This window comes from Ischnura elegans, assembly GCF_921293095.1.
Source record: "Ischnura elegans chromosome 13 unlocalized genomic scaffold, ioIscEleg1.1 SUPER_13_unloc_1, whole genome shotgun sequence".
Classification (NCBI taxonomy): Eukaryota; Metazoa; Arthropoda; class Insecta; order Odonata; family Coenagrionidae; genus Ischnura; species Ischnura elegans.
In genome coordinates, this window is record NW_025791657.1 from 5,041,138 (window position 1) to 5,163,989 (window position 122,852).

General features: G+C 38.3%; 2 protein-coding genes and 1 long non-coding RNA gene across 4 annotated transcripts; 2 read left to right on the plus strand and 1 right to left on the minus strand.

Moving 5' to 3' along the window:
- The first annotated feature begins 14,794 nt into the window (after positions 1 to 14,794).
- Positions 14,795 to 15,724, plus strand: LOC124172507 (protein ALP1-like). The gene is made up of 3 exons (XM_046551946.1): positions 14,795 to 15,048; positions 15,137 to 15,344; positions 15,470 to 15,724. Exons 1-3 carry the CDS (start codon positions 14,795 to 14,797, stop codon positions 15,722 to 15,724), a joined length of 717 nt encoding a protein of 238 aa, XP_046407902.1.
- A 1,920-nt stretch (positions 15,725 to 17,644) lies between these two features.
- On the minus strand, positions 17,645 to 28,490 carry LOC124172453. Of its 2 annotated transcripts, none has more exons than XR_006868173.1 (3): positions 28,411 to 28,490; positions 27,823 to 27,959; positions 17,645 to 17,877 (listed from the first exon to the last, which is right to left on the minus strand). It is a non-coding gene; the product is annotated as an uncharacterized LOC124172453 (long non-coding RNA). The 2 variants fall into 2 exon arrangements; XR_006868174.1 differs by having other exon boundaries at positions 28,042 to 28,484.
- Positions 28,491 to 29,065: 575 nt separating this feature from the next.
- LOC124172508 (zinc finger protein 271-like) lies at positions 29,066 to 84,594 on the plus strand. The gene is made up of 10 exons (XM_046551947.1): positions 29,066 to 29,432; positions 29,542 to 29,679; positions 33,418 to 33,585; positions 35,739 to 35,858; positions 43,784 to 43,951; positions 46,858 to 47,058; positions 58,322 to 58,441; positions 68,850 to 68,981; positions 79,536 to 79,608; positions 82,182 to 84,594. The coding sequence occupies exons 1-10, from the start codon at positions 29,265 to 29,267 to the stop codon at positions 84,296 to 84,298; spliced, it is 3,405 nt and encodes a 1,134-aa protein (XP_046407903.1). The 5' UTR covers positions 29,066 to 29,264; the 3' UTR covers positions 84,299 to 84,594.
- Positions 84,595 to 122,852: the final 38,258 nt, after the last annotated feature.

The window sequence follows — 122,852 nt, forward strand, 5'->3', positions numbered from 1 at the left end:
CGTGCCGAAAAGAATTGCTCTCCATCTCTTCTCACCACTTACTTCCCCGGTGCTCATGCCTTACAGGACATCCTGAAGGACTTGTACCCCATTCTCTCCGACCACAAATCCACCTCACAAATTTTCCCCTCTCTTCCACGTATCACGTATAAGAGACCACCTAACCTCAGCACCATCTTCAAAGCCACCCGCCCCCTTCAAAAATTGAATTCAGTCCCCACTACCCCACCCTCGCCGTGCAACCGTCCTAGATGTAAAACTTGTAAAATTTTCTCTCCACCCCCAGCCTCTTTCCTCTCCAAACTTAAATTCCTCCCGATATCTCCTTCCACCACCTGTACCTCCACCAACATCATATACCTCCTTCAATGCAACTTCTGCCCCGCTTTTTATATAGGCCAATGCACCACCCCCCTAAACCTTAGAATAAATAATCACCGCGCTTCCTGCTGTCCGTCATCCCCACATGCATCTCTCCCGGTCCCCACACATTGTTTATCGCATGATTCCATCTTTAATCTATGTTTCAAAGTTTCTATCATTGCCTCCCTGTCACCCACTGACTCGCCCCTCAATCTCCACACCCTCGAATTGGCATGCATCTGGCGTCTACAAGCCAATAAACTCCCTGGTCTGAATGTATCTTGTTAAGTTAGCCCCGCCCCAATACACCCCTCCCCTCTTCCCATCACCTTTTCCCCTTTTTCCAACACATTCCTTTTTCCAACACACTCCTTCCCCCTCATTCTCTCCTTGACTGATGAAGCGGCTACAACCGCGAAAGTCTCTCAGTTTTATTTTTCGTGTGAGTGTTTCCTTTTTTATTTTGTGTCTATTTTTAGTGACTGTGTTTTTAAACATTCGTATTATGTGCTACGTTGCATCGCATTTCTGCAAAACATTGAATATATATGTATGTATATATACAAGCTTGGCTTTGTGACTACGTTTACCTCATTTCGATACCTTTATACTCGCGTCATAGATGCCAACACCTCACATTTTTTCTCAAGGATTTCTGATTATTATTGAAGATGAATACGACGGACTTAAGATTACAAATAACCATTATAAATTTATTTCAGCCTTCATTTGTTTAGACTTAACGTGCTCGATTAAAATACGTCGTTGGCGCAGCAATAGATGCTCTTTATTAGCCGAAAAGATTTATATTTCCGTAATTATAAGTAGGAATCGCAGATAAAAAGACAATATCTCGTCGAAAACAATTCGATGGCGTCGACGTCGAAAACACGTCGATTTTCGGACCATATAGACATCGATCGATGTGTTACCATCGACGTTTTATCGATGAGTACTTCGACGTCGAATCGACGGAGATTCGACGATCCATTTCTCACTGGGTATGATGAAAACAACTATTTAATCACTGATTTTAAGCCTCAGATTATCCCACGCAAGTGGCACAGGTAACTTTTCTCACTACAATTCCTTGGTACGATTGATATACTAGTATAAACAAATTTCACACATGACTTTGAACTTGATAGCTTGGTCGTGAAATGTAATCTCTGCGTTGAATGACGAAGGTAAAAACGCCACTGACAATTTTTACATTACTATCAGACACTTCTCGATAGCGTAATACCACTGTTTACAAACCAATCACAATGGAACACTGATAATTACAGACCTTGGCAGATATTTGTCAACCTCGTCAAACTTTGTGCATTACAACCACTGGCACTGTGATTAACGGTAGTTGTTACGTTGAAAATAACACTATTTTGAAACAAAAGATGTTCGTAGAAATCTCCAAGCAGCGAGCAAAAGTTACATTCACCACACAATTCAAGCAGTTGTAACGTTGAAAATAACACTACTTTGGCACAGAAGATGCTCGTAGAAATCTCCAAGCAGCGAGCAAAAGTAGTATTCACCTTGCTATACAAGAAGTTGTCACGTTGAAAAAATAATATTTTGCCACAAAAGATGTTCGTAGAAATCTCCAAGCGGCGAGCAACAGCTGTATTCACCATACAATACAAGCACAGGCAGTCCTTAACGACGAATTTTCCGGTACCTATGAAGAAATGGAAGAGGTTTGTGCATATAAAAACATAGCCGACATTAAAAAACATCCAAATTGTTCTAATTAAATAAATGAATGAGGGTCAACTTACAATCAACGTATCCATCTCCTACGGCCGTGGCTCAGACTGCTACAACGTTGTTATATGGGTATTATAAATTTTTTGTTCAACTGCTCCAGTCGGCTCCAGTTTTATATTTTATACGCTTACTCAGACATTAATATTATAAATAACACAAAATATGATAACTTCCGAGTCTCTATCGTCGGATATTTTGTTTTAAAAACGCCAGCTCGACCCGAAAAAGGTAAACAGACGTCCGCCATTAGGGGGTCGGTATCTCACCACCGGGGTAGCTAGCCGTGGTATCATACCGACCCCTAAGCCGTGGTATGATACCGACCGGTAGCCACTCGTAATCGCTCGGGGGCGGTAAACGCGCTTCGGGGCGGTATGATACCGCAGGCGGTATCTCACCGCATGCGGTGAGCCGTTCGTAATAGGCCTCTAACTCCTGAATTGCAGGTGAGTAAATACTCAATTACTTAAAAACTTATTCGTTTGCGGATACGTTCGCTTGCCTATCTCATCCCTTTTTGCGATATGCAGGTACTAATTACTCTGCGCTTCGTAGCTCAAGGGAGCTACCAGCTGGCCGTTGGTAATGACTTCGTTTTGAATGTCAGCCAGCCTTCCGTAAGCAACTGCGTGAGGAATGTCACCACTGCAATTACCCGCCAGCTGAGTGACTGCATAGAAATGCCAAGGACACACCAGGAGAAATCAGCCATCGCGCAACGGTAGCAGTCCATCAAAACCTTTTAATATTGAAGGATCTATTTATTATTAATTATTTTGACTGATAAATTTTAATCTTAAGGTTTCGGCCGATAGCAGGGTTCCCTGGCGTGATTGGTGCGATAGATTGCACGCACATAGCAATTGTGACACCAATCAACAATCCAGAAGGTTACAGAAACCACAAGGGTTTCAATTCATTCAATGTGCAGATGGTACTGTATCCATACTTGACTGCTGAAATTTTGCTTGATTTCACTGAATGTCAGAGTCCACGTCTTTCTTAGGCCTGCAAATATCAATTTTTAAAAATTTAATTAGTCGATTCCTTTCCAGATATGTGATGATCAGATGCACATCATGAATGTGGTCGCTTACCCAGGGTCGGTACACGATCAATTTATTTGGTCTCACTCCAGGGCAAAGGCTATCATGAAAGACGCCTATGATAATGGGATGGGGAAATTTTTTTTATTAGGTACGTTCCTTATGAAAAATGACAGAACTTGACTTTACTTCTCATTAATTGTAGGCCGAGTATTCTTTCAGTGTACTATTAAGATTTTTTTATACCATGTCAGGGGACTCTGGTTATGCATTGGAGCCTTTTCTGATGACACCTTTGCCTCATGCCGAGGGAGGCACACCAGAGTACAGGTACACCTTGGCCCACTGCAAGGCTAGATGTATAGTGGAAAGGCTGTTTGGTGTCCTGAAAGCTAGATGGAGGTGCTTGAGGAAGGATAGGGTGTTGCACTACCAACCACCCCAAGCTATCAATATAATTATGGCTTGTGCTATTTTGCATAATATAATGCTGAAGCACAGGTAATGCACCACTTTGCATGAAAACACATAACAAACAGGGCTCAGTTGAAATTACATTTTCCACATTTCATTTATAGAATGCCTCTTCCTGACGTGGAAGTTGAGATAGAAATTCCCCTCAATGCTCCAGAAGGAGGAGACAGATTAACTGTAGCCAGGGGCTACCAAAGGGATATCATTCAAAGATATTTCCGCTAAGGGTATGAATGCAACAAGAATAGTATTTCACTGAAAGGATATAATTTGATGAAACCACCATTTACCTCTCTCTCCATTTCCTTCTTTACCAGGTTGATCTTTCTGGTTCCTGGAGAGGCAACCACCAATTTCTCAGCATAAGCCGGCATGTGATTTTTTCCCTGTATTTATGGTTTGCTGAGCATTGATATTTGTAGCTGTAGCTCTTTAGTATATGTAGGTCTGAGTAAAATCAAGCCATGTGTAATCGATGCAAGCTGCTGAATTGTACTAACATTTTACAATTCATCCAAATTCTTTTCCTCCATTAAATTTTCCCTTTGTTCAAGCATAGCCAGTCATTTAACCCTTCACCTTAATCTCGTCCTCCATTTTCCAAGCATTCTATCAGAGAAAATATTTTCATTTTGTTGCAGGGGGACTACAACCTTGACGTGGTGGAAGGGCTTGAGTGCTCCACCACCCTTTTCATGTCTTTTATTCCTCCTAACTTTGTCGGACATTATTAATGAAAGGGTGTGAGCCAGTCAAAAGGTAGTCCCCCATTTCCCTTTGCAAGGCTGATGACTCCAGTGAGCTACTCTTCAAGTACTGATCATGAATTGATGCAGAAATAAGGTTATGTGAAAATTAACCTTCTTTGACCTGTTTTTGGATTGGCTCCTTGAAATGAGGAGATTCAAAAGAATTTTAGGAGAAATCCTCACAGGTTATGAAAACAAATTAAGATAATATCAATTTTCAAATGATGAATAGTAGTATCCATGTTGTACCATTTATGAAATAATTATGTTCTTCCATTCCATATCCTGCTGATCAATCCCTTACGAAACATTATTTGAGATACTGCCTCCAAAGATTGGAATTGACTACTGGGAAAGGAAATGGAATGAGACAATACAAACCTCTGGATACCATGTTTATTTCATGAAGCTAAGTATACATAATGAATTTGATACAATCTAAAATGCATCTGCGAGTGAATGAAGGGGCACACCTGCAATTCGCTATATAATCTCTGTGTGTCTCTCATTTCAGAAATCTTAAGTAACAAAGAAATGACATACACGTGGAAGACCCAAGAATATTACATAAATATCTACAATTGCACATTCAGTACCATGCATGAGGAAGGCATTTCAGCATAAAAAGCTTTCTCACCCCCTGGATGGAAATTGAAGGCTTGTAATCTGGAAGAAATACACTCAAGGAGAGAACAATGTATTAATGCTTAGTTGAAAATATTTGTAAGCATTTCAGCATTAGTGAAATTAAAAATATTAACACTAGACAATTTTAAGTCACTCTATCATAGCGGTAACAAATTCCTTATTGCATGTTTACTAGAGAAATGGAAATCACTAGAGAAATTCTATGTTTCTCCAGGATATAAAAACATCAGCCATTACGCATCAAATAAGATTGAATAGAAAGGCATTTCATCTGCTGAAAGATTAAATTGTCAGGTCAGTCATAAAAATGAGTAAATCTAATATAATAAAATGCTCCTCAAACTCTGTATATGGATGACAATCTGTTGACCTGGAAACGGAAGAAATTAGGTATATCTAAATTGTTGCAGTAGGTGCAATACTATCCCCATCGTTGACTGAAATATCAGCAGGCAAGATGCTAACACAAAAAGAACTTAACATAGATTAGGAGGTATTCCATAAGCAAAGCTACTTTCTGCTCTCTCAAGTATTTAGCCTGTGGACTGCCACAGTTGCCCAGGGTGCGCCACGGGGAGGCATACATGGGAGAGAGAGGTGAACCAAAAGGACAAAAACCAAATTCAAATGAAATGGTTGTAATTCCTCTGGGATACCCTATGCACCCCAAAAATTATAAATCCCCTGGGAGTAATAAAAACAAAATAAGAAAATAGCATTCACTGCTATGCTTAAGTAAATAGGAAAGATATAAACAAAACATGCAATAGAGTGATTATGAAGGAGGTGATCCCTGAAATAAAATAATAAAAAATTACCAAATAATAGGGTAATCAATCACAAGACTAAAAGCTGAGGCAACTTACTCCGACCTCCTTGAAAGGGCAAACTATGACCCTGGCATTATCAGGGTCCACAGCCCTCGAGACAACCCGCAGAATCTCTTGCAGGGTCCCTTGGTTTGCCCGTTCCAGGGACAACCTCTCCCTTTCCAGCGCCAACCTCTCCTTCTCCACCTCAAGGCGCTGCCTTTCTATTTCCAACTTTTGGAAAGAGGTCACGTCAGCGACCTCTTGCCTTTCCCTTAAAAATTGCAAATTTTTTGCAATACCCTAGGATTTTGAATAAATGTGTAATAATCCAATTGCAATGAGACAGGACATGGTTGAAAATAGGTAAATACCATAATAGTAGACACCAATATTCTCACCTCTAAGGATTATCTTTGCCAAGCCTCGGCTTCAGTGAGCCAGTGGTAGGCATCTTCCAACTTCTGCTTGCTGCAAGATGGAGGAGCTAATGTAGAGAAAAAAAAATTATGGATAACAAAAGAGGACGGAGTTCACCTAAAATTTAACTTTCTTATCAACTTACTTAGTTGGAAACGACCAGCAGCATGCCCTGCAGATGAATAAAAGTAATGATTATTATGAATACTAAGCATTCAAAAGCATAATTAGAAGAGCACACAAGAATTTCACACCTCTTGTAGGAGCAGAGGACTCCAATGCTGTATCTTCAATCTCCACAGCAATTGGTGATCCGACAATAATCTATTTGGCAAAAATTCAGTTTATTAGTTAATGGACTACACACCATTCACAATAGAATATACAGATTGGCGAGTAGGTGATACTAATTGGTGGTAGTAGTTGCCTGATACAAATTAGTCATCCTTTCTCATATATGATACAAAATTATACTTCACAGCAAGAACGATTACCTCTGTTTGCAGAGGAAGGTCCTCTTCCACTATCGCCAGAACACACTCATTATCCTAGAAGATCGTCATTATTGGTTATAATTCCAAAAAGATTATTGAAATAACGTTCAACAAGTCAACCGAAAAATTGACCTGTAGTGGAATTCCCAGCTCCACCGCTGGGGTGGACGTCTCCACTCCAATAACTGTGAGAATTAACTTCTCCACCTCGTTCAGTGGTGGAGTGTGACCCTGACAAGAATAAATACAGATTTATAGGCATAAAACACGGTGGCAAAAGCTTATCAAAAATGTTGTCAATCACCAAGGGGTAAGAATAACTTCACACAAAATTAAATCATAGGCAATAGAGAAGCAAAGTTTTCACTCATACTAACCGGCGTATTCCCGGTGGCCGTCCTCTCCGAGTTCAAGCGGGCATTTTTGGCCCTCGTCTTTGCTTTAAGGTCCCTCCAAGCCTGTTTTAATAGTATGAAATGGTTGTTTAGAATATGATTGACAGTGAGCATAAATCAGAAATCAAAACATTTGCATTACCTTTTTCCACTGCTCCTCAGTTTTATCAGGACCGTGGAGCTTCAGTAGGTCCCTCAACTCCCTCCAGTTATTTTCCATCGTCACCTTGCCCAAGGCCCCTTCATAAGTCCAAAGGGCCACATTCCTATGGCCTACCATATAATTCACCATCACCTCCCTTTGCTTTTTAAGCATCTTTCCACTCCTGCGGTTGAAACATCGAGACACATGAATGCATCGCTAACGTCGTGATTTACATTTTCTCACCAAAAAAAACACTGGAATTTCGGGAGTCAAAACTGTCAATAGAAAACTAACAGACTTCGAAGCCTAACACAATTACGAAGATAGTCAAACATATTTGGCTTTCAATGATTACTTCGCAAAGCAAATATCTCACATTACAATATAACAACCGATCGGATACAGGTATTGATTCAATATTAATGCCCAATAAATCATTATTATCATAATCATATTAAAATCTAACCCACCTGTCTGAAGCCATAGTAAAATCTATCACAGCCACAACAAACAGCTGATTTCCTAAATGAGATTTTCAAAGAGTATTATATAAATCCAAGATTTTAATATAATTTTTAAATGTAAATAAAGCAATTATTTATAATTTCAAGTCAATATGCCGTAAAATACAGAAAAATATATAAAATATCTTCTCCCTCATTGGTTACGCAAACTGTTCCGAAAGTTTTTCATACCGGAAGAGGCGGAGCTTCCAAATAGCTCGCGTAAGAAATAGCATGCTGCTATTCCGAACAAAATTATTACTACGCTTCATTCATAATACGGGGTCGTTGCAATAATGACCCGCAGAATAGCATATGCTATTTTTTGCAACGCTTATCCATAATAGCAGCCAATGACCAAATGGTTCACCAAGGCAGGTTCCAATGCGGGCTCCTTTCTCCCATTTTAGAACTCGAGTTCTCGCCCAAAATTGTCTCCCGACCCAAGTTTGTCTTCTCCTGGAGAATATCTTTCTCCCGACTCTATTCCACGGGTCATTATTGCAACCACCCCGTATTCTGAATGACGTGTAGTAATAATTTTGTTCGGAAGAGCATCATGCTATTTCTTGCGCGAGCTATTTGGAAGCTCCTCCTCTTCCTGTATGAAAAACTTTCTGAACAGATTTCGCAACCAATGAGGGAGAAGATATTTTATACATTTTTCTGAATTTTTAATGTAAATAAAGCATTAATAAACAATTGCTTTATTTACATTTAAAAATTATATTAAAATCTTGGATGTATATAATACGCTTTGATAATCTCATATAGGAAATCAGCTGTTTGTTGTGGCTGTGATAGATTTCACAATGGCTTCAGACAGGTGGGTTAGGTCATGATTTCATAATGATAATGATGAATTATCGTGCATAAATATTAAATCAATTACCTGTATTCGATCGGTTGTTTAACGTGAGATATATCCCAGATAGCACAAAGTAAGTGAGTTAACCGTTTCTTATGGTTTTCTTACGGAAAAAATTGATAAGCAGCTTATCGTAAGCTAAGGGACTTATATAAGGCAAGGGTAAGACGTTAGGGGCGTTTAGGTAAGGAATGCCGTCAAATATCCTCAGGCAATGTAAGTCACTTCTGTTGGAGCGCCAAAGGCGGCTGAACAGCGTACTACACATGCTACGCGGCTCATCTTGACATGAATTTAAAGGCTATTGGGGAAATTTAGCGAGTTTTTAGAAGGGCTGAACAACTGATAACAGATTTTCCCGTAAATAGAAAAAAATTAATAACAGCAAGCAACCGGCTAGTGAAGATATAAAGCATAGTACAAGTACTCTATCCATGCGGCGGAAAGAAAAAAAATAACGCCAGGAAGGATCCGAACGTGCGATCCTCGGAACCGAAGTACTACTCGCTAACCACTACACCACGGCGGTTGTTGAAAAAAGGTGGCGTAGTTACTACTTAAATATCCAATTATGTAAAAAAAACTTGTTTGGCATGTGCATGAAAAACTGAATTTATTCAAGGTCCATACATTTTAACATTTATGAATTTTAAATTATGGTTTGATAACCCGACGACTACAATACGTATATTAGATGTTCCTTCCGGCATTTTTATATTATTCTACGTTGGTATTCTTGTGAAATTGTGTTTTTCTTACGACCTTCGTTAAGCTATCAGTTCATAAATGTGAATGATTTTCAAATTATGGCGGTATGATGTTATTTCTCCTCATAATATAGAAGCGCCAATAATAAAAACATTGTTTTAATGCATAAAGGCCTTAATTAACACTCTGTAACGATGGGATAATAACAGCATCTACGGAAGTGCTGAAAGTTTGGCATCCATTTTGCCATGGCCGTAAGAAACCCATAACAAGCTTACTTGAGAAGCGACTTCCTTATTTCTTCCTTTCACCTTATCTCAATGACTTATAATGTGCTAGCTGGGATGCTATGCTAAGTAATAATTGAAAGCTACCCAGACGGCACAGGAAGTTTTCGTACCTGAATACGAGGGTGGACCATCAAGATACAAAAATCGCGCTTAGGAAGTTACTAAAAAGGTTTTGTTTCTTTATTTCCTATAATGACGAAAAAAGATGCAAGAGGAGTGGCAAATTCATATGCATCGATATAATTGTATCTCATCGATAAAACTGTATTCGGTCTGGGACTTTTTTCTTTCGCGGGTGGTGCCATCTGGTGCCATCGTGCCATATCCTCCTAGAAAGATCACATGTCTTCACAAGCTAGCACAATTCGTTGGAGATCGCGTCGTTTACGTAACGTCTTACCACATTTCAGGGATTTTTGTGGTTAAGTTTGTGAAAAATAGAGTGTCTGGTAATAGTGAAGTTTCCCTTATTCTTTAATTTCATTCACTAGGCTTCAGAAACGTGTTTGTGAGATATTTTTGTTAAAAATGCCTTTCGTGTGTTTATTGTCGGGATGACGTAATGGAAACTCCGGGATATGGTTCAAGGTTTTAGCTTTCCAAAAGATCCTGAGTTGAAGAAGAAGTGCATTTGGGCGATAAGAAGAAAACATTTCACCCCTACGAAAAGCTGTGAGGTATGTACTCTTTCTCGCTGTAATTATTTGGATGTAATTTTAAGTTAGAAGTGGCTTCGGGATGTTGATGCATCAACATCCCGATCTATTCAGTACTATAGTACTATTCAGTACTAAAAATGGTGATTGAAAATATTGTAGCAGCAATTCTTTTGAAAATTCTTGCATTTTAGTTGTCTTTTTTGTATTAATTCATTCGGTGAACGTGTGGTTAAAAGGAGAAACTAGGAATAAACTGCTAAGTTTATAGGATCGAATATTGCTTCTTAGCTTGCCCTATGGTGTATTACACGTCGGCTTTCATCATTTCAAATTATCTTGTGCTATACTGTAAAACAATAAAAATATCAGGCATACAAATATTTACTATATTTACGAGCCTAGTAATTTGATTTCTCATGCAGAAATACCAAAAATTGGAAATGATTTGACCTAATAAGTTACATGGTATTTTATTATTTATTAATTTTAGGTGTGTGAGCTTCACATCGCACCATTGTGATATCAGAAAATAATCTGTGGCCTTGGACGAGAAGACGAGGAGAAAATTCTTGCTGAATTGAAGGTGCCCAGATTGGAGGAAGGTACCATTGCTTCACTGTTACCTGTCGCCAAGAAGACAGACATTGTGGCAGAAGTGACATATTTGTGGATGTGGATTTGATTTGTGCAAGTTGATGCTGTGATAGTGGACGTTCAGCGGAGAAAGTATTGAAGATAGTTTTTATGTATCGACCAGTCCTCTTTTAAATAATTTTCTATTCGAAAGAGAATAAGAGTAATTGTTTCGCTAAATTAGATGTGGGATAGAAGAGAAAATTGGAAATATTATTGTGGTTGACAAAAGAAAATACATAATATATGTATTGTATTTCTGTGGGTTTTTTCTTTCCTGCCTCTTTAAAATTTCTTGTGGTGGTGACTTCATGCAAAGTAAGTATAAAATCGGAGGTGTGATCTAAGAGATAACATGTTTTATTTTACAAGTGTTTATGCTGGTGATTTGGCAGGACTTTCATATTTTTAATAGGTTGATACATTTACTGCAGTGACCTAGAGACTTTTACTCATCCCAAATAATTTTTCAAATACTTTAGCGCCTGATATGGGTAAGTTTTAGTAGCTGAGACTGAACTATACGTTAATTTTTGCTTGCATTTTGATGAATTCGATCATACTAATAGCAGATGTATCAGCAATCCTGTTTCATCGGCAATTTTTATTTAAAAATTTTATTTCGTCAGGCTATAGGGTAAGCTTTTTAATGCTCGTGGGCTATGTGATGTCTTATTTAGTGTCAAAATTAATAAGAATTTACTCTTATTAACATCTCAAGGTTTCCAAATAAGTACGAGCCACTTAAGAATGCTGGATGCTGGGGATGCGTGAATTAGCCTTGAGAATCTCATTTTCGCAGTTATTTAAGTGGCCGAATAAGTTTTGTAAGTTCTCAATGGGTAAATAATACTATATCATGAATTCTAATTACCATGAAAAACTCACAACCGACAAAAACTTTGTCGGTCGTGAGTCTTTCATGGTAATTAGAATTCATGATATGGTGTTATTTACCTATTGAGAACTTACAATTCATAATGATTCGTATCAAGGTTCTCGCTACGGTTGGTAGCTATCGATTGTGTTGCGTTCGATACATTTTTCGATCGTGCGAGTTACGATATATCTAATTTCGACCTAATCGATTGAGATTAGCCTGAGTGCCGTGTTCCTGCGCGCTTCGTATCCAATCGTACGTGCTTCGTAGCGGACATTCACATGCTGCGTACGCGCTTCGTCGACAGGCCGCGAATGGTAATTATCCATTGACGAAAAGCGACGGAGCGGCACAGTATCCCCTTAGTCAATGGGTACTATGTACATACGAATTAGATACGGAGGGTTCTGTGCCGTCTGGGTAAATATGTTTGATTTTCTTCGTAATTGTGTTAGGCTTCGAAGTCTGTTTGTTTGTTGCATGTCATAATAAATGTGTATCAACTTTTATTGTATTGCTCGTGACGATATCGCTTTACTGTATGAACTAGAAGCTTTCATTTATAATTCTAAGTTTGTATTATATGACTCCCTTATTTTAGTATTCATTCTCTGCTTAGGAAATGAAGTAGGTGGCAACGTCACAGCTATGCTTTCATGTATTATGATGGAATAGTATCGATATTTCAGCTGCAGATGTGAAAAAAAGCAGAGGAAGGTGATGGTGAAATTGAAGATGGATGGAACAGCTGTGAAAAAGTAAATCTAACAATAGTGAATCGTGTGGAAAGTGTTGTTGTGTCACTTATTATTGTTTTCGTATCAGCTGATTTAAATAGGCTCACTGAAATTTTTGATAGATCCTGAACTGAGCCAATATACTGAATCATAAATGTGTGAATCACTTACTTGCCTATAGAGGAAACAATTTTTATTGAATTCCGCACGGCATATATTTCATTAATGTCTCCCCTCACTTCGATTCCATATCCCCCCACCTCCTACCTTGGCCTGTGTGTATATACCGAGAGAGGTTTTTGTTGGATTACCTTGAAAATGGCACCAAGTGTCGAATCCATGGTCGGTCGTTAAGTGATAAATTAAATAGTGTGGATGTTACCATTTGTGCTTCAATCATGGAGTACATTTTTGTTAACTTTGCGGTGCATCGGCTTATAAGTCCGTGACTCTGTCCGTTGCACTATTTTATTGAGTTGGTGACATAATTTTCTTGAATCTGGTTCCTACCGAGACATTGGCGTATTTATAATTAATATATATTTATATTATATTTATTTTGTATTTATTTATAATTTTGGGGGGGCGGTTTTATAATGTCTGGTTAAACCTCACGTTACCTTACGTGGAGATGAGAGTAACGTGGAGTTTTTACGAGAGGTTGAGTTTTATATTCTTTATATTATTTTGTATTCTTTATATTTAAAGAAGTGTCTTTTTGATGTAAAGATCAATCAAAACTTCTTGGAGACAAGAGGAAATGTCCACCAGCATTTCACCAGGAACATGGAGACTCTAAACGTTCCCTACTGTAGACTATCTAAAACTTATAAATCATTTCATGTGACTAAGTTGCACCTGTTTAATAGTTTACCCTCAGAAGCTAAATTTGTTAGTGTTAACAAATTCAAGAGAGTTGTGCATGCCTGGCTAATTAAAAAGGCCTTCTACTCAATCGAGGAATTCCTTGATAGCGACAAGGGTGATTTAATTTTTTTGTGATTTAATATTCTCCATAATTTCACCAAAATTTTTCATTATAATTTATTGTATCTTTCAATATTTTTTGTATATTTTGTGACTGAATATTTTCAGAAATTGCACTAATAATATAATAATTTTCTGTAATTGTAATATTTTGTATACCGATCATGACAAAGACAAATGCAAATTGTGTTTTGTTTTATGTCTAATAAATATTATTATTTATAAAGCAAATCCTACTTTTTGTGGATTTCTCCATTTTCGGGGTTATCGCCGAAATTCGTGGTCAGAGGTGACAACTGTTTCTGACATTATACTCAGTCGGTACATATTTGATATTAAATAAGCCTTTATAAATTTCAACTTTAACAAAAAGTATTTTACTTCAATATGCCGCCTTGTTTTTATTCTTTCAACTCTAATTAATTTTATTGTACTTTGGTTATCAATGTATATTGTACTTTTGACTATTTTCCCAGTTAGTTCCTTTAATAACTCTACTAAGTACTTCAATTCTTTAGAGCATTCACATGCAGCGATAAGTTCGGCCTCGGTTGTAGATTGAGCGCCTACAGATTGTCGTCGTGAACACCACGAGATTGGGCTATTGTTACACATTATAAGACAACCTGATGTACTCCGTCGTATCTGTTTCCTTGATTCTAGTGTCTCCACCATAGTCAGAATCACTATATGCAACTAACTCAAAATTTTTCTCATTGTTCTTTTCCCTACCATAAAATATACACCCATGTCTCGTATAGCGCAATTTCGATATAGCGCAAATTCGTTCCTAGGGGAAACATCGAACCGTCATGAACTTCGGTAACGTAATAGCAGCTATAGCTGCTTACCAAAGGTATCGTATGATACGGAACCAGCGACAAAATATGCAATTAGAAATTGCTCGCCTGGAGCGGTTAATTGCCATGAATTTTAGGCGACGAAGAGCCCTGAGAAGAGCTTGGGCTTATATTCGAGCTCAAGCGGTATGGGAGAGAGACGTCCCTGCTTGGCCGGAAGATAGATTTCTGCAAACATTTCGTGTCTCTAGGGACATGTTTGACATGCTATGCCGAGAACTGGCACCGTTCATCGGTCGACAGGATACCTGCCCTACCGGTGGCGAAGAGGGTCGCTGTAGCCCTCTTCTATTTAAAATCTGGGGCTGATTATGGAGTGGTAGGCCTTGCTTTCGGCGTGGGGAAAGCTACTGTGCATGTCAGCAAGGGACTTCTGCAGAGCTGTCCTTGACAGATATTTTATGGAATGTATAGTGTTCCCGTCGACGGAGGAGGAAATGGCTGCCAAGGAGAACTGCTTCCGCACCCGGTGGAACTTCCCGGGAACCATCGGTGCCATTTACGGGTGCCATATACCTATGAAGACCCCTATCCACGGAGGAGCTGATTATTACAATTACAAAGGGTGGCACTCGGTCATCCTTTCGGCTGTAGTGGACAGTCAGTATAGGTAAGTAGTCATTAATGGTTAAAAATAATGTTATATACTTCACGCTGACCACGTATAAATATATTCAAAAACATCTTATCTTCTGCAGGTTCATTTACTGCAATAGTGGTTATCCGGGGAGGGTCCATGATGCTGGTGTGCTGCGGGCTAGTGCCTTATGGGATGTCATCACTAATGGCGGCTTACCTGGGAAGTACCATTTAATTGGTGACGGGGCTTTCCACCTGGGAGCCAATATGATGAAGCATTTCCCGAGGCCAAATGGACCCCGCGAAGAGCATTTCTATTACCGGCGGGTTTCCTGTCTGATACCCATCATGGAGTCATAGTCATGTTATCCTCTGAATTTTAATTTATTGTAACCTCTTGCAGACTCTCTAGGGCCTTGATGGTAGTGGAGAATGCTTTTGGGCGCTTCTAGGGCAGATGGCGAGTCCTCCTTAAAGCCTCTGAAGTGGACGTTGCAAGGCTAGTGGAAGTCATAAATACCTGCTGCATCCTAAAAAACATCTGTGAGGAAAATAGGGAGGTGTTCTGGGCGGATTGGCTCGAAGAAGCAAATGCTGCTGAGAACATGTTTCCGCAACCCCAAGATGAAGCTGGTGGGGACAATTTTGTTGATGGGGAAGAGAAGAGAGAAGTTCTGGCACAGCAACTTTATGATGCTGTGCGATAATTCGACGAAATCCGCAACTCATATACCAGTCCTTTTCAGGACTACCAATTAATTATTCAAGGGTAATTGTTCTCCATGACAAAGCTTTCCTTACAACCCTGTTCCCACCTGAAGGAAAACAGCCCAAGTTATGACCTTCATTTTTAACCTTGCTGTAAAACACGCCAGCAGGCACTGTATTTTAAGCAATTCTATCATAATTACAAAGACCCTTTCCCAAGTACTAAGGGAAGAATAGAGCAGAAATGAGTTTAGCATAAGTATATTATCACTATCACTTACATTTTACATTAGTACCTAGCTAATAACCAATAGTGACCAGTGCACATAAAGTTATCACATAGTACTGCAATAATGTGATCCCTCATGGGCATTTCCCCTCACTCGCAAACCACGCTGTGAGAATGGACCATCCATCAACCATTTCCTAACCCTTACATATTCACTCGCTTTTAGGAGGCCTGTCAACAGTGGTAACTAGATCACTCTTACCTTAGGAAATTGTTATAGCAGAAACAAACCTAATGAAACACCTTCAATAAAAATATCATAATGCCTCACAAACCGCTGAGCTACACAAGCAAAAGATATGAATTACAATTCTCATCGAATTATGAGAAGGAAAAGTAGCACTGCTGGGGAGGAATGGGTTGAAAAGCAACTGAGACACAATAAAATTCTGTTTTTCAAATTTAATTTAAGATTTTTTGGACGTAACACAACAATTTTCATAATGCCACAAATAGATGACAAAGATGCAACTGTAGATAGACTGGCGGTTGTTGGTGAGATGGTGAGCCTGGTGGTTGTTGGAGAGATGGTGGGGCTGGCGGCTGTTACAGATACTGTGGGGCTAGGGGTGGGTATGAGAATGGAGGGGCTGGGGGTTGGTGTGGGCATATGGGGGCTGGGGGTTGGTATGGGAATAGAGCGGCTGGGGGTTGGTGTGGGAATAGGGGGGGGCTAGGAGAAGGCATGGAAATTGGGGGGCTCGGATAAGGAGGGGATATGTTGGTATTAAGGTGGCACGATGGGAGAGGGTAGTTGGAGGGAGGTCCCCTCTCCACCGACTCCACGAGCATTCTTAGGTACTCCAGGGCCCTCTCCTCCCTTTCCTCCTGCCTCCTCAGCATGCTCATGTAGTCTTCATGGGAAGATCTTAAGTAGCTATTTATGTCCAATTCACTCCTCCTCTTCCTCCGCGTTACTGATGGAGTGGCTGGAGCGGCTGAGGTGGATGGACCCCCATTATCACCCGTGATCACTTCTCTGAAACACAATATGAAGGAAGCATTACTTGTCAAACAATGGAATATGAATCGTGCCAGTTATTTAGAACTTCTATGATATCAAATGGAAAAACACAGGGAACGGATTGAGGACTCCATTCCCTATGGTCCTTAAGAGACTAAACAGCAAATGGGTTACCAAGTTATGGTGATTCTGTCCAATGCCAGGTTACACTCATTCAAACAAGCATTCACTTACATTAGTTAGATGATTTGCATCTTTCAGTTATGCCTTAGCTCACAGCAAGAAACTTATTCACATTACATATTTCCAATCCCTTTGAGGCTATTGTTTAAAAGGAATGAATAGCTACCACTGGAGTGATATCTCTAAGCGACATTGAGGTGATTACGTGATTGAAGCACATGTTACATTCTATGGGTTAGTACTTACGATCAGGGGCGGATCCAGGATTTCTTTCTGGGAGGGGCACAAGCAAGGCCGTATCCAGGATTTTGTTCAGGGGGGGCACAAGGATACCTTGTTATACAAAACGAACGAAATTATGATGGGACCGTATTAAAAATCTATCATAATTTTAAGGGTCTGGGGGGGGCACGTGCCCTCGTGCCCCCCCCCCCCCCCCTGGATCCGCCTATGCTTACGATGATATTAGGGAGTCCGTCCTTGCCTCAGGAGTCCCCGCCGGAGCAGTGGCATAAAGCTTATGGAGTGCATCCCAAAGCACCCACTCCGGCAAAGAGTCCCCTGACCTCATCCCCCGCTTCAACCCTAGGTACCTCCGCCTCAGGTTATTAACCTTATCTTTAATCTGGCTGGCAGACCTTGGGTATCCTAGGGTTGACAGCCGCTCCGCCAGTTCCACCCACACTCCCGCGTGGCTCCTCTGATTGCTCTGCAACCTATTCAAAGTAAAAGAAGTGATCAACTACTTTGCAACGAACATTTTGGTCTCAATAGGATATTCAGATTAGAAGTTTTCCGAGACGAGAAAAACTTAATTTAAATCATTTTATAAGAATGAAAATTATAATAAAGTGACCAGTTAGCAAAATATTCCAATTTGGAACGTAGCAAGGAGACATATCTACTGTCTTTAACGCATGAATATTGCTAAACTTTGGACAAATTCTCATAAAGAAACCTACATTCTTTTACGTTTTACCACCAGTTTGGTCTAGCTTCAGTTTTAGCACATGAAAAATTTATTCTTTTGCTTCTTTATTTCCAGGATTTCAATTTTCTCACGCAGTGTCGTCGTCAGTTGTTATCTGACACAATTCTACAACGAGGGCAGCACTGAGTTACGATGGTAACTTTTACGTGTAAACGTGCAGTTGTCTCGATCAACGTCGGTACGATCGTGGTGTAAACGGGGCAAACGGTAAGTTCGGCAGTGTTACTAAGGCTTACGATGGTAACTCTGCGCGTTTAAACGACGTTTTGAGGTTACGCGCGTACGGATCAACGTTGCGCCGATCGTTGTGTAAACGGGGCATAGTGCTGTCCAACTTACGATGGTCATGAACAATAATAAACAATATTGATACATAAATAAAGGTTACAAAAAAGTTGGTTTTACAATAATATAATTTTAAAAATGAGAAAGAAATACACAAGTATTTTGACATTAAAATATATTTTTATACTTTTTATGTCAAAATTCTAGTGTATTCCTTTCTCATTTCTTTATTGTATTATTGTAAAAAACTGTTTTGTTACCTTCATATATGTATCAATATTGTAAATTATTGTCGTCTCATTTTTTTCATTCATGGCCCTGATGAAGGTTTTAAAATAAGCCGAAACGTTGGCAAAAAAAACCTTTTGCATTGCATGACCTATACTCCAGGAATTATTTAATCATTAATTAGAAAAGGTCACAACAAGAGAAAAAGGAAAATCCAATTATGTAAACCAACATCATAAAACATTAGATGCATTAAAAATATTCGTTTATATAAAAATTCATTATTATGTAGCATATCAAACTATTAAGCACTTTTATATGAGTGATGATGCAAACATGTTAGCTTACCACGTCCGCTAACTAATTATAACGAGAATATCATGAGAGTTTATCATGCACGCTTAAAATACCTTAATAAACCAAAAATCAATCATATAAATACCAAATTACCACTCAAATCAATGATTTTAGAACATACCATCCCTTCGCAAGGCAAATTTTCAGCACACACGATCACGAAATGAAAACATTACCTACCGTGCTCGGTGAACATGTTTACACTAGTTCAAATCAGTTTTCCCAGGCAATATATTACTAATTTGGTACTTTAAGAATCACGTAAAATCGATGGAAAATATTATGATTATCATTTCTACCGACGAGGTTCGCACAACATTGCATGACTCAGGAAGACCACACAAGAGGGAGGATCACATAAAACTAAAAATGATTCCTGACGTACGTAAATATCCTCTGCTTCGTTTTTTTTGCATGTAAATAACTGTCGAGTACGAGGTACGAGGTGACATGATATAGCGTAAACAAAAAAGCCTTTTTTATCTACGCCCTACCAAGTCGACACAATCAGCTGTTCTCATAGATGCCCATGATGCCGTCTCTGGACAGCCAATGTTACGAGCGAGCAGTCTTCAAAATGCACGATTTGAATTATTAACAGTATTATACGTGCAACACTTTTCAAAGAGTTATTTATGATCACGTATCACGTACCTTGATTATCTCAGACACTGTGGATTGCGTCATCTGGAATAATTCAGCGCAGACTATCTGTAAACGACGAAATCGTAAAATTCATAGTGGCATTCTTGGAAATCAGAAACACGCTAAACTTAGATAAATATTTCACATGTTACACTATCTGGTGTCACAAAAACAGAAATAAATGATAACGTAATGGCATTCGTGTTTTCTAAGTAACATTACCGCTTTTAAACAAATACTCTACTGAGGTGAATTTACGTTCGATTCTGACAACGAAACGAGCATTCTTAACACATATTTTAACGGAGAAATGAGCACTTAAAGACTATTTCACATCATGCATAAGGTTGTTATTGTTGCCGCGTGCCAACATTTGTAGGAATACATCAGTCACTGTCTCCTTGGGAAACCTGTATCTTGACATTAATTCCCTTTCCGAATAAAATTCCACTGTATTTTCGATTCCTCAAGTGATGCCGAGATAAGTAATCGTGCATGGAAAAAAGTGAAGTTAGAACTATCGAATTCTGATGAAATTTATCAAACTTTTCGGTCGTCACATGGCTCACTGAAAAATTTGGTAACAATTACCACACCAGTTTGATAAATTCTATCAAACTGGTTTGGTAATTGTTACCGAAATGGCCACAGCATTCCGATAAAAACTACATGAGACATCGAAGTAGAGATGGTTTTTAGCGTGCTGGGTGATATACTTAGCATGGATTGAGTCCAGTATGACGACTTTTATCACATGTCATTCAACATGATTGCGAACGATTATACCTGAGGAATACCTCTAATTAAAGTTTTAATGTGTCGAAATACACAAACATCTCCTTGCAGCTTTAATATAAAGGGCTAACGGATAACATTGCAACTTAAAGCATAAATAAACAGAAAAATGAACGTAAATAAAATTAAAAGTCATTGCCATCACAAATAATAACAAAATGTTCTCTACCAATCTATCTTTTATGTAAGGCCTGTTTAAAAATCTTTAAAGTGATGAAATGGTCGAGGTTGTGAAGTGGATGTGAAGGCTGGGCAAGACCAACCTACGCTGACGAGGTGTCCTTCACAAGCAAAGTGCGCTGAAGGAGACCTTCAGACGTATCTCGAACTGAATTCTATCCTTCAGGAGCCGAGGAAGATGAAGGATGGCTAAAGAAGCGACAGACGATACCGGCCTAAAAGTGCATTACCTGTGTCTGGCTACGAACAGCACTTAGGCTATAAAAATCACAATTTTTTCCGTTGAAGGCAACGCATAAGAACACGCAGAGAACAGAAGGCTTCTCTTGCTTAAGGTGCCTTCCGAATCTTTTTCCATCTAAAGGATGAGACGTCACTTAAGTCACAAAAAAAATAATACTAAGTAAATCTCCACACTCTAAATGCTCCTTAGCCATACCAATTCATTAATAATTAACGTCATACCATCTTATGACCAAATCAGTCATTATTACATTTTTTTACCCACACGAGCTGAATAGGTTGCATCAATTTGCCTTTCTCAACTTCCAAAGAAAACTTAAACAGCATCTTGTATATACTACGTAGGAAAAGTGCTAAATCCTTTTTTTTCACTAGGGATGGACGGATCCAGGATTTTTTTTCGGATCAGGATCGGATCCTTGATTTTCGGAGCCAGATCTTTTGGATCGGATATTTCCGGATCCAAATGCATTTTCCTGCACTTCCTGCTATTAAACGAAGTAATCATTAAAGTTTATTTTGGGTACGTGTAATCGAAGGAATGCTTTTTAGATTTTCATACACATTTTAATATTTTTATAAATAAAAGATCATTTTTATAGGCTTTCAAGTTGTTTTTCTAAACATCTTTACTTGCTCAGGACCTTAACTGTTACGCTTGGGTTTGAAAATGAAAATACGAAAATTCTTCGGATTCACTGACCAGTGGCGTAGGAGAAGAACCGCATGCGACGGCGCAGTCGAAGAGAGAATCGGAGCTCTTTCCACCCTTATGCGTTGCATTCACTGACGCTTTTACTTAAAATTTCGGAACCAGATCCGATGTCTTCCACGACTTTGGATCCGATGAGGGGCAATATCCACCGATATTTGGATCCGAGGTATCCGATCCGACCATCCCTATTTTTCACTTACCTCATTCATTCCTATATATTTATCTCCAAGAAATACAAAGCCGTACACCAGATATTGTTAATGGACTTACCTACAATTTTTATTGTTGTACTTTGCCAAACATATCCCTTGGAAAATGAAATAGGATTTTAACAGACTACCCCCTTTCACCCCATGACATATATCCTCACATTTAATGTTGAATAGGGTGGTTTCCTATTATTTTTTTATTGCCTTAATCGAAAGATCATTACTCCTTGAGTACGTATTTCACACTTTTAGATTTTTATATGAAGACATCTATTTTTTGCGATTAAATGAAAAGTGAAAATTTTCAAGCGCGCAAAAACGCGACGGCTAAGTATGAATGCCGGGAAAAACTACACGTGACGTCGTTCTGCTTCCCGCTGCCGCAAGTGAGGTGACCTTGGGGCGAGGCTCTGAGCGCTGATATGATGCAGGATGCTAGCAGGTAGCTGAGTACCATGCTAGCAAGTAGCGCTTGGCTTAAATAAGAATTATTAATGCCTTATTAAACGAATAAAACTTTCCGACCTTAGCCAGTTTTAATAGGTGATTATTAAGATGTTTCCCTGAGCTCTGTGCCTCATGCATCCATTGGTAATCTCATACGATGTATAACTCCTATCTACTCGTGTAGAAACTAGGTCCTTGTGACGTCACGTGGAGTGGTATCGCATGGGCGCCAATCTGGCCCTTTTCAAATAAGGATAAAAATGGACCATTGCCATTCGTCTAAACCGGTATTTCTAAAACCAAATAATTTGTATATTATGAATACACTAATGGTGGGTAACGAATCGCGATCAATGCTTTTTTTTTCTTTGAAGGAAACTACCCTATTCTATAGTGATATCACATGCTAGTAAATCAGAATGTAATTATTAGGTACGATCTTTTTCTCTCTTTCAATTGCCAATTTCACTTATTAAATTGTTATTATGGTGCTAAAATAGTGGAAATTGATTGCTGATATCGTAGATACGGATAAAAATGGAGGATGCTGCGCTTGGTCGATTATTTCTTCTGTATATTATCATGGGGTACTTCAGCATTTTAAAACATCCGCCATTTTTAACAATTTAAACTTCACGTTCACCTTTTACTCGAGGGAAATCCATGCTTTAGCTTGACTATCGTCCCAGTCAGCACAAAAGATAATTTAGACGGAAAATTTTCTGGTAATTTGGGGCAAATTTAGCCCAGTAAGCTTTACCCCTTCTTTACCACGTTATTACTCGCGTGCAGAATTGCCAACAGCGAAGTGTAAAAAATATAAAGTGAGTAATTTATTGCAAATGGTTATGGTTATATGTGATGGTTATGTAAAATCTATGCATTAAAACGCGTTTTCATGCTCAGATTTTACATAACCATCGATTATAAAACAGAATTTTGGAACTTAACCGACGCTTAGCTTAAACTCCAGTCTAACCCGACATTATAAAACGGCCCCTAATATTACAATTTTTATGGGTTATGATGCAAAATACTTTTCATTTAATAACATTTTTGATAGATTTTATGCGTTTTGGTTTTATCATAACCAAAAGTGTGGTTTTCACTAACCTCCACACAAAATATAAAGATTAGAGTGCTTCTATTTTGATCAGAGCACATTTTGCTTTAAAATCTATTTTAATTTCTTTGCCAAGGGCCAAATTTATAGAATTAGAAAACTAAAACAAAAAATAATCATCTTTATCTAAACTATTTCATAAAGCATTATATATTCTCAAGTAACCCAGATACTTATATGTGTTTATAACTGACAAAATCAACAACACAAAAACGAGGTGCAAAGATAAATGTCATCGTAAATATAAGAAATGAAGTATTGAAATATATATTTAAAAAACAGTAATGAGATTATTTTACAATAAGAACCTGACAACAGCACTTTCAGCAAGGGTAACTGCCCTAATAAAAATATTCTAAGAAAAGAAAATACATTTTAAAACAATATTCACTCTATTCATGAACAATTACACTACTGCTTAACATAATGGTTTGGCTGAAGACTATAGATTAGTGGTTAGTTTCATGAGGAGTCTTCCTCATGAATGTGTTAAATTCATTGCAAAAATTATAACCGATTTCTCCTCATGTGAAAACAACATTAAGGTTTCTTTAAATTACTCTCTTTAATTTCTCTAATTTCTTAAAATCTGCAAAATAAACTTTGCAAACTTGATGCTAAATCAACAGTAGTTAGTAATTTAAATCCTTTGAGGTAAGTGGGAGATAGTAATGCAGAACACAAATTTAAAGAAAGAAGATATTACATTGCTGCCCACCAAGGCTGTTCACAATACATGTTTAAACAATTAATTTCAAATTGAAAAATGGGACCCCCTAATGCAATATGATACCACAATGAACAACCCCTTAGACTCAGTGATTGCTACATGAACTTTCAAAACTCGTTCCTTAAACAAATTCATTCAGGACTAATACTTAGGCTGCTATTCTGGATAAGCATTGCAATAAATAGCATATGCTATTCTGCGGGTCATTATTGCAACCACCCTGTATTCTGAATGAAGCGTAGTAATAATTTTGCTTGGAATAGCATCATGCTATTTCTTGCGTGAGTTATTTTGAAGCTCCTCCTCTTCCCGTATGAAAAACTTTCTGAACAGATTTCGCAACCAATGAGGAAGAAAATATTTTTAAAAATTTTCTGTTTTTTACGGAATATTGACTTGCAATTATAAACAATTGCTATATTTAAATTTAAAAATTATATTTAAATCTTGGATGTATATAATACGCTTTGGTAATCTCATTTAGGAAATCAGCTGTTCGTTGTGGCCGTGATAGATTTCACAATGGCTACAGGCAGGTGGGTTAGGTCATAATTTGATTATGATAATGATGAATTATCGTGCATAAATATTAAATCAATTACCTGTATTCGATCGGTTGTTTAACGTGAGATATATGCTATGCTAAGTAATAATTGAAAGCTAAATATGTTTCATTTTCTTCGTAATTGTGTTAGGCTTCGAAGTCTGTTTGTTTGTTGCATGTCAAAATAAATGTGTATCAACTTTTTTGTATTGCTCGTGCCGATATCCCTTTACAGTATGACCTAGAAGCTTTCATTCATAATGCTAGGTTTGTATTATATGACTCCCTTATTTTAGTATTAATTCTCTGTTTAGGAAATGAAGTAGGTGGCAACGTCACAGATGTGCTTTCATGTATTATGATGGAATAGTAATGATATTTCAGCTTCAGATGTGGAAAAAGCAGAGGGAGGTGATGGTGAATTTGAGGATGGATGGAACAGCTGTGAAAAAGTGGATCTAATAATAGTGAATCGTGTTGAAAGTGCTGTTGTGTCACTTATTATTGTTTTCGTATCAGCTGATTTTAATAGGCTCACTGAAATTTTTGATAGATCCTGAACTGAGCCGATATACTGAATATTAATTGTGTGAATCACTTACTTGCCTATAGAGGAAACAATTTTTATTGAATTCCGCACGGCATATATTGCATTAATGTTGTTCATGGATATTCTATTAAACATTTGTGGCGAAATAAATCTGTTCGGAAACTTTATTTGTGTTCGGAGAAATCCTCTGTTTTCAAGAAAGTAATTCAAGTCGACTGCCCATGTTATAATTTAGTAGATTGTAAGTTCTAATTGTAGAAGGTAGCGAATAGTGGGGAAAATAATTTCGACTCATAGCATGTATTTGTATACACTGTCCAATTTAGGAAATGAACAGCTGATCAAAATATTTGGTATTATTATGGTAACATATGGTTTTCATTGAAAGTTACAACTATTGTTTTATTTGGAGAGTTAGTATGTTAACATAAGCTTGGAATTTTTCAAGAATCGACCTGATAGCCTATATCGAGGATGTTTTCATCGCACGTCAAGTGTTGAAATAAAATTATGAATTGTAAATATGAATAAAACATGGAAAATTATGGCTAATCGTAGTAATTCTTTGCATTAATTGCTTTGTTTTTGTACTGTCAATGAAGCAAGCTTGTGCTTCATATATTATGCTCGAATGTTAATTTCTAACCAATTCACTTAATTAGTTAAATATTCATCACATATGCTACCATTATTTAATTAAAATAAAGTAGATATCATTTTATTTTTGGCTATTGTTCCATGTTTCAATACTTGATTAGGTTACTTTAACCTCAGAAAAACAATTCAACATTGCAATGCGCATGTTTTCTGGGTTGCAATGCTGAATAGCTCGGCCTCGAAGACCATGTAATATTATTGCAACCCTATTGGTTGCAATTCGCCGTTCAGAATAGTGAATTGCAACGTGCTATAGCTATTTTGAGAATAACATCTCCCGGTGTAGTAAAAACACGAATTACAACCGTTCTGAATACCGTATGGCATATGGGTTGCAATACGCTATATTATTGCAACTTCGGTTGCAATATCGGCGAAAAGCATAATGCTATTCCATCCAGATTATCAGCCTTAGCACTGCCCAAAGACAGCCATCAAATAAACAGGCAACAAATCTAAAATAGTGTAATAGAAAAAAGACTTCCCTTATCAGTAATTTATTTCAATCTGTACTCTAAAAAAATTTCATTGACACCAAATTCATAAAACTAATTTGATCTATAGAATAAAACACCATTTCCTCCTCTATACCATGGATATATTCACAAAAAAACACTTAACTGAACAAAAAAATAAGAGTTTTGTAACAAGTAAATCACAAAGTATATATCATAAGAATCGAATCAATCAAAGGAATGGAATATGCACCAATGCAGGGACCAAATCAGAACAGATTCTATTTTCCTTTCATGCATTAGCACAAGTTGTGCGGTTGCACGATGCACTCTTGTGTACATACATGGGTTCATTTTTTTAGACAATAACAAGTACAGGAAAATGCATTGTGTGAAAAAGCCTTTATACATGAACCTTTATCAATGACCCCTGCAAATTTAAAAAAGCAATATTGTGAATAATATCACCTGTCACGATTGTGAGGACTGTTACAAGGATAAATATCTCAGTATCTAAAAAATAGGATTTCATGACAAAAAACATACCTTAGAAATAACATACCAATCGGAATGATCCCTTTTTGGTCGTGCAATTAATAAAAAGCACACTTGTTTTTTATAGCACCAAAATTATATAATCAAAATACGTATTACATATTAAAATGTCATATAAATAAACTGTTTTTATATTAAAGCAAAAAAATTAATGAAAAGAACTGACGTAGATGATTTTAGTAAATTATGTTGCAATAAAATGAATTAAATATGATACAGCTATAAAAATTTTAATGTACCAACATATACATAGCAACCAACAAGTAAACTAAACAGGCAGTTATGTCAAATCAATTTTCTTAATATGTTCCATAATTTTTAAATCTAGTTTTTGAAATGCTGTATTGGAAAGTTTTTTACAGTTGTATTGTTTTTTTATATACTTTGATACTTTTGTATTTCTCCCATCTTTTCATGCGATACAACTTGACAAATGGTAATAAATACACTTCAGAAACGTGAGCAAATACGGTTATATTAATGACTTAAATACTTAGTAGTTCAAATTTAAATCCAAAAAGGAGAAAAAGAGGAAAAGAAATACACCGAAAAAATTCCACATAAACAGTTCATTTTCACTGATATCCTTTTTCAGTCGATCATCAGTGAATTGGTATGACCCACTTTATTAGCTATGACTGAATTGTAAACACAAAGTTTTGCCAAAAGACGAAACATCTTCAATCGTCGCCACTGAATGACCGAGAGCAAGTTAACTAACACCTTTGGGAAATTGGACTTGTCACACTGCTCCGTCGATCCCCTATGCGAGCCTTTCATAATATCTTATATTGTTAATATGTATGATGGATTAAAAAATTGAATGCTCCATTAACTTTTGATCTCTGATTGAAGTGATTTTTTAGAATGATGCAGTCATATATAATAATACTTTGCTTGCAAAGACAACAAGTGATTCGTCAAATATTTCCAATGAGAAAAAAACACTCACCCTTAAGTTATTTCTAGACGAAAACGTTCTCAGTTCTACGCCCGATTTATGACATATATTTCTGAAATCGTTGAATTCCATTAGCTTCTTCAAGCATAGTGGACATAAATTGGTGGCTGGCCATCTCCCACAGCAACCTACGAAATCAATGATAGCGTATGTAAGAGATTTTAGACTTTTCTGAGAAATTGGATTCATAGAACGGAATAAAATATGAACTTGGAGAATCTCGAAAATGTAACCCGGCATTCACTTTTAAGTCGACTAAATCATGTAGGGCATCCTCTACATTTTTCTCGCTTGATACCACAGAAGTGAATATATTGTAATAAAAATCATTTAATTTCATGCAAAGTCTGCAGGGGGTACCCTCGGAATTCCTTTCTGAAGATTCCAAGATTACCAGGGGTAGCACTCGTGTTTTCACAACAATAACTCATTCAATCTTCAAATCAGTTCACTCCTCAAAGAAACCATCCACACACCACTCGTAAAAACATCCTAATCCCTACATTACAATCATTTCCATAGACCTATTCCAATGCAAAAACTTAAGACTGCTCACGGATAAAGGCATAAAAAGCTCACATTTAAATATCACCTCAAAAAGAAACCATATTACAACAGGATAGACAGAATATATTTCAAGGGATCTGCGTTGCCATTGAGACCAAAGTTTAAAATAGAACATGCAAGCAAACATTAGTTTAGATTTTGGACTTTGTTTCCGTACCTTACCACTAGAGGACAACGCATACAACTGGCCTACCATCGCAAAATGACGATTTCTTGCATTCCCTAGGTAGACTGATACATTATTGAGCTTAATTGCATGAATCCTAGCATGACTATTCGGAAAACATTAATTTCAATTACTCAATAAAAAATTTCGGAATCCCTTTTCTGACAAACCAGTAAAAGCTATATTACCGTATGGAAGCCAAGTTGGGTTTAAACTCAATTCTGGGCAAAAAATTAAAAATAAATTAACAAATAACTATTACCCTACCATCAATCAAAGGAGAATTTATGATATTCAAATTAGATTTTCATATATTTTATGAAATAGAAACAAATAAGTCTTCAAACGCGGACGGTTGGCCTGTTCCATAGTTACGCTCTAGGCGGAGGAAATGAAAACTAGAAATCCACGATTCTACACCAAGTTTTGCTTCCATTGTCTCATATTAACAAGTTACGTTGCGTACCTGGATGATAAAATCGTGTCAATGAGCATGAAATTTTGAGGTGATTTATTGATTGTTGGCATTTATTGATTGTTGGTCCTTTCGTTGTACATTCTAAAGTATTTGTATTTTCGAACGTCTTCGAAGTGAATTTAGTTTTCGTGTTGGATTTTGATATCTTTGTCAGTGCTGTGTGGATGATATATTTGACGATTGAACTGATTGGAAGATCGAATTAGATATTCAAGGGAAAAGATGAGTCGTACCACCGGTATTTTGACGGATTCGTCAGAAAAGAAATCAGAGGGCAACCTTTGTAGGCTTTGTAGGAAGAACAATTATTATTTTTACAACATATTCACTTCGAATGTATCGTGTGAAATAACTGTGAAGGATGCCCTACATGACTTAATCGGTTTACAAGTAAGAGGCACATTACATCTTATCGATTTCCCTTTACAATGGGACTTACTTCATTTTGGGTTTTTGAAAATAATTTCGCTGACATATATGTCGTTTGTTGCTATCTCAGGTTGCTGTTGGAGATGGACTGCCCACTACCTTGTGTCCACCTTGTTTGGAGAAACTCACGGAATTTAGTGTTTTCAAAAAGATTTGTTTAGAATCTAACACAGTTCTGAGAAATATTTCGCCGAGAAACTACTGCAGGGTGAGTACATATAGTTTTTTCTTATTTATAAGTTTCGGAGTTTAAAGTGACAGTCTTTGGTTTGTGTCGACGACAATGTGAAATATAGAAAAATAATTATTTGTGGACTGAATATTGATAGCATGAAGTTGTAACGATTAACTCAATATGATAAATTTAGATAAATTGTTTGGTGAAACAAGTGGAGAAATATATTGTATGAGCACCTTTGGTCATTTAACCCAGTATTATTGAAAAAGGCGCATGGATTAACGTTCAAAAGTTAATTGAGGATACCCTTTGTTAATCAACAATATTAGGGGGCATGAATGGCCCTCGTGCATCGCAAGACGAGTTTTCAGTTTCGACGACTGAAGGAGTTTTGATGAAAAATTCCGTGTTTTCCAAACAATCGTGTCCATTGGTGGAATTAGGAGGAAGGGTCACGGTGACGCATGCTTTCCCAGATGCTTGAAAAATTTATAAAGTTTAACGCTGTTTCCATTAGGTTAATATCGATTTGTGTATTACGGAGCCTCAAACATTTAATTTCATATTAATAATGAAACAAAAAGGACGACAATGGCAGGTTCCACAATTTAATTATTACTGCGACCGGTTTCAATACATGATATCATCATCAGGCCTGTATGTATTGAAACCGGTCGCAGTAATCATTAAATTGTGGAACCTGCCATTGTCTTCCTTTTTGTTTCATCATGAAGGAGTTCCATCATGTTTCGCCTGACACGATTGAATTTATCATATTAATAACTTTCATATGACATTAAATAGAACATTTTGCACTGTAGTTATTGTATCTTGTTTTGTATCTCAAGTAAGAGGTCTGCCTACCCTTATTCCCCCCAGAAAAAATTATGGATCCGCACATTAGCGTATCCAGGAAAATGGGGCGTTCGAAATCACCATTGATCAACTCAAAAAATAAAATTACTCACTATGCCATGCCACAGTCTCTTTATAAGAATTCGATTGGGTAACTGGAGCATATTAAAGTGAACAAACAAATTCCTGATCATTTGCTACAAAACAGTGAAACGTGAGAGATCTATAAAGTAGTTTTTTTGTATGTTGTCAGCCATAGTCTCGAGTGTCTGTAAACATATTGAAACACATCTGTTTCAATAAAGTGTATTGAATATATTTTGATTCTTATGATTATTTTGTGGTCAACTTTCTTGAAACTATTTATATTTTGTTGAATAACATTTTGTGTAGTAATTGTGTGATATTTGGCATGTAATGCTGTTTTGTTAAATGAGTTTGGAGTACGCTGACAGAAATATATTTTTTTAGTACACAATGGAATTATTGATGTTGTTTGCTGATTTTTGAATACTACATGGTCTTCGAGGTCGAGCTATTCAGTATTGCAAACCCAGAAAACATGCACATTGCAATGTTGAATTGTTTTTCTGAGGTTAAAGTAACCTAATCAATTATTGAAAAATAGAATAATAGCCAAAAATAAAATGATATTTACTTTATTTTAATTAAATAACCGTAGCATAAGAAATGAATATTTAACTAGTTAAGTAAATTGGGTGGAAATAAAAATTCAAGCTTAATATGTGGAGTACAAGCTTGCTTCATCGACAGTACGTAAACAGTAACAATTAATGCAAAGAATTACAATGAATAGCCCAAATTTTCCATATTGCATTCATATTTACAATTCATAATTTTATTTCAACGCTTGACATGCGATGAAAACATCCTCAATGTAGGCTATCAGGTCCATTCTTGAAAAATTTTAAGCTTTTGTTAACACACTACGCCAAATAATGGTTATAGCTTTCAATGAAAGCAATATATTACCATAATAATGTCATATATTGTGATCAGGCGTTCATTTCCTCAATTGGACAGTATCTACCAATACATGCAAAGAGTCGAAATTATTTTCCCCACTATTCGCTACCTTCTACAATTAGAACGTACAATCTACTAAATTATAACATGGGCAGTCGACTTGAATTACTTGCCTGAAAAAAAGGATTTCTCCGAGCATGAATAAAGTTTCCAAACAAATATGATTCACCACAAACGTTTAATAGAATATCCATGAACAACATTAATGCAATATATGCCGTTCGGAATTCAATAAAAATTGTTTCTTTATAGTCAAGTAAGTGATTCACACAATTAAGATTCAGTATATCAGCTCAGTTCAGGATCTATCAAAAATTTCAGTGAGCCTATTAAAATCAGCTGCTACGAAAACAATAATAAGTGACACAACAGCACTTTCAACACGATTCACTATTATTAGATCCCCTTTTTCACAGCTGTTCCATCCATCCTCAAATTCACCATCACCTCCCTCTGCTTTTTCCACATCTGAAGCTGAAATATCGATATGAAGAGTTGAATAGTTTATATATAGTTAAGATATATAGTTTTTTGACATAAAAGTATATTTTCATGAATTTTTTCAGATTTTTTAAAGCAAAGCAAATGTGCAATGCATCCTCTGAATGCCATGGCTCAAGCGTACGTGACACACATAGGCATCCGAAGGTTTCATCAACAATTTTTATATCTTAAGCATCCATATATGCACTTTTAGTGAGTATATCTGTGAGACATATCCGCCTGCTTTCCTTCTGTGCCTCTTAATTGCCTATTTTTGTGTGCTCGTATTTTTTTTCGAATATTTTTACCAGCTGATGCCAGGATGCTTCCTTGAGGGACGGTCCCTGGTGGGTGCTCATGGAAGGTATTCCTCCACTCACGCTCCGAATTTGTGCTTTCTTAGTGATTGTGTGTTCTCTGTGGGGACGACGAAAGCTTTCCTCTGTGGTTCGTTATCATCTGCTTTTCTGCCTCATCGTTCCCTTTCTCTTTCATCGTGGCAATGACAGTGAAGTCATGGACCATCAAGGCATTGTCACTCTATGGTTCTTGGAACCTCGAAGAGCTGCCAGCATTTGGTATCTTATTTACGACGTTTGAAAGTTAGGGTTAGAAATTTTTCATGCTTAAGTTGCTTTGGTGGCTTTACTTTTTTTTCAGCCTTAGGTACCTTCTGTATCTGAACCCCTCCTGCAATGGGGTTCCTCCTGCAGTGAAATAATGCAATGTGTTGCTGTACTCATCAATTTATATCTCCAGATACCATAGTCATCCCAACTTGAATATTTACCATCTTCTAAAGAGTATCATGAAGAATAAATAAATTTTTTCATAAATTTTGGAGGTGACATGGTTTGAGATATTCCAGGTGAAAGGTCAAGGTCACCGACTTTAACTATGAGAATTTCTGTAATATGACAAAATTGCATAACATTGGAAAACTTGTTTTAAGACCTTTCCAAAATTACCTTGTTCACTGTTCGATCATTATTAGAACTTCAAGTGGCCATTACTCTTATGATACTTGTGATAAAATTCTGTAATTTGTTAGTTTTCATTCTCTTGTCATGTGTAATGAACACACGCAGTTTCATGAAAATCGAAAGGGGTCAGGTTGGAAATTGTACTTTTCTAAGTTGATTTGAAATGGAATGACCCTAAAACGGCCACTATGTGACTCTAATCAGTACACCAAAGATCTACCTGCCTAATTTTGTTTCAGCAGCTAATTATTCTTGAGTTATTGATGAACGGACAACTCTCAATTTTTATGCAGTAGCTTAGATATCACATTAAAAATCCTGTTTCATCAAGATTGGGAATATGCTTCACTTGTTGACACTGAAGGAGGTGAGTTGTTCATCACTGTTACTCTTTCCACAGAGTATCCAAGGAGAGGAGGCAGATGATGAGGAGTTGGGGACTCCTGCTGAGACAAAAGACTGTGTTGAAGACGATATACAAGGCTACTCACATCTTAATTGCTCACTCCAAACAACTGAAATATACATTCCTGTGCCAGACTCCCAACAATCCAGAGCTAATACGTCGGTAAGTTATATTCTCATCCATATTGAAGCCTGAGTTAAATGATCTTAATTTGTAGATATTTACTAGGTTGCATGATGAAATAACTATTGCCCAGTTTAACTATGCATTTCTACGAGACGTCAACTTATGTGCCCACCAGTTGTACGATACAAGACAAAAAGCTTAACCACTAATATTTTTTTATACAAGTCAATCTTAGCTATATATCACTTCTAATCTTGTGAGAGAAATGTATTCTATGAATGAAAACGCCCATTTGCTCCACCTTATGTCTGGTGCGGAAGGGTAAAAAATGTATAAATGGCGAGAAAGCAGGAAATGGAAAAGTAACCTCAAATTCATAATGTTGAACGATTAAAATTAATTAGTAGTATGATATTGTTTTTTATTGTTTGTGGATCTAACCTTTTGAAAAACTTTTTGTATTCTTAACAGCACTATTTAAATATTTTTGCTGAGGCAATGTTAAATTTGTTCCCCTAAGCAGTCCACTGAGATGAAATCAGAGAAAATACCCTTTCTGCATTTGTATTTTTCTCTGGTATGCTATAGTAATGTTGTTAAGTTCTTAATGGATACTAAGAGATTTACTATACACCAGTGGTTCCCAAAGTGGGTGCTACCACCCCGTAGGGGGCGTTTCTGTAGTCTTTGGGGGCGAAAAGATCCTAGGGGGTGGCAGGGGGTACCGGAGGATCCTGACAATGTGACAAATGCGAAGGTTCCGTAACCTTCCTTTTGTCTTTTTTTCAAGCTTTGTTTCGAAAGTTTATTATGTTTCCTGCATCTGGAAGTTATTTAAGCCGTGTTTTTTTACATTTTCAAGTTAGAATGGTTGAAAAATATTTCCAAACCTTTCTTGCGCAAGGGAAACATTTGAAGGGATATAGTCTCATTTAGTCCATCGTTGGCTCAACTTCACAACACAGAGAAGTTCGGCAGTAAATTTCATTGTGAATAAAATGGTTGTGAATGCAGAGAGGAATCAGGTCATCTGATAACTAGAGTCGGTAGCTTCACAGCAAATTTTTACCAGAATTATCCTTTTCCAGCATTACTATCGAGGCTTTTTTGGTAAGTGATTTTTCATTCTTCAGATGATGTCATTACTATTATAAATATTTTGTATAATGTGATGATGGCAAAGTATATTACAAAAATAAACGGCCAGTATATTGTTTATATTTTTATGAAATGGTAGTAAATTATTCAAAACGAGGACCTTTTCTCTCATAGTTCGAACATGTAAGATTAAATTTCCCATTTCCTGGCTGAAAATCAATTTAATAAATTCCCTGTTTACTGATCTAATTCCCCCGGTCACGATTTTTCTGATATTGTACATTTCCTTGGAGCATCTGCTTATCAAACAATGGGTAGTATTTACAATAATTCTTTGAATAAAAAGAATACATTGGAAATAATTCGAGAAATCGAACAGGTCGACAAAAGGAAGAGTGCCTTGATCACCTTAGGAAAAAATACAGCCACCAACGAAGGTAATTACGAAGTATGAGAGCCTTCAACATTAAATAACCATTATAAAGGAATACTTAATGTGAATCCAGCTCCTAAAAAACCGAAGCGCCATATGATAAGTGGCTCAGATACAAAGATATTTGATAAGTCAAGAAATTTAAAAATTATTGTAGTTAATTGTAGAAGCATTCGTAAAAAACAGGCAGAGTTTTTAAGTATTTATTTTGGGCACATTGAAGTACTTGCGCAGATATTATACTCAGAACCGTGAGTTTGTGATACCTCATATACAATTATGATGATAGCTTCATCTTTATTGATTGATGGACTTCAGGACTTTGAAGTCCATCAATCAATAAATGATCATGTTGAAGGACCCTCATATTCCAAGGCCTGGATAGGGGAAGGGCACCCAGTTTGGAATCGAACCTGCAACCTTTGGATTGGAAGGTGAATACTTTATCCACTTCTACTGTGGCTAGCAAATTGAGAAGCATTCCACAACAAGGTGTGCTTGGGAAACTGGTCATGTCAGCCATTTCATTGTAGTTGGTCACTAAAATCTTGTACAAACATGTTTTTGGCCAGCTTCTGTGGTCTCAGGCGGTTTTGTTGTTGTCTATAAGCATTTACATTTTTTTCCCTATTGATTGATATCAAGCATTATCTTATAGGTAACTGTGAAAGACGAGAACAAAGACCCTCTCAGTGAAGGTAATTATCCTTTGATGAACACACTGGATCCAGCTGGAATTCCAAGTGTTGCTTTACACCCATTGGCAACTGACGACTTGGTAAGTTCATGTTTGCTTTATTAAGCACAGTTTTGCTACTACACATATTCAGTCCTCCATGTTATATTCCAATATCAATTACCATAATAGCAGTACCTTTTCCCTTCCTTTTTCATATGTGAATAAGTAAACTTGAGATGTGTCATGATTCTTCATTGGAAAATTCATGGTTAGTCATCATGTAAGTTATAGAAAAGCTTTTGGGCTATGTTGCCTTTGCAACTTTTTGGGTGGCCCCAATATTTCCTGACCGATTCTGGTTTCTTTTTCAAGGGAGATTAAGGGAATCAAAGTCCCAAAAGTTTATGTTCATTGGCCCAAAAGATTTTTTTTACTAACATAGAGATGTGTTGTTCTTGAAGAAATAATTCAAAATAAATGGTTCATTGTTCTGAACAGAATGTGGGCATACAGCTGCTCTGATCACTCACCTATGATCACTAAGTGATTGAGGGCTCTGATGTCATGGCATTTCCCATTTTTGTCAGCATAGAAACACCATTCTCACTTCCAATCACCATAAAGCAGAAGGATGGATCGTCATCATAAGTCATAAGATATGTTTGAGACAGCTCTCCTGTCCGCTAACCTTTCCACTGGGACGTATTTCTTCTCTTTTACATCTTAATAACCTTTGTTATTCTTCCACCAGTCCTTCTAGTACTGTTTTTATCAGACCATTATGGCTCATTATGTGGTCAACTAAGTAGTTCTCTCTTGTGCTAAGGGTTCTCAGAAGAATTCTCTTTTCTGCCACTCTTCTTAGCACTTCCTCGTTACTCACATGGTTGATCCATTTTATCTTCATCATTCTTTGGCTGCACCATAATTAAAATGCTTCTACTTTAGACTTTTCTGCTGATGCTCAACATTCAAGCCTCGCATCCATGAAGAGATATGTTGAAATTCTTTTCCTTCCATATTGTTCAAACAATATAGAAGGAAAACAAGTGAAATTCATGCTACCTATTGTACCACTTGGTACCCTCACGGAGAGTTATTGTGATGTCATGATCAACAGATCACCGATCATAGTGTGGCTGGGCACCCATAATTATTTGAATCATGATTCTCTAGTGAAATCGTTCCAAATGATAAAAACCTTTCATGTAGAATGATGAATCCTATTGTGTTGGTTCTGGCTGGCTGTATTGCCACATAATCAGGTGATGCAGTTTCTAGGTAAATCTACCAAACATGAATTGCTCCCAAAAAAGAATTTATATAAGGCATATTCTAATTGTAGCAGATGTGGAGAGGACTGTATGGAGTAAATTTTATGGGGGACTCAGGATTTGTCATTCACCATCTTTGGAAAGGCTATTAGATGTTGGCAAACCAGAGTGGTTGTTGAGAGGCATCAATTTCTTACCGTGAGCTGATTTTGGTGCGGCATGTGGTATATTCAACTTTTACTGAAATAAAATATAATGATTACCGTTAATGGATTAAATCAACATAATTGTACCCCATCTGCTCCTGCAGAGAAAGATTCTTGGTTGTCGATAAATGATGTAACGAGACCATGATGTCTCAAATTATTGCTGGTAAATTTTTTGTTCCTTATTTGGAGGGTTTTCCAATGGCTAATTGAAAAGGCAGAGTAACCTAATGACCCATATTATGTTAGTCGATGAGTTTCTCCCGTCTTCTTCTCTGAGGTCGGAATAGCTTTTCAGGGAATTTTCCAGCTGTACATGCACCCTATATTTGATGTTTTGGGTGCGATTGGTTGTTGTTCCTTATAAGGAGGGTTTTCCTACGGCTAATTGATATGGCAGAGTAACTTAATGGGCACTATTTTGTTAGTCGATGAATTTTTCCCATTTTCCTCTCTGAGGTCAGAAAAGATTTTCAGGGAATTTTTCATTATTCATACACCCTAGATTTGTTGCATTGGTTGTGATCTTTTTGATTGTATTACCAATTGGTGCAAACCTGTATCAAAGAAGTGTTAATTCTCTTTTTTCTCGGAATGGCATGGGAACATGTGGGTCTCCTTCTGTAAAAGCAGATCAGTTCAGTGATGTTGGAAGGGGATATGCACACAATTATAGCCCTAATGGGGCCACAAATGACCTCATATTCCAAGTCTCTGATCATGTAATCATAATAGCAATAATGGAATTTTAATTGGTCCAGCGATTTGTTTGGACAAACCTAAGACATGTCAAGGAGTACGTATGGTACATACACAGAATTAATGAAGATAGAAAAAAATTTTATATGAAGAAATTCGTCATTATTATGAATTTAGTTTTTTGCACAAACAGTTGCAGTATACATTGACACAGAGGGGTGATGTAATGTACATAGTTTTTGAAGTAGAGGGTGGCATGCTGTGTAAGGAGACATTTTATCTAAGAGCTGCAGTATCCTCTTTTGAATTTTGAAAATTATTTTATAATTGATACAAAAATCACATTCATGTAGAGGGAAGTATGATACCCACAGCACTTTAGGTTAGAATGGCAACGGAATGAGTAAAACTTGCCGTTATTGTTTGAAAGCTATGAATTGCTCATTTATACTCCTTAGCTATTTATTGCCTGGCTCACTTCAGAATAAAAAACTTTGCTTTACCTAAACATGTAATTACAACTCCTCGGATCATCATAGTAACCTTGGTAGAATGGTGGGGTAATAGTAAAAAAGACAGGGACTATGGTTATCACCCGCAAAAGGCAGAAGAGTTTGAAAAGTCTACCATGGGAAATCAAGGTTGGTAATAAGTTCAGGCATTGCTGCAATGAGCTAACGATATGACGCACTCCTGTCAAGTGAATAAACACATCTCATCCATCTCTCAGCACAGCATGCTTTGTGTTTCTTCTGTACTCTCTTGAGTGATTTGCCCAAAATTGAATCCTTTATCTATATTTTGAAAGACTAATATGAATTTTGATTATGATTTAAAACATCTAGCAGATAAAATCCACGGAAGAAAAACACTTTTTGCACGTGTGGAAGATAAGTCAAAGTAAAAATAATAATGAGAGCAAAAATATTTTGAAGCAATTCAAAGTAAACCCAAGTCTCAGTCACACATTTAAGCATTATAAAAATAATTATTTACACTTTAATTTAGTTTTTTTTTACTTGACACTTATCCTGCATTTTTTGATCAGATGAGTTATTTCCTTTTTTGATCACTGTGATGCATTATAATTATTGTACTATCATTTGCAAAAGTCTTGCAACAAATCGAGTGGTGCCACTTTTGCTCCACAAAGATTGTGCTCGGAAACTGTATGGTTTTCGGGTATATTCAGTAAACCAACACTAATCTTCATGGTTCAATAGATGGAGAACGGGTCATTAGGTGGGTGAGATATTTTTTCATCCTTTTCAGTCTTGGGATTTGATCGCTTCCATTTAAGTGAAATTTGTGTTCATTATGTTCCCCCAAACACATTGTAGCATTAAATGCAGGTGGAAAGATCAAAGGTAATTCCTCGGAGAGATTTTTAAAAGTTTGTAGCTTGGCTCTTTTTGAGTGATCTTAGCACTTTTCAGAGAGCAGGAAATCACGAGTCGTTCACTGAGAACATGGTAGACTTTTGTTTTCATCTATCGACTCTGGTTGATGTTTTTAATACAATATCTACGACATAAGATACGAGGCAGCTTTGATATTCCACGTGTTTCATCAAATAAATATCTGAGCAAACACGTAAAATATGAAATTAGTGATGCTGATGGGCTTTAATCGTTGCGTAAATAGCAACAGAGTTCTCCGACATACATCAACCGGTAAAGATGTATTCCTTTTCACGTATTCAACGTATGACAAGGAAAGCTTAATTTCTGCTAAAAGTCTCTTTTTTTATTGATTTTCGGATTTCAACAGGTATTGTTTGATAATATGTTGCGCTGCTAAATAAGGTTGAATGCGTATAATAATTCTAAGCTGCTATATCGTTGATGATTAAGTTATCATATTACGCTGCAATCTTTTAAATAATGCTCTGATGAATTGGGGATAATTAGTACACTTACTTAGCATCATTAATTAACTTCTCTACTTGCATTTAGTAGGTTATATGGTATTAGGAAATGGGTTTGTTGGCAATACGTTTTATGTTTAGGGCAGGATTGAAATCGGTGGAACTGCAGCTCATTTCATAAAACCTTACATGTCGAGTAAGTTGGACGTAAGCAAATCCTAACAGAATTTCTGTTTGAAAAGAATGTATACGCTTGCTTCATTAGAAATACAAATACTGAGTTAGAAACACAATAACAAATAATAATAACTTATAAGGACGATACCATGATACCAAAGCCCGAGTCGACTCGAGCAACAACATCATAATATTCCTATACTAACCAGCCGAAACGTAAAGTATGCGAAAGCCTCCGTATTCAAGCTATAATGACATAAACGAATAAAAGACTATAATACTGAGAAAGTGATTATTTTGTTCAAAAATCTTTCAATTGGGAACCATATGACAGCAGCTTAGTGTTACAATTACGATAAATTATCAAAATTACCATCCTTTACAATTGAAGTCTGAGTAGCGCAGTGGAAGAATTCTAGGCTTGTAATGCGAGGAGTAAAATAAATAATAAGTAATCAAATTTTTTTATCCTCCTCACAGCCGTATTTTGTTTTGAAGTTTTTTTTTATTTTTTAACCCTTTCGCGCCGAATGCCTCACCTGTGTGGCGAGGATTTTCTTCCATAAACAACGAATGCCACACCAGTGCGTCCTGAATGTTCTTACCCTAACCAACGAATGCCGCGCCTGTGCGGCACAGGTCGAAAATTGTGACCGTCGCGGACACAATAGACCCACGGACGCGGTCGCCCCTCACGATCCGCCTAGCGTGAGCCCAGTCCCATCTTCAGCCGCTCAGGTCGACCCTTTCTCATCCTCTCCACGTGGTCAACTACTGTTATTTGCAGTGTGTTTTCCAAAAAAAAATTGTTGCTTACTTTAAAAATTAAATGCTAGAAAAGAATTCGTCTTTTTTTGCTGTTCACGTGGAAATTTCAAACAAAATTCAAACGTTAATCTCAACGGAGTTATAGAACAACTAGTAAATACATTAAATCCATCTAAATCAACGTTAAAACTTCGTTTAAAATTTCTGCACGCTCAGAAAAAAAACACAAAATTGATTTTGAAGGTAAAAAAATCGGTGCGAGCAGCAAATATTTTCATATATTTAGCATTAACATTTTAGCCAGTTGACCGCGAACTCGTACTAGGAAGGGGCTTTTAATCCTTCTAGGGTCTGGGACAGAGTCCGATGAAAGGGATCTTTGCCCTCTGAGTTGGGTCCAAAAATGGTAAGGGAGGGAACCACTGCCTTCAGTTGACGCGAAAACGATTCGTACAAGGGAGTAAAGAAAACTTTGAAGAGACTCGTATTGAGGAAGAATTTCCCTGAACCAAGGTCCGGCGCGAAAGGGTTAAATGTATGTTAAGAAAATACCAAATGTTGAATTCGAGCATTTTTAAATAACAATTTCTAATTTAAATGATCTTGCGACAGAAATCCTGCGTTGTTAGTGCGATAGGACGAATCATTGCGTTTCCCTTGAGGGAACTCCAATCAGAATCACTGGTGAATGTGATTCCCAGTGTTGTAAGGTTTCCTTTACAGGTCCGTAAATGCTCATCATTATTAACCTTTGGGATGAGAATTATCGTAGTAATCTAAGGCTCCATGTACGTTATTTCTGAAATAGATCAATTTTAGCTGATTAAAAAGGCAATTATAAGTGATATTTTGTAAATTTTGCAGCGATTATGTTGTCCGTCAATGTGGTATGCTGCCTAATTGTTATCAACTTGTCGCCGTTTCCTACCAAGTTAATTGTACCAATAAAGTTTTTCAGAATAATTTTACCTTTTTCCGTTTTGTAAATGAGCAGTGACGGTAATTTTCTTTGAAAATTTTCAAGAAAAAATCCCTCGATAGAAAAAGATATAAATTAAGTGAAGAATTTTACTTTTAAACTGTAGGCCTCAATATTCTATAATCAGTGCTGTATCTAATACAGGAATTTTGATGGAAAAGGACAGAATGTGAGTCCAGCTGATGTACTGAGTACAATCCTAGGAATAACCTATGTAATGGTAATTCTTATTCGTGCACGCACCCCGGCGCTGATTTTTAAATATAAGAAAGGCTTATATTGAGGTATTTATCAACTATTCTTCTGGTGCGTACTTTCTTCAAGCAAATTATGGCATCAATATGTATATGATAGAGCTACAAATTGGCCCTATTTACACTTTTTTGGAAGTTTGTGAGAATCACTTACGGCCTGCAAGTTTTACCCCAGGTAAATTGCTTCCTCGTCCCTGGCTGAAAAAGTCGCGATAAAGATGTAGGGCAAGATGAGGTGCAGGACTTATCAGCTGACCAAACCTACGGCCCGGGAGCACCCGATTTATCGTTTAGAGCTGAGGGAGCGGCTAATTCTGCACAATATATTTAACCTCCCTAATCGATAGTCTGGAATTAGAAAAGGGCGAATATTGGTGGAAATTGACTTTCAATTTAATCTCTGTCCGTCGTTGTAATAGGAAACCTTACCAATGGAGGCCAAGGCATACATGGATAGGGAAAAGTCGTACTATTAAGTCACTCTTTAAGTTGGCTGTTCTTAAAATATAATAATGTCCTAAATATTAAAATTGAAACAATAATTAATTTATTATAACAAAATAGAAGATTAATGCGATATGTTCTCTAAATATGTTAGTGCTATCATAAAAATTTAAGTCTCTCCTAGATATGTAAACAGTAAAAATAAAGAAACATTCTGCTAGCAACGATGAGGCCTAGCGATTTTTTTTGCAATCAAATTCCATATATTTCCGAGGAAACATTTCCATTGGTGTAAATATATTTATCCAATCAACAAAAATTTATAATTAATGATGAAGAAAGCTTATCAAGCTATCTTTATCACCTTCAACCTATGTAAAGAACTTTTTAATGTCAATGAAGTAAAGATGATGGAGTCGAAAGAGCCGTGTTCTTTCCGGAAAATTGCCAGTTAATATTTTTTCATTCGTTAATTCTCCTATATCGAACAAATATTTCAACAACTTATAAAGTCTCCTGAATAACGTTGAATCCGCAAAAAGTGTTACGAGCGAGTTGCTTTCCGTGTTCCTAATGGCAAAATCGTTGCCACAGCCGGCCTAATGTGGTTTACCATTGGAAGCAAGTCCTCATAGATACCCACTTTTTTAACGCATAAATATTTTCAATTCTCTACTCCAGTCAATTACGAGTGTAAAAATAATCTGAAACGCCGCGACGACGCTACAACATCGACGCTCGTTTGCTCAACTGAGCATCGTAAGGATTTCCTACGTCTCCCTCCCGTGTCACGATGACCCGTTCGTGAGTCGTTCCCGAGCTACCATGAAGATTCATACCCAGATAGTGATCATTCAAATTTAATGGTGACCAGAAATCAACAATGGAGCGAAAGGGGCGCCGCTCGATTTGTTGCAAGACTTTTGCAAACGATAGTACAATCTAGTGCACATAAATATGACCCACAAGCTGTACATGTGAATATTAACAAGCGAATGTTTTGGGGCGGTGTATATATTTTTATCGATGCTATATATGGGAATCATTATTTTTTCGGCGAACTAATAAATCTATTTCTATTTTCTGTCTCTGTATTTAATTATGCTGGTTTTGGACTCATATGCAGGCACAGCCGTAAATTTCTTCCCAAGGCAAGGTGGTGGATGCTGAAGGCACTCAAGCCATCATGATAGACTATAGATAAAATATAAAACTTGATGATTTTTTCAATTTTTCCTTTTAGGAGGCAAGTGAAGGTTTTTACATTTTGGATTTGGGGGGGAGAGGGTGGAAGAACCCCCCCCAAACACATTGACATCGAAAGAGATGAGTTTATCGTGGTTATGTTCTCCACAGAGTATCCGAGGGGATGAGGTAGCTGATGAGGAGTTGGGGTCATCTGCTGACACAAAAGACTTCATTCAAGATGAGATACAAGGCACCTCACATCTCACTTGCCCAGTCCAAAGGGCTGAAATATACATTCCTGTGCCAGACTTCCAACAATCCATAGCTAATATGTTGGTAAGTTAAATTCTCATCCACAGTGAAACCCTAGTTAACCCTTTCGCACCGGACCTTTGTTCAGGGAAATACTTCCTCAATACAAGCCTCTTGAAAGTTATCTTTACTTCCTTGTAGGAAGCTTTTTTGCGCCGACTGAAGGCAGTGGTTCCCTCCCTAACCATTTTTGGACCCAACTCAGTGGGGCGCCGATCCCTTTCCTCGACCTCTGTCCCAGACCATGAAGGGATTACAAGCCCCTTCTTAGGATGAGTCTGCGGTCAACCTGCTAAAATATTAGTGCAAAATATATGCAAATATTTGTTGTTCGCATCGATTTTTTACGTTCAAAATGAATTTTGTGTTTCTTTTCTGAGCGTGCAGAAATTTTGAACAAAGTTATTACGTTGATATAGACGGATTTAGTATATTTACTAGTTGGTCTATAACTCCGTTGATATTTATGTTAGAATTTTGTTTGAAATTTCCATGTGGTCAGCAAAAAAAGATGAATGCAGTTCTAGCATTGAATTTTAAAAGTAAGCTACAAATATTTTTTTGAAAACACACTGCAAATAACAGTAGTTGACCGCGTGGAGAGGATAGGAAAGGGTCGACCTGAGCGGCCGAAGATGGGACTGGGCTCGCGCTAAGGCGGATCACGAGGGGCAACCGCATCCATGGGTCTATTGTGTCCGTCACGGTCACTTTTTTCGACCTGTGCCGCACAGGCATAGCATTCCTTGGTTAGGGTAAGAACATTCAGGATGCACTGGTGTGGAATTCCTTGTTTATGGAAGAAAATCCTCGCCGCACAGGTGTGGCATTCGGCGCGAAAAGGTTAAGTGATCTTAATTTATAGATATTTACTAGGTTGCATGACGAAAGTGGCTTTGTGCACTGTAACTGAATGAATTTCTACGTGAAGTCACCCTTGCTTTTGTGACTATGGAGATGCCATGAGGTGAAAAAATAGGAGAGCACCTTATTGATAAAAAGATAAGAGGAAAAGTAGCCCACTTGAAAAATAACGTCCAATTTATAAGTTGGATCAATATAATTAATTTGCTGTATGAATTTATATATTTTTCTGTGGATCTAATTTTCTCAAACAATGCATGTCCTTGTATCAGCTAGCTAGCCATTAACACATTCAATGCAGACGCGATTTTCATGAAAGTGGTCAGAATTGGTGGATAAAATAAGAAAGAAAAAGGGGGAGTTTTCACAACATACCTGCGGTTCCAACACTGTTTTTACCAAATGGAGCACAGGATTCGAAGAAGGGGTCCTTGCTGAAGGTCATACACACGATTTTAACACTCGGGAATAGATATATTATTACGTACCGAGTGGGATAAAGGACTCCTGGCCTGACTGGCAGAGCCTTTCAATTGACGTTCCGCGCGCTGAATGTGTTGAAAATGATATAAGAAGAAAATAGGCATTTTGAAAAATAGTGGAATTTTAATAATTTAGACTAATGAAAATTGTTTAGACATGATTTTACATATAATTCGTGGACTTAATTTTCTCAAGCAATTTTAGCATTTTTTTACAGATAGCAAGGTAGCTGTTAACAAATTTCCTCTACACGTAATCAATTTTTTCAATGAAAAGGACAATTTCCCAATCTTAAAAAATCCACCGATATACCAGACAAACATCCTAACTCCACCGACTGGCAGGTGTTATATGAATAAAAATGCCCATTGGCTCCACCCGAAATCAAGGTGCAAAATGGTTAAAAAGAAAGGATGAATTGAGGAAAGCAGGGCACATGAAACGTAATTGCAAATTCATTATTTAGAAGAAATAAATTATTAGCAACTGTGATTTTGTTTTTTGTTTTTGGATCTAAATTTTTCAAGCAATTTTTGCATTTTTATATACCACTTATAAGAGTGTGCATAAGCAATGTCAAGGTGTGTATAAGCTGTGTTTCTCAAGCTGTGACTCCATGCAAAGTGCTTGTTACCTTGCAGTTGATGTTTTAGTGGTGGTAAGCAAAGACTTTTTGTTGTATGATTCAAGTATGTGTTTGTAAAACAATCATAGCTAACTAAGTGGGGCACTGAAGTTGGCCAACTCAAAAAAGGCAATCTACCCAGTACACTATGAAACAATCCCTTTTAATATATGTATTTACTCACATGGGTGACCGAAGCAAGTTAAAATGAACAAAAAATCTCCTACTGGCTCCTGCTAATTGTAAGTGTGAACTGAAGTAGTATTATTAACTTATTATTTTACCAAGTGATGAGGTTTAATAATTGAAAAATCTACTAAATGAAAAGGGTTTCATCCACCCGACTATTGATGTGATTGACTGACAGAATTTCTTAGGTTCTTATTTATCTCTTTTGTCGTGCCGAACAATATCCACTGCATTGGCTTCTCAGGCAATACTCTCTTGACCATTGTAATTGGTCCCAAATATCTCTAACTGCTGCCCCATCTATGACGTTTTGTGTCCATGGACATTTTCTTCTCCTCGTGGGCGCTTCCCTACAGCTCTCTCTTCCAAGATCAGTCTGAGGATTTCATACTTTTCTGCCTTAGAAAGTGGCCTACATATGAGATTTACCTCTTTTCTCCTAGATTTCATATTTGGGTACGTAATACCAAGAGGTCGATAACAATGGATATGAATCAAAAACATGTTCTACATCAAAAATTCATATTTGAGATACCACTGCTGAAAACATTTATTTTTCTCTTTCGTCGCCCCAAGGATGTTGTAATACAGCCACAATGTGAACTGAGTATACCAAGTATCTTCCTGCCTAAATTAGTTTCAGTAACTGTTTGGCTTTTGAGTTATTGATTAACAGACACCTCTCAATTTTTACGTAATAGCGTAAATGACACATTATAAATCTGGTGTTATCAAGATTAGAAATATGCTTCATTTGTTGACACTGAAGGAGGCGAGTTTAACACAGTTACTTTCTCCACAGAGTATCCCAGGGGATGAGGTAGCTGATGACGAACTGGGGTCTTCTGCTGACACAAAAGACTTCATTCAAGATGAGATTCAAGGCTCCTCACATCTCACTTGCCCAGTCCAAACGACTGAAATATACATTCCTGTGCCTGACACCTATCAATCCAGAGCTAATATGTTGGTAAGCTATATTCTCATCCACAATTAAACCCTGGTTATATGATCTAATTCGTAGATATTTACTAGGTTCAAGATGAAATTCGTTTTGCCCAGTGTAAATGAATGCACTTGTATAGGCAGTCACCCTTGCTTGTGTGACTAGGGAGATCAGATTCCATGAGGTGAAAAAAGAGGACAGCACCCTATTAAAAAAGATGTAAGAGTTAGAGTAGGACACTTGATAAACAATGTCAATTTTATAAGCTGGATCAATAAATGTATTTCCTGTATGTATTTAGGTATATATTATTCTGTGGATCTAATTTTCTTAAGTAATTTATGTGCTTGTATCAGCTAGTTAGCTATTAACACATTCAATGCGGATGTGATTTTTATGAAAGTCGTCAGAATTGGTCGATAAAATAATAAAGAAACAGGGGAAGTCTTCCACAACATACCTTCCATTCAAACACTGCTACATATTTACAAATGGTGCACACAGTTCGTAAGAGGGGTCCTTGCTGAAGGTCATACACACGATGGGAAATCTCAGGAGTGGATATTATTTACATACAGGGGTAGGTAAAGGACTCCTGGCCTGACTGGCAGAGCCTGTCATTTGACGTGCTCCACATATAATGTGTTTAAAATAAGATAAGCAGAAAATAGGCATATTAAAAAATAGCGTCAATTTCATAATTTAGATTAATAAAAATTGATTAGATCCACGATTTTACATATATTTCGTGGACCTAATTTTCTCAAGCAATTTTAGCATTTTTTTACAGATAGCAAGGTAGCTGTGAACAGATTTCCTATGCACGTAATCAATATTTACAATGAAAAGGACAATTTCCCACTCTTAAAAAATCCACCTGGATACCAGACGAACATCCCAACTGTACCCACTGGCAGGTGTTACATGAATATATATTGTAACCCCACCGTGCGGGGCACATTCGGGGAAGGGGAGATTGGAGGGCAAAAGGGGAGGGCAGAGGTGTAGCGGGGATATTCCGTGCACCTGGGGCGAGGGAATGGGATTTTGGGAAAGGGTAGGAGGGGGAAGTTTAGGGGTGATGAGACCTGAGACAGGAGCGTTCGGATAAAGAAAGCCGTTCGACTGCGTAGTTCGCTCAACATAAATTTAATGAGTTTAAATATGATCATTTACAAATACAAGCAAATCAATAGCAAAAGTAACAATTAACTTCTTCTCCTTGAATTCAATGAAATACAACGCATAATTCACTATGCTGCACAACAGAAAAATTTCAGTCCTTAACCTTAACCCAAAAAAAAATCACGCTACACGTTTTTACATTCATAACCCATACAAAAACCACAAGAAAAGGGGCAAATAAAAAAAACGAGAAACGGGGGGGAATGGAAATATGAAGCAACGAAATAGATATTGCACAGAAATTCACACGGTAATAGGGGAAAGTACTGTCCTCTTCTCTATTTGTGCGGGGGGGAATTTTACAAACGTTTTTAATGAATTCTCTTCTTGACTTGGTGAAGTGGGAATTTTCTTCTGTTCCTTGAGGGGGGGATGGGATTTCGTGGCTTTTTCTCTTACAGTTTGTTGAATTTTCGGGGCTCTCGATCTGCTGATCGTGGCGATTCGGTTCCGCGGCGTAGGCTGCTCTGCGTCAACTCCGGCAGGGTCACGAGTGGGAGATGGCCTCCATGCGACAGTTGGGAGATCCTTTCATCGGCACCACGAGTCTACCTTGCAACTCCTACTCGCATTGGGCACCCTCTCTCTCTCTCTCTCTCTCTCACGGGATCTCTCCACCAACTTTTTCTTCTCTGCCTCCCCACACTCCGCCTACTCTTGGGAGCGTTTTTTTTGGTTGGAACCGCCAAAAAAATAGAAGCCTTTTTCCTCCGGTGCACCACGTTATATAGCCATTGAGGGGAGGAAACACCGGGGAGGTAGGGGTCAGGGGAAAGAAAGGGATGATGCACTTGGGGGCTGGACGGTCACTTCACCATGGACACGGGGGGGAAACCACGTTCTTCTTCGTCTTAATCGTTCGATTTGCACACTTTAGGGGGGGAGGGGAGAGCATTATACATCAATGTGGGGAGGAAAATAGGGGAACATCAAACGGGGACTCAATGATTCATAACACACACTCAAAAACCCTCTTACACTCACTCACACATTCATACGAACACATATCTAAAGAAAAAAAACGGCCTTCCTTTACCTCGCACTCCCGTCTTATGCGTTACTATGTAAGCGGGCAGAATGCACCGGTTACATATGCCCTCCTCTCAAAAGGAGGAAATACGGGGAACGTATTTACGAAAAAAAAATATACAGGCAATCCGCCCAAAAAAAATCGCGACACGCGAGGGGAACGCCCTCCTACTCAGGCGGAGCAACACACAGTTAACAATGGCGGAATACATAACATCGCCTAGGGAACGCGTCTGGCAAAGGAAAAAAATTAAATCTCGGACATGTACGGAATTAGATTCCCGAAATTGTACGGACCTATCAATCCGCCGTCTTCTCCTTCCAACTCGACAGCATTTGGGGCAACGATACGGCGAATGACATATGGTCCGCTGTACAATGGGAAAAAATAACATTGGACTGATTCTATCATAATAATTTTTTACAACAACGCGCGTAATAGTTACACATTCCAAGGAATGCACGGAGGCTCCGAACGTTTTTCGGCCGTTCGCAATCCACTATCACCTTCACCTTGTCTGGGTTGGCCTTCGTTCCCTTAGTATCGATAACGTATCCCAAAAAATGGATTTCTTTCCTTAGGAAACTAGATTTCGTTATATTTAACCTTAAATTTGCTTTCTCGAAACGGTTGAAGACCTCCCTCAAATGAACCACATGATCATCTAATGACCTGGAAAAAACAACAACATCATCCACGTACGTGGTTACGCAGCTCGCCATATCGTCTCCTAATACCTCCTCCACGCATCTAGTTAACGCTGCGCCACTGTTCTTGAGTCCAAATGGAACTCGACAAAATACATAGGTTCTAGATTTGAAAAGAAAAGCTGTATACTTTTGGTCGTCTTCGTGGAGACGCATCTGCCAATAGGATGACGTAAAGTCTGTGCTTGAAAACCAAACAGCCCCCCCGAACTTATTTATAATACGGTCTACTGGGAGGGGTCGATCATTTTCGGCTATCGTCCTCGCGTTTAATTTACGGGCGTCTAAACACAGCCTTACCTTCCCGTCTTTCTTTTTGACGACCACCAACGGGTTTAAAAAGGGACTAGGGGTTTTCCTTTACCTTTAATACCTTTTTGAAGCATACTTTCAATTTCAGCGGCCACCTCCGCTTCGTATGCCTGAGGGATCGGGTAAATTTTCTGCTGAAAAGGCGTTTCATCAATCAACTTAATTCTAAACACGACATTTCTCACAGGGGCTAATGACGGCATAAACAATGCGCTAAATTGCCTGATTACTTTCGTCACCTTGTCCCTTTCGTCTCCTCCCAAACCTTCACGCCCTACACACCCCTCTATCTCTTCCTCGATTGTTGCCTCTTCTTTCGCGATCGTCCCACACACTAAGTTATCCTCGCCTTTATTGAACTCTCGCACCACCACACATTCACCTGGGAACTTAAACACTACTACACCCTTTTTCACGTCAATCACCGCCTGCAACCTCCTCAGCGTATCTATTCCGATAATCACGGGGCGAATCAGTTTTTGGACCACCAAACATACCAAGTCGTATTTCTGACTGCCTATCGTCAGAGTCATCGATACCTGTCGCGTTATCGGAGCGGACCTGCGTTGGTCGGCCCCGATGATAAAGGTTTTCCCGAGGGGTAAGGTGGGCAATTCTATTCCCAAACATCTCAACTCCGCGACCTTTTCCTCAAAAACTACGGATATTTGACTTCCCGTGTCAACTAGGGCTAGCATTGCATGGTTCCCGCAAAGCACTTCGATTTCTGGACATAAATGGAGCCTCTCCTTCTCCTCATGATTCAACTCGTGGGCTGGGATCCTTCCTACCCGTAGTGTTGATAAAATGGGGACTTCCACTCTTATGCTCGCCGGGTTTGGGTGGGGGAAGTCGCTCGACCCAAACTCCGTAAGTTTTCCGCCCGCGGAGGTGGAAAGGAAAAATCCATAAGAGATTGGGGCATATTATCCTCATTCCGATTCCCTTCGCCCCTTTCTCTCTCATTTCCCTCCTGTCTCTCTGCTTGAGTCTGCCCTCCTCCTCGGTTTCCACCGTGGTGCCATGAGCCAAACCCCCTGTGTGACGGATTTCTTATCGCGTTTACGTTAGGGTGGGTCTCTTCTGCCCTTCCTAAATGATTTTGGGACTGGTCGAATCGCCCGAGCATAATTAAGAGCTTGTCGTAAGTGGCAACTTCCAAACTACGGAGCAAATCCTGAACATATGGTGGGAAATGTCTTACCAATAATGCCACCATTTCCTCCTCATTCTCCGGCGGCTCACACAGTTTGATCGCTGCGATTTTCCGAGTCGCGTACTCTTGCATGCTACTTCCCGGCGTCCTCCTGTACATTCCCGACATAACTTTAATTTTGTAATTTATCCGATGATCTTTACTCCAATACCGCGCGACAAATAGTTGTTTGAATACTTCCATCTCCTCCGGAAAAGGAAAAATTGTATCTGCCTATCCCTTTGCCCCTTCATCCAACATCTGATAGAAAAACCGCGATCGTATCTCGGGCGGGATAGCGTGAACGGAATAATAGTTTTCAACTCCCCTCATAAATGCTATGGGGTGTTCATGTGGTTTGCCACGGAATTGCAAATTAGCCGGGGGACTCGGAAAATTAGTCGGAGAACCCGTACCGCCTGCCTTCATTCGACGGATCCCCGCTACTTCTTCGGCAAGATCTTTAATTCTTTTTCCGTGGTGGATCTTCTCCTCCTGTACATCTCGGGAAATTATTGCAACTTGCTCCCTCACAACCTCTACCTTCTCGCTTACTTCCCTTTTTACTTCCTGAACGCGTTCGTCCACTATCTCCCCGATTCCTTCAATCTTCCCATTAATTGCCTCCAACTTCTCTTCTAGTTTCCCCCTTTCATCTTTCTCAGTATCGAAACGCTCTTTCATATCCTTCATTATTCGTTCGAATTTCTCGTCAAGATTCCCCTCTAGTCTTTCAAATTTCTTCATATCCTCTTTTCTAGTTCGCTCAGCTTTTTCAAATCTCTCATCAAGTCTTTCCTCAGCTCTTCCGAATCTCTCGTCAAATTTCTCCTCTAGTCTTTCAAATTTATTAATATCCTCCCTCCTAGCTTCCTCAGCTTTTCTCTTATCTTCTCTCCTAGCTTCCTCAGATTTTTCAAACCTCTCATCAAGTTTTTCCTCAGCTCTTCCGAATTTTTCATCAAGTTTTTTAAATAACTCATTAAGGGCCGATTTCACCAACCTCTCTTTGATCGGCGATCAGTTGATCGGCATCAATTCCCTGATCCGAGATCAAGTCTCGCGTCCGTTTCACCAACGTCTGATCCTTGATCAACAATCAAAATCACTTGATTGGCAATCGCGTAGCATTATAATTCTCATAGATTTGTAAGTAGCTTTTCTATTGGCTGTCTACAGCGCATTACAACGGCATTTGTTATTACCTACGTGAAAACCGCGACTTTCGAGTTTAGAAAACAGCGAAAGCGAATAATTTCTCTGAGTTGGAGGAATCTCATCTCGTAGAAACTCATTCAAATATTATATGGAACAAAAGAACAGATGCTAATACATGCATTGAGAAGAAGAAAGCATAAGCGTAATATAATTAACTGAAAAATAGTGTACTAGCTTTGGAAAATAGAAAAATATAAATTGAGATAAAATAGGCTGCCCTAGCCAAAGTGAAGGAAAATAAATAAATAAATAATATTTCTCAAATCCTAGGTTTTTTTATCCTATTAATGTCATCAAATCTAAATTCCAAGTTATACTATCCGTGAATTGAGGTAAAAAAATATTTCTGTAATTTATCTGCAGGTTTAAAATGCTATTGACTGTTTAAAATAGATGACATTTACTATTAAATTTTTTATGCCTAGGTAAAATGTAAAAATGAGAGAAAACCATTTACCATGAGGAACCATGCTATGGTTATCATGAAAGAAGAATTTATTTAAAAAATAACTCATAAAAGTATGCCATTAATTAAGGCTAGTCAAACAGCTGCTCCTGTGGATACCTCTCCCATGAGTTGATGAAGATTCACATTGAAATCTTGAATGAGAACCTTGAATGAGTACCTTCTCTTTGAATATAATTGAAATTTTGTGGAAAACCCCAGTAGTCACAATGATGAGGAAATATGTATTTTTTTCATTCTTAGTCCAATGGAGAGGGAAGGAAACCTCTGTTTCAATACCCTAAAACTATGGGCATACCCAGCGAGAGGGCAGCTGCCCCGCCTTAGAAGCAAAAATCAAAAATGTCTTTTGGGAAAATATTTTTTCAAGCTAATAATTTTAAAAATTAATAAAGAGTTGTTACAGTTTCCTTAAAATGTTAATTTCATTCACCTTTTCCATGCTTAAATCTTACCTACAACTTGAACAACCATGGCTTGCCCCCCCCTCCCCCCATAGTTTTGATACTGGGTACGTCCTTGCCCAAAACAACATTCAAATGGGTTTAGGCTTTGCTCGTGAGCAAGGTTGTACTTCCTCTCTCCTCTGTTTACAGGGTGTACAAGGAGGTATGGCCTGAAGGGATAACCGCCATCACCTTATAAATAATCATCTGGTATCTCTGCACTTTAAACTTAAGCCCTCAAATGAAAAATATTGAAAATAGTGCTATCGTGAACAGTCCCAAGCCACCAAATTAGTCAATTATAGTGTAGGGGAGCAAACTGCCTGGGCATTGATAGAAAATTAGGACTTCTTATTTCCAAATAATTCCACATTTTTTCCTCCAGATGAAGTTGTTGGGATATGCATGCAGTCTATTGCCCCAATGATGCCTGGGAATCCAGCAATCCCAAAAAATTCTTTTTCCATTCTCAGAAATTCCTTTCTTCCACTAGGAAATTGTATGAATTCTTGGTACAGCATTGCTTTACAAAATGGGACCTTTAAATTAGACTGCTTGATTTACTCACTCTAAGTAGTTCACCAATTACTATGTATCTGCAAAAACTTTTAGATCTCAGGAGCTTCATAGCTTCCTCTTACCTAATTACATAAATGTATATTGCAACTTGAGGCAGGTTAAATGACTGTCAGCTGCATAAAATAAACCTCAATGTGAAAATTAAAAAGTCAATTAATCTCATTCAGACCATAGTTTGTTAGGTTATTTACAATGCCCTGTAAAATATTTTAATGAGACACAATCAAGACTGCATTTTAAGATATACTGGAGCAATGCATTTAGAAATTTCAAAATTTATTTTCAACATAAATATCAAGAGTCAAATGGTAACCACTGCTATCATTGAATTATTCCCACCACCATTGAATTATGATGAAAAATAGATCTGAAGGATATTAAATTGCCAAGAAGAATTTATAAATATGTATATAAAAGGTTGGTAAGAATTTCAATCGCCTAAATCAGGTCGATTGCTCCCTTGGGAACTAGCAACTGACCTACCAGTTACATTTGGTATCTTATTATTGTTTAGTGAGAAGTCTATCGCAATACAAAATTGCAATAATCTGTATTATTCATTTTAATAACAGTCTACTACTAGCTATGTGATGAGCTACACTTTTAGGTGTACATAATTATTTCCATGCCTAACACTAATCAACTCATACTAGCATTACAAAGGTCCTAGCATCAAAAAATTCCAACAGCAATTTTTTCTTTTTATTTTATTCACTTGTATTTCATAATGATAACATGTGAGGATTATAGACCAAATGAAGAAAGAGATTGCTCCATTTCATGCTTTGATTTTAAAAGATAATCCTTAATTTAATTTCTGATCATGTATACAGATGGTTATGCGATAGAATGATAACAATAATGACACAACAAAATAAACTAATTAAGTATATTTTATTATACTAACAAAGCTGTTGTATATATCAAGCTATAATTGATGTGTGAACAATGTAGCGTGTTAAAATTTATACTTCCCATATCTAAATTGTTGTGAACCATCACATGCTACAGTTAAACAACAGTTTTATATTAACACAATTCATGAATTTGCGCCCACGATCTTACCTCACATCACATACTGACATCTATTTATCACTTCATTATACTAGGAGCGACAAACTCATCATGCCCAAGAACTCATGTAAAATAAATTGTGATATACATCCAACAGCAGTAGACATTACTCAAAAACAATTTAATGTCATTGATACATAATATACTTCATTGAAGATTATGGTTTAAAATCTCTAATTTGCATTCCAATATCTTATTAATACCACAGCTGCAAATGTAATGTATGCAATTAAATTGTCGATGCCATGATTTTACACCTTAATGTATTTATTACTATGCTGAGTATTCAATAGGTAGTTAAGAAAATTAATAGGATTCCTTCACTGGTTTATGATTAGCCATTTATCTAACTTTTACATAACATTGTGGGTTATGTGACCCCCTCACCTACATCACCTTCATGAAGTAAGATATTTTAAAGTGCACTACTATACATTAATCATCTTTAGGATACAACTAAAAAAACACTATTACCAGTTTGCTCCAAATCCTGTGCAGCAGTGTTATCTAAGTACATCACCTAGATGAATATGACTGACACCTGACCGTGTATAATGAATAAGATTACATCGTTCATTACTTCTTATCTCTTGACCATTAATTAATAAAATCTACCCAGAATTTGTAGTACCACAATATAGTATAAACATACTGCAATACCATTATCTTCGGTTACCTTTAAAAATCGTGAACTATTTTCATATTTGCCACAGTTAAAATAACCAGTAAAGGTTATATTAAGTTCACTAATTAAATTTCTAATTAACATGTGTCATCTCCAACATCACCGAAAGGCCAACATCGATCAAGCGAAGGTTAAGGTACACATAATTTTGAAATTACTTTTTCAATGGTTTTGATTTGTATGACCATTACACTTGATTTACATGCATGAAACTAAAATGTAAAAGGGAACTCCTTATGTAAGCTGAGGTACCAAAATGCTTATCTTGAAATCGAGGTTAACTTATGTACTTACATGGAAACTTGACGCGACTATTGTCATACACACAGTAAAATTCTACATGCTATTTACTCTAACAGCAGCACTGATATTAATACTAGCTAATATAGTAAATTTCTTTCCTCAAGATAATATCCTTCAAACAAACAACTTGAAATTTAACGTTACAAACCTTCGCAACTACTGACCGATTGAACTACCATTTGATTCCATGCAAGTATACTTTATATTACATACTATTACCGCACACATAGTAGTTATAATAAAACGTATGATGTAAATACAAAACCATCAACGAAACAAGAACAACAGTAGGAATATCTTCCAACAACATACCGGTGTCTTCCATGGTGTCTTCATAAACAACGTCAATCTCATCGTTTCGATATTCGCTACTCTCATGTTGAAAACCCGCTAAATTTAAATACCGTGTGTTCAAGCCACTCAATTGAACCGCAGGCTTTTCGTTACGTAGAATCTCGGAGCTATTAAAAGCTGTTCCACGGGTGATATGGATGATTCCTTCTGCTTCCTTTGTCCTGTTATGAATACGCTCTAGGACGAAATCAACGGCAGGTTTGGATAATCTAAATTTCATTTTTAAACTCCTTATTCTTCGTATACATCATACGCATTTACTTCCAAGGACCTGTGGTGTGCACGTAAGTTTAAATAATCTATAATTATATCCAACTCCTCGTCAGATGATGACAATACGTCGGCCATCTTGGTTGATCATGGCTTGATCAAAGAAAATCCACGATCAACTTGATCAAGGATGTTGATCCCCGATTAGCGCTGATTGTCGTAGGTGAAACTCAATCAGCGTGATTTGAGATTATTTGTACGGTTGATCCAAGATCAAGCGTTGATCGGCGTTGGTGAAATCGGCCCTAAGGCTGGTAATTTCGGTGCCTCCACCCCTTTGCTCTATTCTATCCTCCGCTTGCGGCTCCTCATCCCAGTTAGAAACGTCAATGATTTTCACCTCACTACTGGCGTCTGACCCGTCCTCATCGTACCTAGGGGGTTCGCGATATTCTCTAAAACCCTTACCTTCCGGTTCCATCGCGTACGAGAATAATTATTACAACAAAATACACAAGGAAAAAATATAACTATGAAATTCGCACTTCGCTGAAAGAGTAACAATCATGGAAATCACGTAAGGCTGTAAGGCTTGCTTTACCTCTTCTGTAACAGAATCTGTGTGTTTAGTTGCAGTCAAAATTGCATCGTGTATAGCAGTGAAATGCTAGAACACATGCGAGAATTGGTGGGTGTGAGACGGCAAAATAGCCCCTGTTTTAATTTTGTTCATGCATTTGTGCAATTCCTAGCCATTTTAGAAATAAATGCCATTCTAATCTGAGAAATTCTGTGCCCCGTGTAAATCGGCCTTAACAAAGATTTTGGATGTTTGCAATGTTGAATCACTTTGATTTTTCATTGCGTCATGTCAACTATATAAATGCCCATAGATGTAAAACTGCCCACAAAAAAATCAGTCAATGATCCAGAATGTGGAAATTTTACTACTGGAATGGATTGTGCTTCTATGCTGTCACTAAATTTTCTCAACATGACGTTTTTTGTAACATATCTGTAGTTTTTGGTGAGGAATACCTGTATTAGATTCAAATATTTGATGAAAAGTATGCTTTCTTCCATGGAACGTCTTGATTCTCTCATAAAAAGTAAAAAATATTTGAGTTATTGTTTAGAAATTGTTTAATAACTGACTTAAGGAAACAATGTCATCATAGACTTAATGTCAACATAGACATAATTCTGTCTCGAAATGGATTCACAGATAATGAGGATTTTAAAGGATGGAAAAAATGTCTCAGTTGCAAGGTGAAGAATTTCCCCACTTCTACTGTGGCTAACACATTGAGAAGTATTTCACACCATTGGTGTGAAATACTTCTCAATGTCTTAACTGGTCATGTCAGCCATTTCATTTTAGGTTGTCACTAAAATCTTCTGCAAACATGATTTCAGCCAGCTTGAGTGGTCTCAGGTGAAAGAGGAGGTTTTATTGTTATTATTTATCATTACTCACATTTTTACTTTGCCCCCATTGATTGGCACCCAGCATTATCTTCTAGGTATCTGTGAAAGGTGAGAATGAAGACCCTCTCAGTGAAGGTAATTATCCTGAGATGTACACACCGGATCCAGATGGAATTTCAATTAATGCTTTAGACTCTTTGGCAACTGACGACTTGGTAAGTTCACATTTGCTTTGTTAAGTAGATATTTTCTACTACAGAAATTCAGTCCTCCATGTTATATTCCAACACGAAGAATGATGAAGATAAAATGGATTGACCGTGTGAGTAACCAGGAAGTGCTAAGGAGAGTGGGAGAAAAGAGAAGCCTCCTAAAAACATCAAGCAGAAGAAGGGACAACTTAGTTGGCCACATTTTGAGGCACGATGGTCTGATGAAGACAATCGTTGAAGGACAAGTGGAAGGGAAAAAGGGCAAGGGACGGCCCCGAATGAGTTATATAGGACAGGTTATAAAGGATGTAAAAGAGAATAAATATGTAGCTATGAAGAGATTAGCGGTTAGGAGAGAGAAATGGAGAGCTGCGTCAAACCAATCTTAGGATTGTTGACTAATGATGATGATGAAGTAGATTTTTTCCACTACAGAAATTCAGTCCTTCATGTTATGTTCCAATATAATTTACCATAATAACAATATCACTTCCTATCTTATATCAAATATAGAATAGGAATAGGATTACAGGAATATTTTCTCCATGGAATATTCCTGTATCAATTGCTATAAAAGCAAAGCCTTTACCCTAACTTTGTCAAATGTAAATAAGTAAACTTGAGATTTGTAATAACTCTTCATTATAACTTTCACAGTTAGTCATATCAGTTAAAGATATGCTTCAGGGCTATGTTGCCTTGCAAATTCTTGGGTGGCCCCGTTTCCTGACCAATTCTGGTTTCCTTTTCAAGGAAGATCATCAAAGAAAGAGAATCAAAGTCCCAAAAGTTTTGGCCCATTTCCCCGAAAGTTTTTTCCAACTAACAGATATTTGTCGTTGGTGATGAAATCATTCAAAATAAATGGTTTATTGTTCTAAAGAGAATGGGCGCATACAGCTGCTCTGATCACTCACCTTTGCTCACTGAGCAATTGAGGGCTCTGCCGTCATGGCGTTTCACATTTTTGTGAGAAATAAAACCCCATCCTCTTCTCCAATTTCCACAAAAATGACGGATCATTATCATAAACCCTAAGATATGTTTAAGGCAGCTCTGCTGTCCGCTTACCTTTTCATTAGGACGTATTTTTTCTCTTTGACATCTTTTATAACCTTTACTATTCTTCCACCAGTCCTTCTAGTACTGTTTTTATCATACCATTATGGCTCATTATGTGGTCAACTAAGTAGTTCTGTCTTGTGCTAAGGGTTTTCAGAAGAATTCTCTTTTCTGCCATTTTTCTTAGCACTTCTTTGTTACTCACATGGTCGATCCATTTTATCTTCATCATTCTTTGGCTGCACCATATTTTGAATGCTTCTACTCTAGAGTTCTCTGCTGCTGCTCAACATCCAAGCCTCGCATCTTTGAAGAGATATGTTGAAATTCTTTTCCTTCCATATTGTTCAAACAATATAGGAGGAAAATAAGTGAAATTCATGCTACCTATTCTAGCACTTGGTACTCTCATGCTGAGTTATTGTGATGTCATGATCAACAGATCATGATCATGATTCCCTGGTAAAATTATTCCAAATGAGAAAAACCTTTCACGTAGAATGATGAATCCTAATGTGTTCGTTGTGGTTGGCTGTATTGCCTCTTAATCAGATGATGCAATTTCTAGCCAAATCTACCAAGCATGATTTGCTCCCAAAAAAGAATTTAAATAAGGTATATTCTAATTATAGCAGATGTGGATGTGGTGAGAACTATATGGAGTAAATTATAAGGGGGACTCAGGATTTGCCCTTCAACGCCTTTGGAAAGGGTATTAGATGTTGGCAAACCAGGGTGGTTGTTGAGAGGCATCAATTTCTTTCCGTGAGCTGATTTTAATGGAGCTTGTTATATATTCAACTTTGATTGAAATAAAATATAATAATTACCTTTAATTGATGAAACCAACATTTGTGTACTCCATTTGCCTATGTCGAAATAGATTATTGGTTGCCGATAAATGATGTAACGAGGCCATGATGTCTCAAACTATTGCTGGTAAATTTGTTGTTCCTTATTAGGAGGGTTTTCCTATGGCTAATTGAAAAGGCAGAGTAACCTTATGACCCATATTATGTTAGTCGATGAGTTTCTCCCGTCTTCTTCTCTGAGGTCAGAATAGCTTTTCAGGGAATTTTCCAGTTGTACATGCATATTTGATGTTTTGGTTGCGATCTTTTTGCTTCTGGTACCAATTGGTGAAAACCTGTACCAATGAATTGCTAACCCTGGAGAAGTCGTGCCTAACATGTAGCCTAATGTGGTCGCTGCGGGTGACTCTGACTCGCACTTAAAGAAATGGTTTTAAAGCTTAATTTACATTTTTGTTTTTTTTTTGTAACTTCACACATTTCAGTTTCAAGGTATATAAACTCATACCATGTGTTTAAAAAACTATTTTATTACTTTAATATTATTTTCAATAATTAAGAAAAAGTATCACAAAAATGAGGTTTTTGTTAGAGTTCAAGATTTTTCGTAATTTTATGGTTAACTAGCTTACTTACAATAATTTTTAACTCTTTAACTTTGAATATAGGTTGTAAAAAATTCAAAAATTAGCCTATGGCATAATGTTATAAGGAAAATGTTTTAAGTTATTGAAGCATGAAAATAATGCACCCAATTTTTAAAAAAATGTAAAAAAATGAGCCAAGGTTTATCACAAAGATTAAAAGAAAACTTAAACTAATGCTTCATAATATTTTTTCCAATAGGAACAAATATTTATTTCCACAACTTTATGTCACTATGAATGTCCAGTTATTGGTTTAGTTGCATCCCAAAGTCAGTAAAGTTGAGGTATGTTGGCCATGAGTGAGCCTACAAAACCCACAACTTGATAAAATGTGCAAATTTATTTTTTATAAAAGCACATCAAAGCTTTCAGGTGTAAAAAGATTGCGTAGTCCCTATGTGTATAATATAAAAAACTCACTATTTATTTCATGTCAATACAGTTGAGACAAGTGGGATTGGAGTGTTTGCCACAGACAGGGATGTTGCATGATGCACACGGCTTTCTCTTCTTTGGGACAGTGTCTTCTTTTAGAATGTGCTAAATATTTATACGGGTTGCCTTTGACAGAGATCCTTGAAGACAAGTTCTAAGATGAGGTGTAAATAGTTCTGTAGCCAACTCCTTGAGCCATTTCCTTAGTTCAAGTTTTCTTTCTTTGTCATTCCAGGAGCAAATGATGAGGGTTTAGTCCTATAAAGTCTAAAATATGGTAAAATGCTGTGAAGGGCCAATGCTTTGTCTTTCTGGCGACAGAGTAATTGCGACTCATTTCATCAACCACATCAACTCCTCCTTTTGTGACATTATAAAATGTTATTATCTCTGGTTTCTTTTGTTCTTCTGTGGCATTGTCAATACTTTTACTGTGATGCATGGTGGAGGTCAATAGAACGACCTTGTTCTTATTTGGGACAAAAGATATTAGTGTTGTCAAGTTTTTGGCAAAACCAAACATTGACGAGTGTACTTCTCAATTCTTAGTTCTCAAAAACTCTGGAGGTCAGTATCTCTTTCTTGTTTTTCCTGATTGTTCCAACTGTGGTGAGTTTTTGATTTTGCAAGAGATCATTAGATAGGGCAATACTAGAAAACCAGTTATCATAAGTGACGTTTCTGTTGCTTCCACTTATCGGTTCGACAAGTCTGACTACTACTGGAGATGTTGTTTGACTTATGTGTTCATAAGGTACAGGGCGTTGTTTTCCAAGATATACTTCCATTTTTAGTACATAAAGTGTTCGTGAGTCAACCAGTGAAAACACCTTCACACCATATTTTGCAGGCTTATCATGCATATGCTGCCTGAAACCGCACCTTCCACGGAAGGCCCACAACATCTAGTCAATTGTTTTGTACTCACCAACAGAAAACTTTGATTTACATTTCTTTACAACAAACTCAAAGCATCCCTGAAAGTTGCTAAATGGTCCACTTCCATCCTCTGCACTCGAGTTCTTTTATCAAATGTTAGCATTCGAAGCAAAAATCTAAATCAATTCAAAGACATTACACACTTGAATAGATGCACTTTTTCCCACAACTCTTCTGCGTTCAGATGTGAAGCCTTCAACACACCTGTGTAATACAATAAACCCAACAGGGCTTTAGTTTCTTCAACTGTAGTGTTTTTACAGTCATGATCCCAGCCAAATTTATTTTTATTCAAGTCTATGAATAAATTAGTGTTGTTTACAATATTTTGTATTACTTCGTCAGGCAAGAAGAACTGCCATGCTTGCAACGGTTTTTTTAGCATTTTTTGCCTCGCCTTTTGTTCCCGAAAATGAATGATAAGATTCCGCTGTCTGGTTTGTACGGATTGGGTAGGTTCTGCAATTTTCCAGGATGATTCGCCATCTTTCCCTAAATATCGACTCCTATACAAAAGAGGGATGTCGTCGTCTGATGTTTCATCGTCACTAGAAACTTCACTTCTGCTTTGCTCAGTGTCCGTATTCCTGTCATTGTCATCTGCGCATTCCTCAATGGGATCAACATCACTCCAGTAGTTGGATTCGTCATCCGATGTGTCAAAAGAAAAGCCTTCTTCTAAGGTAAACAAGAGTCCTTCTTCATCCAATGGAACGTGGCGATTGGAAAAAAGTAACTTGTCTACTGGAGCCAGATTTAGGTTTGCTTGCCATGTTTATAATTCAGTTTTATAAAAAAAACACTTAAATTAAGCCCTGACCAAGAAAACACACAGCATTACTCTACTGTACACTAACTTACGCTCACAGTTATAAAAAAAACTTGCACATTTTTTGACAACGCTAATGGCCGCTGTGGGTCAGGCTGACACGCACATGTACGCCTAGGTCAATGAACAAGCTGAAACTGAAGAAACTCAATAGGGTATGGTAGGAGGGTTTTATAGAAGCAGCGACATGGAAAGTGGAGACCGTTCATTATTTTGTATATTCAGCCCAGATATAAATAGTTGTGTGGGGGTCGGAGCGACCCGCAGCAACCACTCCCAGGTTAATTCTCTTTTTTTTCTCAGTGGCATGGGAACATGTGGTTCCCCTTCTGTAAAAGCAGATCAGTTCAGTGATGATGGAGGAGGATATGCACACAATGAAAGCACTAATGGGGACTAAATAAATAAATTGACAATAATGCATCAATAGCTAAAATTTATCTGATAGAATAAAAAAAACAAGTAGATGTCATTTTTCTGCAAAACTTCTGAATATGTTGCTCCATGGAGACTTCATTGTCTAGTTTTACACCCAGATAAGGAGAACTGAAATTTTGTCAAATATACAAAGTTTTATAAAGATCAGTTAGTGGGAAGCTGGTTGCATACACTGGTGAGTCACATGCACCGGTAAACCTTAAAATTTCTTAAAATTACATATTTAGATTATAACCTTAAAAATTTATATTCCTGTGCTTAAAGTAATACACATTTAATACAGTTACTACCTGTGAAGCACCCTTAATAATTTATCCATATTAGTCTATTCAAGCTCCAGCTTGGGGCTCATTCTCAGTAATATTTAATTTTTTATTTTTGTCTGATAAAACAATATTCAGCATCCCTCAGGGTGAACCCCGAGGCGGAGCCTGAAACGTTGGCCAACATGTATAAATTAACCTGGTGGGAATCTGGAAAGTAGTTGACTCAACTCAATTTCTGTCTGCTTTGCCCCTCAGTTGATGTTATTCTGAGCCGTGGAAGTACAAATAATAAAGTAATAAAGATATATGAATCAATCGATGAATTCAAAGGTGAGTGAGTATTTAAAAAGGAATGCTTCCTACTGCATTGCAGAATTCATATAGCCATTATTATGTTTGTAACATGCATACAGCCTGCTACAGCATCCACAGCAGTGACACAACACCTATGACAGCTGCAATAGCTGAAAGTACCCCAGAGAATTTTCTTTTGCCAGAGGCCACTCAAGCGACTGCACGCATGCACCAATGTAATTGGCCACTTACGTTATCCTCTTCACTACAATTATTTACCTTCAAATAAAAAAAGTGGAATTTGATATGACTGCATTGGAACTTAGGTAAACAAAGATATCGGAACAATTCTTGGTTAACAGTTGTAACAGAACTATTAAGACTTTCCTCTTGTCCAACATGTGGCATTATGAGAAAACTCTTTGGGTGCGATTCATAGACCACATTGAAATCTCTCACTTTACAGTCTCTCTTTACGGTAAAGTGATACTTTAGCAAATGTGCGTTGCTGAGTCGTTTCAAGGATCTCACTTTAGGTGTCGATCCGGCATTGAAATTTTGAGTGTTGGCAATGAACGCTGCGAAAAAGTGAAGAAAAAGTTGACAAACGATATTAATTGCATACCTAATTGTTACATATTCTGACGACTGGGTTTCCCTGTTGTATTTTGCTAAGATTTTATTAAGCTGCATTTTCTCGTTCTCTCATATTGTGTGCAAATTTAAATGAATACTGCGTTATTGAAAGCTTTTCCCCACTAACTTTTTTGTGCCTTAATGACTGAGTTGGCTAAATAAAAGCTCGCTTTTAATTAGCTTCGTGCATTGATAATGCCCGTTGATGTTTCCAGCAATGTAAATGTTCAAATGCTGATACCTTTGCGTCACTTTATGATCATCTTGTATGATTAACTGCATACGGTTGTTTGGACTACATGTAAGTCGATGTTTGATGGTATACGTTCATTGAAGGTGGGTGAAATTCTCTCACGTTAACTTTAAACTCTACCAATTAATTTGAAGATTAACAATCAGTGGTTGTCTCTGGTGGATCCATATTTTGAAGGAGGTATGGGTGTGTATTGAATTCTTTTATGCCTACCAATATTTTAATTCTGTTAATGTTGACCAAAGGGGTTATATATTATAGAGAAATGGACATTAAAGAATACCTACATCATCAAAACCAATGAATAAATGGCCACACAATGAAAAATTTTGAATGTGAGAATGGATTTATATCAATAAATATCTCTTTGTCTACTTCAAATGATGCCTCGACTTATGTGAATACCTAACCCGTGTATCCATTCACGAATTTTGTAGTAAAAAAATTCAATGAAATCTGTGATGCTGTGTAAAGAAAATTTCATAACAATCCTATATCCTCGAGAAAATATTGCTTTGCTGCAGATAATATGGCTATGAAGGAAAGTATGTTTTACTTTTTATTGCTGCCTTTCATGACAAGGTCCTATATCATCATTGTAAATATTCAAATGCGTTGTCGATAAACGAAACAAAAACTCTGTAGTTTCAAAATGACAGGAACATGTTAAATGTGATATGGAGGCATGCGGAAAGGGTTCATTAAGCAATTATGGAATAAAAATGCTTCAAATGCAATGCAACGTACATAAACTAGCATTGGTTGGCCAAACGACATGAAAATCAAGTCTTTGTTTACGAAGACCATTGACGCCAACATTAGCAGAATTCTGCTATCATATTAGAGTATTTTTAAGGGAAATTATAGAATATGAACACATAAATGACCTAAGAACTTAACAATTATCCTTTTCAACCACTTACTGTGTTGTAATTATCACAAGAACAAAAAGTCCTTGGTAGTATAACGACCGATGGAGTTCAACCTTAAAATACAAGTAATGGGTCATCTCCATCCATACTATACTCGAATCTCGATAATTTTCAAAAAAAGAGATATATTACGTGACTGGTTATTTCTTGAAAAACGCCAGTCTGCTGCTGCGTTCTCACAAAAAAATTAGTTCCTATTAATTTCCGTAACCCAAATATCTTCATATTTCAACTTCAAAAACAGCCGGTGCGGCCATATTTATTCAGCCGTAAAGGACACTTTACCTTTTTGCGCCGATATCCTTCACGGGAAGTTGCTTTTGGCTCTACGAAGAGTTTGAGAAATTCTTTTTCGCCCCGCACGGAGTTTTTTTTTCGGCTTGGGGCTATCCAGGTAGTCACTTCCTCCCCTTAATGACCTTTCCTAGCGTGGTCCCAGACCCTTTCCTCGGCAACTGGGCAAATACAATCCTCGACCCTTTTCCCCGATGGCAGCCCATCACCGCGTACTTTTGTGGTCAGTTTATTGTTACCAGTGCAATTTTAATTTTTTTAATTGTTACTGTTGCATTAAATGTCAGTTCACCAGTGTATTCCTTTCATTTTGCAATGCCTGTAGAACTTTTAAACGAAGTTCTACGGTTATTTTTAGGGTTTTCAGTAAAACGGCACTATATCATAGACCATCAAATACTTTAAAGGGAATGAAATATTTCAATGTTCCTAGCCTACTTCTAGGTACTTACGATTTATGATATGAACATATTTTAGATCCACGCTACGCTCCACTCGTTCAAGTAACTCTGAGCACGTCGGGAACGTAAGCAAAACTAACGAAAGCGAAACGAAAGGCACTTCAAGAAAAAAATCCTGGCTGTATAATTCCAAGAAAAAATGTAATTCCACCGAAACATCATTTGAAAGAAAATCCGTACAGGAGGAGGAAGGGGAATGCGTACAGAACATTTACGGTTAAATTTGAATGCACGCCAAGAAAATTTTGAAAAGAAAATGAGATATTCTATCGAATTTCACCGCAAATGTACACTTAGAATGTAGCTAACAGAGTAATGTATATTTTTAGATGTAAATCATTACAATATCGCTCCTATAAACTTGCTAGTAAGTTATAAAAATAACAATTAAACATCTAACCTTAGCGTCTCCAAAAATTGTTCTAGTTGATGATCAATTCCGTTAATATGAACGCTAGAATTCCGTTTAAAATTTGTAACCAATCAGCAGAACATACAGAATGTAATTCCTAGCATTGATTTTCAATAAATGCAACATGAACGTTTTTAGTTATTTTAACTTTTAAACAAATAAGTGACCATGAGCACCATCCTTGAGTGGGACACTGAGAGCCAGGATGGGCCGAGGTAATCCCCACACAGACAATAGGAAAGGGGCCTCTCGGGCTGAGGGACCCTAATGGCGGTTGGGACCCACTTGGCATGCTTGACCGCGAAACCGTGAAAACACAGCCTATAGCCTTTTGCTTCGAAAAATTCAAGCCGTGAAAATCCGGCCTTCCTTCTTTAGCATCAGAAAATTCAGGCCGTGAAATCATGCCCAGTGTAGGGAAGAGGTTAAGCCCTAAAGTGAGCTTCGGTTGGGCACTTTAAGGTAAAGTGACGATTTGCCCATTTTTCTTCTAAAGTGGCGTTTAAGAAACGGAAAAAGCAGACTTTAGCCCGGCTAAAGAATATTTTAGCCTAAAGTGCCGTCTATGAATCGCACCCTTAGGCCTGCTTTCCAAGGTCACACGAACGACCGGTCATTTGACCATACACATGTCTTTTCATAACAAGACCTCAGTCCTACCTACTTGCTTGGTGGGGTTGATTCCACCGCCAAGTTCTTTGAAATGACTTAAATTATAATGCAGCCCCAGTAATCCTCTCTGGTTGCATCTGAAGCATCACCCCACCCCCCGCCACTGCCAATCTAGTTTATATATCTGTGGATTACCTGAACAGAGGCTTGGGCCACAAGGTCATCTGTGGCCCCATCAGTGCTATCATTGTGCACACATCCTCCTCCATCATCACTGGTCTGATCTGCTCTTACACAAGGGGACCCACATGTTCCCAAGCCACTCTGATAGGAAGAGACAATTTAGGTGAAGCTATAACCATGAAATCTTAGCTAACGAGAATAAGTAAGCGTGGTCTGGTCACCAACGTTCATTACTCTGCAGAACAATAAATGCTGCACACAAGGTATTGAAATAGAGTATCGTCTTATTTCTAGCCAAATCAGATTTTTTCCACATTTCCATTCTGGCATGATTTTAATGTCATGTTAGCTGGTGACTGCTGAAGAGAGAAGAGAGAGCAGTTAGGTGTTTTATGACAGCTTCTGTTACATCCAGTAAGGTGTCTGTGTCGATTGGCCCATAGAAATGTATTATGCAAAGCGATTCATTATTAAAAGAAAACGCCACTTCTTGGGCATGCCCCGGAAAAATAAGTGTCTGATGTAATAAAATTGACCAATGATGCCTTCACGGCAATGGCCGTCCCCCTGCTGGGGGTTCGTGGAGGATTTATGAGTACTTAATAACCCGGTAGTCGGAGGCAAGGTAACGAATCCAAATTAGTTTCCTGCATCAAGGCTATATTCGGCTTTTGCTCATTTATGAAGGCAATCATTTGGGCCCATTTTTCTTGGCTTCTCACCAACTTTACCTTCAATGTTAGAACAGATATTCTGGACATGTTAAAAACTCTTCCTTGTGGTATATTAATGGATTCAAATAACCATAAAGAAATTACATATTAACACTTGAGAGGTGATTAATAAGGTGTGTGAGTGTGTGTGTGTATCTGTCTTTAATGATGCTGATTTTCGACTCATATGCAGGCACAGGCGTCAACATCTTCCCAGGGTGAAGTGGTGGATGCTGAAGGTACTGGAGCCATCGTGACAGACCTTGACTCTATGCAAGTTTTGACCAAGAAAGAACTATCTCTCAAGGAGACTGATGCCACTGAGGTATGCATGAAATTCACATTCAATTAACCCATTATACCCCATATGGCATGTAGGGCTTTTACCTTTGGTTATTTTGTTTTTTTTTCTGGCTTCTATTGACCTAATTAAGATTAATTTTTCAAAAAGTAATTATATTCATCATAATGTATGATTTGCATAATGTTGTGTTTATGCAATGCTGGGAAAACTCCGGAAAATAAAAACAAAAAAGAACTTTTCAAAACTTAGGTTGCATATTATATTTTTCATCGCCTTTTCTGACATAATGTTCAATAATATTCTGCATGGAATTAAACAGCTCTTTTCACAACAAAACTTATCTCTGATTTGCACACTCGACATCTTGGCTGGGAATTATGAGTATGCCTGAGGATGAAATGCCCTATTCTCCCTTGACGAGCATGCTGGGGTATAACATGTTTTCTAAGGTGTTCTGCCATTGGGCACCCATTTTTATGCATTAATTATGCTCAGTAGAATTTTACGATCTTGGATCGAAATTCTAACTAAGGAATTGCTTTGCCCATGACTTTGGCATACAATCACCATGGATTCACTACTGCACTATCAACACTTTTCAGAATAGAGATTTTTTGCCCTTAATCTGGATAGGATAACATGCAACTTAATTATCAGGTAAATCTACCCCTCCCATTCCCTGATTGTAATCGTTGATGACATTTCGATTTTCTTCAGGAATCGTCGTGAATACCTTTTCATCTTTACTTTGGGTTCCCTATTACGGTAATTTGAAGCAACAGTGATGACAGAGTTATCATGCATTTGCAGTAAGAGAATATGTTTTGACCTGTCAAACGAATAGTAGGAATCCCTGTCAGTTTTTTTGTCAGATCTCTCAAAGACATGAGTGGGCAGTTTTCCATTTGGATTTTCTCTCACTGTTCCCTTGGCAAAATATCAATTATCACTCAAAAGCCTCTAATAGATTGTAACCGATTTCAAAATTATAAAAATTCTTGGCATGTTATTTTGCAGACTTGCAAAATATTCAGCAAATTTAGAACAACCCTTTCTCCTGGTGCACTTAGAAATCCTGGAAATATCACTTTCAAGTTCCACCTCTCCATATGGCAAAAATTGAATGCCTGTAGATGAGGTACACTACAATGTATAACCCACTCAAAATTGTTCCCCACGAATGAACATTTTAGCTATGTGCCACCTGAAATATGGAACCATTTGTTGGGAAAATTCCCAACTGAATCAAATTTTGGTTTAGTCTTTTGAGGAAAGGTCTGACTGTCAAGAATGTGTCATTTTTGTGTAGTTAAGAATAATCGGAATGCTGTCAATATTTATTTAATTCATCGAACCGAATCTGCGTCATATATTGCCTCACAATTGCAACAGACATCTCTTGCCTTGTCCAGTACTACATAGTGCCCAATAATATATGATACCCCAACAACATTATGATTACAATTATTTTTTTAAAATCTAGCTTACTTTGAGTAAATTTACGGTTATATATCTCGTAAGTGCAGTTATTTGAGTAGCCCAAAATTAATTCAAGTAATTTTCCACTGAGAAATAAGTGAAAAATTGGTGAGTGGCCTCCATGCTGAGTAATAAGTGTTTCTAATCCTTTTTTTCACGCAGAAATTCGGGATTACTTCGAGAGTAGATTCAATTTTTTCAAGTTTAGATGAACCTGTTTGTCCTCTGCATCTTTTACTTGGGGGTGCAGATTTTATGGACGATCTTTCTTGAGGTACTGCATGAGTAAACTGGATTTGCCTTGCAGCGCCTCCTGCAATCATCCATGTTTGAAATACTGAGAAGAGGAAATCCCTAATGTAGTTCCAAAGTTAAGAAAATATCATACATCGCCTCTCTTGTTAATTTATATACTTCAGTAACCTTCTTGACGCTTCTTCTAAAGTAATCTTCTGAGGCGCAGAAATTTTGTGTATAATTTTCTCCTTTTTTTAATCTGAATGAAACCCCTGGATGGATTATTTTGCAAAACGCTGGGCAAAAACTACTGCGCTATTATTGATATAATACTGGATGAGAGATAAAGATGCATTTCAGAGGACTATTTAACTGAAATGTTCCCAACTGAAGCTAGATTATTAGCCTTACAACACCTAAGGTATAGAAGAAAAGAGAGGTAACTAAGGATTGCATGGAGAAAATTCCAAAGAGCAACTAGAGGAACACTCCACCTTCCATCACAATCCTGCTTCAAGGAATACGGTTCTCACCCTCTCATTATGAAACTGAATGCATCTAAAGCTGAATTAAACGTCTACTAAGAAAGACTTCCACTCGATGACATGGGAATGACATTGCCCGGTATTGGTTCAATGTGTGAACGTAAAAGTTTGCCTCTACAAAGCACCAGAGTGTTTGATGTTAAATTCGTACAGATGGCCATCTTGGAATTTAAAATACTATTCACGCTTTACTTTATATACTCACAACCTGTGAGTGCCAAAAATGCGGCTGAACTGCCTCCGAAAGACTACATTGTCAATTAAAAACCATACTGATAAGTTTCGTTATGCTTTGAGAACAGCCCTCTGGTCTACCGGAGAATTCCCATTGTTGTGTAATCGCAACACTTTTTACAACAACCATATTTATACCAGGAATGGCGAATGTTCGTGACAAAAATAAATATGATGAATTAAGAAACTTAGAATTCATAGAAAAAATTACCTCTAGTGGGATTACTCAATAAGTATTTGTAAAATATCATTTACAATTTGTAGTACTTCAATAGGAGGGAACACTCAAAATTAAAAATTGGTTTTCATTATTTAAAACCAAAAAGATATGAATGAAAAACACACACGCCAAATTTTAGAGCTCAAATTCGATTTTTAACCGAGATAAGTAGCTTTGAAAGTCCGCTAGGAGCTTCGGCCACGCCCACGGCGCGAAACGTATTTCTATTGGCTGACGCCGCGTGACGTGTGAACCTCATGAATGTCGCGAGAGTAATGCTTGAAGAAGCCGTAAACACACTGCGTCCGTGGAAATAGTGGCCAAAAGTTTATCGTCCTGGCGAAACACAATGTTAATTTTGTTTTGGCAGATACCAGAAGTGTACTGACATTATTAACAGGGACTCTGGACATATTTTTTGTCTCAAAAAGAACCATTTCATTGAAATGAATCTTCTTAAGATGAAATGTTTACACTTTTGAAAGAGACAGTAATCACGGCAATTATCGTGGATGTTTTAATTTGTGGACTTACTATCACGAAATCCTTTACTTATTACTTGTTTTTAGTTTCCGGATGCAAATTGTGAAATAAATGAACAAATGTGCTATAGCTATAGCTGTTTTCTTGCCCTCTGAAGGGAGGAAATTCGGGGTTCTCTCCGTTTCTTTAAGGATTAGCATTCCAATTTCGTTGGAACAATATTTTTTTAAGCAGAGGTCTCGCTTTGGACCACCTATGTTCCTGATAAATGTTCGAGTCAGTTTCATACTATGAAAAATGGTAAACAATTGTCATCAAAATGAAAGAGTAACTCAGAGATAGGGATTTTTACATGAAAATATCCGTAAGTTAACTTATATTTACATCAGAGTTACACGTACAATCACTTTCAAAAGTTTTAGGACAAAGTTTGTGGCACAACTTCTGCTTCTCAAGGAAATTTAGTATTCTATACTCCTTTCGTAGTTATCTGCTGCACTCCGCTTGTGATTATAGGCATGCACACAAAGGGACAAATTATTTTGTACTGTAAATTTATCCGCTTCTATTTATATAAGGTGTAATGATTATTTCTTGAGCATTTACTGCATACTTGCACCGGTTTTTACCCTTACTGGTTAAAGCAATTATTCTATGATTTTTGTCATGTGACGGCCGTGACCCGGGTCGCCGCGGCGGCGGCCTAGTGAGCAACGCTTTGAGCTCGGATAGTGAAGATTGAGGGGTCGGGACTGTCTCTCATAATTTTTTCAGCTCCTTTTCCTGATTATTAACAGGTTATTTATAATCGTAATTTCGCTGTAATTGATATTATGCTTTTATTATTGCCGATGCGAATTTTCAAAACTAAGAGAATAATGGTGGATAAAATCCTGGCGTTAGCATTAGCGTACAGTTTGAAGTCTGGCAAAAGGAGTCACACATTATAATTTATAATTTGTCAATTATTCTTTTTCGATTAATGATTGTTCAAACTATTTGCTAGTATTCATTCAGTGAGTATTTACCTCCGGTTTCTCTGTTTTGTTGTAAGATTTGCAAAGTTATCCGTGTCTATTTGTTCTTCTATTTATAGACCTGGTGTCACCGGGATTCAAATGTGCATATTTCTGTTTGTTGTGAGTAAATCCGATATCAATAGAAGTGATTTACATTAAAATGGCCCTCTCACATTCTATAACATCCTATTTCTGAAGGAATATGCAGTCTCCGTGCAGCGTCACACCACCGCCTTCCCCGGTCTGGGTCGTTTGGCACCACAAAAAATACTTTTCTGGCGTTTAACGAGAGGTAAATTCACCTCTCGGCACACAAAAATATACATAAGGTTTCCTCCCACTCATTTAAAATTCTCCGTTTTATCTAGTATTCACTTATACTCGAAATAACGTATACGACAATGCACTCCTTATGCAAGCAATGCTGATATCATGAGGTTCACACGTCATCAACATGGCGTCGCCCGAGAAATACGTTTTTGGCGCGGAATTCAAGTTGAAACTTCAAACTGCTCCAGGGGCGAAATTATTGTGCGCTCAATGGTAAAATTTTGTGAGAGCCTTTCTTACACCCATTTCTTTATAAATCAGACAAAATATTTGAGTGTAATCCCTTCTATTATTCGAAATGCGCAAATTTTGAAGTAAAATAAAAATAATTATTTTAGTGAAAACTTTTACAAAATTAACTGGATAAGAACCCAGCCGGCACAGCCCATACTGCATCTATATGTGAAGTGGATGCAATTAGGATGCAATGTGTGACAGGATGCGCTAGGTACCAAATATCCTTTTGCCATCCTTTGCTAGTTGCGCCTATGTGTGCCATACTTTTCGTGATGTGGTTTAATACTTAATAATATCTACAAATCCTCGCATTAATTATTATAAAATATTAAGAATTATTATAATTATAATTATTCACTGTATTCAAGATTTTCACGAACGTACAGAACTGCCAATGACTACAGCAGTAGGTATGGACTTGTCGTCTGGTAGCCATCTTTCCCTTTCTCGACCTGTTGGAGCCTCGTAGATTGACCATTGCAGCAATTTTGACTGATCTCCCGGTATCGGCTCTCCTTCACTCATTGGCCTCTACTCTCCTGGATTTGAACTCTGCGTTTGTTTCGGACTCCGATGGATAGCAATGTTGTACTGAAGTTCTCATGTTCTATTGTGTACGCCTGTATTGCTCATGTAGTCCAATGTTCGTCTGTCTCTTGTTTTATGCTGAGTCATTTAAGTTCTACTTTTGAAGTAAACGTGCTCTGATTTATCCTGAGTTGTTTAAAACTATACTGAGATAAAGAGAACCAAGTAAGCAATGCAGAAACGCGATTTCGACCGAGTTCAATTTTCGGCCGTTAGATGGCAGCACATTCGTGCACTTGTTCGTGCATCCTCTCGGCATCTCTGTAAGTGCGGCGGTATCTCTTTTCCGCATCCCCTCGGCAGCGGTCCGGCATATGGATGGCATCTATATGAAAGGATGCACTCATACTCTTTGCATCTGGATGCCATCCAGCTGCCAATAGGAAATTTGATGGTTTGTGCTAGCTGGGAACGAATGGTATTTCAGATATTCAGAAAACCCGAGAAAAAATTATCCTGCACAAACGTGTTTTCTAATAATGACGATTAAATAATGCTGCAATTACGCAATGCTTGGGATTAAACGGGTTAAAATATTGGATGAAAGTGATGTTTGGGGGAAATCCTGAATTACAAGTACTGTAAATATGGGCATTAGAGCCCAAATTTCGAGACCTTTATTATTACTTTCAAAAATGTGCAGGACATATTGTAACTTGCCGCTTGTTTTTGATGCCACTTGGCTGTTTTCTATGGAACTTTAAATCAGCGTTCACAAGGTAAGGAGAACTGCTTCAATTTCGTGTGTGAATGTGTGTGTATACAGTGAAGATTGAATGGAGTGTTGAGTGTTTCCTCCTCCCCCCACGATTCCCTGCTTTCCCAACTTAGTGGTTTTTCAGTGATGTGTACGCGACCAGTGAAAGGTCCACATTTCTCCCAATCCCCTCCCTCCAAACAACACCCATGAGCAGCAAATGGGGGGTGACGGAATCTGCACCCCTTTCCCCTACAGGATGAGAACATACTTCAGAATCCCCCAGCCCCATGGTGAGGATTCTATGAAAACCCGCTTCTTCCTGAGTTTCCTCCAGTTGCCCCAACCTCAGCAAATTTACACTCTCTGGTTAATAAAGTACGGACGAATTTCTGTTTGAGGAGACATGTCGACCCGAGCTTCATGATGCAGCCAAAGGCTATGCCCGATAGCTGATGGTGTCTTGCCTGTCAGTTGAAAGAGAGGTGGAAAGAGAAGAAAATGGTGGAGGTTAGCCTGTGAGGTGAAGAGTGGTGAAGAGGAGGAAATAGGAGAATAGAATGGTAGTTTTCCCGTGCAATGAGGAATAAGGTCAACCCACGACGCCTTGAATTGCATTTCTTGATGTCCTCGTCCATAGGAAAGATAATGGCAAACTGGGTCATAGTGTCTTTCGAAAACCCACGCATACGGATCTGTGCCTCAATGGCCATAGTCACCATCATCCTTCCCAACGTGAAGCACTTCTTTCCACCCTAATACATCGTGCGAGAACAATTTCCGACGCGGAGAGTCTTCCTTCGGAATTGGATTATCTTAAGAATACCTTCCGCCAGAATGGGTACGGAGAGCGGTAGATCACTTTGGCCTTCAGGAAATCCTCCGCAACTGCAAAGAGCTCGGTTATGAAGGAAGACCAACCTAAACCGACAGCCAGGGCCTTTTTACCCTATATTTCCACTATTTCGGGCAAAATTTCTAGGGTTCTGAGGAGGTATAATATCGAAACCGTCCATCGCCCTATGACGAGTTTAAGAGATCGCCTCGTCTGTGTAAAAGATCCAATTGGCTTTATGACTCCTGGAGTTTATAAAATCCCCTGTGAGTGTGGTATTGTCTACGTGGGTGAGACTGGGCGAACAATATCTACTCGTCTCAAAGAACATCAAAGGCATTTCCGACTTGGTCAACCGGAAAAATCAGCCATAGTCGAGCATAGCTTGGATGAGGACCACAAAATACGGTGGGATGACACCAGAGTTTTATGGCGATCGGATCATTTCTGGGATCGTTTAACCAAAGAGGCGATTGAAATAAAACTTGAGAACAAGAAAGTAAACAGAGATACCGGATTTGCGATCAGCAGCTCTTGGAATAGAGCCCTTAACCTTTTCCCTACCGTACACGTATATATACGTGTGGACGTTTCCTGACCCGGGAGACCGCGGGCGTATATGTACGTGTGAGATTTTCCCGGTCAAGAAAACGAAACCCGTATATATACGTTTTCTAGCTCTCCCCCTTTCAGGACGGTCGTGGGTTTAGGCGCCTTTGTCTCGGGACCCAACGCTTCGGGGTTTAGGATTAACCCTCCGAATCCGGGAGCAGGTACCCGGACCCTTCGTCTTTTATAACCCCTCTCAGCGGTAAGGGACAGCGGTCATACATTTGTTTATAGAGTCAATTTACGAAATAAATATTTGTTCATTTCTCAAGAAATATAAACTAAGAATTGAATTGTTTGTCTTTTGAGCAGCGTTTACAATTTTTAAACGAAATTCTACGACAAATATTAACTTATATCTCGAGTTATGTATAAACATCAACATGGAAATTGTTGCTGCGTTAAATGCTTTGATAATGCCCTTAGAACTTCGTTTAAAATTTGGCAATGCTCAGATAAAAATGATGAATTATATTCTATGTTTGTAATTTACGTGCAAGCAAGAATTATCCATTTGCTAAATACATATAAGCAATACATAAGTTGACTGCGAACCAATTCCGCAGGTATGGTCGTAAACCCGGAAAGGAGGGAGCACAACTACTCTCGGAGTCCTAGATAATGCGGAGTCCCACCGTGGAGGGGTCGAAAAAGGTTCAGCGAGACCCTTCTTAACAAATGTCCTTCAAAAATGCTCCGTACCACGAGAAAGAAGAGTCTCTTGGGGCTCGGTACAGCAGTCAAGCTAAGACGAAAACTCCGCGGTCTCGAAAGGGTTAAAAGAGTTATGCTTGCCAGAGCTAAGTCTACGCTGGTCCACAGTCTTCTGCGACAACAATCGGATCTCGACCAATCCGGCTCCTCCTAACGCTGGGCTTCAACGGTCTTTTCGAATTTTCTATCAGTAGCCGTGAGAATGGGTAGCGAGTCGGTACCCGAAACGTCGGCGCTCTTAAATAATCTAACCCGCGCGGTATCCCGAGATGATTTTTCTAATGTGATAAATATTTAACCATTATAGAGAAATATCATAAAACGACAAAATCAATAGGATTTTAAACTGAAATGTGAACATCCAACTGCAGAAATGGTTTTGATTGGCATGCTCTTCATCTCGAAGCTGCAGCATTACATTTTCTAGGGCTTCAAGTTTAGAATACTTAAATTTTGTTATATCGCACACCTGGAATTGTCCAGTACACGCTGCGCGGACATTAGTGCTCAGCCGCAAAAGCATCTTAATGGAAAGGCCAAGACGTAGCCACAACTGCATGTCTCTGCTTTGATGAGAATTTTGGGTGTTCAAAAATCTCATCAAAGCAGAGACATACCCTACCAATTTGCAAGTTTGAATGTGAAGTCAGGTCCTGATAAATTTGCAGCCAGTAATGTTTGCAGGACGAGGGACAGGCATGGGGAATTGCGGTCTTTACAGTCAAACTGGGATTTTTTCTTAACTACTTATTTAACATATTTTTAGGACTTTCATGGGAAAGCTCGCAACCTTTAACTTAAGCGTTACCAATGGAGGTCTAATTCTTAAATGAAAAGCGGCATAAATGAGTTTTTCTATTTGCTTGTTAATCTTTAAAACCAATGGGATTTCTGCGTAGTTATAAAGAAAGTCCTATGTGGCGTTACACCTCCTTAGGACCTTCTTTGAAGAGAGATGTAGTGGAAGAATGTGGACAGAGTCGGGAAAAAGGATTTCTGGGGAAATAAATAATCAACAACGGCGTGAAACTAAGAGGGCAAGAGAGGCTTGTTGGAAAAGGCAGTGGATATGTGTACTACACCACTCACTTGGTCACCCTTCAAAACCTTTATTTGGGGAAATTAGTTTTCCTTTTATTTCAAAACATACATCTATGACCTTTGACCCCCATTGTGACCCTCGGAGGTCAAAAAACCAACAATACGGATCTATGAACTGCCTAACCGACTTTGGCACCCTTTAAAACCTATGGTTTGGCACGTAGGTTGTCATGATGGCCCGACGTTCAACTCTATGACCTTTGACCCCCATTGTGACCCTCGGAGGTCAAAAAACCAACAATACGGATCTATGAACTGCCCAACCGACTTTGGAACCCTTCAAAACCTATGGTTTGACACGTTGGTTGCCATGATGGCCCGACGTTTAACTCTATGACCTCTGACCCCCATAGTGACCCTCGGATGTCAAAAAACCAACAATACGGATCTATGAACTGCCTAACCGACTTTGGCACCCTTCAAAACCTATGGTTTGACACGTTGGTTGCCATTATGGCCCGACGTTTAACTCTATGACCTTTGACCCCCATTGTGACCCTCGGAGGTCAATTGGTGTATAATACGGGTATTTGGACAATGTCAATGACTTAGGCACCCTATAAAACCCATAGATCGACACCTTTGACGGCATGCTATTCTTTTTGCCACCCTTATTACCTTGACGGTGACCTTACTGGGTCAACGCTTAAATTTTCGTAAATAAAAGTGTTATTTTTGTTTTTCTCGGGTCCGAAACACTAAGGATTGACATCTTGGTTTATGAAATTCTGACATTTTTCTATCTCGATTTTTTTAACATTGAAACCCCATAAGGCCAATTCAAATTTTTTGTTTGGACCCAAATTGTGAGGTCAAAAGGTCAAATATGTAAAATTTTGCTTACACTCAACAAAACTTAGGACCTTTCCCCGTAAGTGTGCCAATTTTCATGAATATTGCTCAATGGAAAGTTACTAAAATTACAGGTCAAAAATGAAACACGACCCTTGGGACAGTTTGTATAATCAAGAATGGAAGAACTTACTCTGAAGGAGACCTGTTGCCTCGCAACATTTGAACCTTGCATTTTGCTCATTTTTTTGGTCCACTTTTTTCCCCCAGAAAGGAGTTTATATTTTAGTATGTAGGACATTGTATTATTGGAGTGTGTTTAGGATTAGTGTTGGTGTTGTCACTTAATTTTTTTTGTATTCATGCCAGAAATTAAAAGGAATTTAAGATTTTTGTTTCATTTTTTAATTTATTTATAGATGTCATTTGTAAATCTGAAATCTGCTTACTTTCAGCCTACTTTTACGGAGAATGGGGAGCTGGTTCAAAATCAGACAATGGCAATGGAGTCCATGACGGAGGCTATGGGTGAGTGATCTTCAGTGGTTTGAAATTGACTCTTCAGAGAAAAGATTTTTAACTAATTCTGACTAGGTGATGTCCAAAAACTGCATCTCAGAATTAAATACAATTTTGATTTTCATTTTTTTCGTACTTCATTAATGTTTTCTTATATTAAAAAAGCTTGTTTTTTTGTCAATATTGCCATTCAGTTCACTGAAAATTTTATTTTTACATGTGGCTCAACCCCGGGTCCTCCGCATGACAACTGGGCACTTTAACCAGTGGACTAATGCTCAACTTTTGTAGAATGGCTCTTACACATGAATATATTTGACCTGTAATTGTTTAACTGCATTTCAGTTTTAACTATTAGGTTATATAACCCCATATGGGGGCTGATTCAAGGACAGCTCCCAACGGACTATGTTTAACATAAAATTTGATTGAATTGTGAGACCCGGTTTTTGGACACTTCCCTTGTGAAGGATGTAGCATCTATATTTGTCATCCATCTTTACATTCTTTAGTTTATGATTACAGTTCTGCTTGAGAATATAATCAGGTTGGCAAATGTCTAGTAAAATTTTCGTCATCCTTCAGTGACATTAAACAATATATGCAGTCATGTGATTTCGTATGGGAATTCCAGTGTACTTTACCTAAAAATTTTGTCTTTAACACTGGGTAATAGAAAAAAATTCCCTATAAATCACTTGTGAAGAATACTAAGCATAATATTCCAGCTATGTACTATGTCAATTGTGGCGTCCATACACAAAATGAACATGGAACTGTTGAAATGACTAGTGGTTTTTTCAGTTTTAAAAGTGATGTTAATTTTTTCTTTGATAGACACCCCAACCAATTCATTGTTTTGTGCTCTTTGCAACTGTCCTCTAATAGGCCTAAGAGTTATTATTGGAAAAAGTGAGATACGGAAAAAAACTGATTTGGCTAAAAATAGGCTGAACTAAATTTCAATACCTTGTGTGCAGAAGTTATAGTTCTGCAGAGTAATGACAGTGGGTGACCAGGCCATGCTTATTTATTCTCGTTTGCTAATATTTCATGGTTATAGCTTCATCCAAATTTTAGAAGGTAGAACAGTGAAATTCAAGGCTTTAAGGGTGGATATGAGAAGTTGGAATAATTTCGATGTTAATTTAACTTATAACTGTTAAGTTTATCTTTTATTAGGATGTTCTTGTGATATTTTGTACATTGCTTCACATTTTAAGTACTTTGAGTTTAATGAAAATTCACTCTGGACGTATTGCAAATTTAATTATTAATGCGATGATTGCTTCTGAAAATAGGTAAATTATAAGGGAAGAGAAAGGAAATTGGAAAATGGATGCATGTGGATAACCTGGACATCAGGTATCTTTCCCAACTTTCAGTAGGGTCAGCCACTGAAATGAAACCATTGTATATGGCCCTAAGACAGAGTAGGGAAGTAGTGTGGGTGTAGGCTACTGATGTTATAAAATGTACTGTCTGACGGTTCAGGGCGTCTTTGCATGCAAAGCCTTTTATCAAAATTTTGGATGCGTTGTGCAGACAAGACAATCAGTTTGTCATTTTAACATTCTGCATACTTGGTATGTTCTGATGGTTTTTGAAACCAATCCATCCTGAACCATCCAGGCTCTCAAACTAAGGCTGGGAGAAAGAGATAATAGTGGCACTGTGAGGGCATATTCAAAGAGAGAGTCAGAACCCTTTCCACTCTTCTCACATGGGGCGTCCATTAACTGAACCCATAATATAAAATTTCGGATCCAGTTCCGATGCCCTCTGGAACTTGGGATCCGATATATCTGATGAAGGGCATTAACCGCAGATATTTGGATATGAGGCATCCCATCTGGACATACCTTATGTTAATCTAGGTATGAGAACTTGAAATCCCTTCCTTAAACTTGAAATAATTTTAAAAATAATGCAAGGTATAGTGGTTAGGAAAGTTTTGTTAGAAATAGAGAGGTGTGCCCCGAAGAGAATGTGATCTTATTTTACTGCTGTTGTTGTTTTTACAGGTGTTTATTTTTTTAATGTATGTTCTCCTGAAGATAAGTTTTCATAATATGCTATATTATACCCCCTCCATCTTCCTCTAAGTGATTTATTAAGCTGACAATGATTTTCTGTAAGCTTTATTTACCTTTGGCCATCTACTTCCTTTACATTTCTTTATTGCATATTGAAGCTTTTTAATGTAAGAAAGTATTTGTTTTAATAATAATGATTATTGTTTCAATTCATCATAATGTGTGTGCATGTTATTTTTAAATTGAGTTTATGATTACTTCTGTGCATGAAAAAGTGCATTTAGGTGTTTTCTGGATTAGATACTTGAGGTTAGTATGCAATATTTTGCTCAATTACTCTGAGGGGCAGTGCTACTCAATTTGTTAAGAAATGTATGGAAACCACCATATAAAATTAACTGACACCTTGTCATGTGATTATCATTTAACCAAAGGATCGGTTAAAGCAGCTACCTTGGTATCTGTCTAAAGGTTCTTATGAAATAGTTCAACGAATCATAGAATTCATCCCTGACTATTTATTTTTAATGTGAAATTCTTTTCTAGAGTCCCCAGGTCCTGAAAGAGCCTCAGCCTTGTTTGCAGTCCTTGAACCTAAGACTAGAGCATCCAATTCAAGGAAAGGAAAGAAGTTGATGGATAAAGACGTTAAACAATGTGATACCTTGCCTGCCGATAAAATAACGTCGTGTTCAATTCCTAATGATGGACGGTTACATTCGAAATCTAGATGTGTGTCTCAAATCAGAGGGAATAGAGCAACAATGACCATTGCTGGAAAGAGAGGTGGTTGTGATAATACAGAAACAATAAAGATTATTAGGAGCACTGAGAATGAGAAGAATGGCCCAGAGGCGGCCATACGGGAAAACAAAGGGAAAAGTACTTGCATGATCAAAAATTCTGGGAAGCGTGACAGTTCAACGAAAAAATCTTATCATTGCTTCCACTGCAGAGACGAATTCAATTCGAAATATGATCTCAGTAAGCACCTCAAGAATCATTTCGGTTCTAAAAATTTGGATATTGATTCAAATTTGTCAATCGGAAAAGATTTGTCCATCAAAACCTTTGTGTCTAGAGGAGAAACTAATTGTTCTTGTACGCCCATTTCCTCCAGAAGTTTAAATTTAAGGCTCATGTGTAAAAGCCAAGGTGTGATAAGAAAAGGAAATGGGCTTCTTAAGGATAACTTCGGAGGAGCAAGGCAGAATAAAAATGTGAGGGAAGTAACGAGAAGCTTTATTGTAGAAAAGAAATCATGTATAGTTAGTCCACACACACCAAAGAAGTCTTATTCCTGTAGTGAATGTGAAAAGTCTTTCTCTTGGAAGAGTGACCTTGTCCGTCACATTCATACTCATACGAAGGAGAAACCTTATTCCTGCGGTGAATGTGATAAGGCTTTCTCTCAAAAGAGTCACCTTATCGGTCACATTCGGATTCATACGAAGGAGAAACCTTTTTCGTGCAATGAATGTGATAAGGCTTTCTCTCAAAAGATTCACCTGGTCCGTCACATGCGGACTCATACGAAGGAGAAACCTTACTCTTGCAATGAATGTGATAAGTCTTTCACTCAAAGGAGCAACCTTGTCAGTCACATTAGGACTCATACAAAGGAAAAACCTTATTCGTGCAATGAATGTGATAAGTCTTTCTCTCGAAAGAATGTCCTTGGCAGTCACATTTGGACGCATACGAAGGAGAAAAATTATCCATGCAATGTATGTGATAGGTCTTTCACTCTAAAGAGTCACCTTATCAGTCACATTCGGATTCATACGAAGGAGAAACCTTTTTCGTGCAATGAATGTGATAAGGCTTTCTCTCAAAAGAGTCACCTTATCGGTCACATTCGGATTCATACGAAGGAGAAACCTTTTTCGTGCAATGAATGTGATAAGGCTTTCTCTCAAAAGAGTCACCTTATCAGTCACATTCGGAGTCATACGAAGGAGAAACCTTTTTCGTGCAATGAATGTGATAAGGCTTTCTCTCAAGAGAGTCACCTTATCAGTCACATTCGGAGTCATACGAAGGAGAAACCTTATTTCTGCGGTGAATGTGAAAAGTCTTTCTCTTCGAAGAGTGTCCTTGTCCGTCACATTCGGAGTCATACGGAGGAGAAACCTTATTCCTGCGGTGAATGTGATAAGTCATTCTCTCTTAAGGCTAGCCTTGTCGGTCACATTCGGACTCATACGAAGGAGAAACCGTATTCTTGCAATGAATGTGATAAGTCTTTCTCTGACAGGAGTCACCTTGTCAGACACATTCGGACTCATACAATGGAGAAACCTCATTCATGCAGTGAATGTGAAAAGACTTTCAGTCAAAATAGTCACCTTGTCCGTCACATTCGGATTCATACAAAGGAGAAACCTTATTTCTGCGGGGAGTGTGAAAAGTCCTTCAATGAAAAAAGCGACCTTGTCCGTCACATTCGGACTCATACAAAGGAGAAACCTTATTCCTGCTGTGAATGTGAGAAGGCTTTCTCTCAAAAGAACGCCCTTGTGTGTCACATGAGGATTCACACGAAGGAGAAACCTTATTCGTGCAATGAATGTGATAAGGCTTTCTCTCGAAAGAGCATCCTTGTCAAGCACCTTCGGACACATACGAAGGAGAAAATTTCTTCTTGCGGTGAATGTGATTAATCTATCTCTGATAACAGCCACTCCGTCCGTCACATTCGGACTCATACGAAAGAGAAACCGTATTCACGGAATGAATGTGAAAAGCCTTATACTACCTAACAAAACCTTGTGTTACTCATGCGGGTATACCGGAAAAACACTTCATTCGTGCAATGAATGTGAAAAGACTTTCTTAATAGATCCTTTTTTCATTTGCAAACTGTGTTAGATTTTGGTAGTCTCAGGGAAAATTTTCTGCTGTGTAAGTCACTTTGAACTGTCTTCCATCTGCTTTGTACCACTGATTTCCATGCGCTTGCGAACTGCTGTGGAATTGAAACACGGTACACAGCAGTTCATGAAGTCATAGCATATGTCATCAACTCATTTGTAACACATTTTGAACTGCTTTGGATTTCCATTGGAAACTGCCTTGGAACTAATTTTCAACCTTTGGAACTCATTTGGATTTAAATTTGGAACTCGTTTTGTACCACTCGTTCATCCGTTTTGAAACTGATTTGTACCAGTTGGACGACCATTTGGAACTCATTTGTACACCGTGCCACCTGCCTTGTAGCAGTACAAGATGGCGCATTGAATTTTCTTTAAGTTTATTTTAGTCTTTTTCGAAAATTTAGGTAATATGAATATTGCGAATTGAAATGCGGCAGTGCCATCATTTTGCAATAGCTCCATTGCTTTCCAAACCATTAGTCACAAGCGAAGGACCTTCAAAGTTGACATGTTTAAAAAAAAATCATATTTTCATATTGCGGAGTGAGGGGTAACTTTGGTGGTCAAGAAAGTCCTTATCGAGAGCTTAATTCCGATTTTACGTGGTTGATGTGGATCATTCAGTGTCCATTTTTACTGAAATGCCTTCGTTTTTGGATATTTTTTTTCTTGAAAACGGTCCTGTTAAATATCTGAAAATTCAATGGAAAATGCGAAAAAAGGCCTTTCCGAGTAATCAAACTTTTCTACCTCGACAATGAAATATATTTTCGAAGGAGGGATTCATGGCGAAAAAATTCAGTCCTAAGATACGGATCCAAATATGGACATAAACCATTTCCTAGGGATCGCGAAGACAATACATCGGTATGTTTTACGATGCAAAATACTACTTTTCCGGTAATGTCAAAGAACGAAAGCAATGAAAAAGAAGGTTACAAAAATGCCGTAATATTCAATATTTATGTGTGCGAAGTAATCTTTGAAAGCATAGACATTGATGTTTTTACGACAATAATATACTTGGAAACGCAAAAAAACGCGAGCGCTATGAAGTTGTTATTGAATACCTTTATATACGCAACCAAGATTCTCGGTACGTAGTGTACATAATCTTGTCGCATTTTAAATCGGACCCAAAAATATGATTCAGCAACAAGGAAAATAGAATAATTTTTAAACTCATTCGAGTGAATATTTAGGAGTTCCGTTTCTATTAACTGACTTGCGATTATTTCTTAAAGCACATGCATTTTTATTGCATATATTAAAGAATTTTCGTTTTCTCGACCAAATGTATCAGACTGAACCTGGCCATGGTGTGTTGGCGCGCAGAAGACAGTTCCAAAACAAATGATGACGTATATAAATCGCATGGATTTGCTCTCAAAGAATTGCAAACGTATGGAAAGCAGTAACACATGAATCGTCTCCGTATACAGCAGTTACAATACGAATTATGACGTCTGGAAATCCTATTGAATCATTCAACAAGAATTGCAAACGTATGGAAAGCCATTGCACATGAATCTTCTCAGTACAAAACAGTTACAATACGAATGATAACGTCCGGAAATCCTGTCGTGTCGTTCAAAAGGAGTTCCAAATGAATTTTCTCCGTACACAGCAGTTACAATACGAATGATGACGTCTGGAAATCCTGCCGAATCGTTCAAAAGGAGTTCCATATGTGCAGAAAGCAGTTCCACACGAACACACTCTGTACAAGAGAGTTCCAAAGGGATTACAAACGTCTTCATATTTCTAATTTTTGGTACAAATGAGTGGAAAAAAGTTTCACAGCAGTTCCTATTAGAAATTCACTCCAAATTTAGGATATCGGTTGCGAGGAAAAAGAAATAAACCACGCCATTATCCAATCGTTTCCGGTTGCATATCCAAGAAACAAAAACGAACCTTTATTCGTCACAAAAGAAACAAAACATAATCATACCCGTATACAAAAGTGACACTGCATTAGCATGAATCCAAAAGCAATTGAGATCGCATATCCAACACCTTCCCTCGATCACAATTAATTTACAAAAAAAGGTGACACTTCACAAAAGGAACACTTCACTGACATAAAACAAACAAATTAATCAGAATGCAATTCTCTTAATCCTAATTTGGGAATTACTTCCTTTATCCTTGGCCCAGTTAAAACTTTGTTTAGGATATCAGCTAAATTATCCTTAGATGAGCAATATACAAATTCCACATCTCCCTGTTCCACAGCATCTTTCAAAAACATACAATCCTTATGCACATGCTTGGTTCTTTCAGATACCATTTCACGTTTTGTCTGACTAATAGCACCAGTATTGTCAGCAAAAATTCTACATGGCTTAGGTAAAAACCTATCTTGTCCTATCTCTACAAGCAAACTAGTAAGCCAAATGACCTCCTTGGTTGCCTCTATCATGGCCATTGACTCTGCTTCAACTGTGGACAAAGCTACTCTAGCTTGTTTAGAAGTTTTCCAACTTACAGCACCACCCGCCAGGATTACAACATAACCACTGAAAGATCTTCTATCGATTCTATTGTTGGCCCAATCAGCATCAACATATACTTCAATAGGTTTATTTTTCTGGGAATAGTGCAATGCCAAGCGCTCGGTATACTTCAAGTACCTAAACAAATGCTTAACATCACACCAGTTCTCATTTGCTGGGTTACTGTTATGCTGACTCAGTTTACAAACCGAAAACATGATGTCTGGTCTAGTGGAGTTTCCCAAATACAAAAGGCTACCAATTCCCTTTCTGTAAGTTGTTGGGTTAACCTGAATTTTCTTTTCATTTGGAAGGTCCAACTTATCACGGTCATTCACCACAAGGGGAGTTTTAAGCCCCTTTGCATCTGCCATTCCAAAATGTTCAAGAACACTCTTGGCATAAATTTCTTGATCTAGGTAAACATTCTTTCTGTCACAATAAGTTACTCTGAGAGACAAGAAATTATAAACCTTTCCCAAATCTCTAACTTCCAACATCTTTGACAATTTCTTGGCTAGCCATTCCACTTTGATTTTGGTGCCCCATATCCCAAGATCATCAACATAAACCACCAAATACAAATCCTTTTCACAATGATAATATAAACATGGATCATTTACTGATCTTAACATACCACAGGATTTTAATTTGTCATCCATAAATTTGTACCAATTTCTAGCAGACTGGTGAAGCCCATACATGCTTTTGTTGAGCTTGTACACACAATCAGCTCTTTCAATATTCACAAAACCCTTTGGCTGCTCCACATAAACCATTTCCTTAATGTCACTGTTGAGAAATGCACACCTCACATCTATATGTTTAGAGTACCATTCATTTTCTACTCCTAAAGCAATTAACAATCTCACTAACTTACGTCTAACGACTGGACAGTGGGATTCAAAATAATCAGTACCATATTCTTGATGGTATCCTTGCACAACCAATCTGGCTTTGTATCTTTCAATCTTCCCATTAGCATCTCTTTTAACCTTTAGTACCCATTTGGTTCCTATTACCTTTTGATCTACTGGGCGATCAACAAGTTCCCATACATTATTGCACGTTAAGTTTTTCATCTCCTCTGACATAGCTTCATGCCATTTAGATTTGTTCTCACAACTCATTGCCTCTTCATAATCTAATGGATCATTAATTTCTGGAATATCAAAGGTATGACTATTAACTGCACGACAATATGAACATGGCCTATTGGCCTTTGGTATTCTATCCGACCTTCGTGGCACAACCAAATGATCATCTCCCAGGTTTAGCATAGGCTGAGGGGGCTCAACCTCTGCGATTGACTCTACTTCCGACATTTCTTCAGAAGCTTGACTGTTTATTTCTCCTAGACTATTATCAATTTCAAGTGGAAATCTGTTTTCAACAATTTCTGCCTCCTCCCCTGAATTCATATACCTCCCGACTAATTGATCATTACTAGACTGTTTCCTAGCTTTGCCCTCTGACCATTCACATGTCTTTGACAGCATAGGAAAAACATTTTCTTCAAACTCAACATCTCGCGATTCAATAACACATTGATCGTCCATTACCCATACTCTATAAGTTTTTGTATTACTTGAGTAGCCTAAAAACACACCTAACTTAGCTCTGGGATAGAGTTTATTTTTACTTCTGCAATGTACAAATGATTTGCAGCCAAAAATTCTCATTCTTTGCAACTCATCAATGGGCAACTTCCTTCCAGTCCACAATTCATAAGGCACTTTCCCACCAATAGCTTTGGAAGTACACCGGTTTTTTAATAAAACAGGCTGTACTGATTGCTTCAGCCCAAAATTTCATAGGTAAACCTGACCCTATTAACATACAGCGTGCTAAACAAAGCAATTGTTGATTTAACCGCTCTGATACACCATTTTGTTGAGGTGTAAATGGTTGAGTCAGCCTTCTCTTAATACCTTCCCTTTCAAGAAACAATTCAAACTCTTTGCTAATATATTCACCACCATAATCGGATTGGAAAGCCTTCAACTTACAATTCAACTGTTTTTCAGCAAAACCCTTGAATCTTTGAAAACAACCCAATACTTCAAATTTATTCTTAATTATATTAACCACAGAATACCTACTGAAATCATCTGTAAAGGTTATAAAATACCTGCCTCCACCAATACTTTCTGGATTAACATAGCAAACATCAGAAAAAACCAAATCGAGCGGATGCTCTGACATACCATCCCTTTTACAAATTGGCCTTCTTTTCATCTTTCCAATGACACATACATCACATTTTCCATCTTTACCTTTTGGGATAATCGCAGCATCTGGCAGTGACTTAGAATGCCCAAACCTCTTATGCCACGTTTCACGACACACAGCTACTCTAGATTTGGCTGCAACCAACTCTTCCTCTGCATCACTTTCACTATTACCATTGGTACCATACCATGAACATTGGACTTCATACATACCACCATTTGCAATACCTTTTAGGAAAACATCTCCATCATGCATAACATTCAAACAACCCTTTTCCATCACAGCCTTACAACCTTTCTTGTCAAACTGCCTCAACGACATGAAATTGTCCTGCAAATCAGGTACATACAACACTCTCTCCAATTTCACACACCACCCTCCATTTTCATCACTCAATTTTAACTCAGCACTTCCCTTTCCACAAATTTTTAACCCATACCCATTGGCCACATCAACTACTCCCTTTGTATTACTATCAAAATTGGTGAGAATTTCCCTATGAGGGGTCATGTGTTCACTTGCACCGGAATCCACAAACCACTTCATCACTTTCTTTTCATTCCCTCTATCTGTCACCATCAAGGCTTTTACTTTGACCAAACTAGTTTTTGCCTGTTCTATTTCACTTTCCTCTTCCTTCTCCTCTACTGACGCTTTCGCTTCCCTAATTTTCGGATTGGTCTTCGAACAGTTGGTGCCTTTCTTCTGAACGTGTGGGCAATAACTAGCAATATGCCCAATCTCTCGACACACAAAACACACCACAGTACCTTTGCCTTTAGCTTCTAGCCTTTGTATGGCAAAATTTCGATATGTGACCTGGTTGCTTACAAATAAAGCAGATTTGAGATTCCGTCCGCGAACTGTCATGTTTCTTTGACCAGAACGTACCCTTTGGTGGCTCACTTCTTAGCCCTTTCAATGCCTTCGGGTGAATATCATCGCACCGATCTTCTCTTTTCAGTCGTTTTTCCTCTGTTTCCATCTTGGATATCACTTCTTCCATGGTTAACACGGCATTCTTCGTGGTGATTGATCGCACAAATATTTCATATCTGTCCCTTGGGAGACCCCTTAACAAAAATATGGCCAAGGTATGATCATTAAACGTCACACCAGCCTTCCCTACCTTCCGACTCAAGTCTATCACTTTCGCCACATATTCCCTCATTGTCATATCATCTCCCTTTCTAATTGTAGCTAGTTCCTCCAAAAACTCGATCTGATTATACACGTCGAATTTTTCGTGCATATTCTGTAAAACTTTCCATGCCTTCTTAGCTGTCACGCACTCCCCAATATAATCAACGTATCTATCACTCACCGATAAAAGAATGTGAGCAAGGGCAGAATGGTTCTTCTTCCTCTGAGCACTATCGAGTCCGGCCTCGGAATCTTCCGTGGAGAAGCCAGGATCGACGGCATCCCAGCAACCTTTGTGCATTAGAAATGCCTTGCTTTTTACCGACCAAGCGAAAAAAATTTCGTCCGTCAGCATAACTCCTTTCTCTAAATACCTATTTTCCTCCATTTTTACTCAAAAAAGGTATTCACTCCAAAAAATTTGCATCACTGGGCACCATAACCTATTAGAAATTCACTCCAAATTTAGGATATCGGTTGCGAGGAAAAAGAAATAAACCACGCCATTCTCCAATCGTTTCCGGTTGCATATCCAAGAAACAAAAACGAACCTTTATTCGTCACAAAAGAAACAAAACATAATCATAACCCGTATACAAAAATGACACTGCATTAGCATGAATCCAAAAGCAATTGAGATCGCATATCCAACAGTTCCAATGCAGATTTTGGTGTTCCAAAGCAGTTTCAAAAGGGTCCCAAAGCAGTTGCAAAGCAAAATGTTTTCCTTGAGGTCTTATTAATCTTGGTATTCTAGTGGTCGGCTAGTCTTGCTATTCATTAGCTATGAAGGTAAATAATTCTTAATGTTACGAGTTTTACTTGTATGAAATGAACAAAATTGTCCCATGATGTTGTAAATAATGTAATAATATTTAGTTAGTTCTGTGACCTAATATCGTAAATTTTAAAGTAAATTGACTATACTATATTTTGAAGAATAAATAATTTATTCCCGTACATTTAACTGCTAATAATTTGACTAGTAGAAAATTATTTGCATTTAAATGTAAGCAATACATTTCAACACTTTTGATAAAATTTTGAAGCACTTGTCAAGAATATTTTTCAATGTAAAATTAATGTTAATTGTGCGATTAATTCATTTTCATTTGTCCGATCGATGGTAGTTGAATCAGTGCTTGTATGTAATTCCTATGCAAATATCAAGTTGGTGGTAATGTACGCTTGATAAAGAGAGTGCTAAACTGGTCTGTTTTAATTCTCGCTCTACCCACATGCCTTTCAATAAATACATCAGTATTGGGTTGTAGTTTGAATGCCTGCACCGCAATCACCATGCAAGTGTTTGCTCAAATGAACTTAAAATGCGTCCCCTTGAAAACATTTTCAGCCATTGTTAAGACTTAAATGATGAACTCAGGGAGTTTCTTTCTAACGTAAATGGCCATAAATTTGTATCAATTGATAGGCGTCATCCCAATCAATTGATAGGCGTCACGCTTATCAATTGATAGGCGTGAATCAACTATAGTTCGTTTACATTTTCTGCTGTGGATAAATAGATTGTTTTAGGAAATTGGTCGTATTACACGCTAGGTATTGCGTGTCGAGAAACATCAGTTGAGACGATTTTATCATGGAAAATATTTCACGTAAAAATGTTGTCAATGCGCATTTTTGTCGCAGGAAATGAAAAGCCCCGGTTTTGTGATCCCGCAAAAACATTGCTATCATGTAGATATTTTGGAAGCGAATTCATAAAAAATTAATCATATAACTTTTCTATCTGACGTTTTAGTGTTACACTTTCATAAATTTATGTCAACTTCATCAACAGCTAGATTGTTAGCAACAGCTATAAGAAATATCTTTGGCATTTACAATGTGTTTTACAATTTAAAATTCAAGAGGTCTGTTCAAATATCTAATTTCAGTCACTACAGTTATCTGCTCCTATTCTGCACCAACACTTAAGTTTTATTTAGTATTTGTACTTCGTTTTGAGTGAATTTTTTAAGATAAACTAATAAATTAACGCTGCGTAAATAATTGTACGCGCTTAGGGGGCAGTTAGTGTACGCTTTTGCACTGCATGAAAGAAACTAGGTTGCTGTGGATATTGCGTGATAATTGTTGAGGTTTTATATCGACCCGATTTTTAGTGAGTCTCTGCCGTGTGAATGAAAATTTGAAATAAAGTTACGAAACGCAAAGGTAGCTCGGATCTTCAGCTGTTGTTGACACTAATTTTGAAACATTTTCCAGACAAAAAACAAAATAATGGTATATACGACTTATCAACAGCTTTGGACTGATAACCTTCTCCCCTTCCAGTCCACATATTTACCGGGAGCACTTGAGTATTGGCTGGACCTTTACCATTTCAAAATTTGTAGTTGTTATTGCTGGTGATCCACCTTACGCCTTTTTGATTGGTGTAGGGTTGTTTACGCGCTGAGTCATATTTTCATCCAGAGTGCTTCCTAGAAATTTAGTTGTGTTACCTCGCCTGATTCTATAAGTGTCATAGTAAATTAGGATTCATGTGGACCGTTTATTCTTCCTTGTGAACTGTATCACCTGAATTTTTTAGGTTTAAGTGTGCCTTTACAGTTCAGCGTCCTGCCTACGCCGCGGGAGCTACCGCCCCGCTAGCAAATTTTGCCCTTCACAGTTCAGCGTTGGGAAAACAATTGATGGAATAAAAGCGCCAGCTTTTAAAAGTCGGCCGGGGAGCTTATCATCTTATGATTTCGAGCCAAACGCTCAATACATATGTTGTTTTGTACATTTTTGCGCATTTCAATTCGATGGATGTCCAAACATCGCGCTTGTGGACATCCATTGGGTGTATTTTTCTGGATTTGGAAGGAAAGGGTATCAACCGTTGTTACTGTTTTCGTCAGCACCTAGGTTAGCATATTATTAACTCATTTCCTGCCGGAGACTACGAAAGCAAAACTTTACCTCGCTACGAGTAGCATAAGAACATTTTAAAACTCTCCATACAGAGCTTATTTTTGGGGGTGAGTTGCCAGGGTACAGTCGTCCCGCGGATTTGGGACCCAACTCAATGGGGCGCCCAGCCATTATCCCTGCCTGTCACCCGACCCTCGGACCCTTTCTTAGCGAGAGTCCGTGGTCAACTTATTATTTTACCAGTGATTTTTCTAAATAATTATTGATAAAGATTTCTGAGAAATTACACTTACACAATAATAACTGACATATTTTTAAGCATGGTGGAATTTAAAACGGGTTTCTAGCGTTGATAATAACCTAGTTAGGAATTTTTCATTTTTCAGAAGGTTAGATGTTTGAAGTCTTTTAGAAGGTAAGGTGAGAAATTAGAGACGGAATGCATTCTCGTATGGTCAGGCATAAGTACTAAGAAATGGGTTTTAGTGATAATATTTTCATAGAAGTTGAGGATGCATTCAGCAAAAAAGGAAAAAGGGTAGGGAAAAAGGAATGCAAGCCTGAAAACCCGTGAAAGAACTAGCACAATAGTATTTTGAGGATCGCTTTTCTTAGAATCGGAGAGGGTCATCGTAAAATTCGGCGAAAATGTCGTTAGCGCTCAACACCTGGACTGTATGAAGGCACGTGCGATATCATTGTGAGAGTGGAAGGTTTGGTTTTACCACTTAGTTTACCCTAGACATCGTCAGGCGAATGAGCACGTGTTCCACCCAAAATGAGTAGCTAACAATAGGGCATACAACGCAGGTACGAAGTTGGATATACAAGTTACATTACCTTAGAATACCGGCGTATTAGTAATTACTCGGGGGAAAATGAATGGATCAGAAAATAAAGGGTATGTAATATAGGAAGTTATTTGGATTGTAACATTCATGTGCGATAAAACAATAAAACAACAGCATCTCCCCATTACATATTTTTCATCCCGTAAGATGAAAGAACAAGGTATTAAAGCATTCACATGAGAAGTTCGTTAAAAATAACACTAAAATTTCATTTAAAATTTGCCTACGCGCAGAACAAAACGAAGAATTCATTGCAATAAAAAATTTGAGTTTATAACAAATTATTCTTTGCAAAAACATTGCCGTTTCAACCACTTCACCACAAGTACCTTTTGTGGGAAGGATCATAAATGAGTTGGGGGGTCGGGCTTAATTGCTTGAGGGGAGGAACAAGGGTCTCGCTAAGCTGGGTCTCGGGCCGGGTCTGAATACCACCGACTATAGCTACCGCTGCGGTCGGTTCCCATCCCCCGCGACAGCTATATCCGACATCAGTTCATCTGTGTAGAAAATTTTGCGACAGCTATACCCGACGTCAGGAGTTCTGCATATAAAATGCCCGTCGGCCTCACCCGACGTCCGGTGCGAAAGGGTTAAAATTACTTTTAGCCAGATTTTACATTCAATATATTGAGGACCATTTCCATCAAGTGAATTTCTTGAATATGTGGTCCACGACTAATACTATTACACAAACTTAAATAAATCTGAAATTGTTCATTGCATTTTCACATTAATATTTCATCGTTTAGATCAGTCGACTGCTATGTTGACTAATTAAAAAAATCGTACGTTTTTGATGTTAAAATTAATGTCAAAGCAAATAGTTCAACAAATATGAAAGTTGAAAATAATGTGGCCCAGGTATTTTCCTCTGGTCTACGAGTTTTAAAATATTACTGCGCACTCTTATAGGCTTTCGTCATATTCATTGATTGTGCCGAAGGCGAGTGCATAGTTAATAATCCTACTTATTGTCAAAAATGAGGAGTCATGGCGCCATGAGACGAAAACTGTTGTCTCCCAATTCAAATTTCCTGCAAGAATCAGGTATTTTCATAACGCTTATAGCAAAACCTTATTTCTTCGCAAAAGCATGCTATCTCAACCCTGGAATTTCTAAAATTAGCTACAGTTTTTTACTATAGAGTCCGGCGTTGAGGATTTGAAGTTTCACAGTAGGTAAACAAACAATTCAGTAAAAAGTTAGCTTTTGATCTTCGTGCAAGGATGTCATCTAATTGGTCATTTAAGTTTAACTTGAGTCGACCAGATAAAGGATTTTGAAATATAAATATAATATATTTTGAAAACTCCCATTTGCAGATTTGATCCTTTTTGTCTTAAGTACTCAACCAAGAAAAATAAACGCATGCATTCTAATATAAGATTTGGTTGTTTGCCATGCCTTTGGTTTGGCATGCATTCTGTTGGATATGCGATCTCAATTGCTTTTGGATTCATGCTAATGCAGTGTGTCATTATTTTTTACGGCTTATGATTATGTTTTGTTTCTTTTTATGACGAATATAGTGTTTCGTTTTTATTTCTTGTATATGCAACCGGAAATGATTTGAGAATGGCGTGGTTTATTTCTTTTTCCTCGCAACCGACATCTTGAATTTGGAGTGAATATTCAATAGGTTATGGTGTCCGGTGATAAAAACTTTTTTATGGGTGAAAATGGAGGAAAATAGTTATTTAGAGAAAGGAGTTATGCTGACGGACGAAAATTATTTCGCTTGGTCGGTAAAAAGCAAGGCATTTCTAATGCATAAAGGTTGTTGTGATGACGTCGATCCTGGCTTCTCCACGGAAGAATCCGAGGCCGGACTCGATAGTGCTCAAAGGAAGAAGAACCATTCTGTCCTTGCTCACATTTTTTTATCGGTGAGTGATAGATACGTCAATTACATCGGGGAGTGCGTGACAGCTAAGAAGGCATGGAAAGTTTTACGGAATATGCACGAAAAATTCGACGTGTAAAATCAGATCGAGTTTTTGGAGGAACTAACTTTGGTATCCCTAAGCCATAATGTGTTGGCGGCACAGGTTGCTGTTTTGTTTTACGGAGCACGTTTGTCTATTGTTTTGTATGAGAAGTCGGTCGGAATTAATGCGCTGGTAACAGAACCACGTTTTCCCGGGAGTTCGCAATTTATCCCCTCAAGGCGGTGAATCCTCGAAGACACGGAATGGGCGACGAGATTAATCGAACGTGCGTGTATTGTTTGATTTGGGACATTGTTAGTAACTTAATTATTTGATATTTTATGCGTCAACTGCGAAAAAACACGTGTGTGATAATGACGGTCAATTTCAAGACGGACGATCTTGAGAAATTTAATCCCGACGAGTGGTTGGAACGATTGCATGTTTATTTGAGCTTCATGAGTTTGACTGAACAACGGGACAAAATTAGTGCGCTGCTTCACTTCAGTGGCCCCAAAGTATATACCGTACTGCGCCAAGCCTGTTTGCCCATTAAGTCTGCGGAGAAGACTTTTGATGAACTGTTCAACATTTGTCGGGCAAATTATGAGTCCCAGCCCCTTTCCAGGTCCTATCGGCGCAAGTTGGCTATTCGTATTCAGCATCCGAGTGAAGCAGTGACTCAATTTGAAAATGCGCTGCGTGTTCTTGTCAGCAAATGTGATTACCCTAATGCTTATTTGGACACTGTGTTGGTGGACACTTTTACGCTTAATGTTAGAAGTGCCGAGTTAAAGGCAAAATTTGATAAGGCCAAGGCTGACGACATCACTACGCTTTCCAAGTGTTTGGAGCTAGCGAGATTGTTCGAGAGCTTTGAGGAAACCAAGTAGAGCCGGGCTACGGACGTAGTGTGTAAGACGTCCAGCAGGGCGCGTGTTGCCTTTGTGAGGGGGCGTGGAGCTTCCCAGCTCTATAGCCGAGGTGGCGCGCAGAATCGTGGCGGCTTTAGTCAGCGCGGGGGTCATGGTGGATATGGACAACCTAGAAATCCAGGAGGGAAGAGCTCTCAACCATCGCAGCCATCTAGAGGAAAGGCCTATGGAGGGAGGGAGGAGAGGTCCGTGCGGTGCCTGTGGCGATGAGGGCCAAAAATCGTTCAACTGCCGGTTCAAGAGTTATACTTGTAATATGTGTCAGCGCCAGGAGCACATTAGGAAGGCGTGTCCCGTGTCCAGGACCAAAGCTGTGGTGGATGATGAGCTGCAGCAATGTGATGAAGTCGAGGATTTGAGCCACTTACAAGATAAAGTTTACATCTCGACAGGGGTGCCGACTTACAAAAAATATTGGGGGGCCCAAACCAGGGATCTTGCCCCCGGAAATTTTATAAGTAGTGAGTTTTCAGTTTTTTAAGCATTTTAGAAGAGTCATACTATCAACATTAAAACCCTTATAACTCGAATCTCGATATCGGGACACTCCGGGGAAAATCTACAAGCCTTACACATTTTTTCCTCACACCGTTAACGAATTTTTGAGGGGGCTAGGGCCCCCTCAAGCCCCATGGAGTCGGCGCCTATGTATCTCGAAGAAGGTTTTGTCCCACTGTGTAGAGTGTAAGAGGATTCGTGAAGTCAGTGTCGGTAACAGTGACAGATGTAGGGAAAATATGTGTGATGACGAGCTTGATGCTGAGTTTGAGGCTACAAAATTGTCTATGGGTATTCAAACTGAAATGCAAATATGTGAAGTCCATGAGGGAAATATTAATGATGTTACGTAGGTATGTTACAAAGGTATTGTTGTTTGAGGCGCTAATGTGAATAAAGCATCATTGAGTGGGCACTCGTTATGTGCGGCAGGTGAAGTGCCAGTGGTTGTTCATGAGTGAGGGCAGGAACATAGGTTGAGGTTAATCATTTGTTATAATTCAGATGATTTTTCCCTTTGCTAGGCAGGGAATGGTTGGATGCCATTGTGCCCGAATGGCGTTCATTGCTGGGTTTCAAACAAATTTCTGAGGAGTCTCAAGTGAAGGCAGTGTTCAACGCTGAGAATGATAACGTGGGTGCTGAGTTGGGACAGCTTAAAGCAAAGTACCCGTCTGTGTTTAACGCTTTTGTGCCGGACTTTGGTTCAGGGAAATTCATCCTCAATACGAGTCTCTAGAAAGTTTTCTTTACTCCCTTGTACGAAGCGTTTTCGCGTCAACTGGAGGCAGTTGTTCCCTCCCTAACCATTTTTCGACCCAACTCAGAGGGCGCCGATCCCTTTCCTCGGCCTCTGTCCCAGACCCTAGAAGGATTAATAGCCCCTTCCTAGCACGAGTTCGCGGTCAACTGGCTAAAATGTTAATGCAAAATATATGCAAATACTTGTTGTTCGCATCGATTTTTTACATTCAAAATGAATTTTGTGTTTTTTTACTGAGCGTGCAGAAATTGTAAACGAAGTTCTAACGTTGATATAGACGGATTTAGTATATTTACTAGTTGGTCTAAAACTCCGCTAAAGGGTATTCTGTGCCTTATAGTGAGAGAGAGAGAGAGAGTAACTATCGTGCTAAGACAGAAAGTGCAGGAAGGGAGGTATGTCAGGGTGGAAAGGTCAGAGTGGGCATCGCCTGTGTGGCCAGTGCCCAAACCCAACATTAGTGGCATACGGGTAGTTCATGATTACAAGCGAACTGTTAATCCTTGCATTGTTGTTGACCATTATCCTTTACCTGTACCTGTTGATATTTTTAATGCCATGAAAGGATGTTCATGTTATTGTGTGTTGGATTGTGCCGATGCGTTTATGCAGCTGAGATTCGATGAGGAGTCCCAGGGTACATTGGTTCTCAATACTTGCATTGGTTTGCTCAAGCCCACTAGATTGCCATATGGACTAGCTAGTGCAAGTGCGTGCTTTTAATCTGTCATTGATCTAATTTTGCAAGATTTGAAATGTACAAGGGCGTATACTGACAACATTATAGTGGGGGAAAAGATGTCGAAGACTGCAGGCTAAACTTGAATGCAGTCTTGAGTAGGTTGGGGAAGCACAAGGTAAGGGTCAAGTTTGAAAAGTTAAAACTGTCCCAGAGTGAGGTTGACATATTGGGTTATGTACTGGGCCATAATTTTTACAAACCATCACCTAGGAAGGTGAATGCTATTCTCAACTGTGCTACGCCTAGAAATTCCTCTGAGGTTCGCTCCTATGTTGGAATGTTAAACTTCTATTCCAAGTTTCTTTCTAGAGCTAGTACGTTGTTCAAGCCATTGTATGACTTGTTGGCGAAGGATGCAGTGTGGGAATGGGGTGACCTATGTGAGGAAGCATTTAATTTGAGTAAGCAAATGTTGGTTAATAGTAATGCATTGGGTGTGTATGATCCATCCAAGGAGCAAGTTTTAGTATGTGATGCATCCCCTGTGGGCATAGGTGCCGTGTTGGATCAAAGAGATGGGAAGGAAGAGCGGCCAATAGAGTTCATGTCAAAAATGTTGACTGCATCGCAGCAGACGTATTCACAATTAGAAGGAGAGGCATTAGGAATAATAGTATCTTTGCAAAAGTTTCACAAATATTTGTGGGGGAGAAAGTTTTCCATTGTAACGGATAATATGCCACTAAAACCCATGTTTTCTCCCACGTAAAAACGCCCAAGGTGTCTGCTCAAAGACTTCAAAGATGGTCTGTTATTCTAGGGAATTACCACTATGAATTGGAGTATAGGAAGTCCAGTCAAATGGGTGACGCAGATATGCTTTCCAGGTTGCCCGTAAAAGATATGCTTGTGATGAAACTTGCAATGTTTTGGTAGATTTTCCAGACTTGCCAGTGTCACTTGAAGCAGTAGTTGAGGAAACTGACGATGTTCCACAACTATCAGCTGTAAAGAGATATGTTTTAAATGGTTGGCCGGCAGTTTGTCCTTGTTTAGATATAAAAGCTTACTTTGATGTGAGGTATGCTTTATCACTTGAGAATGATTGCATTTTGCTGGGAGACAGAGTAGTGGTTCCCTTTTGTTTGAGAAAAAAGGTTTTACGCAATTTACATGAAGGTCATTCTGGTATTCTGAGGATGAAACTTAGGGCTCGATCTATCCGGTGGTGGCCGAACATCACAAGTGACAGGGTTTGTGAAGCTTGTGATCCATGTTCCAAATGCAATTTCAAAGCAGCTTCAACAACAACCTTCCCGTGGGTACCTACCACTCAACCGTGGGGACGGATTCATATAGATTTTTATTTTATGAACGGTGTCACATATTTAATCTGCGTTAATAGTTTTTCTAAATGGGTCGAGGTGTGGACTATAGACAAGACCAATGCCTCCGCTGTAATAGACAAATTAAGTCTCAGTTTTTCCACCTGGGGGTTGCCTGTGGAAGTGGTGAGTGACAACGGTCCACCATTCAACTCTTTGGAATTCATTGACTTTTGCACGAGGAATTTCATTGCTGTCTCTAAGAGTGCACCTTATCACCCACAAGGAAATCGATTGGCAGAAAGATTTGTCGAGACAGTTAAAGCAGGGTTAGGCAAGGAATTGGCTAAGGCTGATGGTAGTTCTCTGTCTATCAAATCAAACTATCAAATTATTTTTTAGCTTTTCGGACCACACCGTCCACTGTTACAAAGAAACGTCCTTCAGAATTCATGCTAGAATTTGAGCCAAATACTTTAGTGAATGCTATCAAACCAAAGCCTAGAAAGTATTTGCCATCGGAAAGAGAGTTCAAAATCAATGACATTGTTAAAGTCAAACTATCAAAGAATCATGATGTGTTTCTTGCTAAAATTGTTAAAATAGTTGGTCCTACACTGGTGCATGTTGAAGTGTTTGACACCTGTAAAATCATGAAAGTGAGCACTAATCAAATTCAGCTTACATCTAATGTTGGTTCTAACCATCAGGAGGATGACAAATTCCAATTTCCTCTTATGGTAGAACCCCCTCAAGATGCTGTGCCCATTGTGTTACCCAAACAAGTAATAGCACCTTTTGTGCGAGTAGTATCACCCTTAAATAGGCCAGAACAAATCTCTGTACCAGTTAATAGTGATGTTCCTACTGTTTCTAGCCCAGTTGCAGACACACCACCCAGGCGTGAACTGCGTGATAGGTCCCAGTTAAGATTGCCTGTCAAACTCAGAATGGGTGATTCCCTGTTAAATAAGTAATGCAAAGTTTTTATGTGTGCCTTATTTCTTTTGTCCTGTAATGTTTTTATTCTGTTGTTTATTGTGTCAAAGAAGGATAATGGGGAACTTGCATTAAATTTTTTTATTTCACAGGCGGACAGAAAATTATTTTCTGAATACAACAAAGAAAACCGCATGTATATCTGAGTTTTCCTTTGCGAGATATTCAATGATAGATATGACGAATTTTAAAGCGCGGGAAAAACTCCCTCACCCCCAAAGCCACTGCCGACGAAGCCTCGATGACGTCAAAGGTGCCTAAACATCACGCGAAGCTATTGTTTTGATTGTTTGTAATAGTTGCCAGCAGTTGTGAGAGCTTCGTTTGTTAGATGTGTTGATTATTTTATATTTAAAGATAAATGTCCGACGATAGAGGATTGGAAGCCCTCATATTTTGCAACATTTATAATATTAATATCTGAGTAAGGGCATAAAATATAAAACTGGAGCAGTTAAACCAAAAATTTTATAATACCTAAATAACATCGTTGTAGGAGTCTGAGCCACGGCCATTGGAAGGGGGATACGTTAATTGCAAGTTGATGTTATCGACGGCATATCATTCATTTAAGTATGTAATTAGAACGATTTTGATATTTACTAATGTCCACTTACCTTTTATATACAATAACTTCATCCGTTTATTCGTAGGTACCGGAGAATTCGTCGTTTAGGACTGTCTGTACGTGTATTATGGGGTGAATTCCAGTCAACGCAACTTTTGCTCGCTGATTGGAGACATCTAGGAACATTTTTGTGCCAAAATAGTGTTATTTTCAACTTGACATATCCCGTTAAGCTACTGCTAATAATCACAGTGCCAGTGGTTGTAATGCACAAAGTTTGACTAGGTTGAAAAATATCGGCCAAGAGTTATCAGTGTTCCATCGTGATTGCATTGTAAAAAGTGCTATTACGCTATCGATAAATGTCTAACAGTAGTTTAAAAATTGTCAGTGGCGTGCTAATCTCCGTTGTTCACCGTAGATATGACATTTCACGATCACGCTATTGAAATAAAAACTGAGTGAAGTTTGTGATTCCATTATTTCAACGAATAGTAGAGAGAAAAGTCACTTGTGTGGGCTAATTTAAGGGTTTAAATCAGTGAATAAATAGTTGTTTTCATCATAACGAGTTCTGTCATTGTAAGTTGTAGGTGATGAATATAAGAATGTGACAGTGACTTCCAGTTTTTGATAAGAGTATTTGCCTATTTCCCACTATCTTTTTATGGTATATGCTAGTGTATTGTTTATGGATTTACCTATATCATTGAAATGGGTTGTAGCTTGTGTGTGTTGGCAGCGGAACCGATTCGCGATATCATACGTGGATTGTGTGCAGACTGTTTTGCTGTGAATTTGTACCGTAGGACAGATAGGACTACCTTCTCCGCTAATTCGGCGTTGCCAAATTCAACAGCACAGCTTACTCTAATGTCAACAGCACAGCTTACGATCGTTATCCTCCAGTATTATAAGTTTCTTTTACATCTCGATTTGCCGCCGACGTATAGCAATAATTTGTCTTAACAAATTCCATGAGGGTCGCGGCATCAATTTTTGGTGTCCTTAAAAAAGGCTGGTGTCCTAACACCCCATGCCACACGCCTTTTAGCTGGCTTGCGGGGTATTATGTAGATGTAGATGAATTTCAGGTGTACTATTTGAACGAGTGGCAACGTTATCATCCATTTTTCTGATAACTAAAACAAACGAAGTGAAACGCTTGTACTTCATCATCCCGATGCCTCATTATTAATATCCCAAGTAATAATCTAGGCATAATAGCAATAGGAAAACTTGCCCAAGAATAACAGAACAAAATAAAGTGACGATGAGCGGCTAAATACTCCCTCAAAACAAATTTTACACCATGCGCTCAGCGTATTTCCTAACTCCCTACGGTTGTTTAGGCACCTATGATGTCACGCCTGGCCTCGGCAACGCTCGGGTGTCTTCGCGCAGTGGTCGGCTCAGAGAAATTTTTCTCGATTTTAAATGCAATTTTTTTTTTATTTCTTTTGATGTTGAATGGAGAATTTGAAGGTATTTTTGGGAGCTAATGTATCCATTTTACGTATTCAAAATAGTTTTTAGAGCAATCTACGACCCATGCAAGTTCCTCATTATGTATTTGTTTAATGTGTTCATTTTTTATATTGCTGAGGGGGGGGAAGTGTGGTATCCCTAAGCCAATATGTGTTGGCGGCACAGGTTGCTCTCTCGTTTTGCGAAATATATTTGTCAGTTGTTTTGAATGAGAAGTCAGTCGCAATAAAAGGTGCTGAAAAAGAACCGCGTTGTCCCCTGGAGTTAGTGATTGATCCCCTGTAAGCTGGCGAATCCTCGAAGACACGACGCTAGGCAAAAAGCCTAGCCATGCTTATCTATTTTCATGTTAACAAATCAAATTCTATAAAACCGCTTACCTTCTGACAGAATTATCACACTCCACATGGAGTAAGCCTATAGTGATCTGCGTCTATTCTACTTAGAAGCTATTAGTCTTTATGCTGGACCCCATATTTTCTTCCGTACTCCATATTTAGGTATATTGTGACATACCGACCATATGTCCGGTATTTCCCTCGCTGAGTAATAACCCGAGTAGGGGATGATCGCATATGTGTGGGTGAGCGTGCGTATGACTATGTGTGTGTGTGGATAGATTGTCATTCCCCGGGCATGAGGTATATGTGATTCACCAGTGTTTTGTGTTTGTCAGCACGGACCGATGGTTGCCCCACTCGACGGAGAGGCACAATTGAAACCCCTCTTACCTAAAAAAAAACTATCCCTTGTGCATAATTCCCCTCCACATGAGTATAAATCCGCGAAGAGAGAGAGCCTAAAGGCGAGAAATGCTGGCCCGGTCCACGGGGAGAGAACGGGATTGGTGACGTGCCTGATGGTCGTCATTTATGGGGATGACCAGAGAGTGCTGTTGGAGGACGAGATTGTTCTACGGAGATAGCCAGAAGCAGAGCGAGATGGCAGACGAGCGACAGACGGGACCAACGCCCAGAGGTCGGGAGGAAGACAGCCCTCGATCCCGTGGACACTGGGGTCCAACGCGTCGCATCATTGACGGCTCCTACTGCTCAGGCTCCCACGAAACCGTAAGAACGTCGCAGTTAGCGACCCGTCCTCGTGCTTGTTGGCCCAGACCCGAGTTACTTCCCAAATTGTGTAGCCAGAATATTGGTTCTCTCTCTCAATCCCTGTGCGCCGTATCCATCAACAAACTGTTGACTCATTGCCAAAAATCTGATTCAGTGTGATCACGAAAGCAGACTAAAGACTTGATTAGGGCATATTGTAAACTCAGCCCACATTCTATAAATCACGAATTGTTCTTTTTGTTTTTTGGAGGGGGGATAATTGAATCATATCATATTGTGCATTTTTCGTTCACCTCATCTTCATCAGGGTATTTAATTTCGATAAATGTGTGTGTATGTTTGCAAGTGGAATATATATTTTTTGTGTCTCAAATTAATCAACAATGGTTCGATCATTCCGTACTCGGGACTATTGATGCCCTCCCCACCCAATAAAATATGTGGCGTTTCATGCTCCGTCACTATGTAAAGATCCCATTAGCAAAATAAACACATTCCACATCAGTTAATGAGACACCACTGTGTAAAATTATTATTTAGTGATTATGTCCTTTTAAATGAAACTACTGTAAGACCCCCGATGCTCTAAGGGGTGTCGCCGATCAATTGACAGGGATTTTTGAAAGGAAACTCATAGATTACGGAGAGATGATTTTATTATTGTCCTCGGTTACATACTCCGCCGTCACGCGTCCGACTACCGACGAACGCCTCTCAACAGCCCGCCTTCACTGACCTCCCCTCCTCCTCCTTCCTCAGCCATCGTGTTTCTTTCACCAAGCTCCGCAGTTTCCCACGGGAGGTTGGAGCAGCCACTGGATACGCGGAGGTAAAGCGATCCAACCCTTCGCAAAGACAGAAACTTGGGAAGGAATATGAAAGAGAGTGTAGGTGATGGGTTGGGGCGTGAAAAGGGTGGGAACGGAAGTGACTCTGCTGTTTCTGTCTCTTACACTACTATGAAAATTATTATTGAAGAAGAATACAGCAAAAGAATAAAAATGTTATGATTTTTTCATTTAGCAGTGAAGATTCTTACCCTCAATCTCTGTTTTAAGAACACTCAAGTAAAAATTTCTCCCTTGAAACTCACTGCCTTGCTTCTATGCTGAAACTGCATTGAAACTGAACCAAAACCAGTGGAGTTTGGAAGAGAGATGGCAGTGCAGAAACAGTGCAATTAAGACCTCCAGCTACTCCAATGAAACTCCCTTGGCTACTAACTACACTGAAACTTCCTTGGTTACCAGCTAGACAAACTGCCTTGGCCAGCTAGACTGACAATCCATTGGATAGCTAGGCTGACTCTCACTTGTTTGTCAGGCTGAAACTCCCTTGTTTGGCTGAATAAATTTCCCCTACCCAATCCATTAAAATTCCCTTGTCAAATCGTATGAAGCACAGTAAATTGACAACTTGTGCAACCCAGCCCACAGTGGATGATCACATAACAGATTTCTCCCACAATTTTGCATGCATAATAAAAGATAAAGGGTGGACAGGTGATTGCGATCAACAATAGTTATAACTGATGACCACAACATTTTTCAAGACACAATTTATTAGAACATGAAAATACATCAATAAATTAGTAGCTGTTAAAAGCACATGCAAAAAAATTCCCAATGAAAGAATTTATGGAAGTTAAATGCTCCTGCAATAGAGAAGAAATATGACTGATGAGTCTCAAACCACTAAACTCGTAATCAAATTAGCAAAATTGTACATAAAAATATCTCCTTTCCTTGCCTTATTAGTTATATGGTGCATTATTGTGAATCATTCAAATTATAGAAAGCAAAACTTACATTATCACTCACCCACCATGTCCAGCAGTTCGTCGTTCCTTTTCCTCTCCGTCCATTTCACCCTCTCCATTCTTTTCCATACCCACATCTCGAATGCCTCCAATCTTCTTTGATGTTGTAATGGAGCCATAATATGAACCGAGTCTATCAAGACCCTTCTTATCCAGTTTTGTTTCTAACAGCCATTTATTTTTTGAGCGATTGATTTGCAGGCACCCCTATATTTTTATGTAACGGCATTGACGAGATTTAAAAAATCATGTTTCACGAAGACTGACAGCATTTGTTATTTTTTGATTAAGAAGGAGGTGAGTTGTTTATAATTGTAACTCCCTCTACAGAGTATTTAGGGAGATGAGGCAGCTGATGACAATTTGAGGTCTTCTACTGAAACAGAGGCCTGCATTCGAGATGCGATTGTAGTCACTTCACAGATAGCCAGGGACGCCGATTTACAAAAAATATTGGGGGGCCCAAACATGGAATTTTGCCGTAGGAAATTTAATAAGTAGTTAGTTTTAAGTTTTATAAGCATTTTAGAAGATTCATATGATCAAAATTAGAACCCTGATAACTCGAATCTCGATATCTGGACCATTCGGGGAAAATTGACAGGTCTGATACATTTTTTCCTCACACCTATAACGAATTTTTGAGGGGGCTCGGGCCCCCTCAAGCTCCATGGAGTCGGTGCCACTGCAGATAGCACGTTCAATCCAACCAACTGAAATATTAATTCCTGTGCCAAACCTCCAACTGCCCACAAACAATATGTTAGTAAGATATATTCTCACATACGTTAAATCTGAGTTGAAAGTTCCGTTCCTTTAATTTTAGTTGCATTAATATATAATATGCTATTCGTGAGATGAAAATGGGTTTGTCTAGCATTAGTATATGCATTTCTATCGGGTGTCTTCTTTTAAAGTAAAACCTTTAGCTGGTTCATAGAAGACAAATTGTCTAATCACGCTTATCCATTTACTCGTAATTCAAAACTTGTTCCATACCGCCAATGTTCTGTATTAAATTTCGGACATCCTATGAAGTAAGTATATGGTAAACTGTCTAAATTCTACTCAAAAAGTCAGTAGTTTTAGCTGTAACTCGACTTGTTCTCACGATTGGTTTCTATTCGTTAAAGCAATCTTTTTAACTTCAGTATGGGAACTTCCGTAATTATGAGCATGGGAAAGCAATTGCATCTCTCACCATAACACTTTTTGGGACCATATCTATAGTTCTGTGGGGGTTACCTGCTAAATTACAAGCATAGTCCTAGCTTACAGGATAATGTTAGCTTAGGCTTAGGTTACATGATAGTAAGAGATTTTAATAATATATGCTCAGATGTTGATATTTTTCATCAATTAAAATTTTCATTTTAAAATTCCTTACAAACCCATATTTATTACCTACCTTCTTAGTCTGTTTCATGCTTAAGAACAAATTTCAGTATATGTATAACTATATAATTTATTGCCTGTCTATTTGTAACTATTTTGTTTTAATTTTAAATGTGTTTATCTAGTTTTACTCTTCAATTTATTTTATTCGTGTTTCCATCATTGTTGCAAATGAAGATTAATATTCGTATCGTACTTCTTAACACGTTCCGTGCTCATGACGTAGCGTCTACGTCATGGCAGTCACTACCCAGTGACTGATGACGTAGACGCTACGTCATGATTCCCTTTTGCGTTATATTCCGCCCTGAGCGCCAGCCACCGCTGTTAGGGTATGGGAGAGGGTCAGTCACCACTCTTCGCCTGTTTGCCGTGCGGAAAGCTCCGAAAAAATTTTTTTTCGATTTTTTCTGTGTTTTTCTATTTTACCCGGTTTTGCTCTGCAAGGACGTCTTTGGGGGTGGCTTTTTACAGTGTATTTTTTGATTACTTTAATTTTATAATGCAAAAAACAGTTGTATATTCTCATAATTGTTCTTATACCTTAAAAAAAAACTTTTGCAAATATTCAAAGCGAAATAATAAAAAGAAGCTTTTACATTTGACGAGGATAGGTAATTACTTTATTACAAGGTATTTTATCTTTCTTTGTGACTTTTAACGCAATGATTAGATTGTGTTTATTTAATTGGTTTTTACAAGAAGGAATACAGATATTTTTCCCTTGTTGCTATTTTCATTTTTAACGTCAATTAACGCTATCGTGGTAGATTGCTTAGCTGGTTGCCTAATTTCGGACATACTCCAGGTATGTGTATTTTTATCCTTACGATAACAATAAATGCTTCCGTTCTTATACTTTTTAAGTTTCAGAGTGAATTTTATTTGCTATGATTTCATCATGGCAAAATTTGTTGTTATCCCTGTTTATTTGCTGCTATGCATGAAATAATATATTTCCATAAATTTTACAATAACTTCAGTAAAGTCCTGGTTCCACATTGCAATTTATTTTTACTATTTACATTTCCTGCACAATAGCCAGACTTCCCCATCCTTATGTTCACTAGCATTTGAATTAGAGACTCATTACTTGATTTTTTCCATAATATCCGAAATACTTACAAGCATTCTATTTGGCATCCTCCCCAACAAAAAAAATGCCTAAGAGAACAATTTCCACTAACCCAGTCACATACCGCCGAACTCGGAGAAACTGATCCGGCCCGAGGATATATACATCCGAGGATATAAAATGGGCAATACGTGTCCTGAAGGAAACCATAGAAGAATTTCCCCACTTTTTGGCCTTATTTTTCGTGCTAGAATTATCCAAATCTCCCGTATCTCCTATAATTGAAAAGCTTGATCTTTATATGACTTGCATTGGTTCAGGAGAGAGAAGTCGCTTGATCAATTCATGTCTATTCTCCAAGCCGTTCAAATCAACAAGAACCTATCTACGTTCTCTGACTCTTACACTCCTCTGGCCCACTGATTATTCAAAATTAGCCCCATATAGACGCATTCAAGGAAACAGTGGAAAAAGTAGTGAACCGCTCACGTGACCTAAGTTTGGAAGAGTCTATGATTCCATGGAGAGCTAGGCTGGGATATAGTGAATATATGAGGGGAAAGCGCTACAGGTACGCAATGAAGTTGTATATGTTGACGGAAGCAAAGGGTTTGGCGCTGCAGGTTCTCCAACTCAGAAGTGTCTGGAAAAGGGGAGTCGGAGAAGATGGTAAACAAATGATGGAGGATCATTTTGACTGAGGCTAATCCTTTCATATTGATAACTTTTATAACAGTGTAGCCAGTTCTAGATTCCATCCAAATGGGAAACCTAACTTGACGAGGACACTGAGGAGAGGCAAGAAAGTTATTCCTCTTTTGGTGCTCTGCTACGAATTATAGAAAAGTGAGGTGGTGGAGGCCTTTCATGAGCATAAAATCGGTATCCTAAGGTGGACGGATTAGAGGGAAGTGCGGATGATCATCGCTAAAAATGAACGAATCTACGAAAAGGCGAGGGTGCACGCCAAGAAAGCCACAGGCGGTGGTTGAAAATAGCAATTAAAATTGTGGCATCGATCATTGGGATCAAATGATGTCTGACTTTCCCATTGAAAGAAAATTCATCTAATGGTACTAAAAATTGGGAATCCACCTACTGAAATCACTGTTGCTGAAACGTAATTTTTATTCAAAGAAAAGTTTTCAAAAATTCCTCTCATCGACTTTCTAATTCCAGTTATAGAATCTCTTATGACAATATCTGTACCTTCGATCCCTTTGAGGAGATAGTCATCCTAGTCTGCCTCAACCAAAAACAAGGGCTTATTAGGACTTATATAGGATTTCCCCGATTATATGAAAAACACGATAGACAGAAAAGACGAAAACAGAAGAGATGTAGGCAGTGCTTCAAGAATAATGTCCACCAGGATACATCATATTATAGCCCCACCTGCCTATCTGATCCTCGATTGTGTCTTGACTGTTTCCAGAAGTATCACAAGAATTTGTGATGCGGAAAATTATTTACCCAGCGGAAAAAAATTATTTTTTAATGTTTACCTTTTATATTTTCTATTTCAATATTTATTTAAAAAGATATTATTTTATGCAAAGTATTTACTGACTGAAAAATTATTCTAAAAATGCTGGTCAATTTTTGATTTGTAAAACAATATGTTTCATTGCAACAATTCTTCGTTTATACAAATTTCCCCTTTCATTTATAAACCAATGTATATCATTATAAAATCTTATCCAGAGGATATCATATCGTTCATAATAATTTTTCCACCATAGGGAGCAACACTTTTGCTGGAAATATTGGTAATACTCGCAATATTTTCTTTTGAGCAATAAAACATTTAAAATCGTATTTAAATGTATCATTTCCAGATTATAAAAATAATGTTTGCTGCATTACTATTTCCATTATTTTTTTCCAGAAAGTGATAAAGTCTGAACGGGTTTTCGCTACAGTACTGACAAAGAGCAAAGAAATGTGGGAAACATAAAGGTGTGTTGCGGGACGGTATCAAAAGTTTGACAGGATACTTAGAAAATTTAAATTTCAAATTTTTATCAAATGAAGGGTTATTTTTTTAAAAAAAGTGCGAAAACATGTAGCAGGCATCACAAATCATAAGATCACTTCGTTAAAATAATAATAAAAAAAATACAAATTTTTGCCAAAAAGTCAGCCACAGGGCATTTTCTTCAAAAAACTGTCAGCACGGAATGTGTTAATAGGCATGTCTAATATCCCTTGTACGCTTTTTACAGTATATACATTTTTTGTACGGATAATTGTGCAATTCCTGTATTTTAATTTGTAAAAGGACTTGTGCCCGTTAAAATAAATATATTGTGACGAAAAGCCTCGTCACGGCTCATTCTGCGTCCGCGTCTTTTTCCCTATTCATGTTGGCGCGCGGCAACAACAAGCGATGAGCGACCTTCTTTTTTTTTCTTGTGTCGTCTGCTATCATTTAGCATGTGTTTTGTTTTTTAATGGGTATATAAGGCCCGGTATTGTGGGAACTCGGTGGTCGATTCCGGAGAAAGCGGTGGTTGATCCGCTAGAGAGGACGGAGGCCAGCTGTGACCGTGCCGAGGTGGGGCAATAAGACGGGGCCGCGGCAGAAGAGGGCTACGGCATTCTGGAGGTCGGGCAACGCGACCAGGGGAAGGCGTGCCGGAGAGGAAAGCGTGGAGTACAGCGAGGCACGAGAAAAGTGTCCTCGATTTTTCGTCAGGACATCACGACATCGTCCAAGGATTCTCGGGATGTAGTTCCCCCCGATCGACGCATCGTGACCCGGCGACCAGGATTCGGACCCGCCGTCTTTGACACTTAAGTACTCTAAACCCTCTCCCGGGACGGGGAAATAATCCCGATCCTCCCCCGCTCCAGCCAGCCCACGCGCCCTGAGCGAAGAAAGTCCCCAGTGTGCACGTGTGTCATCCTAATAACCATGTGGTTCCTGGCATAAACTCACGTCACTCTTTCTCGGTCTAAAGACCATTTTAAATTGTATCACTATTCTCCCGTTCGCGTCATCCCATCTGGTTGACGTCAGACTCATTTTTGATTGAACGGAACGTGGAGCGTGTAACATTTGAAAGTAGAACAATGAACATTACCCATAATTGCCTTTGAAGTACAGTGGTTTTTGTCGCAACTCGAGCAAGATAACGAGTGCCCGTGTCATAGCAATCATTGAGATATTCAGTGTTATTTTTGTCCATTTTTGTTCATTTACCCCAATAGTCATATCATCCCTCATTTATTAAATGCAAGATTTCTTTCTTTTTGTATCTGGTATATTTGCTTCGTTTTTCTTTTTTGCAAGTGTATCATTGATGTCTAACCCAAGTCAGCATCACCTTTCATCCCTCATTAGTGTTTAAGGACAAAAGTGTTCGTTTTATTTTCTCTGAATAAATTTTTGTATGACAGTCATTCGCTGTGTACGAGGTCATTCATCCTCTTGCTGTGCCATTGCGTTCAATGCCGTGAGTTCCCCTCTTCACCGCGAGCCCCAGAACCTACGAAAAATTAAGAACTCGGATCGTGATCCCAGTTCGACGGTGCACGGCAACCGGGCGCGTACCGTCACAATATGTAGTATTATTGTTTGTCACCGAAGCCGCTGGGCGCGGCTCATGGGCGTCTAAATTGGCTTTTACGAGGTAGGGAAGGCTTATGTAATTTTGTGTGAATGTGTGCGTGTGTATGTGAAGTGAACATGCTGTTTTTCCATCCCCCCTCCCACAATTCATCCGCCTAGTTCAAGAACGGAATTTTCCTATGTGTACGGGACTAGCAGCAAGTTTACCCAAACCCCCCCCTTGAGAGAAGAACACCTGCACATAGTGAACGGAAGGTGATGTAACCCGCTACTCAGGTAAAAATTTCTCTCTTGCAACTTGACTGAAACTGGGCTGAAACTACCTTGAAACTCACTGCCTTGCTTCTATGCTGAAACTGCATTGAAATTGAAAAAAACCAGTGGAGTTTGGAAGAGGGATGGCAGTGCAGTAGCAGTGCAATAAAGAACTCCAGCTACTCCAATGAAACTCCCTTGGCCGACTAAACTGAAACTCCCTTGGCTAGCTACACTGAAACTCCCTTGGCCACTAACTAGACTGAAACTCCCTTGGCTACCAGCTAGACTGAAACTCCCTTGGCCAGCTAGACTGAAACTCCATTGGATAGGTAGGCTGAAACTCCCTTGTTTGGCTGAATACATTTCCCCTACCCAATCCATTAAAACTCCCTTGTCAAATCATATGAAACACTGCAAATTAACAACTTGCGCAACTCAGCCAACAGTGGGTGATCACATAACAGATTTCTCCCACAATTTTGCATTCATGATAAAAGATTAATGGTGAACAGGTGATTGCGATCAACAATAGTTGTAACTGCAATGACCACAACATTTTTCAACACAGAATTTATTAGAAAATGAAAATACATCAATAAATTAATAACTGTCAAAGGGGCATACAAAAACATTCCAAATGAAAGAAGTCATGGAAGTTAGATGCTCCTGCAATAGAGAAGAAACACGACTGATGAGAATCACAAACGACTTAACTCAAAATCAAATTAGCAAAATTGCACATAAAAACTCTCCTTTGCTTGGCTTATTAGTTATATGGTGCATTAATGTGAAGCATTCAAATTATAGAAAGCAAAACTTAAATTATCACTTGGGAAGCATGCGCTTTGCAACATAGTTCAATGAAAAACGAAGCGATGACTCGTTACTTAGGCTATGTGTGAATTCTAAACGAAAACTACGCAAGATTTCAGAACATTCAGCAGTAAATAATAAGCAGTAAATATACATTGCACTATAGCGAAACCCACCTGCATTCCTTATTTCTTCGAAAGCCCGCTCGAGATCACCGCGTCCGATCCTCCGCAGGATGACTTACGGACGGCACGGCATTGATGACCGGTCGGTGTATTCAAGGGGACTACATTACTATTGTAATATTCGTGGGTGTATTATCCTCCTCGTCCGGGGTATCCATGAGGCAGGAAAAGTGGATGGCAGTCTCCAAGGCGTTGAAAGAAGAATTCGTTATTGGCGGCATGAACCCCGAAAAATGAGCTCGAAATCCTTAAACCTGCCCGGATTAAAACACAAATTCAATGTCAACGTTCTCATGGCTAAACATGGAAGGAATAAACATGCCATCAGAGGAGTTAAAACGCTTACCTTCAATTATGACTGCAGTCACCACCACCGACCTCGTTCTCCCCTTCACCTTTATTTCGATTAATTCTTGCCGTTAACAACCGTCAAAGTACCGGGAAAATAATTATGCCATCAATCATTTCATGCCAAAACCCACGCTCACCACTCGTCTGTCGCTCGTAGCAACTTGAGAGAAATAACGGCAACCGACAGCTTTACGCGCGGGAAAAGATGTACGTGTTGCCAAAAGCTAACTTTAAAAAATACATTGCCGCTGAAAACCGGGGTCGCTTATATGTCCGGTAGATGGGTTCTGTATGTTGGAAAAACTTACGATGGGTAGCACACACGTAGCAAGGGAGAAGCAGTTCAAATTTATGAGGGTGAGGGGATACCCAAATGTTGCAGCTGATCTGTGGCAGGGCAGTAAAGACATGCGACAAGAGATGCAGTGGTGTCATAAAGTCGGCCTGGCCTGAGGCTATTACCCAGTTCAGTATCAGTGGGGCACACATGCAGCAAGGGAGAAGCAGTTCAAATGCAATGGACTTGCAAGGGAGAATGGCATCAGAGTTTCAGTTAAGTGCCCTTTTTCTTGTTGAGGACAATGCAGTGCAGTACAGTTACAAGGTTGTTTCAAGACAGTTTCCACAAATTCAGCGGAGTTTCAGCCCAGAATCAGCTCTGTTTCAAAGGAAAAATTTTTGCTTGAGCAGGCTCGAACGACATTCTACCCCGTAAAGCATTTACGTGTACCCTTTCATTTACATTTCTCCAAAACGATAAATCCTGTCCCGATTCTACAGCAACGGTAATGTAGTCAAAACGTCTTCATTAATGATCTACTCACTCGGATGACCATTCGGCCTCAAGCTGACGACTTGGCAATTATTTCCACGTCCTTCAATCAAATCACTGATGTGGACTTCATCCCGGATCACTTGCACTAAGTGGAAGACTGGATTACCCACCAGAAAGCCTCAACTTAAAACTAAAAAATTAAGGAGATGCAGTTTACAAGGAAGAATAAAGGCTCTACCTGATTCCTCATTTACAATGGAGTAGGGAGAAAAAAAGAGAATCAGCGCAATCCAAGGTCACTTCCGCGTAGCAACTGCGAGGTGAGGCGTCTCGCTGCACAAGCCCCTCCCCTCCCCACCACCAACATTCGAGCGACATTACGTCATTTCAAAAACGTGAATTGCAATAACCAGTCGGCATTGCATCACCCTGTTGGTGTCCCGCGCACGTGTCTCCCCCACCCTTCGCATTTCCTGGAGACGCAATATCCCCCCGACATTGCATCACCCAACACGTGCGGCTGCAACGTGACCTGGCTTTCACAAAGAATATGACGCAACCCCACCCCTCTTTTTCGTGTTCTGGAGACGCAATATCCGCCTGAAATTGCATCATCCAACACGTGCGGCTGCAACGTGACATGGCTTTCGCAACCCCCCACCCCTCATTTTCATGGATATATAAGCCTGACCAAATCGGAGCGGACTCATTCTCTTGCTTCAAGGAGCCAGCACAGTGATCTTCACCTAAAGAAGTCAGCAAAAATTTCGAGGACCTTCCTAATAGCTATCGTCGATATAAGAAGTCGTCAGAAATCGGGAGGACCAACTCAGACAGTGAATTGGTGAGTGTCATTCTGATTCCATATTATTTTGGTTATATTTATAATAAGTCCATAGAAATGAAAGGTCATTAAATCCGATAATACTGATCAGAGAGCCTCAAAAATCCTTACGAGTGACTTTCACACAACTAGCATTCATCCGTAATATTTTTCTCGTAAAAACCCTTTTCAGGGTATTAAGGGTATTTAGGGTACGGGAAAATTCTGGTCCAAGTACTGTCATTTTCACCTTAAAAATTCGGTGGGGGTTAGTATAGAAACAATACCGTTGAAAAAATTTTGACAAAGCAAGAAGTTTAGATTTGGTGGGCCAATTTATGAGTGATGGTATTAGGAGAATATAGGTTAGTAGCAGGTAGCTTTGTAAGAAAATCTTTAATAACTCCGTTATTTGAAGGAATTTGGGTATAGTTTAAATTAAAAAGTTTCTTTGTTTTTCAATGCACATAAGATGCAGCAATCAAATTCTCAATGACCCTTAAGGGTTTCGATTCAGGGTACTCAAGTACCCTTATTTTCATGTTAGGGTTTTAGAAGTTATTAGAAAACTTGATCATCATTCAACTCTATACACGAAGCAGCGATTGATTTTTTCGTAATTACCCCCCAAAGTGTCAAAAAATCGGTTTTAAGCTAAGAGAGGACTTAGAAAATTTCCTTCGTCTTGAGGAAAATATAAATCTTTTAATATCTTTCTTATTTGAAGTGATAAATGCAAACAGTAAACGGTGTAGGTGATAAGAATTAACTACCCTTCAAATATAACAATCAAAATTTCTGCGACCCTTAAGGGTTACGATTCAGGGTACTCAAGTACCCTTATTTTCCATGTTAGGGTTTTAGAAGTTATTAGAAAACTTGTTCATCTTTCAACTCTATACACGAAGCACCGATTGATTTTTCATAGTTACCCCCCAAAGTGTCCAAAAATCGGTTTCAAGTTAAGAGGGGACTTAGAAAATTTCTCTCGTCTTGGGGAAAATATAAATCTTTTAATATCTTTCTTATTTGAAGTGATAAATGCAAACAGTAAACGGTGTAGGTGATAATATTTAAATGTCCTTAAAATATAAAAATCAAAATTTCTGCGACCCTTAAGGGTTACGATTCAGGGTACCCAAGTACCCTTATTTCCCGTGTTGGGGTTTTAAAAGTTATTAGAAAACTTGTTCAACTTTCAACTCTATACACGAAGCATCAATTGATTTTTTTATAATTACGTCCCAAATTGTCCAAAAACCGGTTTTAAGTTAAAAGAGGACTTAAAAAATTTCTCTCGTATTTGGGAACATAAATCTTTTAATATCTTTTTTATTTGAAGTGATAAATGCAAACTGTAAACGGTATAGGTGATAAGATTTAACTATGCTTCAAATAAAGCAATCAAAAATTTTCAGACCCTCATTAGGTCAGGGTCAGGGGTATCTTGCACCCTTATTATAGGAGTTAACCTTTCAAAGTTTCTTACAAATATTGTTGCTCCTTAAACGTTAAATATGAATTAATAATTTGTTTTTTCAAATTCGCTCCGGTAGCCCTTCAAAAATTAACCTAAAAAATTAGATTTGGACTTAGAATTTTCTCTTGCCTGGTGAAGCATATTTAATCTTTTATATCTTTCCTAGTTAAAATCATAAATATACGATACAAACAGGAAATTAGATTAATTTTAATTACCTTTATAAATTATCAAAACTCTATGAAACCCTGAATGATTCAGGGTCAGGATACTAAGGTACCTCTAATTAGAGTGTAAGACTATTGATATTTATTACAGGAAACATGCTATATTGATAGCTAAATACAATCCAATAACTGAAAAAAATGTTTTAATCCTCGTGCCGAAAAATGCATTGACTTACATTTGCATGATTCAATTAATTTTGATTCCACCATCTAAACGAGCTAGTTGTTACCGGTATACCTTCCAAACTCTTTATCATGTACATTTAAATTATATTTAATCATGTTTCATATATAACTTAACCAATTAATGCAGGTATTTCATTTGATATCGAACTTTTAGCGAGAACACTTATATCCCCAATTAATTAAGTTTATCTCTCCTCTTCATACAGGATACTGAATCATCAAACATGTCATCCTTCATATCCACCATCCTAAACAATTTTAATGCCGGGCGTTATGTGACCTCACATGAGCTAGAATCAGCGCTCAAGGGGATCAATGAACGCATTATATTTTATAACGAAACGGTAGATGACATGGAAACTTATAATAGAATGACAAAATCGTTAGATAAAGCAAAGGGTAGAAAATTTTGTACTTATTGTGAAATCTTTTACAATATTGATGAGGCTATGCCTCATGAGAACACTAACGCCCACCGGATGAAAATTAATGAGCAAGTTGGTAGAGGGTTTAATGAAATTCAGTCGGCAATTGGTTCGCGTCTAAAGACGTTTTGGATAACTCCAGAGGAGGAGGACGGTGATTTTGATGTGGTGTCCTTTTTAGATGAGATCAAGACGCGTACAATTGCAAAATTACTGGATTCTGTGATTCAGAACAATTCCATCAAATTTAATCTTGTTCTTATTTGTAAATTTCAAAAGGGTGAGAGAGAGGAAATGGATGCTTCTTTTAAAACTAACAATCAGCGCCTATTCTTAGTAGATAAAATTGGAGAAGTTGTCGATGAAACCTTTTCAAAATTACTGAAGGAAAAATCCGAATTTCAGGCTAAAGGATCAGGTTGGACATTAAATCGTGTGATTGGGATGGAATTACGTATTAACAAATATAAGCCGTTAAGAGGTTCTAGTTTCATCCCACTCCCAGCAAAAATTAAAAATACCCTTTCTGTGATTAACGTTAGAAACAACGACCATTTTTGCTTCAAGTATTCAATTTGGGCAAAAAATATCGCTAAAGACCCTCAACGTGTTAGCTTGTACAACACGAACGAATTTTATGACGCCTACGACTGGGATTGCATCACTTATCCCACCCAACTGAATGAAATCCCTAAATTCGAACGCGCCAATAACATTTCAATCAATGTGTTTGGATTGGATGACAAAAATAACGTTTATCCTTTAAAAATTGTAGATGATGAGCTCGAGGATCATAGAGACTTACTTTACATAACTAACGAGAATACTGCTCACTATTGTTGGATTAAGAACTTAAATAGGCTGATTAAAACTCAATTAACAAGAAATAATAATCCTATATTCATTTGTAAACGTTGCTTTACTCACTATCATGACGAATCAAAACTCAAGGCTCACAAAGAACTATGTAGGGGCACAGGTGAACCCAGTAAAATCGTAATGCCCGACGACGACAATAAATTATTGAAATTTACCAACATTAATCGCACTTTCCGTGTACCTTACGTGATATATGCTGATTTTGAATGTATTCTAAAAAACATCAGTACATGTGAACCTTCTTCTAGTACATCATTTACAAATGCTACTCAGAAACACGTACCATTTAGTTTTTGTTACATGCTAAAAACACCAGACGGATGTGAGGAACCAGTATTGTATCGGGGACCTAATGCAGCACGGGCTTTTATTGAGTGCATGAAACAGGAGGCCCAGAAGGTTTTCAAGTTGTACAAAAATACTATTCATATGACACCACTCACCGAGGAAAAAGAGAGCGCTTTCCAAAACGCATCGACGTGCCATATTTGCGAAAATGAGTTGGGTACCGATAGGGTTAGAGATCACGATCACCTGACGGGGCAGTATCGAGGCCCAGCTCATTCCTTTTGCAATGTTCAGTACAAGATGCCTAAATTTCTCCCCGTTTTCATTCATAACCTGTCCGCGTATGATGGTCATTTCATTGTTCGTGAATTGGATTACGATGAAAGACAAATATTTGTAATAGCAAACACGGAAGAAAAGTACATTTCTTTTGCAAAATCAGTTGAAAACAATTTTGTTGTACGATTTATTGATACTTGTCGATTCATGTCCACTTCATTAGCGTCACTAGTCTCGAACCTAACTGAATTTAAAAATACTACAGAAATATTTGGTGATAAGACACGACTAGTTACAAGAAAGGGGGTTTATCCCTATGATTACACAGATTCGTTGAATAAACTCGATGAAACATTGCTCCCGGGAAAGGAAAAATTTTACAATCGTCTAACAGATGACGGAATTTCTGACACTGACTATGCGCATGCATGTAATGTTTGGGAAGCTTTCAACTGCAACACTTTGGGCGATTACAGCGATGTTTATCTAAAAAGTGACGTCACTCTTCTCGCTGATGTTTTTGAGAACTTTCGTGACGTGTGTTTTAGCGCGTACAAACTCGATCCTGCGTGGTACTATACCGCTCCGGGATTGAATTTTGACGCAATGCTAAAACATACTCGTTTTGAGCTTGAGCTTTTAACAGACTACGATATGTTACTGATGATAGAGAAAGGTATTCGAGGAGGAATATCTCAATGCTGCAAGCGATATTGTCAAGCTAACAATAAATACATGGAGGTTCATGATACTAAAAAAGAAACTAACTACTTGACATATTTGGACGCAAATAATTTGTATGGCTGGGCCCTCTCAAGACCACTCCCATGTTCAAATTTCAAATGGCTTTCACCTGATGAAATTCAAAACCTAGACGTAAACAATATTTCAGATTTCAGCGAATCGGGATATATTCTTGAGGTTGACCTCGAATATCCGCGAAACCTTCACGATAAGCATTCAGATTTTCCACTTTGCTCAGAAAATAAAGTTCCACCTAACGGTAAACATGCCAAGTTGCTAACAACACTCGAAAATAAAACAAAATATGTAATACATTACGTAAATTTAAAGCAAGCTCTTTCTCTAGGTCTAAGACTCCAAAAGGTACATCGAGTCATCGAGTTCAGTCAATCTCAGTGGTTAAAGCCATATATCGATTTGAACACCAACCGTCGGAAAGTTGCCAAAAACGAGTTTGAGAAGGATTTCTATAAACTTATGAATAACGCCGTATTTGGAAAGACAATGGAGAATGTTAGGAAGCGAATTAACCTTGAACTTGTGACCTCTGAAAAAAGGATGCAGAAATTGATCAATAAATCCACTTTTCTCGATAGAACGATATATACTGAGTCTCTAGTCGCTGTTCACATGCGGAAGGCCATCATTAAAATGACGAAGCCAATTTATATAGGTTTCAGTGTGTTGGATCTAAGTAAAACATTAATGTACGATTTTCATTACCGAACAATGCTTCCAAAATACGGTGAAAGATTATCACTTGCATACACAGACACGGATAGCCTTATGTATTGTATAAAAACAGATGATATTTACGAAGATATGCTAAAAAACATGGACGTGTTTGATACTTCCAATTATCCAAAAAAATCACCCCTGCTTTTCCGAAAAAAACAAGAAAGTAATCGGTAAATTTAAGGACGAATGTGATGGTAAAATTATGACACATTTCGTAGGTTTACGTAGTAAATTGTATTCGTTCAAGATGGAAACAGGGAAAGAGACAAAAAAAGCAAAGGGAATAACTAAATCCGTGAAAGAAAAATGCCTAAAATTTGAAAACTACGTGCATTGTCTCCGCGAGAACTCGACAGAGTTCCGAAAAATGACGGTAATTCGAAGCAGAAATCATGAACTATACACTATGAGAATGAAAAAAGTAACACTGAATGCGTTCGATGACAAGCGATACATCTGCGAAGATGGTATCAATACCCTTGCTTGGGGGCATTATAAAATACCTCGAAAACGAACACATAATGAGGCATTCGGTAACGATTGAAATTGATAAAAAGTTGTTCCCTCGTAATCATAATTCCAGTGTTAATCATGACGTTAGCCTGGAAACATCCTTTTACATGCATCTGCGCGGGTCCGTCAGGTTGTGGAAAAACCACATTTGTCACGCAGTTTTTGGAAAAAGTGGGGTATATGGTAGATACTTCTATAGAGCAAGTGGTTTGGTGCTGTGGCCCAGGAAGTGAGCCTGACATAAGAATACCAGTTCAGTTTTACTCCGAAATACCACCTTTCGAAGAATTTGGTGGTGTTCCCACTTTGTATGTTATAGATGATTTAATGAGCGAGGGAGCCTACAGCAAAGATGTTTGCAGATTATTCACCAGAGGTAGCCATCATTTTAACATTTCGGTGTTTTTAATCACGCAGAATATTTTCTATCAGAGCCCGCAATCGAGAAATATATCATTGAATTCAAAGTATATTGTTGCGTTCAAAAACCCCAGAGATAAGTTACAATTTGGTCATTTGGCCAGGCAGGTCTATCCGGAAAAATCGGGGGAATTGGAGAGGGTATATAAACAGGTTACACAAGAACCATTTGGTTATTTAGTTTTGGATCTCGTACAGGACACGGACGAAAGATTCCGCTTCAGAACCAAAATTTTTCCCCAAGACGGGGCAACTGTCATTTACATGCCCCAACGCGATGAATAGATTGAAGAACAATAAACACTTGCTCCACGTCCTAAAATCTGCAAAGCCTAAACTACGTACTGCTATATTGAATAGCTCGGACGAGGAGTTGATTAAAACAATTTGCGATTGTTGTCTGAATACTCTAAACGGAAATCATAAGATTGATGAGCGATTGAAACGAAAATTGTCCAAGCATCGTAACACACTGAGAAAGTTGGCTGAACGGAGGAAGAGTGTAAAAAGAAAACGTGCGCTTCTCGTGCAAAAAGGTGGCTTTTTGCCATTACTACTTGGTTCGATTTTAAGCGGTGTGATTGGTAGCCTGCTGGGGAAATGAGTTTGCAGAAAATGCTCGTAGTGAGTCCCGAAGTCTTTGATCGAAGTCATGCGAAGGCTAGGTTGAGTAAATTGGATAAAGAAATGAAACTTGTGTTAGCAAGTAAAGGGCTCAAGGATATTGACAAGTGGCATTTGTATAAAAGAATACTCGATAAGTATCTTGACTCAGTGTCAGACTTTAAATCTCCAGTACACGTTCCTATAGTGAAACACTCACCACCAACACGACTAGTTGAGGAGAGTGATGCAATGAGAAGGCGGTTAGCCGAAATTAAGAGGACAAATTCAGAGTTAGATTCGACATGGGCACGAATAAAGGAACAAATCGAAAGCGATTCTCCTCCGAGAAAAATGAAGCGGATGATAGCAACTCCAAGAGAGCCAAGCACACCTCCAAGGGAGCAAAGTACATCTCCAAAGAAGCGATGGACATCTCCGAGAGCAATTCCAAGGCGAACCAAGCGAAAAAGGGTACCAAAAATGTTCGGGTCAGAGTGGGACACGACGTAATAGCTAGCGTGTACAATGATCCCGAACATCCTGCTGGTTTTTCCACAGAACGCAAATTAAATAAGGTGACTGGGATCCCGATAAAAACAATACGAGAGTGGCTGG

Coding starts and splice junctions, on each gene's coding strand:
- LOC124172507 (XM_046551946.1), top strand. CDS start 14,795: ATGTCAGCAAGGGACTTCTGCAGAGCTGTCCTTGACAGATATTTTATG. Junction 15,049..15,136: donor GTAGTGGACAGTCAGTATAG/GTAAGTAGTCAT, acceptor TATCTTCTGCAG/GTTCATTTACTGCAATAGTG. Junction 15,345..15,469: donor AGCATTTCTATTACCGGCGG/GTTTCCTGTCTG, acceptor GGGCGCTTCTAG/GGCAGATGGCGAGTCCTCCT.
- LOC124172508 (XM_046551947.1), top strand. CDS start 29,265: ATGAGTCGTACCACCGGTATTTTGACGGATTCGTCAGAAAAGAAATCA. Junction 29,680..33,417: donor CGCCGAGAAACTACTGCAGG/GTGAGTACATAT, acceptor CTCTTTCCACAG/AGTATCCAAGGAGAGGAGGC. Junction 68,982..79,535: donor AGGAGACTGATGCCACTGAG/GTATGCATGAAA, acceptor GCTTACTTTCAG/CCTACTTTTACGGAGAATGG.